Source organism: Passer domesticus, chromosome W, assembly GCF_036417665.1.
Source record: "Passer domesticus isolate bPasDom1 chromosome W, bPasDom1.hap1, whole genome shotgun sequence".
NCBI lineage: Eukaryota > Metazoa > Chordata > Aves > Passeriformes > Passeridae > Passer > Passer domesticus.
Genome location: NC_087511.1, coordinates 11,258,297 through 11,402,475, shown reverse-complemented (window position 1 = coordinate 11,402,475; position 144,179 = coordinate 11,258,297). Strand labels below are relative to the sequence as shown.

The 144,179-nt window shown below is 42.5% G+C and overlaps 2 protein-coding genes across 10 annotated transcripts; one reads left to right on the top strand and one right to left on the bottom strand.

Moving 5' to 3' along the window:
- The first annotated feature begins 24,696 nt into the window (after positions 1–24,696).
- Positions 24,697–119,676, top strand: LOC135289175 (chromodomain-helicase-DNA-binding protein 1-like). Of its 9 annotated transcripts, XM_064402605.1 has the most exons (38): positions 24,699–25,340; positions 26,868–27,049; positions 28,932–29,004; positions 72,832–73,015; positions 75,634–75,735; positions 77,054–77,121; positions 79,374–79,523; positions 79,824–80,077; positions 84,426–84,651; positions 85,539–85,639; positions 85,867–86,045; positions 86,581–86,708; positions 86,786–87,002; positions 87,602–87,691; positions 88,981–89,171; positions 90,321–90,509; positions 90,683–90,845; positions 92,400–92,552; positions 92,837–92,908; positions 96,387–96,536; positions 97,174–97,322; positions 97,593–97,689; positions 97,771–97,866; positions 101,056–101,232; positions 101,440–101,600; positions 103,213–103,254; positions 103,854–103,984; positions 104,417–104,555; positions 105,266–105,416; positions 108,319–108,441; positions 108,800–108,928; positions 111,278–111,526; positions 111,942–112,082; positions 114,156–114,334; positions 116,431–116,527; positions 116,735–116,792; positions 117,792–117,999; positions 118,174–119,149. In XM_064402605.1, the coding sequence occupies exons 3-38, from the start codon at positions 28,988–28,990 to the stop codon at positions 118,535–118,537; spliced, it is 5,325 nt and encodes a 1,774-aa protein (XP_064258675.1). In that variant the 5' UTR covers positions 24,699–25,340; positions 26,868–27,049; positions 28,932–28,987; the 3' UTR covers positions 118,538–119,149. The 9 variants fall into 9 exon arrangements, with proteins under 9 accessions (XP_064258677.1, XP_064258674.1, XP_064258675.1 ...); XM_064402604.1 differs by lacking the exon at positions 28,932–29,004 and having other exon boundaries at positions 24,698–25,340; positions 116,738–116,792; positions 118,174–119,676; XM_064402598.1 differs by lacking the exon at positions 28,932–29,004.
- Positions 119,677–119,966: 290 nt separating this feature from the next.
- On the bottom strand, positions 119,967–134,182 carry LOC135289176 (uncharacterized). The gene is made up of 2 exons (XM_064402608.1): positions 130,987–134,182; positions 119,967–125,431 (listed from the first exon to the last, which is right to left on the bottom strand). The coding sequence occupies exon 1, from the start codon at positions 133,067–133,069 to the stop codon at positions 132,578–132,580; it is 492 nt and encodes a 163-aa protein (XP_064258678.1). The 5' UTR covers positions 133,070–134,182; the 3' UTR covers positions 119,967–125,431; positions 130,987–132,577.
- Between the last annotated feature and the right edge of the window lie 9,997 nt (positions 134,183–144,179).

The following is a 144,179-nucleotide window of genomic DNA, read 5'->3' as shown; positions in this document are numbered from 1 at the left end:
CTTTGAGGAGCCAACAGAATTAAGGGGGAGAAGTTGACAATAACCAGAAAACAGCCTTTGTTTGAAAAGAATTTATGCATTATGTATGAGATATACGAATATGCAACAGGCTATTGCTTTTAAGGGTTAATCCTTTGTTAATGTGTGTGCTTTCGGGGCTTAATGGCCCTAGGAAAGCATCCGGACGTCCGTATTTCTTTGCTTTTTATTGTCCTCTATTGTCCTAACTCTGATTGTCCACATTCTTATTATTCTAATTTTTATTACTATTTTTATAACCATTTTATTACTATTAAACTTTCAAAATTTTAAAACAAGTGATTGGTGTTTTTCATATTCCCAAAGTGATGACAGCAGCTGCCGTGGGCAGAGCGAGGAGACAGAGGGTGGCAACAGCGGCGTGAAGAGCTGCCTAAGTCCGGACCCTCTTGTAAATGAAATAAATGGGCAGGAGATCTTTCTCCTTTTTAATGCCTTTATTAAGAAGAATCAGCTCAGGTGGGGAGAAATCGACGGGTTGCGCCTACACCGCCGTTGCTCCCAGGCGTGGCACAAACAAGGAGGATGATGCAGCTTTGTCCGCTGGTCTGCAGACAGAGCTGGGGACTCTGTCCTCACGGGAGAGTCGTAGAGTCCTCGCTTGTTTGTTTAACACTCTGGGGTGTCTCTTTAATCAGTATCTTTTCAGGTTAGGGTGAGAAACAAAAAGGTCCAAGCAGGTACGGGACAATGCTCCCATCCTTAGACGTCACTTAAGTCACTTGTTGGCTCGTGATTTTAGGGGTTTTTCTTGTAAAAACTGTAAAACTGTAAAAACCCAGGGTGCAATGCATTTCTCATTTGCATGTTGGCTCTGGTGTCACTGCCCATTCTCTTTACCCTGGAGGGTTTCTCTCGGTGTCTTCTTGGCAAGCGGCCAGCATCAGGGAAACAATAGTTAATCATCGGCCAGTAAGGGGTAATTAAAAACTTTTTCTTTGGCAGGGAAACCAAAGGAGTCTGACCGGTTTGACTTGTTTTTTTTTAACTCTGAAACTTAAAAAAATACAACTTTCTATTCATAACAGTAAATACACCTGGAAATAGAAGAAACATGGGAGGATGAGTTTCGCTGGAAGAAAACCCTGTCGTTAAGGTATAGACCCTCTTTTTACCTGAACGGGAGGTAAAGTATGAGCAACAGGCTCTGGAAGCCTCTATGGATGTTATAAAGCCCTGGAGACTTGTTTCAGACTTGCTGGGGCAGTTGGAAGCCGAGTGGGATGCAGAGACGGCAGTGGAGATGCCATGGGCACCGCCCGCTGGAACATCCAGAAAAGACAGAGAGCGAGGCAGAGCGGGGAGGGAGTGGATGCCATCTCAGGCATGTGGGCGGAGAGGACAGGCGAGAAACTGAGGGGGGAGCGGCTGTTATTCGAACTCCCTATTCCTGCTGCATCATCCTGCTGTGCCGCCGGAGCTACGCCGCTGCTGCTGGCATCTGCATCGCACGCGGGTTCGCCTGTGCCGCCACCGCTCGAACCGCCGCTGTTGTCGCCAGTTGCATCTGCACTGTTATAAATGAAAAATAGCCAATCTTAATTAAAAAATTAAAATATAATTTATTTTGCAACTGTAATACAGTCCCGACAGCCACCAATCAATCAGACAGTGTACTACCCCCGGGAGGTGAGCTGGGTGGACGTGAGATTGGTCTCGTTAGCACCAATTCTTCCCCGTCCACACTGGCTTCTCCGAGGCAGCGGTTCTTATACAGTTTATTTTGCCCGCGGCAGAGTCTCTTTGTTTCTTTCTGAGTTCTTTATATTCAAGTTAGTTTCTTTCTTTGGCTCGGGCTGCACAAAGCCTTCGTCCAGGAATAGAATAATACACTTCCCCGATTCCCGGAATCTGGCATTCAGGTGGAAGGTGTTGATGGCTCTGGTCATCTCAGATAGGTATCTTGTCTGGGCCATCATCGCTTGGGCGTCACTGGGTGCATGTTTCTGTGAATGCCCATCTCCTGTGCAGCCAAGGTTTCCTTCACAAGTAAATGTTGTGGTGCCTCTCTGCCCATCTGCCGCAGTTTCACCATCCTGGGGAAGAATCTCTCCCCCCCCTTCTGTGTACCAGCCGTTTATTTTATACATATATATTTGATACAACTTTTATTTCCACAAATTACTAACCATATTTTTAACATGCACAATGCCCGGGACTGCCTGCGCCGCAGCTGCTGGAGCCATCGCTTTGCTCCAGGCCCCGTATCACTGCTAACGTGCTCGGCGCGCCCCTGCCTGCAGCTGATTAGACAGCCCAGCCACTGCTTGGCATGCCCACCAATGGCGTCGGCGCAAGTAGAGCCCAGAAGTCAAGCAGGGCCCAGTGCCAGAAGCAAGGGTGCGGAACTACGCGTGCCCGAACCCGGAAGCGCTGGCAGAAAGTTGCTGAAATTTGGAACCGCGGAACGCGGCATACTGCCATGTCCGCAGTCGGGACTTGAGAAGCCTGGAAAACACCACAGCAGCCAGCACCGTTGTCAGCGCCGGAGAGGCTGGGGGACCCGGCCAGCAGCGAGCGGCCCCGGAGACCAGCAGAGCAGAGTAGGGCCACCCAACGACGACAGCTACCCCGGGACAGGCGCCGAGGCATGTCGCATAGTAACCACCGTCTGCAGCCGGAGCCCAGCACAGTGCTCTGAACCAACCATGGCTGCGCTGAGACCCACCATCCTGGGGGGGCCTCAAGCAGCCACTCCACGCTGGGACCGGGGAGTGTGGCATGAGCAGGGTAGCCACAGGGAGCAGCGAGTGGTGCCCTCCCGGTCACCGCAGCCTGCCACGACCCACTCGCCCGTGGCAATGTAAGTGCACAGCATACAAAGCTAACCCAGAAAGACTACCCACAGAATTGAGACGCATTAAAAGCTCCTTTGGTGTGAAAAATGTGTATTTAATGATTGGCTTTTCGCAAGTATTAAAATGAATATTGTATTATGCTAGAAAGTTATGCTATATTGATTTTCTTAAGTAGTGTATTAAATATAGTTTTAGGTTATAAGATAATGTTAAAATAGAAACTATGCTATGCAAGATATTTGTTTAAGAAAGGACTCGCACCAGATAAAAGCCACAGGATACCTAAATCTTTCAGAGAAAGGGAATTTATTACTCCCTTATCAGCAGAAAACTAACTTCTTCCCACTTTGCTCAGACTGGAAGACGGCATGAGGATTCAGAGGAAGAAGTTGACAGTGACCAGACAGAATCCTGTGTTTGAATGGAATTTATGCATCATGTATGAGATGTATGAATATGCAACAGGCAATTGTTTTTACGGGTTAATCCTCTGTTAACGGGTGTCCTCTTTCGGGCTTGTGTTGCCCAGAAAAAGGTACCCGGACGTCCGTATCTCTTTGTTTTTATTGCCTCATATTGTCCTAATCTCAATTGTTCAAATTTTATTACTCTAATTATATTACTATTTTTATAACCATTTTATTACTATTAAACTTCTAAAAATTTCAAAAACAAGTGATTGGCGTTTTTCACAATTTTGGTAGCAGAGGATGGTTCACACCTCGCTGCCGGTGCCTTAGGAGAGTCAGTGTGAGGAGGCACGCCCTGCCAGATTTGGCAGCCTCGCTCTGGTTCCCCTGGTACAACTGACAGATGCAGGTTACGATCAGTGGACAAAGAGAGGCAATAAAACAAAGAGAAGGGAAAAAGGCTCCCTTTCTGAAACCGTAGTAATTGCCCCCCTAAGATTAGTAGTGCGCACGAAGAACCCGGAAAGGAAAAAGGATTGGTAAGTACTTTTTGGGGGGGGCAGGTATGGGGGGATGAATGTGTGTGAATGAGAGGTGGGCTGGTTGTCCCAGACCTGCTACCCGAGTGTGGAGTCTCCTATGCTGTGGTTCTGTCTTTCCGCGAGGAAAACGGCCAGTAAAGAAACTAAGTGAATGTTAAAAGGAGTGAGAGAATCCCCCGGGGTAACTGGGACTGGGTCTCAGGGAGGGGTTGGACCCCTCGGAGGAAGGGAGCAGAGTTTTCTAGCCCAATCCACTAGGAAACGGGACAAGAGGGGCCCCTGAAAACCTGCTGGGTTGAGGGATTTACATTCCAAGAACATCCAGGGTTGAGCAGAATTCTGCCAGTTGAGGATATGCCCAAGAGCATCCAGGGTTGGACAACTCAGCTAGACTGAGGGATAAAAATTTTAACCAAGACCATCCGGGGTTGGACAGCACAGCCAGAAAAAAATAGAAATGCCTAAGAGCATCTGAGTTGTACCATATAGCTGGATTGAGGGGAAAAAATGCCCAAGAGCATCTGGGGTTGGATAGCACAGCTGGATTGAGGGATATCCAATAACACTGGGACTGGCCAGTAACACCTACAGTTGTAATAGGTGGTTTGAAAGTAAAAGGTACCTTATTGCTGTCTTGTTGTGTGTGTGACCTGCACACAGGCCACTGTTCTCCCGGGCAGGTGGGAGCTCTGGCTAAGGTATAAGTGACCTGCACGCAGGCCGTTGTCTCCCGGGTAGGTGGGAACTCTGGCTAAGGTATAAGTGACCTGCAAACGGGCCACTGTTCTCCCTGGTGTGTGGAGGGGGCTATGGCTAAAGAGCATGAGAGACACACAGACAGCCTCACAAGGGAACTGGCACCCAAGGCACCAGAACCAGAGCCCTTCCAGGAGGCCCGGCAATACTGCCATCCCGAAGCCAACCCCAAGGTGAAAAGGGGGGGGGGGCACAGGGACCCGTGATTCTCTCGCAATAGAGATTCACTTTGGGTGTGAGTAGTTGAAAGAAAAGCAGTGTTTAAGCTGTTAGTGAGAGTGAGAAACAGAGGCAGAGGATGAATAGAGAAGATCTTGAAAATGGAATAGAAAACCAGTAAATTAAGTACAGGAAAAAGAGGGAATAAAAGCATACTAGCAGAGATACCCCAAGATAGCCCTTTGGGAGTTATGTTAGCTAACAAAAATACAACTCCTTGCAAAAGGAGAAAATACAGGATATGCAGTAATTGATGGGAAAAAAAAAAACAACAAAACCGCAAACATGCAAACTGTTGAAAAAGGAAAATTACCATCAACTGGTCAGCTCAAACCTGTGAATTATATGCTCTAAAAGAGCACTGGAATATTTAGCACACAAGAAAGGAAATATATATATATATATATATATATATATATATACTGATCCAAGGTATGCCTTTGGAATAGTACATACCTTTGGAAAAATTTGGGAAGAAGAACTACTTAATTCAAGAGGAAAAGGATTAGTACGTAAGGGACTCATTTTAGAAGTTTTAGAGGCATCAAAATTACCTGAAGAGGTAGCTATAGTACCCATTAAAGAACACTAAAAAGTTAAGATCACTGAAATAAGAGGAAATAATTTGGCAGATCAGGAATCTAAAGATGCAGCAGAAAATGGAGCTGAAAGAGTAATGTTAATTTTAATTCCAAATGAGAAAAATTTAAAATTCCAAAGTTTAGGGAGGCAGAACAAAATAAAAAAAATTAAACAAGATAGGTGGTGAATAAAATGAATCAGAGAAATAGAAACTTTCTGATGGAAGACAATTAGTTAATAAAATGCTTACTAGGGAATATTGGAAGACATGCATCAGAAAACCCACTAGGGTACTCAAGCTTTGTGTGATCATTTTTTTTAGAAACTAGGGGTACATTGGGATCTTTAGAGTAGCAAAGCAAGTAACTGAAAAATGCATAATTTGCGAAAGGATAAATAAAAAGTGATGAGAAAAACGACATTACAAGGTGGTAAGTTAGCTTGTCGAACATTTCAAAGTATCCAAGCAGAAGTTTGGATTTGTTAAGCTCTAGATTTATTTGTAAAAAAAAAAAAAAGTTTGGGCTGGGGAAGGAAATAGGGAAGGATTAAATATTGACCCATAAGGGTTACAATTGAGAGAGGATTGTCCCATACGTGTATGTCAGTATCCCATATCTTTAGAAGGATGGGAAAATTTGAAGCTAATAATAATAAAAAAAAACTTTATATGTCTTCTCATAATACCCCTATTCTCCCTGTAAAGAAGCCCAATAAAAACTTTTTTTTGAGAAACCAAAAGTTGAAGTTAGAGAAGCTACTCTATAAATTTTGCATTTTCTAGAGGAAAAAGGATTAAAGGTATCAACAGGGAAACTATAATTTGTAGAACCAGAGGTAAAATATCTTAGACAATAAATAAAGGTAGCTAGAAACTCAACCATGAGAGAATTGCAGGAATTTTATCCCTTCCCCCTCCCTCTTCAAAGAGGGAGATCAGAAAACTACTTAGACTATGGAGATATTGTAGATTATGGATTGAGGGGTACACACAAGCAGTAAAAATTTTTTTATGAAAAACGGACCAAGGAAGGTAATGTTAAGTTAGAAGACTTAAAGTTAAAAACTAGACTAAGTAACAGCTTTAAGCTTATCATTGTTAAGAAAACCCTTTTCATCTGTACGTAAATGTAGAAAATGGAGTAGCTCATAAAATTTTAATTCAGGAGTGGATTCAGTAAAGAAACTAGTAGCTTATTTATCAAAGATGTTAGATCCAGTAAGCCACAGCTAGCCATTATGTATTTAAGCTATAACAGCTACTGCAATCCTAGCAAAAGAAAGTTGTAAGCTTACTTTTGGAAGTAAACTAGTTGTGTGTAGACCTTGTACAGTCTGGAGTGTGTTGAATCAAAGAAGAGAAAAAAGATAAAGAAAGAAAAAGAAAGCAAGAAGAGAAGAGAGAAATTGAAGAAGGGGAGAGGTGGTTAGAAGACTGGGATGTTGGAATGTGGAGTGGTGATGTTTTGATGCTAGAAGAGAGCAGAAGTGTGAATGAGGTTTCTGCATAAAGAGCAGGGAAGTGTCTTAACACATGGTTGTTAAGAGATTGCTCAATGCCAAACTAGGGTCTGGAAAAGTTTAGCAGAATGGGCCCTCCTTGAAAGGGAAAGAGGATATGTTGGCTAAGGAAAGAAAAAGAATGTCAGAAGCACCTGGAGATACCAAGTTTGGAGCTGTCAAGGTTGAGAGGTGTTTAACCGCTCCTGTACGAGCGGCAGGGTCTCAGGCGCTGCGGCAGGGACCGATTCACAGAGGGGACCCGGCGGCGGTGCTGGGAGCAGATCACACAGGTTTGCCGGCCAGGAGCGGGCTGGCTCAGTAGCGGAACTGCGAGAGTGGCTCCCAGACTATCGGGGTCCCGAGTCCAGGATGGCAGCATTGGCCCCGGCAAACGGGTCGAGAGAGAGAGAGAGAGAGAGAGAGAAAAAAAGAGAGAGAAGGGGAGGGGGTGAAAGAGACCCAAGGTGCCCAGGCTCATGGCTATCTGTAAGTTCTTCCCTGCTCCCACAAGCTAAGCCCCTGCAGTGAAGTGGCAGCAGCAGGGGAAGGGCGAAGAACAGCTTGGACAGCAATGCTGTGAAAAAGAGGGGGAGGAGGCCAGCACTAAAAGAGATAAAATCAGAGCAGAGATTGCTGACTCTCCAAACCTCACAAAGTAGTTTAATTTTTTTTAAGTAAGAGTGTGGTCTTTTTGGTGGGTTTTTTTGCTTTTTGTTTGGTTTTTTGTTTTGTTCGCTGTTAAAAAGAGGAGGTTTTTGGTCTGAGGAATAGAATGTGTCTGTAAGGATAAAACAGTTAAATAGTAAAAAAAAAGTAAAGCAGGAATCACCTGAACCAATGGAAGAGAAGTCTTACAAGAAGCAGTTGCAGTGCAGCAGTGACCTGACCTGAACTGACCTTGGTGTCCAGTAGCTGCACCCAACACAGCATTTCTGTCCTGAGTAACCACTATAGCAGATGGAGCCCAAAGGCATGGACTAAATTAACTCGGTGGACATTTGTGGACATTTTGCAGGGGCGGTCCATAGACTAAGGGATTGATAGGTGTATTGTATCAAATGATGGAAAGGGGGGTGGTGGTTAATGAGGATATATTGGCTAGTGTGGGACCTGACCATGATATAAATGGTATGGAATAAGGGGTGGAGAATGTGCTGGTTTTGGCTGGGATAGAGTTAATTTTCTTCATAGCAGCTAGTATGGAGCTATGATTTCGATTTGTGCTGTAAACAGTGTTGATAACAGAGGGATGTTGTTATTGCTGAGCAGTGCTTACACACAGCCAAGGCTTTTTCTGCTTCTCACACCATTCCACCAGGGAGAATGCTAGGAGTGCACAAGAAGTTGGAGAGGGACACAGTCGGGACAGCTGACCCCAACTACTTGGAGATGTGTGGAAACCCAGGGCACCGGGAATATTTCTCTGCCTGCTCTGGGGTGCCCTGACCCCCAGGGGAGCACTGACTTTGACCCTCATTCATGGAGAAAGTTTCCTAGACTTCAAGATAAACTAGAATCCACTAAAGTGTGAAATAGATTATAGAGAGTAGTGTAGGTGTATTACTTGGTGAGAAATTTAGGTTTTGGGGTTTTTAGTATGTTGTGGATGGAAACAAGATGGAGGGCACAGGGTGTTGTCCTGGGTTTCTTCTTCATGCTTCTTCTCCCTTCTTCTTCATGGGTTTGGGTGGCATTTTGTAATTGGGCAGAAAAGTCCACATTGCGGGCTCTTTGGGATCAGTTATCGGGTTAAAGGAAAAACAATCTAGGTGTCAGTTCTTAATTGGATAGTTTAGTCTTAAAAGACCTTGTAACAAGAGATTGTTAGCCATTTTGTGCCTTCTAATGAAAAGCTGCCAAACTCACAGTAATGAGACTGTTTTACTGATGAGAAATAATAAACACCTGAGTCCAAACATGAACTACTGTCTCAAGCGCCTTCAATCCAGATCCAGAGACACTGATAACTGGTGCCTCCGTGTAAAAGTGGCAGCTCAGTAAGAAGAAACTGTGCCAGGAACCCTTGACGAAAACCAGGACTCAGGAAAACTCCTCCACAGATGAACATTTCGGTGTTTGGACATTTGGAGAGCCCTGTGGAAGGAGCCGATTCCATGGTCGCAGGAGGGACCAGACCCAAGAACAACAGGCCCATTAGGGTCCATTAAACTGACAAGGCCTCAGGATGGGTGGTAACCTCTCAAAAACTGACTTGGATGTTGTAAATAATCTAGAAATATTGATGAAATAGCACCAATTTGAGTCTCAAGACAGGAACTGGAACTTTTGCTATCCTGGGTGAGGGAGATGTGCCCAAATATCTCTGTTAATGACTTGTTTGACCCAAATCTGTGGGAAGATGTGGATGCTGAGCTTTGCTGTGCGGCTGCGTGTGGGGGCAGGGGTGCTGTGAGACTGCTTTAGGTTGGTAGACTTGTGCATGAAGTTTTACATGCGGCAAAATTCAAAAAACCCTTTGCAGTGGCTGCTTTGCAAACATCTCAGCAGCTGTAGGGTGTTTCCTCGCATGCAGGAGAGCAGGGACCTGCGGCCCCCACAGGGGGACAGACTGGCCCCTCCATTCCCCCTGAATTGAGAGGGAGGTCTTATCCCTGCAAATACTGGCGTGGAGTCATCCCCTGGTCCGGGGGAGGTGCGCGGTGCGGGTGATGCAGCCCAGGTAAAGCCCGAAAGGGACCCAGGAGGATTTCCGAAGATGAAACTGTTGGTGTCGGAGGCAGCCGAAGCAGACATGGAGTTTTTCGGATTCTTTCTATCTGCGCGTGTGTCGGACACAGGAGTGGGGGACCTCAGGAAGTCGCCGTTTTCCCCATACCTCTCCACACCTTGGGGGCCGTTCCAAATGGCTGAGCAAGCCTCCGGAGCTTGGGGGGCAACGCCCCTGTTACCTGGTGGTCAACCCACAGCTCCTGCCCCCGTCCATGCCCCCAAACCGACGTCAGAAGGGTCTCTCCACCCCCCTCGGTCAGCAGGGGCGGCCCCGCACCCAAGAGACGTCAGCCTTGTCCCGCGCCCTCCCGCCTCCGAGCTTGCACAGGACAACCCCTCCCCTCCAGCTAGCGCACCCAAAAGCGGCGGGAGGGGGATCCCTCCCGCCCCAGCAGCGTCGGCAGCCTGAGAAATCGCTCACTACAGCTCCCCCAGGGGACATTTTAACCCTGCGGAAGCGCTCCCCATAGACAGGGGACGCCTTGATTTACTGGGGACCAGCCCGAGAGCGGGCAGATCGCTCCCCGGCGCGCAAGTTTAAAACCGCGAAAAGCTCGCAAGATACGCAACCTGCGCAGCCAGGAACTGCACAGACGGATCATGCTACGCAAAGTGCGCAGCCACCGCAAACGGCGGAAAATAAGGAAGCAACGCAGCCCGGTGCGGGTGGAATCGCATTTAGTGCCAGCGGGGCGGCCCCAGCGACTCCGCGGCAATTTTTAAACGTAACAAGCACGGCTTTGCTTTCAGCAAGTTCGCAGAGCCCGGCGGAGACAAGCCGGGGGCAGACGGAGGTTGCGGGAGAACAGAAATCGCTCGGAACAAGCGAACGGGAACACGGTCCGGGTTCCGGACCGGGAGTTGCAAATACAGACTGTGAAAAACGCCAATCACTTGTTTTTGAAATTTTAAAAGTTTAATAGTAATAAAATGGTTATAAAAATAGTAATATAATTAGAGTAATAAAATTTGAACAATTGAGATTAGGACAATATGAGACAATAAAAACAAAGAGATACGGATGTCCGGGTACCTTTTTCTGGGCAACACAAGCCCGAAAGAGGACACCCGTTAACAGAGGATTAACCCTTAAAAACAATTGCCTGTTGCATATTCATACATCTCATACATGATGCATAAATTCCATTCAAACACAGGATTCTGTCTGGTCACTGTCAACTTCTTCCTCTGAATCCTCATGCCGTCTTCCAGTCTGAGCAAAGTGGGAAGAAGTTAGTTTTCTGCTGATAAGGGAGCAATACATTCCCTTTCTCTGAAAGATTTAGGTATCCTGTGGCTTTTATCTGGTGCGAGTCCTTTCTTAAACAAATATCTTACATAGCATAGTTTCTATTTTAACATTATCTTATAACCTAAAACTATATTTAATACACTACTTAAGAAAATTAATACAGCATAACTTTCTAACATACACATACAATAGTCATTTTAATACTTGCGAAAAGCCAATCATAAAATACACATTTTTCACACAGACCTAGAAATTACAATCCGTGCTTCACTAATGCCCATAGCAGAGGCGCGAAGTCTCCCTTCCCTGCCCGCTTTCTCTCAAACGCCAACAGACCGTACGGCAACAGCTGCGGTCTTCCCGGGTCCTTGGATGCCCTCAGGAATCTCTGCAGCACCCATGGCTTCTCCCTTCGCACAGTCCGTCACATACCATGCCGCGGTACCGCAGGAATTCCTCACACTTTCTTTCAGCTCAGAGACTGTACGCAGGATCTATTCCTTTCAGCAATGGCGGCGCCCTCCATCCATCTTCCGTACAAAAAAAATGGCGGCACCTTTCACACGTTTTCTATACAGCAAAATGGCGGCATGCTCGGCGCTTCCTTGAAGAATGCTACGTATTTCTGCCGACGCCATTTTGCGACTAACAAGATGATCAACCTCGTCCTGCAGCGCCACCTCTGGCCGCTTCGTGTATTGCACCCTTCAATTCTAATAATATGCAACAACGAATGTAACCACCAATTCCTTATACAGAAGAAGAAATGAATACAGCCTCAAAGGCTGAAGGAGCATCTTTGCAGGACACAAACCCACAAAATACAAAGTATCAGTCCCCTTTCCTCATGTTCCAGAAGCCATCTCAATAACACAAGATTCTTCAAGAGACACATCCAATTATACCAATTGGACAGATATAGAAAAGCATTAAAGGAAGGCGATTTCCACATGGCATCAACACAATTAATGGCCATGCCAATGAAATATGGCAGGCAAAATGCAAATCTCAAGTGGATCAGCAACATCCAGTTAAAGTTCCCAGAAAGGAATTTGAATCCCTGCTGCAAAGAAAACCCACCCATTTCTTACCAAAAAAATCTATTTGAACCCTGTTTATGGACAGATGCTAACATGAAGTTATTTCACTGTGCTACCTTGCAGGACCCTAAAGCAGGAACGCTGTTGTTTGCTTGCAGAGTTCTTTATGAAGCAACACCTGACATAAAATACCCATATTCTGCTGCACTTCCACCTTTGTAAACCCCCTGAACTATAGAGGGCTTTTCCTCAGGGGCAGAAGGGCAGCGGCCTGCTGCTCCCCCACTCGGGTTTCCAGAATCTTTCTCCCGCGGCTCATGATCCCCTTGTGCGACCCCCACCCCGGTCCCAGAACAGGCCACTCCCCTTGAGACTCCTGAAGAATCCCCCGAGGAGAATGAGGAAGGAGGGGGACTCAGAGGGGGAGGAGGACAATCGAGAGACTGTGGCTCAAGCAGACCCCATGTCATGGTTTGATGCTGGCGCAATGCCAGTGCCCCCATGAAAATATATTCTCCCCAGTGTCTGCTGTGAGATGTGACCAGAAACAGAGCAAAGCAGGCTCCAGCTTAGGAATAAAGGGAAAAAACTTTATTAACTACAATATGTAAAAAAGAACAGACACAGAACTCAGAATGAAAACCTTCCAAACCATTCCTCCTCCCCCCAATTTCTACCACAGCATGAAATAAAACCTTAGATTTTCAATCCAGTCACCACCCCTCAGATGATCAACTCTCAGTCCATCACCACCTCTCAGGTAACCAAGCCTCAGTTGATCAAGGAGAGAGGAGTCCCTCTTTTACCACAGGCTTCCCTCAGAAACACAGTTGAAACCTCTTGTGTTTCCATGTCTCTCGTGACACTGCCCGGAGAACATTCACCCTCGTGACCTCTTCCTTCCATGTCCAGTGCTCTTACCACTGTGCATGGACCAGAACTGCTTGTAGGGTTCCCCTTTTAAGGATGCTCCACCCAGTTCCAAAAAAGCAACAGTCTCTCACTTTTGGGACACCAGTCCCCCCCCAAATTCACTCCCTGGGGCTGAGGGGTCTCGAGAACAGAGATCTTCCTCTCTGTCTCTGTTCACGCCACTCCTTCACATAACATCACTGCACTCTCTTAGCTCCATCCAGCCATTGCCTCCCCATAAATGCAGTCTCTGTCACAGGAAAATAAAAATGGGTCTGTCCATGGCTATACAAGAAGAGTCCAGCCCAAGGCCACTCCATCATCTCCTCCCACCTAGGATTCTTCTCAACTTCTTCTGACATCTACTTGCACAAACTTTCATCACACTTGCCCATTTCCTTCTGTTCCATCTCTAGCTCTCTCCTCATTCAGAACCAGGAGGATCAGTATTTGTAAGGTTTCCATCATCCAAGAAAAGGGTTAAAATCTTGGGCTCTGCCTGCCCAGAACTCCCACGGCGGCCAGGCACCTTCTCGCTGCACCCCCACCCTCTTCTCCTTCTCGGCCGCCGTGCTGCCAGCACATGATATCAAATTTCAAGGTAGCACAGGCACAGGCTCTCTCCCTCTCCCTCTCTCTCCCGGGGCGAGGAGGGGGGGGAGCTGCCCGATGCCTCTCAGTATTCCTCCACACTTCCATCCTGCAGGAGCCTTCACCCCCCTTCTCCATCCAAGGCTCCGGCCTACCTCACCCAGGCCGCATGGCTTCCCCTCCCCCCACCCAGCCTGCAGCTAAGCAGGGGAGGTCTGACCTCTTTCACAGACTGGAACCAAGAGAGAGTTCCCCTGGCCCTTCTCTGCTTTTTAACCCCCTGTGTTCTCAGAGACGGTCCACGTCTTCAGTGGTCACACCAGGTGCCAATATTCAAATTTGAGCACTGATTGGTTTTGACCACAACTTCCTAAAAACCTCACTTCCTTATCAAACCAGGACACCCCGAGAGGGGACCAGTTCCCACTTTAAGTTACTCCTCAGTGAAGAGGAGGAGGATAATATACCCTTTTTTGAATTGCTTACACCTGTGCATGTCCCTGAGGTGGAAGAGGGAAGGTTTGAGAAGCCACTCTGTTCTCCACCGGTTTCCCCACTCCATTCCCCATTCTGGGAGGTGTCACAGCCACCCGAGGCTTCGGTGGCAACACCTCTTGTTCTCAGCGAGCCACCTACAGCTTCTGCCACCGCCCAACCTCCGAAAAACACGTCAAAAGGGCCCGCCCCGCCCCGTCACTCGGTTAGAATGATCCCGGGGCCGGCCGACGTCATCGAGGTCCTACCCCCTCTCGCCCCTGAGGCCCGGACTGTGGCATGAAGGGCAGGACCCACGGCAAGTGGGTCTGACGTCACCATCCGCCCCTCCCGCCGGTCCGCGCAGGCTCAGTCCCAGCCAGGGGCAGTGCATTCTTTCTGTGCACCCCTGAGCCAACCTGCTGCCCCTCCCACCGGAGCCACAGCCGCCCTCCTTCCTCCACTGCAGCGATGGCCCTGCCTCGCTGACGGCTGATGCGGTCAAGCATCGCTGAGTTTGGGCAGCCATCGCCTCCTGAAGAAGCACATCTCGCCCCACCCCATCCACGCCAAACGGAGGCTTTCAAACCATCCTAAACCGCAGCAGCCTCAGCCGCTGCGAAAAGCGGCTCACGGCCGATCCGTGCAGCAACAGCACCACTGCAGCCATTTCAACCACATCAAACAGCACCTTTTCCAGTTCCCTTTTCAGATGAACAGAATACAATGAATATATTCCCAGGTGAATGGGAAGTGTCAGGACAAGACACATCAGCCACAGCACATTTTCCAGAGACTGATCAGGAGAGCAGAGCTCAATACACGGGTGATTCAGGAGCACAACTTCCACCACCCCAAGATATCAATGGCAACAACACTATAACCATCACAGCTGGACAAGACATTCCTGTGCCATCACAGATCCCACCCTGCTTTTGGCCCACAACAGGCAAAACTTCAGCACCTCACCTACCTGCCCCAAGAGCCTGGTTTCCAGGGCAACAGTCCAGCTCCACGATTCACCCACTTGTTTTCCCATTTTCAAAAGACTTTTTATGACAGCTCTTCCTCCAACTCAGAGAATGTGCTCGGGAATTTCTACCAGGGCATGGTGCACAATTTCCTCAAACCTCCTTTCCAGAGCAAGATGGCAACACCCTTTCTGCATCCTCTGTAAATACTCCTATATGTCTACATTGATGCCATTTGCAGTGCCACTGATGGTGGGTTCAGCCATTGCACCCTCATTTTCCCTGTGTGCACAACCACAGGTGTCCCTCCCCATGCCTCAGACAATAGGGGTAAGGATGCCTGGGATGCATGCACTCTTCGGGCCAGAAGAAGGTGCATCCAGGCAAACTACAAATCCAATGGATACAGGTATGGATTTGGTTTCAGTTCCCCAAAAATATTCTGCAAGATGCCACATCAACAAATTGGGCAAATGTCAGAAGGACAGCATTGAAAGAAAGAGACTTTGATATAGCAGACACAGATAGCATTGCATTGCCAGTGAGATACAGAAGGAAAAATGAAAACCCTAGATGCAAACCCCTGGATCATCAGGTCACCAAAGATTTATCAGAAGCTGTGAAAACCAATGGCCTTGGCTCACCATATTTCAAGCAGCTTTTGAGAGGCATTTTCAACAATTATGACTTGGTGCCTTTCAATTGTAGGTACATTGCCTTGACAATTTTTACAGATTCACAACTCCTGCTGTGGGATGCGAGATGGTGAAGGGCTCTCATTCAACTGAGAAACAGATATGCAGGAGGGCCACACACAGGTCTCACATTGGCTCAATTAGCAGGAGATGAATTCCATGATAGACCTGAAGATCAGTCAGCAGAGTTGCCTTGAGACATGACTGCAGACATCAAAGAGGCAGCACAAAAGGCAATTTTGCAAATTCAACTAATTGGAACTCCAGAAGGTATTTACACAGAAGTAAAGCAAGGTCTCTCTGAGCCTTTCACTTCATTCATCAATTGTCTCACGCAAGCAGTGGACCAACAAGTGAGTGATGAAGCGGCAAAGCCACACTTGCTTCGAAGTCTCGCTTTTGCAAATGCCAATGCAGAGTGCAAATGAATAATTACTGCCATGCCTGGTCAACCAACAATAGAGGCATGCAACAAGGTAGGCACACCTCTGCACATTGCAGCCATTCAAGCAGGTGTTTGGACGGAACAGGTCGGAAAAATTCTTCAAGAGCAGTGCAAAGAAGTCTCAAAAACACTTGAGGTGCTTTGTCCAGCTCTTCAACAGAAGAGGTGGTTCCACAGAAGTGATGGCAACAGCATTTGCTGGAGGACCATGTTTCAGATGCAGAAGATATGGACATGTGAAAAAGAACTGTCCAGAACCAGCGAAAAGTGCAAAAGTGCCAGGCCTTTGCCCAAGATGCAGAAAAAAGGGAACACTATGCAAATCAGTGCTATTCCAAATATGATCTAGATGGAAATCTTCTATTGTGAAAAATGCTTCCCAGGGAGGGAAAACACCATGTAAAGGTAAAAGTATTAGTAATTATTCAATTACCCAAAATGTCTCTGAAGACAGAGCATTTGGGAAATGTCAATCAGATCCTATCTGTGGGGTCATCAGCTGATTCCCCAATGGTTTAGAGTTCTAGGGATTGTTAGTATTGAGTTTGTAACTTTTGTTATTTTTGGTTTTTATAAGTAATACTGATAAATAGTGATTGTTGTTAATGTTATATGAATGCTTTAAAAAGGTTGTCTTAACCCCTTCAAACACTTCCTGTTGATAAATTGATTATATAATGTGAATTCTCAGATTTTTGTGATAATAATTATTATTAAGGTATTGTTGTAGTATTTGCAGCCGGCTTTCATGTGTTTTACTATCTCTTTGTGTGATGTGTTGTGATCTCTTCAGGATCCTGCCTTTTTATTTATTAACTATTCATATGTTTTTGGTTTGTTTTTTTTTTTTTTTTTTTTTTTTATCCAGACTGCCAGTCTTGTGGTTTTCTTCAGTTATTATTACAGAGGTACTCCAGCAGAAAGTTCAGTTCTAACATTAACTTCTTTTTTTTGGGTTTCAATTTTGTACTAGGTAATCAGTCTTTCATTCAGCTGCACTTCCTCCACTCTCAGTGTCCAGATCCAGGCTCACAATCCTGACTGTGACCAAATTCAGATCTCTGAAGAAGAGGTTTGCTGTATTTGAAGAATCTCTATCCTGAAAGAAACTTCAGAGGGATTCAATTACTTGATGGTTTGATTGGTTTTTAACCCTAAGGTTTCTTATTCATAACTGTTATTTTTAAGAGTCTTGTTTTAAACTGTGTTAAGTGATACCCACCAATTAGAGTTCGGGCTCTGGCCAAGCTCTAGCTCTACTTGGATGGAGTGATTGACAATCAACCCAGATGTTTTCTGCATCAAAAAGTATTCAAGTCCTTTTGATGTGGCAATTTGACCATATATGACAGCTGAGTCTATTTTCAAAGGGAGTTTGAAGAAACATGAATCTGGACATGATTTTTCCAATTTTCTGTTGTTTTGAGGTTTATCAGCTGTCGCAGATTCTGGGATGACAGTTCAGTGTTGCAGTGCTTGGTAATTGTATGATTTTGCATGTGTTATTGATTATGTGTATTATCTGATTGATTCCTAATTGCTGTTAGTTTCTTCTTTACTACATGCATTGTTTTGCTCTTGATGTTTTCTCCTGTTCATAACCAAAGAATGCTAGTAATAGCAACTTATGTTAATATCTTATATTTCTCTATGCAATATCGCAAAACAGAACAGATCAATGTTTTATTTTCACATCAGGACCCATTCTTCACCTCTGGGATTTTGAGAAAAACCTCCAGTCCCTGCAGGGACGTGGATTTGCTTGTGTTTTAACAGGTACAAAGTCCAGGTGGATTTCAGTGAAGAATGTGGAACTGTATCAAGTGCAAGAAAATGCTGACCACTCCACAAGCAGAGAAGAAGACACATAGATGTGGACTGCACAGAGATTCCAACCCTTGTGCTTCGCCCACAGAAGATTGTGGACTTTGGGTTTCTTCATGGGTGTGGGAATCAGTGATGTTATAGAATTTTTGTTAGATGATAGCTTAAGTGAAATATGGGGTGTGGTCGAATGTGTGTCTGACACATGGTTGACAAAGTTGTTAATGCAGTGTTCATGGTTCAAACAAGAAGGGGAGTTTGGACCAAATTTCTCCCTGAGGCTCTTTATGAACCTCAAGAATTGGAAATTCTTGGCTCAGTGAGGATGGATTTCTGTGTAGTATTTTGTCTTCCTGGGTCAAAACAAAATAAGGACAAATTAACAGAGGTAACCCCAAATTACATTATATATAGAAATGCGACATCTTGGTGGAATTTCACAGCAAGGATGATCACACCGTCCAACAAGGTTCCATTGTAATTACCACAAGGAATCTTTTTCATTTGTGGGGACAGAATTTGGCCCACCATCCTGTCCAATGTCAAAGGTGGTCCATGCAGCATTGGTAGACTTTCTTTACTGACACCCAACATGACAATGATAAGGGAACAAAGATGTAGAGGGAAAAGATCTGTCAGTTGATACGACCCCAATTGTGATGACAATGTTAATACATGGAAAAAAGGCCAGAGATTTATAACAGCTTTGCTTCAGCCACAGGAAGGTGCAGGAGGGGCCTTGAAGCAATTGGATCAAATGGGGTGTTGGTTGAGTAAGCACTCTCAGGCTACCTCTCATGCACTGAGCAATTTATTAACTGATGTTCAAGGTGTAAGACAGGTGACTCTGCAAAACAGTGGCAATTGATTATCTTTTGTTAGTACATGGACATGGATGTCAGGAAATTGAAAGAATGTGTTGCATGAATTTGTCTGATCATTCAAAATCTATTTAAAAAAGCATACAACAGTTAGAAGATGGAGTGGCGAAACTCAGGGAAGAGAATGGGTCATGGCTGGATGGTGTGTTCAGTTGGTTTAATCTTGCATCAGCATAGAGAGAATTTTTGAAGATAGGTGTGTACGTACTGATTGGTGTCGCAGTCCTTTTAATATTTGTGCCACGTCTACTTTAGTGAATCTGATGGATGGATGAGGCTGTCAAAGGAGTGTTTTTAGTTCAAAGAGAAGGGGGAGATGTGTGGAAACCCAGGGCACCGGGAATATTTCTCTGCCTGCTCTGGGGTGCCCTGACCCCCAGGGGAGCACTGACTTTGACCCTCATTCATGGAGAAAGTTTCCTAGACTTCAAGATAAACTAGAATCCACTAAAGTGTGAAATAGATTATAGAGAGTAGTGTAGGTGTATTACTTGGTGAGAAATTTAGGTTTTGGGGTTTTTAGTATGTTGTGGATGGAAACAAGATGGAGGGCACAGGGTGTTGTCCTGGGTTTCTTCTTCATGCTTCTTCTCCCTTCTTCTTCATGGGTTTGGGTGGCATTTTGTAATTGGGCAGAAAAGTCCACATTGCGGGCTCTTTGGGATCAGTTATCGGGTTAAAGGAAAAACAATCTAGGTGTCAGTTCTTAATTGGATAGTTTAGTCTTAAAAGACCTTGTAACAAGAGATTGTTAGCCATTTTGTGCCTTCTAATGAAAAGCTGCCAAACTCACAGTAATGAGACTGTTTTACTGATGAGAAATAATAAACACCTGAGTCCAAACATGAACTACTGTCTCAAGCGCCTTCAATCCAGATCCAGAGAAACCAACAACTGAAACCCCCACACCTAGCCTTTGAGTCAAATAGTTGCATTTGTACAGCGGTATATGGGAAATCTGACTTGGTATGAAAGTTTGATACTGTCTCTGGATATTCTCATTGTATTTAAGAGCAATTTAAGAGAGATCCACAAAAGCAATATTTATTTTCCATCTATTTTACAGGAAAAGCAAAATAGCTTACTGAGAGTACCAAGAAATAATTGCTTGCACCTGCTAATTTTTCAAATCCCAATTGTGGTGGTGCTTCCCCCCCAGGCCGCACTATGATCTGAGAAATGCACGTTAGGCCTTGGCCTTGATGAACAGCACCTGGACTATGCTCCTCTTGAGCTTATTAGAACCACTGTCTGCTCCCAGGAACTTGTGCTGTCTAATGAGCTCCTGTTTTTTTACCAGCCTTGGAAACTTATTTTTCTTGCCTGAAGTACAACCCAAATGGAATAACACTTTTGTTATCAAACTTTCAAAGAATGTTACTGACCCAAATTGCAGCCAGGATGGAAAATTACTATGACTACAGCCCACTCTCTTGCAGCCCTATAAACACCAGTCCAAAATGAGACCCTTTGAACTCTCTTGGACCGCAGCAGACTGTGACCAGCAACCTCCCTCTGAGTGGGGCCTCTGAGAGCCAGTGAACTCTCAAGTTTGCCATACTTGGAGGACTGCCAAATGATGATGGATCCTGGGCTGATACCCCCCCACTCCTCAAGGCTCAACCCTTTGCCCATTGAGAAGATGCAAGTGCATCCAAAGTGAGTACTTCACTGAGTTCAAGGGAAATTTTTCACAGGTAGCTTGTACAGACTCTTTATGTCTGTGTGCATGCGAGTGTGAATATGCTACAGCAAGTGTACCAGGAATGCTGCTCTCCTAGATTCTTAAGCACGTTAGATTTGTAAGTTAGGCTTATAAGTGAGTTACTGTTGTGCTTTTACTAAGTTCTATAGAATCTCTTGTTAATTTGTTTAAATTAGGGTATCAATTAGGTGCTGTTAAGTTTAGGTGCTGCTAAACCTTTAGGCCTAAACTGTCGGTCAAGTCCAGGGCTAAGTTTAGCAAGGGAGTCCACTCTGAACCTTGTGACTCAATGGGAGGCTCTCCCTCATTCCTTTCTATCCTTACCCAACCTCCACATACATAATTTTTTGTTGATTTTAGTTTTCGATTTATTTTAGATTTTAGTCCAATTTTTCTCAGTGTGCTTTAACCATCTAGTAAGTAGTAGAGTCAACCTTGACAATGAACTTTGTTGTGCTTTTGCTTTTATATTAAACCTAAACCTGATATCGTTGCCAGTGATTCTTTGAGTGACCTAACACACTCATTTGTGACAAATGTCTATGGAATAAAATCGGAGTATGCTTTGGGGAGATGACAGGAGAGACAGACTTCAAGAAAAACATCACTGGAAAACATTAAAAACAAATGTTCTGTCACAGGGTCACTAGTTCTTTTCAGTAGTCTTAGGTTTAGCTTCACTAGCTTACCTCTTAAAAAAAGGTCCCCCTGATCAGAACACACAACTAGGAAAAGTCAGCCAATTTATACAAGGCACTAGGAAGAGAAACTTCATGACAGACAGTTATACAAGCCATGCTGCAAAAGCACTGTTAGAGCATTTAGACCCCTGTATAAGGTCTATGTTGATAAAGGACCAAAGAGAGGATAATTTATCACTGCTGATTTAGAGGGCATTCGTTACATTAAACTGCCTTAACAATCCCCCAATTAAAACCCAACTGGAAACAGTATTATTTTGAGCAAAATAAAAGTTTAACCCATTAAAACCAGAAAAGATTAATTCCTGCAAGGTCTTTGAAAAGCATCTGAGATGACAGTCCACCCTATCTTAATAAACAAGTCCAAGGAAGGTCATGTATTTGAAGAGCCCCTTCCAGAATGAATAGAAGTAACAGACACTAAATGCCAAGCTCTTAAAACTGAAAGTTTGTAAGTAAGTTTATTTAGGCAAATACAATTCAAGTGGGCTTTTGTTTTATTTAAAAAACCCAGAACTACTCAATCTGATTTATATGTGTGAAAGACATTCATCTTATTCATCACCACTAATATAAAGCAAAGGGAACAAAGAGTATTAAGTTTAGGCTACCAAGAAGTGTTATTTCCTGTCCTCATCTATTCTGAAACACGAACTCTTTTCCTTTTCCCTGACTTAGACTGACAACTCAAATTCATTTCTTGACGATTAAAAATAAAGTAGGATGCTGAGACACAAAGACAAAACTAAAACACCTTCCTCCCCCAACCCCCTTCTTCCCAGGCTCACTTTCACTCCTTCATTTCCAACTTTCTACCTCTTCCCCCCCCACTTCAGGGATGGGGAGAGAATCATAGAATGATTTTGGTTGGGAGGGATCATAGAGATCTAGTTCCAACCCCCTTGTGGAATGGGAGGTTGCAGTCAGTTCTTAAGAGCTTATCTGCCACTCCTTCCTCTTCACACTTTTTCCCCTGCTCCAACATGTCCCACAGGATAGTCCTTCACTAACTGCTCCAGCATGTGTCCTCTCCATGGGGTACAGTCCTTCGGGAATGGACTGCTCCAGTGTGGGTCCCCCAGGGGCTGCAGTTCATGACAGAAAACTTCCTCCTCTCCAAAGGTGCACTCTCTAGAGGCTGCAGCTTCCTCCAGGGCACATCCACCTGCTCTGTCATGAGGCCCTCCATGAGCTGCAGGATGGTTATCTGCTCTGGAGTGGTCTTCTCCACAGCCTGTAAGGAAATCTCTGCTCTGACACCTGGAATACCTCACACCCCTCCTTCCCTCACCTAAGTATCTGCAGAGCTGTTTCTCTTGCATTTTTCTTCCTCATACCTCCCTCCCTTATCACATATACACACTCTTAAATATTTAAAAATTTCTTAAGAAAACTTATTTGATGTTTGATTATTGTAAACTTTCAAGCCTAATCAACAAGATGGGAGATTTAATCTGTGAAACAGGGCACCTTATAAGCTCTAAGTGATGTCCAGGTGTTAGAAAAAGAAATTAAAATTTAGGGCTAGGCATGCTTCAGTGATCTCTGACCTAGGGGGGAGGCTAACAAAGATTGGGAAGAAATGCAGAATTTATGGGCAACAAGGACATTTGGCAGAACTCCCAAGATAAAGAAACTAATAAAGCAAACTCAGCCACTGTGCCCAAATCAGCTCAAACAGGGTAAAAGGTAATTCTGTCAGGGGGAGATCACAACCAGCAACCCACAGACCGTCAACCCAAAAGAAGAGAGAAACTGAGTATGTGGATTAATTAGCATGAGATGCTAGAGAATCATTAACCAGTACAAGATAGAATGCTAAATAATAAGAGAACTATGCAACATATAGGAAATTAACACTAATTCCTTTGTTTGCTAAAATGTATAAATAATTAATTAAATGTTTTGATAGTTGGTGTGTGTTAGGAGGAGTGATTACCCCACACACCCGGCACCAAAATAAAGTAATGCCTGCTCTCTGATACTGAAATTACAGTTTTAGAGTTTTATTTTCCTGATATTTTCAGTGATAGGGTGGGGGAAAGAATTAGAAGTGAGAAAACTCATAGGTTGAGCTAAAGACAGTTTAATACGTAAAACAAAAGCTGTACACACAAGCAAAGCAAAACAAGGATTTTCATTCAGTGGCAGGCAGGTGTTCATCCATCTCCAGGAAAACAGGGCCCCATTACATGTAATGGTTACTTGGGGAAGATAGATGCCATAACTTTGAACATCCTCCCCTTCCTTCTTACCTCAGCTTTATATGCTGAACATGATGTCATATGGTCTGGAATATCCCTTTGGTGAGTTGGAGTCAGCTGTCCCAGCTATGTCTCCTCCCAACTTCTTGTGTACCCCCAGCCTACTCCCTGGTGGGGTGGTGTGAGAATCAGAAAAGGCCTTGGCTGTGTGTAAGCACTGCTCAGCAATTTAAAAAAAATCCCTGAATTCTGAACAGTTTTCAGAACAAATGCAAAACATAGCTTCATACTAGCTACTATGAAGAAAATTACCCCAGCCAAAACCAGCACAATATGCAGGATTCCAAAGAGGACAAAGGAGGTAAATGACTTCCTTTTTCCAGCACTGTGTAATTGTATTGCTCGTCTTTTACTCAGCAGCCACTACTTTTCTTTTGCTACTCTGGGAACAGGTAAACTGTGAAAAATGTATATTTTATGACTGGCTTTTCGCAAATATTAAAATGAATATGTGTTATGCTAGAAAGTTATTCTGTATTAATTTTCTTAAGTAGTGTGTTAAATATAGTTTTAGGTTATAACATAATGTTAAAATAGAAACTATGTATGTGGGATATTTTTTTAAAGAAAGGAATGAGGTACTCGCACCAGATAGCAGCCACAGGACACCTAAATCTTTTAAAGAAAGAAAATTTATTGCTCCATTATCAGAAGAAACTAACTTCTTCCCACCTTGCTCAGCCCTGAAGATGCAGTTAGGATTAAGAGGAAGAAGTTAACACTCACCAGACAAAATCCTTTGTTTGAATGGAATTTATGCATCATGTATGAGGTGTATGAATATGCAACAGGCTATTGTTTTTAAGGGTTAATCCTCTGTTAATGTGTGTCCTTTTTCAGACTTATTTTGCCCAGAAAGAGGTACCCCGACTGTCCATAACTCTTTGTTTTTTATTGTTTCATATTGTTCTAATCTCAATTGTTCAAATTTTTATTACTCTAATTATATTACTATTTTTATAACTATTTTATTACGATTAAACTTGTAAAATTTAAAAAAACAAGTGACTGGCATTTTTCATAGACTCTAGCAGTAGGACTCTTTAAATATTTTTTATTCTGAACATGAGCCACCTTAAACAGTTTTCTCATTAATCACTTCAAAACAACTCGAGCTAGATATCAAGAGAAAGAAGTGTTCTGCCTCCAGCTAGAGGATGCTTTCCTCATTTAGGCAAGTGTTCTTTGTGCAGCTGCATGCCAAGCCTTCCTAAATATGCCCTAAATGCCAACTGTAACTGCATAGGAAGACTAAGAAATGCATATGTGCTTGTTAGGGGGCTCTCATTTTAAACAGGAAAAACTGAAACAAACAAACAAAAATACCCAAAACACCCGCACAGCTCTAAACAGTAACGTGGGGCTTAGGCCAGGTTCCCTGCTATACTGGGTGGGTCATGGGCGCCCCTCAGGCCGGGCCGCACCCTACCCCCTCACATAAGAGCTGCAAGCGGGCACCAGGAGCGGCACCGGCCCCAGCGCCCGTTCGCTGCTGCGGCGGGCAGGCGAGCTCCTACTGCCTCCGGCCCCTGCAGTATTCAGCGCAGCCAGGAAACCGCTTGGGTTCCGCCATGTCCTCCAAGTGGCCCATCCTGCCTCTATGTCCCGGCGGCGCTGTCCCCTCCCGGCTGTTGCTCCTCCTCCCCGCTCTGTCCCAGGGCGCAGGACTGACATCACGCCCAGGGTTTCCATCCAATTAAGGGAGGAGGAGGTTGAGCGGAGTGGTAGCGTGATGGCGGTGGTCGAGAGGACGTAGGAAATAGCGGCGGAGCAACAGAGCACTTACCAGGGTTCTCCCTGCCCGGTTTAGGGCCCTATTGTTCAAGCCGGTGGGGGCTGCAGGCGAGCCCACTGCGTGGGGTTGTAAAGAGCCGGCGGCCCAGGCCTTGTACTGGCCTCAGGAGCAGTCTTCGACCCTAGGTTGCAGCACAGACCTCTTTGTGGAGTGTAGCGCCGTCTCGGACCAGGGCAGACCTAGGAAAGTCGGGCCGAGTGCACACACGCAGGTAGGCAGAGGCCCGCCATGGCTCCTTTCTCTTTCCCTGGTCCGGAGTTGTGTGGTGGTTGCCACTTTCAAAGATGGATGGAGAGGCGACTGGCGCTGAGAAGGAGTTGGATGCCTAGCGTGTCGCTGGGCTCCTGGAGCCGGTCTCTGTTTTCCGAAGAGGGAGGGAGGGAGGGAGGGAGCGAACTGTGAGAACTGAGGTGGGCAGTCTGGGTTGAGCCTCTTTCCCTGGGTTCAGCGGGGCCTGTGACGAACTGGCTGGGAGGCCTTCGCTCTTCTCTGGCCATGGGGGGGGGGGCGGGGGGGGCGCTGGGAGAAGCGAGCTCAGAGGACAGCGGCCGCCTTACCAATACTTCCCGGGAGCCTTGACCAGGAGCAGCGCCTGTGCAGGTCGCGCTACCAGCAGAGGGCCATTTTCCGGGGCGGGAGGTGAATTCGCGAGAGGTAGGGAAGAAGCCCTGGCCTGGGCTCTCCTCGGGAGCTGTCAGTCACGGGAGGCCGAGACAGCGGGGTGCGGGTGGTTGGGGAGGATCGTCGCAGAGCAGGGAGTGGCTGACAAGGAGAGTTTCGTGGCCACTAAAGATCTTTCCTGGGGCCCAGGGAGTACCGGTCCCAGAGGAGGCAGAGTGTTCGTACTCTGGGCGTGGGAGGGCAGCCAGTGTGGATCTTGGCCTCGTTGGGCAGCTAACGGCCTATCTGCGAGGAACCACCAAGCTTCCTAGCTCGCCGCCGCAAAGGCCCCAGCCTAGCTTCGCGGCCTCTCTGGGGTTACAGGACTCATTCCTATAACTTTTTTCCGTCACTGCTTTTGTTTGCTGTCTGGAGTGGCCCTGGTGTCTGAGATAGTCCTTGAGCGCAGGGCTTTTACCATCCCGGTACGAGGCGGCCTCCACCTCCATCATGAGTTGGAGCTTGGGCTGTATTAGAGAATACTTCAAGGCAGGCAACCTGCAGGCGGGCCCCTAATCGCTTTCACACCACTACATCTGTGAGAGGTGCTGCTCTTTAGCTTATTACCAGTGAGTTTATACTTGCACTCCATTTAATGTGAACCTAAACTTTTTCTAGGTGCATCTGACACAGTAAAGATCTCATGTGAAGATGTTTGAAATAGTGATCACTCCATCTGTGGCATCTTGTTAGCTTGATATAGTTGAGCCATTTTTAAAAAATGGGACAGTCTATTTTCTTGACTCTACCCCCAACAGAATGTAAACTTTATGTCTAGAACTGCTTATGATATGTGTTTTGTGCACAAAATGATTTTGCTAATCATATCTTAGAGCATTAATAGTTATATTTTTTATTTATGTGTTTGGGGAGGCTGTTTTCCTTTAAAAGTAAGATTGGGTTGTTCTTAAGATGACTATGGCATACCAAAAGCTATTTTTCAGTTAAAAAGAAGATGCCAGGTGTGATAGATACTCCCTTTTGGCAGTGTTATTACAGGATAAGTTATTTTCAGTTTCTTTCAGTTGCAATTATCAAATATTTCAAATTATGTCAACATTTTTCTTTACTACTTTAGGCAATTTTGGAAAAATCTTGCAGAGAACATTTGAGTCATCTGGAAAACAGAGTACCAAGAAGTAATTTCTTGGCATCTGGCTTCTAATCTGAGTGGACTTCTATTTATCTTTTAAACTTCTTAATATTTACAATGAATGGGCACAGTGACGAAGATGTAAGAAACAGTAGTGGAGAGTCAAGGTAAGCACTTTCAGTCCTTGGTTACATATTCTCCTTTATTTTGTTTTTTAGAACTGGTTTACATTTTAACTTTGTGCTAAAGCTTCCTGGTGAGCAAGTGGACTGACCGTGCATTTTTACAGATGCTTAATCTGCTTGTTAAAATCAGATAGTTTAATGACTGTAATAATCGTGTATATACCTTACATAATACAGTTTTAATTCTATTTAAGCTCTATGAGCATTACACACTTTTCCCTCAAAAGTTGTCTGTAGTGTCAAAAGCTGAAACAGATTAGACTGAAATGATAATGTAAAACTCATGTCTATCTATAAAGTGCATGGCAAGCATGCATAATACGTGCTGTATAAACCCTAAACTATGCTATCTCTAAAGTTGGAACAGTGGACTGTTAATGCCAGTGAAGCTTCCTTTTTTTTTTTTTAATTGAGTTGTCAAAGCATTATAATGGAAAGTGTTAACTTCATGTTTGTTTTCCAAAGTGAAAATACAGTTTTCCCAGCTGTTATCTTAATTAAAAAAAAATCCACTCCTCTAATGTCTATGCTGGTGTTCTAGGATGTGTAAAGGGTTCACTTGGTTGGAAAAGCCTGGTTAGAACTTTCCTGCTGCAAGATAAGGAGAACAGTGAACTTGTAGGGGTGGAATTGAATTCATGTTCAACTTACAAGTGTTCTAGAATAAGTATCTACTGCACTAGGAAGTTAACATTTCTAAAACTGGGAATATAATGAATGCTTCAGATTTAATAAGGCAAGGTAAACTTACAAATAGAAGCTGTTGTGATCATGCTGTCAATCTACCCATCTGTCTTGTCTGTCTCCTCTTTCTGATCACAGCCTGTTGAACCTGTTAGGTGATTTCATGGATCAGAGGTCATAAAGAAAACTGAGTTCTGTGGGCTTTATGAAAACAGACAGTTGGATAAAGGGGGTAGATCTAAATTATTGCCCCAAGGGAAAAAAATCCAAGAACATAATGGCCAGCTGATCATTCAGCACATGCTGGCCATTAAGCTTGCATGTAGCATAGTGTGAGTAATGGGATGGGAAGAGAGAAGTGTTTAGGTGATATTAGGTGTAAATTTGTAGGAAACCTATGAACAGTAAAACTATAGAAACTGTAAAAAATACACAAAAGTTATTAATGTCAAGCTTTCATGTTATACCTAGAAATATTCTAGAATGTCAGTAAACGTGGAATCTTGTGAATAATTTGTAAACTTTCTTTGTTGTGATTTCTTCTTCTAGTAAAGATGGTACTTGTTTAGTTAGTAAACAAATTTTGGGTTTCTTCTAGTAAGTGGCAAAATATTCCCAATTACTTACACTTAAAAAGAAACCAAAAAACCAAAACCAAACAACCAACTCCCAACCAAACCCAACAATAACCTTTGTCAGTTGAGTAGAGGAACATGAACAAAATAAGTGTGACCAAAGCTAGACTTTTGAAATTTTAGGGAGTTATAACTAAAGACATCCAATAAACATTAACTTACTGAGGACAATCCTGATGACTTTGTATTTAAGAAGTTTTTTACTACTTTAAATGAGCCACCTAGGTAATGTTTGAATAATACTGCATACCAAACTATGACCACTTGTAAATACCAGTATAACAAAGTTACTCAAAAGCTGGAGCAATTATCATAAGACTAAACCAACTAAATAGCAAAAAAGTATTCAGACAACTTTATTATAAGCAAATATCAGGAAGATGCAAATTACTTAAAACATGATAGTTGCCTCTGAAGTAAGACTTTGTTATGCATCTTAAATTTGCTGCTAAACACAATTTAAACCTTTAAAAAAGTTTTAAAATGTTAAATGTTTTTTCCCTTTATGCTTGTACCAGTCAGTAACCCTGTAGCCTAATTCACAGACAGATCTTGGAAAACCTATTTGTGTGCTTGCCATTTGCTATCAAGAAACTCTTGAATGGACATTACTTCTCGGTAGGTAAAAAAAGTGTGCTCAGTAGAGCTTATATGGAAAGTAGCTGGCTGGGGTGCAATTGTTCTTCCTTTTTCCAGTAAGCATAAAGTGGCTTCTTGCACCAAGGTCCCTTACCATTGTTTATGTTCTTGAAACCTGATGTTAGTGCAAGACACTAATTTCTGTGGATTGAATTTGCTCTGTTGATTCAATAGTCTGTGGACCATAAAAGATGGTTAAGTAAAGCCAGCTCTTTGTCAGCAAACTTGAATTTGCTGTATAAACTCGTACCTTCCACAGAAGATTAAAAAGGTAAGTTGAAAGCCACTATTCTAAGTTCCTGCTTTCAAGAAACCTAAGTGGGAGTTAAAAACAAAGATTCTACAAGCATAATTAGGGAAGTATTTTCATCTATTGGTTTATTTTTGGCAGAAGTAAGTAATACAAATTAGAAAAAAAAAGGAAAAAAGTGCATATATAGAGAGAGTTCTATTGGGTTTATGTGGTGAGGTTTTAGTAGTGAGGAGATTGCAGAGGCAGCTTTCATCAGAAGACACATGGGGCTTCTGCTGTGCTGGACAAAGCCAGTTCCAACTGGCTCCAAAACAGATTTGCCACTGGCCAAACATGAGCCAATCAGTGAAGCTGGGGAACCTCTGTGATAACATCTAAGAAAGGCTGTGCAGCAGTGTGTATATGTGATAAGGGAGGGAGGTATGAGGAAGAAAAATGCAAGAGAAACAGCTCTGCAGATACTTAGGTGAGGGAAGGAGGGGTGTGAGGTATTCCAGGTGTCAGAGCAGAGATTTCCTTACAGGCTGTGGAGAAGACCACTCCAGAGCAGATAACCATCCTGCAGCTCATGGAGGGCCTCATGACAGAGCAGGTGGATGTGCCCTGGAGGAAGCTGCAGCCTCTAGAGAGTGCACCTTTGGAGAGGAGGAAGTTTTCTGTCATGAACTGCAGCCCCTGGGGGACCCACACTGGAGCAGTCCATTCCCGAAGGACTGTACCCCATGGAGAGGACACATGCTGGAGCAGTTAGTGAAGGACTATCCTGTGGGACATGTTGGAGCAGGGGAAAAAGTGTGAAGAGGAAGGAGTGGCAGATAAGCTCTTAAGAACTGACTGCAACCTCCCATTCCACAAGGGGGTTGGAACTAGATCTCTATGATCCCTCCCAACCAAAATCATTCTATGATTCTCTCCCCATCCCTGAAGTGGGGGGGGAAGAGGTAGAAAGTTGGAAATGAAGGAGTGAAAGTGAGCCTGGGAAGAAGGGGGTTGGGGGAGGAAGGTGTTTTAGTTTTGTCTTTGTGTCTCAGCATCCTACTTTATTTTTAATCGTCAAGAAATGAATTTGAGTTGTCAGTCTAAGTCAGGGAAAAGGAAAAGAGTTCGTGTTTCAGAATAGATGAGGACAGGAAATAACACTTCTTGGTAGCCTAAACTTAATACTCTTTGTTCCCTTTGCTTTATATTAGTGGTGATGAATAAGATGAATGTCTTTCACACATATAAATCAGATTGAGTAGTTCTGGGTTTTTTAAATAAAACAAAAGCCCACTTGAATTGTATTTGCCTAAATAAACTTACTTACAAACTTTCAGTTTTAAGAGCTTGGCATTTAGTGTCTGTTACTTCTATTCATTCTGGAAGGGGCTCTTCAAATACATGACCTTCCTTGGACTTGTTTATTAAGATAGGGTGGACTGTCATCTCAGATGCTTTTCAAAGACCTTGCAGGAATTAATCTTTTCTGGTTTTAATGGGTTAAACTTTTATTTTGCTCAAAATAATACTGTTTCCAGTTGGGTTTTAATTGGGGGATTGTTAAGGCAGTTTAATGTAACGAATGCCCTCTAAATCAGCAGTGATAAATTATCCTCTCTTTGGTCCTTTATCAACATAGACCTTATACAGGGGTCTAAATGCTCTAACAGTGCTTTTGCAGCATGGCTTGTATAACTGTCTGTCATGAAGTTTCTCTTCCTAGTGCCTTGTATAAATTGGCTGACTTTTCCTAGTTGTGTGTTCTGATCAGGGGGACCTTTTTTTAAGAGGTAAGCTAGTGAAGCTAAACCTAAGACTACTGAAAAGAACTAGTGACCCTGTGACAGAACATTTGTTTTTAATGTTTTCCAGTGATGTTTTTCTTGAAGTCTGTCTCTCCTGTCATCTCCCCAAAGCATACTCCGATTTTATTCCATAGACATTTGTCACAAATGAGTGTGTTAGGTCACTCAAAGAATCACTGGCAACGATATCAGGTTTAGGTTTAATATAAAAGCAAAAGCACAACAAAGTTCATTGTCAAGGTTGACTCTACTACTTACTAGATGGTTAAAGCACACTGAGAAAAATTGGACTAAAATCTAAAATAAATCGAAAACTAAAATCAACAAAAAATTATGTATGTGGAGGTTGGGTAAGGATAGAAAGGAATGAGGGAGAGCCTCCCATTGAGTCACAAGGTTCAGAGTGGACTCCCTTGCTAAACTTAGCCCTGGACTTGACCGACAGTTTAGGCCTAAAGGTTTAGCAGCACCTAAACTTAACAGCACCTAATTGATACCCTAATTTAAACAAATTAACAAGAGATTCTATAGAACTTAGTAAAAGCACAACAGTAACTCACTTATAAGCCTAACTTACAAATCTAACGTGCTTAAGAATCTAGGAGAGCAGCATTCCTGGTACACTTGCTGTAGCATATTCACACTCGCATGCACACAGACATAAAGAGTCTGTACAAGCTACCTGTGAAAAATTTCCCTTGAACTCAGTGAAGTACTCACTTTGGATGCACTTGCATCTTCTCAATGGGCAAAGGGTTGAGCCTTGAGGAGTGGGGGGGTATCAGCCCAGGATCCATCATCATTTGGCAGTCCTCCAAGTATGGCAAACTTGAGAGTTCACTGGCTCTCAGAGGCCCCACTCAGAGGGAGGTTGCTGGTCACAGTCTGCTGCGGTCCAAGAGAGTTCAAAGGGTCTCATTTTGGACTGGTGTTTATAGGGCTGCAAGAGAGTGGGCTGTAGTCATAGTAATTTTCCATCCTGGCTGCAATTTGGGTCAGTAACATTCTTTGAAAGTTTGATAACAAAAGTGTTATTCCATTTGGGTTGTACTTCAGGCAAGAAAAATAAGTTTCCAAGGCTGGTAAAAAAACAGGAGCTCATTAGACAGCACAAGTTCCTGGGAGCAGACAGTGGTTCTAATAAGCTCAAGAGGAGCATAGTCCAGGTGCTGTTCATCAAGGCCAAGGCCTAACGTGCATTTCTCAGATCATAGTGCGGCCTGGGGGGGAAGCACCACCACAATTGGGATTTGAAAAATTAGCAGGTGCAAGCAATTATTTCTTGGTACTCTCAGTAAGCTATTTTGCTTTTCCTGTAAAATAGATGGAAAATAAATATTGCTTTTGTGGATCTCTCTTAAATTGCTCTTAAATACAATGAGAATATCCAGAGACAGTATCAAACTTTCATACCAAGTCAGATTTCCCATATACCGCTGTACAAATGCAACTATTTGACTCAAAGGCTAGGTGTGGGGGTTTCAGTTGTTGGTTTCTCTGGATCTGGATTGAAGGCGCTTGAGACAGTAGTTCATGTTTGGACTCAGGTGTTTATTATTTCTCATCAGTAAAACAGTCTCATTACTGTGAGTTTGGCAGCTTTTCATTAGAAGGCACAAAATGGCTAACAATCTCTTGTTACAAGGTCTTTTAAGACTAAACTATCCAATTAAGAACTGACACCTAGATTGTTTTTCCTTTAACCCGATAACTGATCCCAAAGAGCCCGCAATGTGGACTTTTCTGCCCAATTACAAAATGCCACCCAAACCCATGAAGAAGAAGGGAGAAGAAGCATGAAGAAGAAACCCAGGACAACACCCTGTGCCCTCCATCTTGTTTCCATCCACAACATACTAAAAACCCCAAAACCTAAATTTCTCACCAAGTAATACACCTACACTACTCTCTATAATCTATTTCACACTTTAGTGGATTCTAGTTTATCTTGAAGTCTAGGAAACTTTCTCCATGAATGAGGGTCAAAGTCAGTGCTCCCCTGGGGGTCAGGGCACCCCAGAGCAGGCAGAGAAATATTCCCGGTGCCCTGGGTTTCCACACATCTCCAAGTAGTTGGGGTCAGCTGTCCCGACTGTGTCCCTCTCCAACTTCTTGTGCACTCCTAGCATTCTCCCTGGTGGAATGGTGTGAGAAGCAGAAAAAGCCTTGGCTGTGTGTAAGCACTGCTCAGCAATAACAACATCCCTCTGTTATCAACACTGTTTACAGCACAAATCGAAATCATAGCTCCATACTAGCTGCTATGAAGAAAATTAACTCTATCCCAGCCAAAACCAGCACATTCTCCACCCCTTATTCCATACCATTTATATCATGGTCAGGTCCCACACTAGCCAATATATCCTCATTAACCACCACCCCCCTTTCCATCATTTGATACAATACACCTATCAATCCCTTAGTCTATGGACCGCCCCTGCAAAATGTCCACCGAGTTAATTTAGTCCATGCCTTTGGGCTCCATCTGCTATAGTGGTTACTCAGGACAGAAATGCTGTGTTGGGTGCAGCTACTGGACACCAAGGTCAGTTCAGGTCAGGTCACTGCTGCACTGCAACTGCTTTTTGTAAGACTTCTCTTCCATTGGTTCAGGTGATTCCTGCTATAGTAATTCCTATAACAGGCAACTCAAATAATTGGTTGCAACATTTTAAAGGTATTTCCGCTACAATCTCCACCACTGGTCCCTTTGGACCAGGTTCTAGGATTTAATATTGCAATGAACTCCTCCCCTTGCCCCGGTTCTGGCTTGGACTTATCCACAGACTGCAGTCCCTTAAGGGTGTACTTGTTCCAACAAAGCCTTACCCACGGCTTCAGGTCCTCCAGGGGTGTACGTGCTCTTGTGTGAGCTCATCCATGGCTGCATGCTTTGAGGTGCTCCAGAGAGCAATTGTACTACCTGGCAGAAAGCTATGGCCTCTCTAAACTCTGCACCCACTGTGACTGACACAGCTGCCCACAGGTCCGGTGGGAACATGTATCAGGCTGCAGGGTGTGCCCTGCTCTTATGCCAGTACTGGGCATCAGTAGTGAGCACACCTGTGGGATGTGAGCCCAGGTAAAGGAACTCCTCTATTTAGTGGCAGAGCTCTGGCAGGAAGTGAATAGGTTGAGGAGTATCAGGGAGCGTGAGAGAGAGAGATTACTGGAATCGCACCCTACCTTCCCTGGGACAGGCCTGACAGGTAGACAGGGTGCATGATATGGAGGATTCCCTATCCTCTCTCCTCCCAGCTGAACATGGTGACATAAGGAATAGGGGCCAATGGAGGCAAGTGCCTGCCCAGTGCAGCAAGTGCGCCTCCTCTGTGACTGCCCCACCTTCCCAAGTGCCATTGCATAATAGATACGAGGCTCTGCAAGTGGAGCTGAACGATAATGAGGACAATAGTTCATCTAGTATAGATGTGTTGCTGAGGTTAAGTCAGCCTATGCCCTGCATCAAAACTGCTTCCATAAAGAAAAGTAAACAGGTTGTTGTCATAGGAGACTCCCTTATGAAGGGAACAGAAGGCCCCATATGCAGACCAGACCCACTTCTTAGGGAAGTCTGGTGCCTCCCTGGGACCCAGGTTAAAGATGTGAAGAGAAAGCTTCCTACCCTGGTACAGCCCTCAAATTATCACCCATTATTAAGTTTTCAGGTAGGCAGCGATGAAGTTGCAACAGGAAGTCTGAGGGCAATCAAGAGAGACTTCAGGGCCTTGGGACAACTGGTTAAGGGATCAGGAGCAGAAGTAATATTTTTCTCTATCCTTCCAGTCGCAGGGAATGATGAGGGAAGAAACAGAAAGAGCCAGCAGATCAGTATCTGGCTCCAAGCCTGGTGTCACTGGCAGAATTTTGGGTTCTTTGATCACGTGTCAGTCTATGTGACACCAGGTCTGTGGGCAACAGATGGGGTACACCTGTGTCAAAGGGGAAAAAAGATCTTTGCCTAGGAGTTAGCAAGGCTCATTGAAAGAGCTTTAAACTAGACTGCAAGGGAGAAAGAGATAAACCCAGGCTCACTAGAGATAAGCCTGGAGGCAACATGCCAATGTTTAAGAAACTAGTGAGGTCCTTTGGTCTGCAGTCTTAGTGGAGGTAGGGGATGGAGATCCATGTGGCAGCAAAGACAAAGGGGTTATTGATGTGTTATAAACTACAGATGCACCTGAGAATAGTCCAACCGAGGTGCATCTACACCAATGCACACAGCATGAGCAACAAACGGGAGGAACTGGAAGCCATTGTGCAGCAGAAAAACTTATGACATAGTTGCCATCATGGACACACGATGGGATGACTCGCACAGCTGGAGTGCTGCAATGAATGGCTATAAACATTTCAGAAGGAACAGGCAAGGAAGGTGGGGTAGTGTCAGAACCCAGGACATCTCTCTGGATGCCCTGGATGTCTCAAAGCCCTGGCAGGGGCTTGGAGACCCTGGCAGGAAGCCAAAGACACCTGGGAATTCTATCTCAACCCATGGAGCAAATTACCAACTTTATATGAAGAATTACAGGTCACAAAAGTTTAAGTAGCATAGTAGTAGCAATCACAGGGTGAAGGGAAAAATTTTGGAGCATGGTACAGGGGGGTTTGGAATTCTGTACATGGGGGTCAGGGGTTCCAAGATGGAGGGATTTGGGCGTGCCCTGTCCTTCTTCTTTCTTCTCCCTGGCATCCATGTTCAGGATGATGTTGGCATTCACAGATTGGTTTAGAGTAGAAAGTCACTGTCTAACATAGGTGATAGGTATTGGAAAATAACTTTAAACATAGTATACGTAGTTTTTAGTATGAAAGACAGCACCAGCCCGAGAGGCGGGGAGTGTGCCTCGGACCGACCTGCAGAACAGACCTTGGCATGCCAGACAGAAAATGTTTTAGATAAAGAAATATTAAACAACCTTGAAAACATGAACCGAAGACTTCTCGACACCTTCTTTGGCTGCTGGGTTGGGGAAAAGAGACTTTTAACAGAGACACACCTTGTGATCTTCCCAACCAGACCAGACCAGACCAGAGGAGATCCCGAGAGGGTAGCACTGTATATTAGGGAGTGTTTTGATTGTCTAGAGCTAATGATGGCACTGATAGGGTTGAGCATTTAAGTGTCAGTATTAAGGGGAAAGGCCAACAAGGCAGATCTGATGGGAGTCTGTTATGGAATGAAGAGGCAGATGAAATATGCTATAAACAGCTGGGAGAAGTCTGAGAATCACTAGCCCTTGTTCTCATGTGAGATTTCAACTTACCAGATGTCTGCTGGAAATAAAATACAGCAAAGAGGAAACAGTCTAGGAGGTTCCTGGAGTGTGTGGAAGAGAACCTCCTGACACAGTTGGTGAGTGAGCCAATTAGGGGAGGCTGGACCTCTTGTATGTGAACAGAGAAGGACTGGTGGGCGATGTGATGGTTGGAGGCCGTCTTGGGCACAGTGGTCACAAAAAGATAAGAGTTTTTGATTCTTGGAGAAGTAAGGACAGGGTTCAGCAGAACTACCACCTTGGACTTGTGGAGGGTAGGCTTTGGCCTGTTTAGGGGCCTGATTGACAGAGTCTGTTGGGAGGCAGTCCTGAAGGACAAAGGAATCCAGGAAGGACACATCCATGTGCTTTAAGAAGGAAATCTTAAAGGCTCAGGAGCAGGCCATTCCTATGTTCTGAAATATGAGCCAGTGGGGAAGAAGGCCAGCCTGGCTGAACAGAGAGCTTTGACTGGAACTCAGAACAGAAAGAGAGTTTAGGAACTTTGGAAGAAGGGGCAGGCAACTCAAGAGGACTACAAGGATGTTGTGAGGTAATGCACAGAGAAAATTAGAATGGCCAAATCCTGACTAGAACTTAATCTGTATACTGCCGTAAAAGACAATAAAAATGTTTTTACAAATACATCAGCAACAAAAGGAGGGCTAAGGAGAATCTCCATCTTTTATTGGATGCAGGGGGAAACATAGTGACAAAGGATGAGGAAAAGGCTGAGGTACTTAATGCCTTCTTTGCCCCAGTCTTTAATAGTAAGACCAGTTGTTCTCCAGGTACTCAGCTTCCTGACAGGGATGAGTAGCAGAATGAAGCCACCATAGTCCAAGGAGAAATGGTCAGTAACCTGCTACACTACTTGTCTATGGGGCCAGATGGGATCCACCCAAGGGTACTGAGGGAGCTGGCAGAAGAGCTTGCCAAGCCACTTTCAACCATTTACCAGCAGTCCTGGCTATCTGGAGAGGTCCCAATTGACTGGAGGTTAGCAAATGTGATGCCCATCTGCAAGAAGAGCCAGAAGGAGGATCCAGGGAACTACAGGCTTGTCAGTCTTACCTTGCTGCTGGGGAAGGTTATAGAGCAGATCATCTTGAGTGCCATCATGTCAGAGGCACCCAGGTGATCAGGTCCAGTCAGCATTGGTTTATGAAAGGCTTGAGTAACCTGGTCTCCTTCTTTGACAGGGTGACTTGCTTAGTTGATGAGGGAAAGGCTGTGGATGTTGTCTATCTAAACTTTAGTAAAGCCTCTAACACTGTTTCCCACAGCATTCTCCTGGAGAAACTGGCTGCTCAGTGGCTCAGATGGGTGCACTCTTTGCTGGGTAAAAAACTGGCTGGATGGTTAAGCCCAGAGAGTGGTGGCGAATGGAGTTACATCCAGCTGGTGGCCAGTCATTAGTTGTGTTCTCCAGGGCTCAGTATTGGGTCCAGTCCTGTTTAATATCTTTATGGATGATCTGGATGAGGGGATTGAGTGCACCCTCAGTAAGTTTGCAGATGACACCAAGTTGTGTGGGAAGGCTCTGCAGAGGGATTTGAACAGGCTGGATTGATGGGCCAAGACCAATGGTATTCAGTTCAACAAGGCCAAGTGCTGGGTCCTGCACTTGGGTCACAACAACCCCCTGCAGCGCTACAGGCTTGGGGAAGAGCGTCTGGAAAGCTGCCCAGCAGAAAAGTCCCTGGGGCTGCTGGTTGGCAGCCAGCTGAACGTGAGCCAGTGTGTGCCCGGGTGGCCAAGAAGGCCAATGGCATCCTGGCTTGTATCAGAAATAGTGCGGGAAGCAGGACCAGGGAAGCAATTGTCCCCCTGTACTCTACACTGGTGAGGCCATACCTTGAGTCCTGTGTCCAGGTTTGGGCCCCTCACTACAAGAAAGACATTGAGGTGCTGGAGTGTGTCCACAGAAAGGTAATGTAGCTGGTGAAGGGGCTGGAGCACGAGTCTTATGAGTAGCGGCTGAGGGGGCTGGGGGTGTTTGGCCTGGAGAAAAGGAGGCTCAGGGGAGACCTTATTGCTCTCTACAACTACCTGGAAGGAGGCTGTAGCGAGGTGGGAGTTGATCTCTTCTCTCAAGTAACAAGGGATAGGACAAGAGGAAATGGCCTCAAGTTGTGCCAGGGGAGGTTTAGATTGGATATTAGAAAAAATTTCTTCACTGAAAGGGTGGTCAAGCATTGGAAGAGGCTGCCCAGGAAAGTGGTTGAGTCCCCATCCCTGGAGGTATTTAAAAGCTGTGTGGATGTGGCACTTAAGGACACGATTTAGTGGTGGACTGATCCGTGTTAGGTTAATGGTTGGACTCGATCTTTGAAGTATTTTCCAACTTAAATGTTTCATATAATTCTATGAAAAAGCATCCACTAATGAACAGTAGACTAATATACAGTGAGCCAAACAAGTACCATGGCAAGCACAGGAGCCTGTCTATTAATATCTAAACAGCAATAACAGCTATAAATTCGATCTAGCATATCCTAGTCAATCTGTCATCACAAACCCTTCAAGCCCCACGTGTGGTATCAGAAAGGACTGTTGTGGTTTAATCCCAGTTGACAACCAAGCACCACACAGCTGTCGGCTCACTTTTCCCTGGAATGGGGGCTTCAATCAGAAGGGTAAAAGTGAGAAAACACATCAGTTGAGATAAAGACAGATTAATAGGGGAAGAAAAGCCATGTACACAAGCAAAGCAAAACAAGGAATTCATTCACCATTTCCCATGGGCAGGCAGGTGTTCAGCTATCCCCAGGAAAGCAGGACTCCATCATGTGCAATGGTGACTTAGGAATACAGAACACCATCCTTCTGAATATTCCCCTCCCTCCTTCTTCCCCCAGCTTTATCTGCTGAGCATGATGTCATACGGTATGGAATGTCCCTTTGGTCAGCTGGGATCAGCTGTTCTGGCTGTGTCCCCTCCCAACTTCTTGTGCACTCCCACCAGCAGGGTGGTACTAGAAGCAGAAAAGGCCTTGACTCTATATAAGCACTACTCATCAATAATAAATATATCCCTGAATTATCAACACTGTTTTGATCACAAATCCAAAACATAGCTTCATACTAGCTACTATGAAAAAAATTAACTCTTCCCCAGCCAAAACCAACACAGGTCCCTAGCTGGATAGCATCAGATAATATTTAAAGCTCTTCAGTTAGAGGAGGAATTGCTTGTATGCTACACCACAGATAATGTCGGGAAAATCAAAGAAGCCCATAGGCAAAGGAGGAAAAGAAAATGTGACAAGGATGTTAAAATATGACTACCTCACAGCTATTGCTTCCATGAATTTACCTTTTAAATGGCAGTGCTGTTTTAACTGTTGCACTTGCGGATTTTATATGTTTTTTCCTACAAGCTTTAAAAACTCAAACAGATTTTTAAAGCTATGGCAAATAAGTTCTCTGAACTTAGAGTGATGCTGATAGATATTGCAGTGTAATGGGTTCTAGAGTAGTTTTGGTTTTTTTTGGTTTGGTGGTTGTTTGGGTTTGTTTGGTTTTTATTTTTTTTTTTTTTGTTGTTGCTGTTATGTCAGTAATCTTCCTTGAAGAAAGGGGAAAAGGTATTAGACTGTGTAGCATTTTAAGCACTTGGAAAAGTAACTGAAGTCTGTCATGATGCAATGTGGAATGCTTATGCATGTACTAAAATTGAAAAAAACCAAAATCTACCAACAAAACCACTTTGTGCTTGAAATGTATTTATTTATTTTTCCTAAATTCTGTATTGTTTTGAACTGGTTTATACTTTGTTTCAGGACAGCAGTCTTAAGAAATATTGTCCTGTTCAATTGTGCTCACTTGTTGCACTGTTGTGTGGTGTCTGTAAGTTGGTAGGATGTTTTTTAAAAGCTGAATCTGTTTCTTCTACAGACTGCACTGACAGCACTAAGGGGGTGCTGTGTTGGGGGAAGGTTGGAGAGGGTGTCGTGGTTTGGCCCGGAAATGTGTTTCTGGAAAAGTCTAAGTCGGGCCAATCAGTGGCCAAATTTAAAATTGGCATGTGATGTGGCCACTAAGGATCTGGATACGCCTCTGAGAACACACGGGGGTTAAAAGCAGGAGATTCCCAGAGAACTTCCTCTTTGGGAATCCGGCGTTGGTGAGTAAGGTCCAACCTCTCCCCTGCCCAGCTGCGTCTGGGTGGGGGAGGGGGAGGCCATGACAGGGAGGAGGCCAGGAGCCTCAAAAGGTGCAGAGGTGGAGGAGAACATGCAGGGGTGGAAGAGACTTGACATGTCTGGGCAGCCCCCCCGGAGAGAGGGACAGAAATTGTGCTGGCAGTTTAGCCGGCCAGAAGCGGGAGATGCGGCGAGAGAAGTGCCCGGCAGCTGTGGGAGTCCTTGGGCAGGCAGAAGTAAAAATTTTAACCCCTTTTTAGACTAATAGAAACCTTGCAAATACTGAATCCTCCTGAATCAGGATGAGGTGAGAGAGAGATGAGAGATGGGCAAGCGTGAGGAAAGCTGGAAGAGGAGAGAAGAGTCCTGAGTGGAAGAGATAATGGAGTGGCCTTGGGCTGGACTCTTTCTTGTACAGCCATGGACAGACCCGTGTTTTTTTTTCCCTGTGACCCAGAGACTGTATTTAAGGGGAGGCAACACCAGGGAGTCAAGAGTGAAGCAGCGGCGTGAACAGAAACAGCTGAGGAGGGTGTGAGATGCCCTCTGTCTCCACGGAGAGGAAGATCTCTGTTCATGAGGCCCCTCGGCCCCAGGGGGTGAAATATGGGGGGGACTGGTGTCCCAAAGTTGAAACTCTTCATGAAGCCCCTCGGCCCCAGGGGGTGAAATTTGGGGGGGACTGGTGTCCCAAAGTTGAGAGACTGCTGTTTCTGGAAGTGAGTGGAGCATCTTTAAACGGGGAGCCCTAAAAGCAGTCCTGGCCCGTGTCCAGTGGTGAGAGCACTGGACATGGGGGGGGAGAAGTCACGAGGGCCGATGTTCTCTGGGTGGGGCCATGGATGATGCGGAAGCACAGGAGGTTTTAATTGTGCTTCCGGGGGAGGCCCATGAGGCAAGGGAGGACTCCTCTCTCCCTGATGGATTTGAGGGTTGATAATTTGAGGGGTGTTGAATCTGTGGAGCAAAGGGAGGGGGAGGAGGAAGGTATCTGGAAGGTTTTTATTTTTAGCTTGGTATGTGTTCCTTTTTAGATTTGTAATAAATAAAGTGTTGTGTTTTTCCCTCCATCCCCGAATGGGAGCCTGCTTTGTTCTGTTCCCGGGTCACATCTCACAGCAACCATTTTGGAAATATACCCTTCATGGGGGCCCTGGCATTGTGCCAGGGTCAAACCATGACAGAGGGCATTAGTAGCAATGTCAAAATAAGCTGTTCTTGTGGAGCATCACTCACCAGAAGGCAAATATATTGTTTGAGGATCAAGACACTGTTTTTAAAGTGCTTGGCTTCAGCTGTGATAGCTCATACTGCTGCTTTGTACCATTTTTTGAATTGTGCGAAAAAGAATTTCAAAATGAATGTAGTAGCATTTAAAGTGAAGTTTTGAAATTGCTGCTTCTTTAGTTCCTCCTTTATTTGTAAGGAGATGATAGATGTATGGGCTTTTTATAAACACATGCATGTGTGTAACTGTGTATCTTTTCTTAAATAATTCCCTCCTTCCTCCTAGGGTTAGCAGCACCGGAATTACTGCTCATGTGGTAGAGGTTCTTAAGTAATCCCCTGACAGGGATTAGATATATATATATATTCATTTTTAATAACTAAGAGTTGCTTAATGTATCTGTGTTAGGGAGAAAAGAAGGCTGCTCTTCATTACTGTTTTTTACCCCTTAGTGTGCCAGTAATTTTGTGTTTGTGGTAAAATGTGGCGAGGCTGGGGGAGGAGAATTCTGTTTTTCCTTCATGAATTCGTTAGCTAAAATACTGTAGCAAAAAAAAAAAAAAGAAAAAAAAAAGAAAAAAAAAGACTACAATCATGTCCTGAGACAGGGGAATCTGGGCCCTGCTTAGGTGATACTAAGAGGTAATGACTGTTAAATTTTTACTAGGTCAGCACTAGACAAGTGAAACAAAAATAAAAAGCCAAGTACATATATATCACAGTGAAGTTATAGCTGCATAAGCAAACTGCTAGAAAGAGATGCTCTGGTGGTGAATTGACATGGTGTAGCTGATTGTTCTCATTGTGAAAAATTTTCCTCTTGTATCCAATCAGAATGTCCCCAGGAGTAACTTGTACCCATTACCCCCTCCCTCTTTTCCATGTAAAAAGGGAGTCTCTGTTTTCTTTGTCACCACCCTTTAAATACTAGAACATGATGATAAGGTCTCCCCCTAAGCCTTTCCTCAGAACCCAGTTCTCTCAGCCTTTCCTCATATGGCAGGTTTCACAGTTCTTTGATGATCTTTGTGGCCCTTCTGTAGACACTCTTGAGCCTGTCCACATCTTTTTCATATAGCAAGGACCAAAACTGAACACAGTATTCCAGGTGAGGCCTGACAAGGCACTGAGTAGAGTGGGATAATGACTTCTTTATCTCTGCTGGTGATGCCCTTGTTTATGCGACCCAGCATCCTGTTGAGTCTCTGCCACAGCAGCTCACTGTTTGCTCATATTGAGCTCATTGTCCACCAGGACCCCCAGGTCCCTTTCCCAGCCTGTGTTTCACTCCTGGATTATGTTTTCACAGGTGCAAGACCTTACATTTGTCTTTGTTGAACTTCATAAGGTTCTTGTTAGTCCACTCTTCTGGCCTATCCAGGTCTTCCTGCAGGGTGGTTCTCCCTTCCCAAGTGTCCACTTCCCCACTCAGTTTGGTATCATTGGCACACTTCATCAGGGTACACTTCATCCCATCCGCCAGATCACTTATGAAGATATTAAACAGCAATGGGCCCAATATCGATCCCTGGGGGACCCCACTTGTGACAGATTGCCAGTTTGAAAAGGAACTATTTACCACCACCCTCTGGGTGTGGCCTGTCAGCCAGTTCCCCACCCACCACACAGACCACTTGTCTAGACCATAACACATCAGTTTCTCTAGGAGGAGACTAGGAAAACGTACTGAAAATCTTGGGGAAATCCAGGTAGACAGTGTTCACTGCTTGCCTCACATCAACTGAGCAGGTTACTTTGTCATAGAAGGCTATCGGGTTTGTCAAGGACAACTTGTCCTTGTGCTGGCTTTTCCCAATCACATGTTTCATCTGAATCGTGATAGGCCCCAGGAGGATTTGTTCTATAACTTTCCCAGGAACTGAAGTAAGACTGATGGGCCTATAACTTCCTGGATCCTCCTTTAAGCACTTCTTGTAGATGGGGATGATGACATTAGCCTTCTTCAGATTCCCCAGTCTTCACAACTTCTCAAAGATCATGGAGAGTGGCCTCACAACAATATCAGCCAGCTCTTAACACCCTCAGTTGAATATTTTCAGGGCCAATAAATTGTCAGGGTCAAGCTCCTGTAATAGTTCACATACCAACTCTTCCTTCACTGCCGATGAGTCTGTGTTTACATCCACCTGGATTCTTGTTCCCAGGTCTTGGGGCCCATCAGTGCTGGTAAAGACAGAGGTGAAGAAAGTGTTGAGAACCTTTGCCTTTTCAGTGTTGTTGGTGACTAATTAATCTCTCCTGTATGACAATGGGCCAATATTTTCCTTCTGTTTCTGCTTGTTGTTTACAGACCTGAAGAGCTTGTAGCTCCTTGTAGCTTTTGATGTGTCTGGTCAATTTCAATTCAAGCTGAGCTTTTGCTTTTCTAACTGAATCTCTGCACACCCTGGCAATGCCCTTGTAGCTCTCAAGGTGTATTCATCGGCTTTTCCATCTCTGGTATGTTTCTCTTTTGGTTTTGAGCAGACTCACAAGCTTTCAATTAAGCCAAGGAGGTCTTTTGCTTCACCTACTTCCCTTACCTTTAAAGGGGACAAACTGTGTGCTTCCATTAAAGTTTTCTTGAAAAGCTTCCAGCACTCACTAGGTCCTTTATCTTCCACGGAAGCTTCCCATGGAATCCCTCACAACTGAGCTCTAAGCAAGCTGAAATTTGTTCTTCTAAAATCTAAAACCTTTTTCTTACTACTAATCTTCAGTGTGCACAGCCAGGTCCCAAACACCACAATATTGTAATCACTGCAGCCAAGGCTATCACTAAGCAAGTGTAAGGCCTCAAAAACTTGCTCAATGAGCCTCTTAAAAGGGCTTATGTTTTTTTAATGTACCCTGAGTTAGATGCACAGGAGAAATACTGACAATATATTCTCAAGAGGTCAAAACAACAAAAAAACTTTACTGGCAACTTCAGAAAATCTGAGAACTTTGGCAAAAGTTTAGAGCAGCATTCAATCAATGTAAAACATTTCATAAAGCATTAACTTTGCCCATTAAACTTAGCAAACTCCAAGCCCATCCAATTTTAAGTTACTCAAAACTCCAAGAAGAGGAAATTAGAAGGAGAAGAAAGAAAGAAAATATATAGAAAAGAACAAATACAGCTACCACTGCTGGTTCCAGCAGTGATATAAAATCCAAGGAAAGGTAGGGTCAAGACATGTGCTTGCCTCATGCTTTGGTTTAAGTACCCTTTGGCTTTCCTGGACCCTTCCCCCAGGTGGAAATTCCGGTTATCTGGCCACTTAGGAGCTGGGTTAGGGGCTCCAGAGGTGGGGTGTAGAGCATTGCCTCCAGTGTGCCAGTGATTGGCAGCCACTCCAGGGCTGGGATACAGGTCCGGGGGGGCGTGTGTGTGTGTGTGCACAGAGCACGGCATCACCTCACCAGAGCAAGTCCAGACCTGCCCCTTCCCCCCACACATGCACCCAAAATGTTTCAAGCCAGCAATCCTTCCAGTCTCTCATACCACCCCATGGCTCAAGACATTGACCGGGACCACAGTAATGGTACCATTCCTCTCGTGGCAGCAGTGGGATCCTAATCTAGCAGACAGAGGAGAAAGGAGAGGAAAGTATACAGGAAATCATATAACGGACAATTGCTATTTCAATAATCAAAAGCATAAGTCTAGTCAATATAAAAATTTCCTTCTATGCAAGTTATCGCTCCCCATCCCGTGAATCTCTAAAATTGCAGGCAATTTTGTGTGGTGCCAACCAGGATCCAGGGGGAGAGTTAATTAAACCAATCTTTTGGCTGCAATGACCAAAGAGTCCAGCAGACTGGTTGGTAATTTCCCTCATGTTTCTTGATATTGTATTCTTCTTTGGTGAGGTCTAGTATTTTGCATATTCCTTTCTCATTAATAACATATCAAGCATTAGACAATTTAATAAAGCCATTTTTGGTACTTGTTGGACTTGGAAGGTGAGCTCCAAAACAGCATGATGTAAGGCCCCAAACAACTCACTGAAAGGGGCTTACAGAGGTTCCTGTACTCTGGGTTAGATGCATGGGAGAAATGCCAACTAGATATTCTCAAGAGGTCAAAATTACTTTACTGGCAAAATATAGAAAATTAAGGAACTTTGTCAAAAGTTTTAGTACAACATCCAATCAACATAAAACACTCCTCACAGCTATATTTTGGCCCATTCAACTAAGCAAACTCTAAACTTAAACCCATTCAATGTTAAGTTACCCAAAATGTTCCAAGAAGAGGGAATTAGAAGAAAGAGAGACAAAAAAGAGATAGAAAAACACACATATAGCAATCAACTCCTGGGTTAAAGTGGTGTCCAGATAGAAACTCCAAGAGCAGGGTAGGGTTAAGACATGTGCTTGCCTCATGCACAGCCTTAAATACCTCTGGGCCTTCCTGGCCACCCCCCCCCCCCCCCCCCCCCCCCCCTTCCCGGGTGGGACTTCTGGTCATCCGGCCTCTCAGGAGCTGGGTTAGGCAGAGTGGAGCACTGCCTCCGGTGTGGCCAATGACTGACAGACACTGTGGGTCTGGGATGCCTAGAGCTGGGGGGTGTGGGGCAGGACACTCTCGCCAGAGCAAGGCCTGACCTGCCCTCTCCCACAACACACAGGCATAATTTTTGCTATAATCTCTTAGTACTGGGTAGTTCGTTAAAAATCATCTTTTTTTTTTTGGTCAGGACTTCAACACCAGTAGTTTCCATATCCAAATATGGTTAAACTTACCTCTTTTCCTGTCACAGTACAGCCGGTCTGTAGCTGGACAAGATAAATCTGGCCATAACATAAATCCAATTTGGCTCACCTAGTTCAGAAGTACACAAGTCCCTGAGTGAGCAATCATAGGATAAATCTGAACTCAAACAGGGACCTAAGCCAATCATGTTCAATAGTTAGGCTGCCTTGCCTTTTGTAGTCTGTAATTTTACAGGTCCAGGTATTGTTCTAAACCAAACAAATGTGCCTGTTACCGATAACCACCCTTATCCTTTTCACCAACCAGGTTTCAGGGCCATCCCCGGGACCCATACTCAGGGAAAGAGGAAAAAGTCAGTGTGCACTATGGGAAAATTACATTTAGTAAAAATTCTACTACATAGTAGTCTGGATTGCTACAGGGGTGGGAGTCAAAATATAACAAAATTTGAGTCATTCCAACCTCCTCATCATATCATTTCAGTCAGGGTCCTGAGTTTGGACCAAATACCTTTCCAGCTTTGCCAAACCCTTAATTGGTTTTCAAAGCCAGAATCTTGCTGCTTCTCTTTTGTCAGCTTAACCAGTTATGCCTTCTTCATCTACAGCTGTAGAGAACTTTCCAGCTATCACTTCAGCTTCTCTGTTAGCCCCTTTTCTCCCTCATTCCAGGGGTCACCAACAGTTCAACATCCTCTTCTTTTGCATAATCATGCTTTACACATTGTTTACTGTTTCTACATGTGCTTCCCTCAGTATAGTAATGTTATGCTTTGCTCTGAGGAGATAGGAAGAGGTATACAAATTTGATTCCATAATAATCTGAAAACCTAAGGTAAATTTAGGGAGGAATCTTCTCTGTCCACTGTGGCAACCAGAGAGAAAACACATCATGAAACATTGCTTGCAACCAACTTTTATAAAATATGTACAAACATAAATATCTTTAAACTATCAGGATAAAAACATGTAAACAATTGATGCAGCAAAAAACAGCAACTCTTCAGTCCTGTTGTCACTTCATCCTCTCATGGAACACCTCTTCTCTTGGAATACTGTAAGAGGAGAGAAAAAGAAAACTCGATCCCACTCGGACCGGTCTTAAAAAGAAAGGATCATCCATCTGTTGGTATTTTGTGTTTTCTAACACAGGTACCTCTGGCCTTTAATCCAGAATGATTTTGTCAATTCTGTTCCTTGCTTCTAGTGGCAGACAAGGCTCTATACTCACTTATACTAGAAGGTGGCTGTGTAGGAGCATTTTGGAAAGATTTGTTGACAATACAGGGCAACTGAATTTCCATTTATTTTCAGGGAGCCTTTTAGGATATTTGGATTTGCCATCCTCCTCCAGTTCACTTATTGAGGGCAACACCAAGAGTTTGTTTTCTTGGTCTCGATCCTTAAAGTTTGTAATAAATAACAATAACATTGGAGAAGGCTGATGGGGCACCAGCTGTTTCTTGTGCATTGGTTGAAAACCAGCCACCTCCCACACTTTCCTGGTAATTTTAGCCCATTTTGGAGTGGGGAGAGGGATGGGTTCTCCCCCCTCCAACAAGTCCAAATTTTCACACAACAGATTGCTCCCTGGGCAAGAGACCAGGGCTCTTCACCATGTCCTCCTCCTCAGCAAGCTTTATTTCATTCACCCCCATTAGTGAAATTCTCAAAGCATTCTCTGTTTAGTTTTCTTTCTCTTCCCACATAACCAAATCTGGTGCAGAGTGAGATACATTACCACGGGCTCCACCTTAGGGGAAACAAATTCCATATTTTCAAGAAGGCAGAACTTGGGGGAGGAGGGGGTTGGCTTTGCTGAGTTAAACCCCTCCTCCAGGGAGTGGAGGATGGTGACATCATGTTTGGGGAGGCCCACCTCCTCCTCCAAGCAGAAAAACCCTGGTTCATTCTCCACATTTTCCCCAGCAGTGTTAATGTGCAAATCTAAAGCTCTTTGTCTCTGGATGAGCTCCTTCAGACAAGGTTTTTCAGGGTTGGGGCTAACTTCTGTGCATTCACTTCTCAGTCCACCCTGAGGCAGGCTATTGTTTCAGCCTCCTAGGCAATTTGTAACTCAATTAGCTCTTTCTGTTGCTACTGGGCAACATATTTCTCTCTTTTTGCAGCTCTGAGTCCAGCCTCCACCCATATGGATACCAGACCTTTTTCCTTACTGTGTTTTTTTTGTCTTTTCTTTTGCCAAAATTCGAATTTTCTCAGCAACTTACTGCAGATAGTGCCCAATTTCCTCACCCCACATCTCCTGTTTGGGGCTGGACAAGCTTTATAAGCTTTTAGTAACTCTAACAGTGCAGAGCAGTTAAGGACAATTTTTGCCCGTGTTTCCATTCCTTTTCTGATGGAGAATATTGGTTTAGACTGAAAATTAATTTTTCCTTTATTCCATGACTGGCGGTTATCTCCATATAAAATACCCCTTCATCACCTCAAGAGTACCCTGCTTCACTGCGCCAATTAAAATGCAAGGCCCCAAAAACTCACTCCATGAGACTCTTAAAAGGGCGTTTGTGGCATTCACATTCTCTGAATAGAGACAGACATAATTCTCTCTCTCAGGATTTTTCCTGGAGAAGCACAGAGGGAAAACAATTTTTATCGCTGCTTGCTGCTCCTGGTGTTTTGAACATGTGGAATGTGTTGGGAAGGTTGTTTACCTGAAGGAATTTGGTAATTGGATTCTGGTGGAGATTGTTTATGTTAATTAGCCTATCAGGTCCAAGCTGTGTGCACTGTCAGTCTGCAGACAGTCACGAGTTTTTCAGTTAGTAGTAACTGTGATATAGTATAGTATAGTATAGTATAGTATAGTATAGTATAGTATAGTATCTCTCTTTAATATAGTTGTAATGTAATATAGTACAGTTTTAATAAAGCGAGTGTTCAGCATTCCGAAGCTTTGGAGACAGATGCCAATCATTCCCTGCCTCAGGGGTCGCCTTGTATTCTATAGGCTTTCAGGTTTTTTTTGTGTACTCTGAGTTAGATGCAAGGGAGGAATACCAACAAGATAATTTTTAGTAAATAGTTTAAACTCCGGTCATATTCTACAATGGGTGCCTTGCTTTTATTTTTCAAATCCGGTTAATTATGTTAGTGTAATAGATGAGTAATATAATAGTTGGCTCTCATAATTAAAAGATACATATTATGTAGATGTATAGTAATGTTATTGTAATATGTCCCCCCCATAGACCCCTTTCCCCCTTGTAATAGCCTTAGTAGTCAGGACATTTAGAGAAGGCTGGCTTGTTACCAGGAGGTGCAGCGTAACAACACCTGACCTCCAATCAAGATGTAAGAAAGTAATCTCCACCGATAGATGGCAGAGAAAGAGTTGACTGACAAAACTTTGGGAGGGGCTAAGGATATAAAAGGCAGAGCATCCATTTTGTAGACAAGCACATGGCTGGTAGTCATGGGGGCTCCCAGCACTGAAAACTTTTTCCTTATTCAGTCCTTTGTTGTAATTTTTTGTTGAGGTTTAATAAACCTTTCAAATTTTGAAAGTGAGCAGTCGTTTCTCACAAACGGGGGTTCGTGCTGGGAGATAAAACCTCTTCTCCGTGGCCTAGGAGATTTTGGACGAATAGCATGCCCCTGCTGATTTTGGCAGATCGAACGACCTCTCCTGTGACCATTGGTGATTGCAGGTCGGCACCCCAGAGACAACAAAAACTGGATAACGAAAAAGAAGAGGGGGAAGAAGAGGAAAAACCCCTGAAAACTGCAGATCTAGAGGATTGTGAGTACTAGTGTGAGTAAGAGCTGAGAGTATGCTTGGGGTGGGTATGAGACTTAGAAAATCCTCATAACTATTTTTGGCCACATTGTAATTTCTGTCATCCTAATGTATACAAAGTCAGCTTCAGACAATACATGGGACCAGTCCTGGTCTCTTGAAGCTTTAAGATATGGACGTCGGAAGAAAAATGGCGGTATGACCTGTGGGGGGAGGAGAGTGGGGACCCTGTAACTGGAGGGATGCATGGGGAAGAGGGAGTGAGAAGCTACAGGCGGGATGTGTAGAAGAGGAAAGCAGGGACCACGTGGCTGGCGGGATGCGTGAGATTGATGGATTTGTAGGTACTCAAGAGCACCTGGGGGTTGCCAGGTTGAGAGTCACAGTGTTGGAGTGATGGCAGGGCTTGCCATTCAGTGGAGGCCGCATGGCTGCTCCATGTGGAACAGCGGTGCGCTCAGGGTGGTGGGCTTCCGGTGCGCACTCAATGTGATGGCTTCCGGAGCTTACCGGCTGAGTCTTGGGGGGAAGTGCTACCACTAGTGGCAGTGACTGGGGAGTGACGGGTGTGGGGCATCCGAACTAGCCCAGTGGTGCGGTGCTTTCTGGGCGGAGAGACCACAGGGGCTGTGCTTGTGCCTGCTTGCAGTGACTGGGAGACGCTGAGTGGTGGAGGCCAGCTGGGCTGACCCAGTAGCGGAGTGCCTGGGGGCGGAGGAGGATGGGGGCAGTGCTGGCGGGACCGCCGCTCGGGGAAAAACTGAGTGAGCAGGATTTTCCCAGTGGAGACTGTGGGGAAGGAGGCGGGCGGGGTTCCCCCGACCCGCCACAGTGGTTTCCCCAACCCGCCGGCGCAGGGGAGGCCAGGGAGGCAAGTCTGCACAAAGTAGCGCTCACAGCCGCACTGGGCGCTGTAAGCTTCCAGTGCATGCTGACCCTGCAAAAGGGCGGGGAGGTGGCAGAAGCCCAGAGCGGTGAACGCAACCAATCCCGCAGCCAGTGGGGGGAGCTGCCAGTGGTAAGTGGGGATGACTGGCAGGGCAAACCGTGTGCGCAGGGTTTTCCAGACAGGAGCCATGGGCAGGGGCCAGTCTGTGTAAGTGGCGGCCAGCAGCAGCCCAACATAGTAGCTTCCAGTGCTCGCTGCCCCAGTGGGGGCGGCAGCAGCACCAGGTGCGTTTCATACAAGGCTCTGCCGAGAGTCAGGGACTGGCTTGGCTGTGTTGGGGGTCTCGGAGACTGTAGAGGTCACCAGCCCAGCGGCGGCGCGAGGAGCAGTCTGCATAAAAAGCCGCTCGAGAGAAGCTGTGTGTGCAGGGTTTCCTGAACAAGAGCCACAGGCTGGTCTGTGCAAGGAGTGGCCAGCGGAGACCCAGCGTAATGACTCCCGCTGCTCGTTGCCCCAGCAGAGGCAGTGGGGGCACCAGGTGCAATTCACGCAGCACTGCCGAAAGTCAGGGGTGGGCTTAGTTGTGCGAAGGTCTTGTAAACCGCAGAAGTCGCTGGCCCAGAGGCGGCAGAGGGCCACCAGCAGCGACTGGGACGGCTTTCACCGAGTGCGGGGGCACCCGACAAAACCAAATAACACAGAATATCCAAGCCGAGTGCTGCGCGGGCCTGCATAGGCGGTAGCAGGCTGGGGGTCGGGAGCTGTCTGTGTTATGTGGGGGTCTCAGGGACCCATGTGGGTGGCCTTCAGCGGTTGCTCCAAACCGAGAAGCACCAGAGAGGAACTAATACAGAACTGGTGAATAGCTCCTTTCCCAATCACAGGATTGTGCTGCATCCAGTTCTTACTCCCCAAGGCACAAGGAACTGCGCCCAACCATATCTGTCTGTGATAGTGCTGGGAAGTCTCTCCCCTCTGTGCTGATGCCTTCATACAGAACCACAGAATAGTTTGTGTTAGAAGGGGCCTTGAAGCTTATCTTGTTTCACCCCCTGCCATGGGCACTCTGCCATGGGCAGGGATACCTTCCTCTATCCCGGGGTGCTCCAAGCCCTGTCCAACCTGACCTTTAACAATTCCAAGCATGAGGCAGTCACAACCTCCCTGGGCAACATCTGCTCAGTGTTTTTCTAGAGGTCTCTTCGTTTGCCAGGGGAGACCCTCCCTTGACAGCTGCCTCAATGGTCTGCCTCAGTGCAACACACAAGTTCCTGAGCTCTGACCAGACCCCATCTGTACTGAGAGCACTAGTCCTGTTGTGGGCTGACAGCCAAGGCCCACACAGGAGCACACAGGCTTAGCTACCAGAATATTTGCAGCTCATAGAAATATTGACTCTAGTTCTAAATACTGACTAAAGTTGATAAATCCTAGCCCTGTTTTTAGTCCCAATATTAACACTATAATATTTAGCTGTTACTTTCTCTTTAATACCCGAGATTAACAAGTAACAGCTAGTCCCTCCTGGGCAGTCAGGGAGCTGGCTGGAACGCCCAAGCTTTGCCCTGCTGCTCCACCTTAGCTTCCTCACTTTTCAGCATAACTAGAGAGTATGGACATGCCTGAGTGTCTCTGAGCAATGCCCTCACCTTGCTGTGGGGTGAGTAGAGGAGCAGAGCTGAGTACAGCCAACCCCTGAGTTCTTCCTTTCTTCACTTGTTCTTTCTCCTTCTAGCTAATTGGGAAGGTGAGCCTTACTGAAAGGACTTGTAGTTTGCTAAGAGTCCCCAAGGAAAAAAGGAAGATCCTCTCCCGTCTTCTCTTGCCCTCCTCTGGGCTACTAAACCTCTAAGTGTCAAAAGCTTAGACACAGATACCTTTCTCTCCTTCAGTCCGAGACGACAAGCCTGTCTGCTCCCACACCAAAGGCACAAGAGGTGCTCTTTAAACTGAACCACAGTGTCCCACCCACACTCCCCTCTCCTATCCCCATCCTTGCCATGACACAGGAGACCCACAGAGGTGTTGGAGCCAGGAGAGCTCTGACAGAGTGTGTGTACAGCTCTGTGTGCACATGTTTTTCTGGGGTGCCCAGATGTGAGTGTACATGTCCTGCTTTGCACAGTGTACATGTGTACTGGTGTGAACAGCACTATTCACATAGATGCACTGAAGTACACATGTGATGTGTACACTGCTGTTTACATGTGTGTTAAATCACACACTCTCAAGCGTGAGTGGGTCTGTGCACAGCTCTGTGCTTGTGAGTATACAGAGGTTCTGCTAGTGTGAGCGTAGCTCTGTGTGAGACATGTATATATAATTAATATATATAACACTGCACACATTGGTGTGCTCAAAACTCTACATGCAAACAAGTCATGCTTGTAGGCATGTGTGCATCAGTAGACTGTACATGAGTGTCTGTGTAGCACGTGTGCTGATGTAGCAAGTTTAGTGTACACAAGTGTGTGCTGCTAGCAAGTACCGTAGTGCACAAGAACTCTGTGCAAGTGAGCAAGTACCTGTGTGTATGTACACTATCTCTACACATGTCTCTGTGTGCACACACAGGCTAGGCATGCCCAGAGACATAGCTCTAGATACATGGCTCCATGCATCTGACTGCTGTTCCACCTAGAAAAACAGACGTGTGTGTGTATATGTGTATTTGTGTGTATATCACTACCTAGCTCTGCTAGCTAGAGTAGGCCCTGGCTCTCTGTGGAAAACAGGACTCCTGTATGACTAACCAATATGATTAAGTAGAAGCTGTTTATTGTTTACATTATGCACTTATTTATACATTCTAAAACTACTGCACATGCTAGTCACGCATTTCTTCATTGGTACCTCTATCTTGTCCACGCATTCTGCACACGCTTCAGAGTATGTGATTGGTTACAGTCCAGGTGGTTCACTGCCCTCTGTTATCTAGTTCTTGTGATCTTGGTATTCTGTTTCTCAGCTTCTTCTTTCTTAATTTAACACAGTTTATGTCTTAGTAACCTTGATGAATTCCAGAGGGCTCTGATAAGAATAACTAGAGATAGTTTGGCTGGGGCACAATGTTGCCTAAGTTGTTCAGATACATTGCTACATTTCCCCCTCCTTCTTGCACCAGCCAAACTCTTTTTACTGTATTTTCTACCAAGTGGGTCACCAATTTTATTATGCATGAAATAACACAAAGCCGTATAATAATGACTACTAGTAATAACAAAGCTCCCTTTACAATATCTTTCAACTAATGCACTGGACTCCAAGGTAAGAAGAAGAAAAAGAAGGGACATTTATTTCCTGAATCCAGCATTTATAGACTTTAAAAAGTGACAGTTCATTGGAGGATGAAAGTGCCACCTCTCCAATGACACTGGACAAGACAACAGTCCATCAAATTTCTCCTCCTCCAGAGAAGATTGTAAAACAATAATTATTTACATAAAAGTGAGTGAAAAACTTCATTACAAGAATGTAAACATCAGAAGGCTTAGAAGAACTTAGAAGAACAGGGTGACATCTCACCCTTTTTCCATTTAAAAAAGAAAAAATGAACAATGTGAAAAGGAAAAATGGACAATGTTCACTGTCCACTCATGGAAGAATCATTGGAGTGATCACTCGCATCGTCTGCATCTGAGTCATCACTCAATGATTCACCCACTTGATGACTTTCAGTTTGGTCATTGTTTCCATTTTGCCTGTCGGCTGGATTCTGTCTCTGCGGTCACGGGTTAGGGTGAACACACTTCAAAGGTACCCAGCGTACCCCAGTATCTGTGGATACGCATGCATACCCATGCCCCGAAGCGATAAGGTCACAGGGACCTTCCCACTGTTTGGTGACCAAATTTCACACCCAAACCTTTGCTCGAGGCTGATGTGTCTCGTCCACAGCCTGCAACGAAAGATGATGATTCAAAATGACAGGATTATTTGAGTTCTGCGGCATAGTAAGATGATTGATGGTGGACAAATCTTTTGTCAACCGACTGTGCGGGCTTTCACCCTGCATTCCCCATTTTTGTTTTTGAAGAACCCGCTTCAGCGTACCATGAGCGCCTTCTACAATAGCTTGACCAGTCGGAGAATGAGGGATACCAAACCTGTGTGACACACCTCACAACTGCAGGAACTGCCACATCTTCTGCGATGCATAAGCAGGACCATTGTCGGTTTTCACAGTTATGCCCAGAACGGCAAAGGCCTGCCTCCAGTGGGCAAGGACATCATGGGCCTTTTCTTCAGTGTGAGCAGAAGCCCGCATTGCATAGGAGAACATGTCCACAGTGACATGCACATACTTGAGCCAGCCAAACTCGTCAATCTGGGTGACATCGGTCTGCTAAAGCTCCAAGGCCTTAAGGCCTCTGGGATTTACCCCTGCCGGCAATGGTGCAGCAAGCACGTGACAGTCATCACACGACTCAGCAATGTCATGAGCCTCTGTTGGCATCAACTGAAACTGCTTCTACAAGCTATGTGCATACTGGTGGAAAAACCCATGCGATGCCTTGGCCTGCACAAGTGTATCAGCCTGAGGTGCTACCCACGCTGGGTTAGCCAACTTGTCAGCCCTCATGTTACCTTCCACTACAAACCCTGGCAAATTGGTGTGAGTCCTCACATTCAGAACATAGAAAGGATGAACCCGGGCCTGAATGGCACACCACAAGGTCTTCAGTAAATAAAACAAGGCAGGGTTACTGACCTCTTTCAAAACTGAATGACCTAACTGCTGTGCGATGTCAGCCACATAGGCAGAATCTGTGACCAAATTGAAAGGTTCCTGGGAAAATTTCTCAAATGCCATGACAGCAGCCCTCAATTCAACCAATTGGGCTGACCCATCCTCATGACCTTCCAGGACCTGCCACTCAGATCCATCCCTCCAAGTAACAATGGTCTTCTCTGTTTTCCCCAAACCATCAGTGAAGACGGTGGGTCCTTGCACTGGTTCCTGGCTATTTTTGGGCTGCAAAGAGATTTGTGTGAATTTCGCCAGCTGCAGTAGCTTGTGGCTGGGCAGATGATAAGTGATCTGCCCTGAAAAGTTTTCCAGAGCACTTTGCAGGGACACACTGTTTGCAAAGCTCCAGTCAAAATCCTCCCGCTGTACCAGGAGTATGATCTTTGCGGGATCCGCCCCCATCAATTGCAAACACCATTGCCGGCATTTGATTATCAAGCGAGCAATTAGGTCAACCAATGTGGTTGCCGTCTTCTGCGGCTGATGGGGCAGGAAAACCCATTCCAAGATGTGCAAGGAATTGGATCATTTGTCACTCCATTGGCCAATGATGCCTGTGGGATGCAAATCTGGAGTGGTAATGAACACAGTGACATCAACTGAGGGATCAATGCAATAAACCTGGCAAGCAGAAACAGCTCGCTGAACCACCTCCAGCACCTGACGTGCCTCAGGGGTCAATGTGCAAGGCGACTTTAGATCAGAGTCTTCCTTCAACAAATCATACAGAGGAGACAGCTGTGCGTCAGTCAGACCCAAGTACGGACATAACCAAGTGATGACACCTACCAATTTCTGGGCATCATTCAGTGTCTTCACTGAATGCACAAATTGCACCTCCTGGTGTCGGATTGTCTGTTCCAGAATTTTGACCCCCAAATACTTCCAAGGAGGTTGTTGTTGAACCTTTTCTGGAGCAACCTGCAGCCTATGAGAATGCAAATTATCAAGCAACTGAGGCTGTATCCTCAGCAGCTCATCCTGGGTGGATGCAGCCACCAAAATGTCATCCATATAATGATAAAGATGGGCATCAGGAAACTGCTTTCAAACTCCAGACAAGGCACAGGCCACATACCATTGGCATATGGCTGGAGAATTCCGCATGCCTTGGGGCAAAGTTCTCCATTGATATCGCTGTGCAGGCTCAGCATTGTTAATTGCTGGCACCGAGAAGGCAAATTTTGGTCTGTCATCAGAATGCAAAGGAATTGTAAAAAAACAATCCTTCAGATCCACGATGAGGACCGGCCAGTCCACAGGAAGCATGGTAGGCAACGGCATGCCTGCCTGCAATGTTCCCATGCTTCCATCACAGCATTGATCTTTCAGAGGTCTTGTAACAACCTCCATTTCCCAGATGTTTTCTTGATGCAGAAGACAGGAGTGTTCCAGGGACTGGTAGAAGGCTCCAGATGACCCTGGTCCAACTGCTCCTGCACCAGACTTCGAAGGGCGACTAATTTGTGTTGAGGGAGGGGCCACTGGTTCTCCCAGACGGGTTTGTCCACCAGCCACTGTAAACGAGGCATAGGACACTGCGCCCTTCGTCGCAGTGGCCCCCATCAAAAATCTGTCCCAATGCGCATACCTCATGCGGACAGAACATCCCTTCCCCAGAGGTTAGCAGGAGTTGAAGTAACATAAGGCCAAATCAAGAATGTCTGTCCCTCCGGGTTCGCGACCAGCACGGGCTGTTGGCTCACGTAGCATCGCTCTGTTCCTCCCAATCCCGCAACAGGCGCCTCCAAGATTCAAGGGCCACTCCGGGGGCCAGGCGGCAAGGGAGAGAACTGTGACGTCTGCGCCGCTGTCAAGAAGCCCTCGGAGGCGGATCTCTGGCGGCGTCGCATCAGGGATGGAGAGGGTACACAGCATTTTGGGACGTTCTTTGGTCAGGACAGTGGTCCACTGAACTTGAGGCGGGCCAGTGGATCCAAAGCCACCGTCTCCACGCGACCGGTCAACTGTCTGGCAAACAGCAGACTTAAAAGACAAAAGTTGAGCAATCTGCGTCCGTTTCGGGATAGTGATGGGGGGGTGGGTGTGGAGACCATGGGACAAATCTTTCCCGTGAAATCTGCATCAATGAGTCCCAAGTGCACAATGATGCCCTGAAGAGTGGCACTAGATCTCCCTATAAGGAGAGCACTCATGCCCTCACCCAAGGGACCAAAGGCATCCAGGGGAACCTTGTGTATTTTACAAGATTCTAAGACAACTGTTGCTGCTGTGCAGACATCCACACCTGCTGAGCTGCGGGTGCTGGCTGCAAGCTAGCTAAGCAGACCTCCATCAGCACCGGGGCTTGGAGAGAAGCTTGTGTCTGGGTCCGTCTCCCCTTCGCGCTCCACTTCTTGTTTCCCGAGCCCGGCAAAGCCTGGCCATTAACATGAACAGTCGCCTTGCAGACATTTGTGGTATAGTTCAGCCTTCCACACCGCTCACACAAAAACAAGGGAGTTGTGACCTTCTGTGCTTTCTTTCCCAATTTCTCGCTGGCCTGAGCATTCCCCTGCTGTCTCTGCCTGCCCTGCGGCACCGCCCAGACTGGCTGCACAGCAGCAGCCACGGCAGGCTGCACAGCAGTAGCCAAAGCAGCTGTCTTATGACATGAAATGCCTATCTTTGCACAGGCCTCCACCATCTGGGAGATAGAAGGATCACCAGGAAGAGCCTCTATGATTCTCCTACAATCGTCATTGCAGTTGCATCTCACAAGGTGTGTAAGCACAAGCCTCCTTGCCTCAGGGTCTGCTATGGCCAGGTCATTACCCTCAGGGCAGAAGCCCAGCAGGGAATGCCGGCCGGCCAGGATAGCTCAGCGGGGGGGCTCAGGCAACCTATAGCGATTTGCAGCTCTTAGTGATAGTCAGCTCTTTAGTGATTTCAGCTCTTTTAGCTTGCCCGGTGCCGCCGCCGCAGACGCAGGGGAGAGAGAGAGAGAAGCGCTGTATGGGTTCCGCAGGATTCTTTTAGTCGGGTATCTGCGAAGGGTCCAGTGACAGCTCTTCTCCCGAACTGGGCAGAATTAGGGGTTTTTATACCCTACAGGGGTTTTGAAAACTGTCCAATAGTAAGGGTCAGGGGAAAGTGACCTATGGATTTACAGGGAGATAAGCAGGGTCCGAAAGACGGAAGAGAGTGGCTTCTAAAGCCTTAGTCATGCTGACTTGGCATTTCCTAGCTCTCAGGCCTCTGATCGCCAAGGAGGCCGTGCAGGCCTTGTGCCTGCTACAGTCTGCCACCTGCTTCTCCACAGAGGCAGTCAGCCTCCCTGCAAATCATAGGAAAGACTCATCAGCCCCCTGGACAACAGTCGCAAACGACTGCTTTGGAGCAGCCAGTTCTATGGTCTGTACCAACGCTGCCATGCCCATTGTCTGGCACTGATCAAGCACAAGGGTATCAAAGCCAACTTACCCATTAGGACCAGCATAATTGCCTGAGCCCAACAGCACATCAGTGCCAATCACATGCCTGGGATCCTGCAGACCAAGCGTAACATTCCACTCTACTGCCCTGGCTACCAACTGAGTCCATTTAGACTCAAAAATGTTGAATTCTATAGGCAAAAAAAGAATACAAGCCATAGTGCGGATGTTGTAAAGTGTCAGCAAATCAGCAGCAAACACTCAAAGCAGCTGCATGACTTCAACAGACCCCAGACTATATTGTCCAACCTTATCACGGAGTTCCATCATAGCTTTCCACAATAAAGGTTGATAGGTGTTATGAGTAACACCCCTAAGCACAGGGAAAGCCTGGCAACCCCCTGGTAAGGTGGCAGCACCTGCTGAGTCCTGTTCCGTGGGCCCCACAGGGACAGAGGCAGATGCCTGACTGGGAGGCAGCTCAACACCACCAGACACCGCGTCCCCTGCAGCATCAACAGGGCCAGTGGAGCCATCTCCACAATCTAGCAGACGCTGCTCAAAGGCACAAGCAACCATTTCCTTGACCTTAGCTTTGACTTCTCGCCAGAACCGCCCATGTTCCCTCGGACGTACGGTCACATGATACAGGGGGAGTGTCCACAAGGCCACTGAGGAGGATCCACGGCCCCAGAGAACCACTGGTCTCCTGCTGGCCGCGTCACCATTTGCACTAAAAGTGAACACCTCAGCGTCCTCCCGCACCGCAGCCTCGGTATCCGCGGGAGGCAGGGGCGGTGGGGCCAAACCAGCCCCAGCAGAGCTTGTGCCTGCTGGCAGCCCAGCAGTGCTGTCCACTGCAGCATGGGCAGAAGACACCGCAGCAGACGCAGGCCCCGGCAGAACTCATAAATCCAGTGTGGATCGGAGCGAGACCTCTGCGGGACCCTCCTACCCTGGCCTGGGGCACAGAGAGAGACGTGGCTCGCGGAACCATGTCACTGCCCCGCACCCTGGCCACGTGAGGCGGCACAGGGGCGCCCGGGACCGCCCCATGAGAGTCCCGCCCGTGACACGAAACTACAGCGGACATCACCCCCCCCCCCCCCCCCCCAGAGGAGCGGTACGGACTGCCCGCCCACCGTGGTGGGGCCTGATGTAACACTGACCAACACCCCGCCTTCAGCGGTTTCCACTGCCTGCGCTGCGCAGACTCAGAGGCAGTCGATGTCACACCCCCCCCCCCCCCCCCGAGGACGAGACCGGTGTTGAAGCAGACGAACCCGCTCCCGCCACGCCCAGGGGGTATTTAGTGGAAACGCTGCAATTCGGACAAAGTGTGTCACCGAATCAGACTCAAGCAGAGGCAGAGCCAGGGGCTCCCTGCAGCCCGCGAGCTCTGGGAAGGCAGAAAGGGAGGGCGATCCCCCCCCTCCCCACTGCCTCCGTGGTGGGGGGAGGGGCAGGATCGGCTTACCTGACTTCACAGGGCCCCCCAGAAGCCCGCGGGGCTCTGTCTACTCGCTGGTCGTTCGGAACCAGCTGGCTGGGAGCCCAATCCACCCCGGGGGAACAAACATCGCCATCCGAGATGGAACCATCACACAGCTCATCATCCTGGGGGGGAGGGGAGGGTTCTGCCTCGTGCAGAAATTCTAATTTCCCATCGTCTGTGTCCAAGATGGAAAGGTCCCCCGGGAACTCCATGAGCTACAAAATCCAAAATCCAAACCCCTGCCAAACAGCGTCAAACTTTTTCCATTGCACTAGCAATGGTCCCATGTCTATACTACAGTCAGTAAAGAGAGCTTCCATGAGGCATTCTCCCATGAGAGATCATGGCTCCCTGGAGGACACCTCCACAGGGTCTGAAAAAAACCTTGCTCTCTGGCCCACAGAAACAATCTTTCAAAATCGCTTCAGGAAACGGAAGCTTGTTTCCGCTCCATGAGAGTCTTCCAGAGATCCAAAACCAGGGAGTCCTCTATGGAAACCGCGGGGGTTGCTACTATCACAAGAGCTGCAGGCAAAGTGCCAAACGGTTCACAGTTACCAGGCCACAGCAGGGAGTGGGGGGTAAAACTAGATGACCTTACCCACGGCTGTCCCACACACAGTGGCCACCAGATGTCGCAATAGGACATGAAATAAAACTACGTGGACACTAGACTCCAAGGTAAGAAGAAGAAAAAGAAGGGACGTTTATTTCCTGACTCCAGTATTTATAGACTTTAAAAAGTGACAGTGGATTGGAGGATTAAAGTGCCACCTCTCCAATGACACTGGACAAGACAACAGTCCATCAAATTTCTCCTCCTCCAGAGAAGAATGTAAAGCAATAATTATTTACATAAAAGTGAGTGAGAAAGTTTGTTACAAGAATGTAAACATCAGAAGGCTTAGAAGAACTTAGAAGAACAGGGTGACAATGCACTGATGAGTGTGGTGGGCTTCAGTGCAGGTTAATCACCAATGTACTCACTTCCTGCTGTGAGATAGGATTAGGAAAAAGGTAAAGCAGGCTCAAAACTTTAAAAGGGTATAAAGAAAAATTTATTAACATTAATTAAAAGAAAAAAGTAAGAATTAAAATAAACCCTTCAGAACACTTCTCCTCCCCCTACAACCTTTTTTCTTCCACTGACAATGTAAAGAAACAAAATCTAAAGTTTCAAGTCAGTTTACCACCTTTAAAATAGTTTTTCTTCAGTTTACTTAGGGAGAGGAGTCCCTCTTGTTAATGTTATGGAGACTTCTCCACAAGAGGAAGAAAACAGTTCTCTTGTGGTTCCCTTTCTCTGGGAATAGTAGCTGCCTGGGGAAATCTGCTATCGTGGAGCCCCTCCCATTTTCCACAAGCTTTCCCACAGCTTGTTTATGGGTCATGTTGACTTATGGGGTATTGTTTTAAAGATGAGTTGGTCAAAGGTAAAAGTTCTCATTATCTATTTATAAAATCATCTTTATCCCTGGGAATGACATCTCCTCCTGGGGGCACAGGACTACTCTTTTTCACTGTTCAAACTTCTCATGGGATCACAGCTACTTTAACATCAGTTTACTTTAGCATGGAGGCCTTTGCACAATATCAATTTGAACCTTTCATCTCCCCATAGTTTCATGCGTTTTAGGGAAAAGAGTCTTTTCTCCATAGTTTACAAGAGAATTTCAGCTCTAAAATCAAGGCATCTCCCATCTCCTCATCCTTCCCATCTGGGACTTAATTTCTTCCTCACTGACCATGATGTCTTCATGTTGTTTCTTTACATGCTTGCATCTTGTTCCTTTCTCTCACTCAAGAGAGGATTGAAGCATTGAAATGGTTAACATCCTGCCTGGAGCCTGTAGATGGTCAACCTGACCCCAGTTGGGCTGGGTGCTACAGATGGCCAGTTGGCTGGGGGGGCGGCTTGGATCTAATCAGCCAGGCCATAACTCAGCAGCAGCAGCATGCAGGAGGTGGGGGGTGGGTGGGGTGGTGGCTTCCTCCTTCCCCCTGCCCGATGGTTGCGGATAATTTCCACAGGGGTAAAATCCCTGCTCAGACCCGGGGCTGCTCCCAGGCTTGTTGGGGGGGGGGGGGGGGGAAGGTGTAGCAAGCAGCCAGGTGTTAGTAAGGCAAACTCCATCCGGCCCCGTGGCGCCCCCCTCTCCCTGCCCAGCAGCCGATGTTTGGGGCCGGCAGGCAGCCCGGGGAAGGGGGACCAACCCCATGGTAGGGCCGGCTGGCCCAGCCCCATGGCAGGTGCCGGAAGGGAAAGAGGAAATTCCCGGGTTTCTTTTGTTTTTTACATGTGTGTTTCACAGAGGCATGTGCAATTTCCACTGCCTGGAAGTTTTGTATCACTTCCCTAGATTTCCTCCCATTCCAAACCATGACACAGCAAAAGTTATGTTTAGTTCTTTGACAGTCCAGCATCCCAGATTGTTCAGCGTTGCCAAAGCCTGAGCAGCAGCAACACCTGGTGTAAGGCATGATGCTATTATTCATGCTGGAGTGCCCCAAAACTCTACCTGATTGTCACAATCAGGTCTTAAGCTTGTGATTGCTTTTTTAGTTCTTTTGATATGTCCCGCTCTCCAAATAGTCCGATTCAGTATTTCGTGCATGCTAGGAGCAAACATGGTTAGCTTTCCTAAGTAACAGGGACCACCAAACAAATTACTCGGAATTGCGGGCCATGGCCTATCCCCACAGATTAAAAGGACACCTGGTGGAAGCTTTCTTACAGTCGCATTTTCACCAGCACTTCCAGGAGAAGTCCAATGTAGCAATATTTAGTCACGTTCTTATACCATGGAGAATTGGGATTAAGGATGACACTTACTTTTGGGTCGTGGGACTAGAACATTGCTCATATCAGTTGATTTTGGGTTTAAAAAGTAGTTGAAAAACAAGCAATAATTTCCAGGTACTGATCCTAACAAATCTAATTTTTGAGGCTCTAGTCCGCTTTCATTCAGTGATTGTGTTATCATACCTGCTTGGAAGCCCTCGTCGTTCGGCCTAATCTCCAACCTTTTGCATATGTCCCATGTGTACCACCTCTGGTTGTTACACAAGCAATTCTCTGTGCTTGGTTTACTTCCACTTATAGTTTTCCTCCAGCTCCTATCCATTTTGCAAAACCAGTAAAGTTACTTATTGGAATACCAGTTAAACATGTGCAGAAAGGATCTCCTGGCATGGCCAAGGATAAACAAAAAGAATCCACCCCAGTAGCATTGGCCCAAGTAAGCCACATATTCTGCCGATGCCATCTTGGAGGGTTAATTTCCTCTGTACTACAGATGTTGCCAAATATCACAAGTAACAGAGGGCGAGCCCCGAAAACCTGCACATCTAATTTAAGAGTGTTCTTCATCCTTATCATCGGTAAAAAACCCTTCCCCTATGAGATCAGGGATAAAATCCAAACTGACTGTGCCTCTTGCTCTTTGAGCCCTTTTCCTATTCTGTCTTCTGTGGTTCTTCTCTTCCCACCTCCGCTTCATTTGTTCCCACTGATCAGGTCTAACTCCCCAAGTCCCAGGGATAAATATTCCTTTCCCGCATTCTATAGCCTTGATCTTATTTTCTCTCTCATTTTGCTCAAACTTTCGGCGTTATGAAACCACCAAATAGCCCGCCCCAATTGCTCCCAAGACTCAAACAAGTTCAGTGCTTCTTAACAGGTTTCAGGGGAATTAACCATTATTCCTGTTGACTGGGATAACACCACCCAGCTATTGAATTCTTGGGTGTGCCAATGTCTGCACTCTAAACACCTCTGGAAGCTTCCTCCTTTGTACTGATACTACCTATCTAATCCACACCCCACACATTCTAATCTCACCCAAGGACAGCAAAAGCATTCACAGTTCTGAGGGCAATTGATGTTTTCAGGTAGTGCTGGTTGCTGGTGGTTCACTATGATTACCTACTAACCATAGATGATTCATAACATAAACTGCTTTCAGCACTCTGTCCTGCGGGCTCAGCCCATCCTCTGCTGTTTTTTTTTTTTTTTTAATCAAGCAGTCCTTTCAGTACCTGATGTGTCCTTTCAATAATAGCTTGTTCTGTGGAGTTACCTGGAATACCTGTGCTATGCTTCACTCCCCAACGAGCCAAGAAACCTTGAGTCCATTAGGCTATATATCCTGGCCCATTGTCTGTGTTGATTTCCTGAAGCAAGCCCATTATGGCAAAGCAGCCTCACAAGTGTCAAATGACAAAACGAGACACTTCGCTTGTCCTAGGAGTGGCCCAAACCATGGCAGAAAAGGTATCTATGCTTACATGAATGCATCTAAAGCAACCAAAAGAGGTGTAGATAGTCACAACAGTTTGCCATAACTGCAAGGGCCCCAGGCTGTGAGGGTTAACCCCAGGACCCAATCTACCAATCATACCCCGGCATTGCGGACAGGTTGTGGCAATTCCTTGAGCATCCTGCAGCGATATTCCAAATTGTTTGTGTAAAACTTTTGCACTTTTGTGAAAAAACTCTTGAGCCCTTCTGGCTTGGCTAAACTTATCGATATTAGGAGAGGCAGAGACCCAAAGTGGTGCCACCAATTGGTTAGCCTTCTAGTTTTCTAAGGCCGGGCCTCCTGTTAATCCAGAGTGACTTCAGATATGGGTAATAAAATAATCCTGTTTGCAAGAATTAAGTAACTGCCATAGTTGCAACAAGAGTTGCCACAACTACTGGTTTTGAATTTCCTTCAGTAATGCTTGCTCCATACGCTCAACAACACCTGCCACGTAGAGAGAATCAGAAACAATGTTAATGGGATCATTTGGCCATTTATCAAACACTCTGATAACAGCATGTAACTCAAGAACCTGTAAAGAACCTCCTGGCCCCTCAAAGATTTCACTGAGCCATTTGTCTTTGTCCTGCCAAGTAAGGCCTGTTTTATAAGTTTTTTGACTGGCATCAGTAAAAACCATGAGACCTTCTACAGATTGCTTTGATAGCCACAGTAGTTCTTCCACCTGTTAATACAAACGAAAAAGCTTATGAGGGGGAAAATGAGTGTTAATGAGACCTGGAAGTGAAAAATGGGCCCTGATATAAGAAACAAAATATTGATTCGTTTTGTTTTGCAAAATTTTATAGAGATATGTATGATAATGACATAAGTTGTCATTACTAAAATTTTTTGGTTACAAGTATGAGGAAACATCAAAGCAAAACAATACATGTAGTGAAGAAGAAACTGACAGCAATTAAGAATTAATCAGATAATACAATCAATAACACATGTGCAATTATATAATTAAAAAGCACTAAAACACTGAACTGTCATCCCAGATTCTGCAACAGCTGATATGTCTCAAATCAGTGGTGAATTGGAAAATCATGTTTTGATAACGATTCTCCAAGCTCACTTTAAAAGTAGGTTCAGCTGTCATATAAGTAAAGTCAAATTGCCAAGCCAAAACGATTTGAATCTAGTTTTGATGCAGAAAACATCTGGGTTTGTTGGCAAATTTCTGAACCAGGTAGAGCTAGGGCCTGGCCACAGCCCAAACTTTAATTGGTGGATGTCTCTCAATACATTTTAAAACAAAGCTCTGAAGAATAGCAGTTATGAGTAAAAACCTTAGGGTTAAAGAGTAATCAAACCATCCAATTGCATCCCTCTGAAGTTTCCTTCAGGATAGAGATGCTTCAAACACAGCAAACCTCTTCTTCAAAGATCTGAAAGTGGTCACAGACAGGATTACGAATTTGTATCTGGACACTGAAAGTGTGAAGGTGGAGGAAGTGCAGCTGAATGAGAAACTGGTTACCCAGTACAAAACCCAGAAAAAGAAATTAATATTGCAGCTGGACTCCCTGCTGGAGTGCTTCTGTAATAATAACTGAGGAAAGCTACAAGACTGGCAGTCTGGAGAAGGCTTTCAATGAAGCTCAAATATCTTTTCTTAGAACTCTAAAACATACTTAAAATTATGAGACAGCATTGGGTCAAACCATAGAGTTAGTACAGACACTAGCCAGAGAGCTAAGCTGGTCTAAGAGATGCATTAACAGCTAGAGAACAAGAAAAAAAGTAGGATCCTGAAATGACATGTGTCTTGTAGGTGATCACACAAAGAGATGGTAAAGCATATGAAAGCCAGCTGTAAACACTATAACAATACCTTATAAATAATGCTTATTGCAAAAATCAATGAATTGACATTTCACAATCAATACATCAGCAGCGTCTGAGGAAGTTAAGACAACATTTTTTAAAGACTCATGTAATATTAATAACAGTCACTATTCATCAGTGTTACCTATAGAAAACAGAAATAACAGTGGTTATATGCTCACTGTTAGTAACCCCTAGAAGTTTGAATCATTGGGGAAACAGCTGATAATTTTGCTAGTGGGATCTGGTTAAAGTTCCCCAAGTGTTCTGTCTTCTGAGAAATTTTGGATGGTTAAATCACTGCTACCATTACCATATCTTCACACGGTGGTTTTACTCACTGGGAAATACTTTTCCTGGTAAAAGATTTCCATCTATGTCATATTTAGAATGGCACTGATTTGTAGAGTCTCTTCCCTTTTTACATCGAGGACATTGATTAGGTTACTTTATTTTTTTTCTGGGCTGTGAGCAATATTTGTTTATATGTCCAGATTTCCCACATTTGAAGCATGTTTTGATGGCTTCTGTTCACATTGTGGCAATGGCTTGTGTGAGGTGGTCTATGGATGAAATGAATGGCTCAGATATCCCTTGTCATCTTTCTGTATCTGTGCCCTCTGGGCTTCCTGCTATTTAGGTTTGCAGGATTGCTTTTTCTGAACGAGCACTTGATTGAAAATTCAAAAAGTCTCTGGTAAGTCTCTGGTATCTGGAGGAAATAAATTAGGTTCTTTCTTTGGATATAGTTGAGCTGCATCCTGTAGATTTGTTTCTTCTGCCTGTATTTCTGTGTATAACTATAATTCTTTTTATCTTCCCTTTTCCTTGCAATAAGAGAAGCGGCCAAAGGTGGCACTGTAGTGGAATGTCAACAGTCTCAGTGGTTGCAAAATGGCATCTGCGGCACTGCACATGCTTGGCACTGGGGGCCACCATCTTGTTGTACGTCAGCTTCCTGTTGGGCGCCGCCATTTTTTTGTAAGGAAACTACCTGTAAGGCGCTGCCATTTTGTTCCAAGGGAGCATGCTCAATAGTGATGTAACAGATCTTGGCGCAGCCATCCGGTTTTGAAATCGGGACATCTGGGTTTTTTCTCTGATTTTTGGTTAACAGTTCAGGGAGGCTGCTGCCTGATTCAGGACTGTTATTGCTGACGCCATCATATTCGCACATAAGGTCGAGGGAGTTACCCGTGGGCTCCATATCACTGGCTACAAGTACACTGGAGCTAGCCTTCCCCCGCCTCCTCCGGTGTAATATTACAAGGTGGTGTGAGCTTGGCAGTGGGGATCAAAGATGGCATCCTCTATTGCGCAGGAGAAATTCCAGATATAAAACTGCTAGCTATGCAGTTCGACATAGTCTCCTTAATTACATGACAGGTCCGATGGAAAATAGCTGCAACCCTATCTCTACTAGCAGCAATATCAAAAAGCCAAACACCAACAAAGTCCCAGAGTTCAGAAAAGTTCTTAATTACCCAGAGTAGTAAATCTTCGAATTGAGAATTTAATCTTGTCAGTCTTTAGCTGAGTATGAACATCCCTTTGTTCTGACTCATCTCAGCCTGTGTTTAGTCATCCAGTGCGGGCTGCCTCTTGCTCCAGCCACACTCTCCTCCACAAAGTGGCACAAGCTTTTTTTGTATCTGAATAGCCACGCTCTGAATTTGAATACCTGTGCTGATTAGGCATTGGCAAGTCAGGTGGCAACGGTGGTAACGGGGAAATACGCTCCCCCGATGCTATTGTTAACTCTTCATGGGATACCACGGGGCACCCCGTGGGTAGTCCCAGTGCTGGAGGGGGGAGCAGCACATCCACCTCCATTCTCTCCGGTTCCGGTGCAGGCTGCGGAGCCAGTGCCGGCTGTAGGACCGCGTTGTTACTGTCTGAGACTGCCTGTTGAGCCTACAGCTCCAGCTCCACGGATGCAGAAGGTAGGGGTATATCTGGGTCCACTCCCACGAAAAACTCGTGCAAACGCCGTGGAGGCCGCTGCGGGGTTGTCTGGCTCTAGGGCTGCTGCTGCCCCTGCCGTGGCTGTTCTTTCTGGTTTTAACTGCTTCAACACTGTTATCATAAGTTTCCAAGTTGTGCTAAGCCCCTTGGCTTCTTTTAACCTGTCACTGATGGCATCCCAGAGCACATTTCCTAGTTTTTCCCACTCAGGGGTATCGAATACGCTTTTGGGGCTGGCAAAACATTCTCTCTCCTAACCCCACCTTAATGACTGTTTCAGGACCTCTGAGTCATATTTAATTTCTCTATTAAAGAGAATATGCTGGAGGACTCATAGGGTGGCCTGCTCTTCTTTTGACAGTCCCTTCCCCATGCTCCAGCCCCCGAACGCTCACATCTTCCGGTGTTCTGCTGCAGCGTAAGTGTATTTTTCCCGGATGCGTCTTCTGACTTCTGACTTGGTGGTGCTGTCATCTGACCTCTCCCCCACCGCGGTTACACCATGGGGGTCTCCGACCTGGCTTCCCGCTTTTTCACTCCATAGACGCTACTTCAGAGTCCAAAAGGTCCCAAAGGGTTCTGTCTACTTCAATAGCACGTATGTGTATCATGTTGTGGTTCACCAATAATGCAGGAAACAGAATTCCTGTACAACTAACCAATATGATTAAGCAGAAGCCATTTATTGTTTACATTATGCACTTATACATTCTAAAACTACTGCACACACTAGTCACACATTTCTTCATTGTCCACACGTTCTGCACACACTCTTCAGAGTATATGATTGGTTACAGTCCAGGTGGTTCATTGCCCCCTGTTATCTAGTTCTTGTGATCTTGGTATTCTGTTTCCCAGCCTCTTCTTTGTTAATTTAACACAGTTTATGTCTTAGTAACCTTGGTGAATTCCAGAGGGCTCTGATAAGAATAACTAGAGATAGTTTGGCTGGGGCACAATGTTGCCTAAGTTGTTCAGATACATTGCTACAGCTCTCTGTGTACACTCTGTTTTTGTAAGGAGAAGAATTTGTCTCTACATATAATTTTGCCAAAAAGGTTTATGTAAAGTTGCGTACAGTGATTTCCATTAGATTTAATAGTGTTTAAGTTTCCATTAAATCTCTATAAACAGGAGTATCTACAATGGCTGTGACCCACTGCTGTTCTAGCCCACGTTCCCTAGAAACTATATCCGTCAAAACAGGATGCTAGGCTAAATGCTAAATTTCTCTGTGATTGTAATACTTCATAGGCCATGCAGTTCCCTTGTGTCAAACATATAAGGCAGTGCTATGTACTTTATCTTCAGTTTAACCCCTCAGTAGAGAGGTCCCTTTCAGGTACTGCTAACTACTGAATCAGCTGTGTGAACTGCAGAGTGGGAGTGGACTCATGTCGACAGAATTCAAAGCCCAGTGAAAGAACCCAAAGAATAGACTATAATAACATCCAGACCGAGTGAGAGAGAACCGAAGAAGCTTGAAGATGTTCAAAAAGTAGAGTCCAGCCTTCACCAGCCACGTTGAAGATTGTTTTAACTAACACTTTGGGTGGGGAGTTTGAACTGTATAGTTTATTGATGTAATTATCCTATTTTAATAAGTAAGAATTACAAGCATCTGTTAAGGGGAGGTACACAGAGATTTGTAAGAAGTATTGGGACAGTTTCCTTAAGAACCAACAAGTAAGGTAAAACAAGAAACAGAGGGCAAGACTGGGTTGGCCCCTGTGTTCACCACCGAGAAGATTATAGCCCTGCTATGGGCATCAATCCTGTAGGCATGGTAAGGTGGGAACAAGAAAGCCATACCAGACCTCTAGCATTTCTCAGTTGTCTCTTAATCCAACAGAGACTAAAAAAACAAGACTAAATTGGCCTCTGTATCCCAATTTGTCCATTTCCAAATAAGATTTTTTTCTTGTTCCCACTGTCCTTGCCCACATCAACAGATGCTATTAAAAATTATTTTTATTTCTTTTTTGAGAAGTAAGGGTAGATTATCAGAATCAAAAATAAGAGTTAATTGTTCAAGCCAAATGACTTATAGAAAAGGAAAAGGGGGGGGGGGGGGTTGTTATAGATGAGTAATGTAATACTTGGCTGTCATAATTAAAAGATACCTATTATGTAGATGTATAGTAATGTTATTGTAATATCTTCTCCCCCCACAGACCCCTTTCCCCTCCCTCTTTTAATAGCTTTAGTAGTCAGGACATTTAGAGAAGGCTGGCTTGTTACCAGAGGGCGCAGCGTAACAACACCTGACCTCCAGTCAAGATGCAAGAAAGTAATCTCCACCAATAGACAGCAGAGAAAGAGTTGACTGACAGAACTGTAGGAGGGGGCTAAGGAAGGATATAAAAAGCAGAGCATCCATTTTGTAGACAAGCACATGGCTGGTAGTCATGGGGGCTCCCAGCACTGAAAACTTTTTCCTTATTCAGTCCTTTGTTGTAATTTTTTGTTCAGGTTTAATAAACCTTTCAAATTTTAAAAGTGAGCAGTTGTTTCTCACAATAGCATTATAGCATCATGCCTGAAGTAGGCCCTTGATGACAGGCATGGGAAGCAACTTTGTTGTTCTCCAGCAAGTATAAGTAAAGCTAGCAGTCATATTTTTTCATATCCCTCTGCTTCAAAATAAGGAAGTTTTATAATGGTTTGTTTCTTTCTTTAAAAGTCAACAGATGCAAATGGTTGGTTGAGGTGCTGTCTACAGGAATCAGTTTGAATAGCTTAATTTCCCCCCCCCCCCCACTAGTACAATTTAATTGGTGTTAGCCGCAGGGAGAGTAGTGGTTCTGTTTTGTGGCTTTTAAATGTTGTCAATTAAGTGTGTTCTAGCGCAGAAGATGATCAAGCTACCACCCAGACACATATTCTTACCGGTTGACAGCCAGGTGAATTGTGCTGGCAGTGATAGGCTTGGACTTTGATATTAGCTTTTGGCTTTTTATTGTCTCGGATTTTGCTATCATCTTTAAGGTTGTTTCTTTTTAAATGCTTGCAACCCAAGTGTACATAATTTAAAAGCATTTTGTTTGTGTGGTGTTGTAATTCCAATGTTTTCTCCCATGATATCTCTAAAGTATGCTAGTGTTTAACCTAATGAGGAATTTGATTCAAGTGTCAGCTTGGTTTCTTTGTAGAATTCTTTTAGAAAACCAAATGTTTCTATGCTTTTGAATAGTCATGAAATAAATGTTTAACTTTAAATATTATTTTATTTGAATATGTTAAGTATAGTGTGAAATTGATGTACAGATGGAATAATACAGTGGCTCAAGAGTATGCTTAGGTCACTGATTAGGTATGACTTTGTACAAGTCATATAACTAGTGACAAATTCAGAGTTTTTCTGTGGGAATTTTACTGCTGTTATTTTAACAGTATAAGATGGTCTGCATAGATTTATATCATATGTAACAACACACCTTTGGTTTTCCAGTTACTTTTAAAAACATTTTATTTAATCAATTGTTTGGTTGTATTTTGTATATAGATGGTCCAAATCACAGCATTAAATGTAGCTTGTAAGCACTTCCTTACAGATACTTTTCCCACCTATTCTTTTAATGAAAAAAAAATAAAAGCAGGGGAACAAAACAGAGTTTACATTTGCTTTGAAAAAATGCGTACTCAAAATAAAAAATTGGGGGGCGACACTGCTGATCTAAAAAGACTTAATTGGGTGTATATGTATATGCAAAAATATGTTGTGTTTCTTAAATAAGGATTTGGGTGGGTGAGAAATAGTCTTGTTTTACTCCTCCAAATTAATGATAGATGTTCTTTTTTCTCCTCTCTTCCTCCTTTGCCACTCCCTCTTTCTGCCCCAGCACCCAATGCTTCTTTTAAGGTTTAGTGAAAGGTTTCTGATTAAACTGAATTTTCATTCCTGATTTATTTAATCCAGTGCATTCATTTGTATGCTATCCATGTGTCTGGGCTAAGCTAACAATGAATTTATAGGTCCAGCTAAAGGTTTTTTATGTGACTTTTTAAAAAATCATATTTAATTAGCCATTGTGTAATGTCTTGTTAACTTCTAATTGCAGCCAGTCAGATGATGATTCTGGGTCAGCATCAGCTTCTGAATCTGGTTCAAGCTCTGGAAGCAGTAGTGATGGAAGTAGCAGTCAATCCAGTAGCAGTGACTCTGAGTCTGCTTCAGAGTCTGACACATCTAGAGAGAAGAAACAAGTTCAAGCTAAACTACCACCAAAACTTGATGGATCTGAGGTAAAGCAAAAGAAATTAACCCTTTGTGGGGGAAAAAATACTCTGTGCAGAATAGTTGCAAAAGTAGTTTCGATTTAAACAAACAAAACCTCCATAATTTTTACTTAGAATATTAAGTTCATTGGGTTAATGAATTTACATACTTAGCTCTCATAACAAACAAGGCTGCTAAATTCTCATTTCTGTAAATGCCTACAGTTAGATAATTACTTAAATTTTATAATGCAAAAGACCTATTAACATATTGTGTATTTTTGAGGACAAAGCCACAGATAATGTTCCTATTTCTAAATTTTTTAAAAACTTGTCTCTCTAATGTTGAGTTTCTTCATATCAATAACTGCAACAATTTCAGGGTTAGGTACATCTTGTTTTCTGTATGGGGAAAAAGTCTGCCAAATTTAGAAAAAAAGCGGTGTCTAGGAATCTCTTCAATGCAATGGATGAGCTCTCATCTGTTTCTCTATGTAATATGGCCTTAATTTGGATGATATGATATACATGAAGCATAGTAAAATATTTCCTACTGTAAGATTCAGAGGCTGTTAAGGATACTTTTTTGTGTTTGTGTTTTTGGGTTTTTTTTGTTGTTGTTCATATTCATGGTTTTGATACTCTTTCTCACGGTATCCTTCTGGATACAATGTTCAGCATACAGATAGACAAGTCCATAAAATGATGGGTGAATAACTGGCTGATGGGTCAGACTCACAGTTGTAGTAAATGGAGTTACATCAGGCTGGTGACTAGTCATTAGTAGGGTTCTTCAGGGCTCAATATTAGGGCCCTTTCTCTTCAGTGTTTTTATAAATGATCTGGGCAGAGGAATTGAATGTACATTAGGTAAGTTTGCCAACAATACTAAACCAGGAGGAGCTGTTGACTCTCTCAAGGGTAGAGAGGCTTTATAGGGAGATCTGGATTGACTAGAAAACTGGGCAATCACCAACTGTGTGAAATTTAATAAGACCAAATGCCAGATTCTGCACCCGGGACAGAGTAATCCTGGGTATACATGCAAATTGGCAAACAAGTAGCTGGAGAGCAATGCTGTAGAAAGAGATCTGGGGATTTAGGTTGATGGTCAGTTGAATATGAGTCAACAGTATGCCCTAGGAGCCAACTGTGCCCTGGGGTGCATTGCTAGCCAGTCGAGAGAGGTGATTGTCCTGCTATGCACTGCACTGGTGCGGCCCCACCACCTGTACTGTGTACAGTTTTGGGCACCTCAATGTATGAAGGACATCACACTATTAGAATCACAAAATATTCTGAGTTGGAAGGGACCCACAAGGATCATTGAGTCCAACTCTTAAGAGAATGGCCTGTATAGGGATTGAACCTTGGGGTTATTAGCACCATGCTCTAACCAACTGAGTGTCCAAAGGATGATGAACAAGATGGTGAAAGGTCTCAAGGGCAAGACTTACAAGGAGTGGCTGAGGTCACTTGGCTTGTTCAGCTTGGAGAAGTGAAGGTTGAGGGGTGACCTCATGGCAGTCTACAACATCCTCACAAGGGGTAGTGGAAGGGGAGGTGCTGATGTCCTCTCTCTGGTGACCAGGTCAAGAAAATAGAATGAAGCTGCATCAGGGGAAGTTCAGATTGGACATTAGGAAAAAGTTCTTCACTGAGAGGGTGATTGGTCATGGGAACAGGCTCTCCAGGGAAGTGGTCTTGGCACCAAACCTGTCAGAGTTCAAGGAGTATCTGGATGACACTCTTATTCATATGATTTAGTTTTAGGTAGTCCTTCGAGGAGCAGGTAGTTGGACTCAATCCTTATAGGTATTGATGCAGGACGACCCCCAGCCAGGGAATAACGTGCAGTGACTCCATGATTCAGAAGGCTGAACAAATGCTTTATTAAGCTATACTATATTATACTATACTATACTAAACTATACTACTATACTATATATACTAAGCTATACTAAAGAAAAAGCCATGACCCTTTCAGACAGTCACAACACAGCTTTGACCTAATTGGTCACTCAATCAAAACAACCATCACCAGTGGCCAATTAAGAAATCACTTTTGGTAAACAATCTCCATAACACATTCACCATGTGCCAAACAACAGGTGCAGCAAATAGAGATAAGAATTCATTTCTCTTCTTTCTCTGAGCTTTCTCATTGCCTTCCCCAGGAGAAATCCTGGGAAGGTTGTGCCTGCTGCTCTCTGTGAAGAGAGCTGTGGCCACTTATAGGTCCCTTCCAACTCGAGATATTCTGATTGTGTCTACTTCACTATTGCCATATGAAGCAAAAATAGATGAGCAAAGTGGCCTGGAAGGAGTTATCTAGATCAGTTCAAAAATTTACTTAGAAAAAAGAGTTATCTTAATAATAGAGGCCTGTACAACTATTGTTATACTTGGTGTACAAATTGTGCCAGCAATTCTTGTATAACATTCCTTTCTACAGAAGTCTCACTTCTTTAAAATGCTATCCAGTATTATTAATGCATGGAGTATGTTGTAGTGAGTTTTTTATTAATAATGAAATTGAGATTCATCTTAGTAGTGATGATGCTCAGCTTAAGAAAAGTAAGTATGTGGTAAAGTTTAAAGTTTCAATAGGTTTAAATTACTCTTGTATCTGAATTCCAATTCAGTTTTGGAAGTCCAGTCCAAGTATACTTGCTGTGCAGAGATCAGCAGTGCTCAAGAAGCAACAACAACAGAAGGCAGCCTCATCAGACAGTGGTTCAGAAGAGGTGAATAACATATAAGTTAGCAAATAAAATGTAGAAATGCATTTCTCATTACTCCATATGTTAGAATAAAATTATTTAGAGCCAAATTCTGTTCTCTCTGTGTTTAACAAGTCTGGTTTTAGTCTATAAAAGTAATGTTCAAATAACTGACATGTTTATGAGGAAACATGGGGGGAATACTTAGTTGCATGTTTTCAGGTGAGTTGTGTTAAAATGATAGCAGTTTAGACTGATATCTTTAGCTAGATATTCTGTGATGTATGGACAAATTTTTCAAGTCACGTTATATTAAATTGCATTGTATTTCTTCCTTCTGACTTCCATAAAGACAGTTAAAAATACTAAAAAATTTTCCACTATTGTTTCCATATAAAGGTAGCTGCTGAAGTTTTCAAAAACACTATGGAGTAGAAAGCTAGATTTTCGCAACTTTTGTAACAGTTATAAAAGTATTCTTGTCTTTTAAGAACTATACTTCAATTTTAGAGATTTTTAAAACCTAAACCATAGGCTCAACAAAAGTTGACTTTGTGCAATATGAATATCTTTTAAAGGCACTAATGACTGTGAATTAGAATTTATTTGAAAGCAGACTTTCATATTTCCTTCATTATTAAAAAAAAGCATTGTACTTGCAAGTCATCATTACTCTGTGTGTCTCTTTTTTAGTCAGATCTAGCTGCTCATCATTAAAACTGAACACAGGAGTTAATTATATATACTTAAAATATTAGTTTATAGCTCTTGCTAAATACTCTTTTCCTGAAAACTCTTTTTCAGGATAAAAATGATTTAAATTTAATCTCCTTGAGATTGGTTTTAGGAAAATAATTTTAAGAGGGTTCATAGATTTTTTTTTTTTTTTTGTTGTTGTTTAGGAGTGGAGAGAGAAGAAACATACATGCTATTCTAACAATTTTCTTAGTGGTATTTAAATGTGAGAGTATATGAAAGGTGAGACAGCTCACAAAGGGCAAGAGGTTTTATTAGGCTTTTGATAGAACCATCATCTTGATTTATTAACTTGCAGCAGTCTAAACTGACTGTATGTAGGCACAATGATTATATTTTAAAACAGTTTTTTATAGTGGTTTCTAGAGTTCTGCTGACATGGTATGTTTTAGATGGAGAAATATGAAATCAATAGCAATCCTGATCTTATTCAATATCAGTGGGTACACTGAGGGGGGTGAAGAGGATAAGACATGAAGAATAGGATTTCAGTTTGAAAGTGGGAGCTGAATTATCTTTTTAATACTAAAAATACCTCATTCTTTTTGTGGTAATAAATTGTGTATATTCTTTTCTTCATCTGCAGGATTCATCAAACAGTGAAGATTCTGTAGATGACTCTTCCAGTGAAGCCAAGAAGAAAAAACATAGAGAGTAAGATGTTTTTCATAAATAATATAATTTTTTGTTTTGGCGACATAATGTTTCTAATTAGCCAGTCTTAATTTCTCTGCACTTGAAATACAGTCTTGTGCTTCTCAATTTTGATTAACATTTTGAAACATTTTAAAATAAATATTCTGAAAGATATATATATATTAAAGGTCTTTTCCAACATAAATTATTCTATAATTCTATAATATCACTATTAATTTCTGAGCAAGAGACTGTATTACCTACAGTGTTATTGGAAAACATCACCACTTTTTATTTTTAAAATAGTCTTATTTTTGTCATGTTTTTGAGCTGAAGGTCCTCTCTGAAAATTATTGAAGAAATAGGTAATTACTTAATTAGCTTGTCTCAGATAAAATTTGAATTGGAATCCCATAGTTAATGCCAAATTTTTCAACGCTTTAGAGGCAACCTTCCCCCCCCAATTATTACAGGTTTGACAGTAATAAACCATCTTGGCTAGTCAATAAATCTAAGTTGAAATTGAGCTGGTTTTAAGCTGTAAATTAAATAGTTTGTGAAAAAGATTATACCTTCTCATTGGTAGTGACCTCTTGTGTGTGGGAGGGGTGTTTTTTTTTTTTTTTTTTTTTGTTTGTAATTTTGTGAGTTTTGTTTGGTTGTTGTTTATTTTTTTTAATGAACAGTGTATAGAAATTGAATTGTTTTCTCATTCCTCTTCTCCAGTTAAATGAATCATCTCAGTATTCAGGGTTGTCAATATAATAGCTTCAGGAAGGGGGGGAGGGGACGACAAAAAGAGCCTGTTATGCAAAATAGTACTTCTCGAGTGAATTGTCATTCTGTCTTTTGTTACTTAAGAATGTGATTAAACCAAATAACATAATCTGTTACAGGAAAGATAGTTTAGAAACTAGTAACCAAATAACCCCATATATCCAGTGCTTCAATTTTGTTTTAAACCTATTTGAACAAGTATGTTTGCAGCTGTTATCTGACATGCAGAGCTAATTTCTATATATAAACTTAGTACAGGCTCCAAGCCGTACAGAGTGTGGTGTTCTATATGTTGTCTATATTTCCAAATAAATACAAGTTGTGTATTTGCATAGGGGTGGAGGAGTTGGTTGGTTTGGGGTGGGGTTTTTTTCTGTTTTTATTGGAGGGAGAGGTTGTTGTTTGGGTGTTTTTTTAATTTACAGCTTACAGGAAAAAAATCTTTTAAGGAGACAGATGATTCTGTAGCATTTCCAAGACACACAGATGTATTGACCACAATGAAAATGTAATTTGAGGACCACTGCATATTTAATTGAAAGAAGTGTCAAAGCCCTGATTCTTAGGTTTCCTCATCTGAAATGGAATAAAAAGGTCTTTGAGTAATATTTCACTTTTGAAGGACATTAATACTATTTGTTCATCTTGGTCAAAGACCCCCTAAGACTGGTAATAGATAGTAGTATAAAGATTTAGCAACCTTTCAAAAATGCATGCCAGACTTTTCTTCTACCCACACCCAAGCAATTAAGATTAAATTTCTCTGTACAAACAGAGTCTGAGTTAAGATACTGTTGATCAGTGGGTACATCTTTCCTCTTGCAATGTAGAATATCTCAGCTAAGCAGGAGAACAGAGATATGGCCACTGGGAGTCACAAGTAGCTTACTCATATCTTGCATGAGTGTTAAGCACTGAATTGGAAGCTCAGTTGGGGCTTTTGGGAGCCAGTGCCTCTGATTGCTATGATTGAAGTCTTTCTGTGTGTTTCTCAGTCTGATTCTCTATTATTTTTTGTTCCTGTGCTGAAGTTGCTAATTATTCACGAGGCACAGGGGATATAGCTATTAGAGAATTTTGAATTCTGCAAAATATAATGTTATGGTTTTTATGACAATCATAGGTAAGTTCCAGTAAATATGTATCTTTCCAACTAAAGTTATTAAGGATGTCAGGTTTATTCATGTCAAAATAACTCAATTATTAAAGCTGTATTTTTTACGGAAATCCATATTTTTGGTTTATTTTGTTCTTTACATCTGTCTCTTGATAACAGACTTCAATTCCTTTTGAAGTCACTTGGTATTTTTACCTGTTATCCATCCATTATAATTTTCTGTCATTCCAGCTGAAATGACTATTATAACATTTTTATTTCTGTAAAGAATGTTGAAATTAAAGCAGCAAGCCTGTGGTGAATGCTTGATTTAAAAGCAAAACAAACTCCCCCGAAAACTAATGCAAGTTACTATTTTGTTTCTCAACATGCACAGTGAAGACTGGCAAATGTCTGGATCAGAGTCAGTATCAGGAACTGGTTCTGATTCTGAATCAGAGGAAGATAAAGAGAAAAGCAGTTGTGAAGACAGTGAATCTGACTATGAGCCAGAAAACAAAGTCAAAAGCCGGAAACCTCCAAGCAGGTAAGAAGGTCTTGTATTTTAGCTACTCTGGTACTATTTCTAATTTGTAATCAAGTACTGTACTACTATACAGGCAAATGAAAACATTAATATTTATTACAGAACTTGAATACTTTTTTTAATCTACAAAAGATGTTATCATACCAGTGGTTTGTGTTGAATACCTCTTTCCTGTCTGCTTCAACTGAAATTGGTGTAACTGAATAGTCATGAAAAACATGTTTTCAGAAACAAACATAGAAGGCTTATAGTTGTCCATGTTGAAACTCCACTGTTGTGTTGTATCTTATTGCCTTCAAGAATTGAGCCAAAAAGTGGCAAAAAGATTGCAGGACAGAAAAAGAGGCAGCTTGATTCATCAGACGATGATGACTATGACAAGAGAGGATCTCGTCGCCAGGCAACAGTCAATGTTAGCTACAAAGAAGCTGAAGAAACCAAGACAGATTCTGATGACTTGTTGGAAGTTTGTGGAGAAGATGTCCCACAGCCTGAAGAAGATGAATTTGAAACTATAGAGAAATTTATGGATAGTCGAATTGGCCGAAAAGGAGGTAATTTTGTTATCAGTGTTCTTAAGATGCTGCTCTGCATTGTGGTGCGATGTCAACAACAATTATTCTCAGCTGTAGGTAACCTGTGATGTTTTTAAAGAAGTTTTAAAGTACCAGAAAGTAATCTTTTGTTTTTCATACTCATAAGGATGTTTCTTTTTTAAGCCTTATAAAATAAAACATAGCACAACTTAAGTGACTAGAGAAGTGGTCACAGAACTAAGCCCTGACAGAGCTCAAGAAGTGTTTGGGCAATATTCTCAGGCACATGGTGTGACTCTTGGGGATGGGCCAGGAGTTGGACTTGATGATCCTTGTGGGTCCCTTCCAACTCAGCATATTCTGTGATTCTGTGAAAGAGAAAAAATGAAGTGGAATATTGTTTAAATGCATAGCATACTGTTACATCACTATTTGTACAGTTTATTGATATTTGATAGGTATAAACTCTATGCAGGAGTGTGAAGAGAAAATAGAATGAATACGAGAGCTAGCCAGTAGCCTGAATGATGAAGGATGATGTTAGGAAGGCTGAACCATTGAGATTGTGATTTCAGTTATTTATTTCAAATAGTCCCAATACAGTGCAATGGATGGTGGAATATAAAATTTCAGTGGTATGCTTGCATGTGCATTTCTAGAACTAATTTTATGAATGATGGTAGGGGTTTCATATTTCCAGCATCTGATGAGATGCAATGTCCTGCTTGTGTGTTGCTTCTTTTTTTTTCCAGTGTGTTCTTACTCTAGCCCCTTACTCTAATGCACAGTATCATCACTGTGTTAAAAGCCTTTTGGACTAAGCTTCTTATATTTTACATGCCTTTTACTATTGCGATGCTCTGTTTCTATATCTGTCCCCTGCATCTGGTAGGATCCACTTCCTTATTTGGCTCTCCTCACAGAAATGAGCCTGTTTCTTTCTGCTAGTGTGCTTCAGCTGTAATACCGACTGTATTTAATTAAAAATTACCCCACATAAGATTCTGAAGGGTGTGGGGGGGAAGTAATAAAATGAGTTTGGGGAGAAATAGTTCAAGAGCAGCCCATCCCAAACAGCATGAAGTCAGGCAAAATTGCCAGTAGGCTTGCAGAGATAAACAAGGAGCTCTTGGCAAAACTCAAAACCAAAGAGGAGGTATAGGGAAGGTAGAATACAGAGACACAATCAAAGCATGCAGAGACACAGTTAGGAAAGCCAAAGTCCACTTGGAATTGAATCTAGCAAGGGTTGTCAAGGACAGCAACAAAGACCTCTCTATAGGTGACAAAAGGAAGACTAAGGAAAATATAGGCATACTACTGAATGACAAGATAACACAGGACATGGAAAAGGCTGAGGTACTGAATGCTTTATTCATCTCAGTCTTTACTATCAAGACCAGTCTTCAGGAATCCCTGGTTCCCGATGTCGGGGAGGGAAATCTGGAGCAAAGAATATGTACCCTTGGAGGAAGATGATCAGGCCAGGGAATACTTAGGCAAACTGGACATACATAAGTCAATGGGCCCTGATGGAATGTATCCATGAGTACTGAGGGAGCTGGCAGATGTCACTGCAAGGCCACTCTCAATAATTTTTGATCATGGCAATTGGGAGAAGTGCCTGAGGACTGGAGGAAAGCAAATGCCATAGAATCATAGAACCGTTTAGGTTGGAAAACACCTTCAAAGTTCATCTACTCCCATCCCCCTGCAATGACCAGGAACATCTTGAACTAGATCAGATTGCTCAGAGCCCTGTTCAACCCGACCTTAAATGTTTCCAGGGATGGGGCATCTGCCACCTCTTTGGGCAACCCGTGCCAGTGTTTCACTACCCTTGTCATTAAACATTTCTTCCTTATATCTAGTCTAAATCTCCCTTCTTTTAGTTTAAAATCATTTCCCCATTGTCCTATGACAACAGGCCCTCTGCAACTAAGCCCTACACAGCTGCTCACTCATTTTCCCCTGTGGGATGGGGGAGAGTATCAGAAAAATAAAAAGGTGAGAAATTTCATGGGTTGAAATAAAGTCAGTTTAATAGGGAAAGCAAAAACTGCACACATAAGCAAAGCAAAACAAGCAATTCATTTACTACTTGCCATTGGCAGGCAGGTGTTCAGCCATAGCCAGGAAAGCAGAGGCCCATCATGCATAATGATTACTTGGGAAAACAAACCACCTCTCCCAACTTCTTGTACACCCACAGCCTACTCCCTGGTGAGGTGGTATGAGAAGCAGCAAAGGCCTTGACTCTGTGTAAGCCCTGCTCAGCAATAATTAAAACATCCCTGATATATCAACACTGTTTCTATCACAAATTTAAAACATAGCCCCATACTGGCTACTATAAAGAAAATTAATTCTATCCCAGCCAAAAGCAGAAAGCCCTACTAAAAAGGTTGTCCCTATCTTCTTTTTTATAAGTTGCCTTTAAGTATTGAAACACCACAATAAGGTGGAGTCTTATCCATGCTGAACAACCGCAACTCTCTCAGCCTGTCATCATAGGAGAGGTGCTTCAGCCCTCTGATCATTTTCATGACTTTCTTCTGCTCTTCTGGGCATGCTCCAACAGGTCTGTGTATTTCTTGTTCTGAGGACTCCAGAACTGGATGCAGTACTCCAGGTGGGGTATCACCAGCGGGGAGTAGAGGGGCAGAATTACCTCCCTCAGCCTGTTGGTCATGCTTCTTTTGATGCAGCCCAGGATATGGTTGGCTTTTTGGGTTCTGATAGCACATTGCTGGCTCATGTCCAGCCTTTTATCTACCAGTACTTTCAAGTCCTTCTCCACAGGGCTGCTCTCAATCCCTTCATCCCCCAGCCTGTATTGATACCAGGGATTGCCTCAAGTCAGGTGCCAGACCTTGCACTTGGCCTGTTGAACCTCATGAGGTTCCCATGGGCTCGCTTCTTGAGCTTGTCCAGGTCCCTCTGGATGGCACCCCTCTGGATGGCATCCCATCCTTCAGGTGTGTCAATGGCACCACTCAGCTTGGTGTTGTCTGCAAACTTGCTGAGGGTGCACTCAATCACTTCATTTATGTCATTGATGAAGGTATTAAATAACACTGGTCCCAATATGGACCCCTGAGGGACACCATTCATCGCTGATCTTCATCCGGACATGGAGCCAATTCCTTATCTATGAAATAGTCCACCAATTTAGAGAGAAGGATGTTGCGGGGGACCGTGTCAAAGGCTGTACAGAAGTCCAGATAAATGACATCTGTAGCCCTTCCCTTGTCCCCTGATGGAGTCACTCCAACATAGAAGGCCACTAGGTTGGTCAGGCAGGACTTGCCCTTTGTGAAGCCATGCTGGTTGTCCCAAATCACGTCTCTGTCCTTCATGTGCCTTAGCACAGCTTCTAGGAGGATCTGTTCCGTGATCTTCCCGGGCACAGAGGTGAGGCTGACAGGTCGGTAGTTTCCAGGGTCCTCCTTTCTACCCTTTTTAAAGATGGGTGCAATGTTTCCCCTTTTCCAGTTACCTGGGACTTCACCCGACAGCCATGATTTTTTGAATATCATGGAGAGTGGCTTGGCAACTACATCAGCCAATTCCCTCAGGACTCTGGGGTACATCTCATCAGGTCCCAAAAACTTATTTCTGTTCAGATTCCTCAGATGGTCTCGAACCTGATCTTCACTTCTAGGAGGACAGACTTTGCCTCCTCAGTTCCTGCCTTGACTGAGGAAAAAAATTGTTGAGTACCTTATCCTTCTACTCATCTGTTGTTACCAGTTTGTATGTTGGAGTTGTCCAGAGAGGTGGTGGAGTTTCCCTCCTTGGAGATATTCAGAAGCTATCTGGACATGGTCTTGGGCAACTGGTTCTAGGTGACCTTGTTTGAGCATAGAGGTTGGACCAATGGCCTCCAGAAGTCCCATCCAACCTGAACCACTCTTTGATTCTGTAAATTTTATTTATGGCATCCATAGTAATAATTGAATAGTAGGCTATTGAAGTCTCAAGGCTGATTAAGCACAATTCTCAATATCTGTTATATTCTCAGAGATGAGAAGGACATGGCAAAGATGACAGCAAGCATTGTTAGTGGAGCATTCTCTCAGGATCATTAGAAAGACTAGGAATGCTAAGAAAATTCTCACGAGACTATAGGTTAGATGCAGTGTGTTTTGGTTGCTTTTTTTGAATCTTGTTGGTATACTTGTGCATGTGTTAATATAGCTACATCATAATTCTTTAAATAAGAAGACTGACATAAGCATTGTAGATATAATTAATCAAGTTGCATCTTCATATAAGAGCATCACAAATTGCTTTCTGCAGTGTATTTTTTTACTGGTTAATTTATGGCAGTGCATCAAGCCTTATGGTGTGGTTTCTTTATTAGCCACTGGTGCTGCAACCACCATCTATGCAGTTGAGGCAGATGGTGACCCAAATACTGGGTTTGAAAAATCAAAGGAGCCAGGAGAAATACAGTATCTTATTAAATGGAAAGGTTGGTCACACATCCATAATACATGGGAAACTGAGGAAACACTGAAGCAACAAAATGTTAAAGGAATGAAGAAACTGGACAACTACAAAAAAAAGGAACAGGAAACAAAACGCTGGTGAGTATTTTTATAACGATTTCCATGTCGTATATTTTTGTAACAATATAGATGTTTTTAAGTGCCTGTACAACAGGAAGACAAAAGCTCTAAAGTTGAAGCTTTCCTAACACCTTATGATCCTGTAAGATTCTGAGCACACCAACTTTACTTGAGCACGTGACAATACTCACACATCTTGTAAAATCAGGCCTTTAAGGAAGCAGCTCTGCACCAAGATTTTAATATGTGTGTTATAAATGAAGTTTTAACAAGATGAGTGGTGGGTTTTCTGGTTTTGTTTTAAATCTTAACTTTTACTAATTTTGTCATTGATTGTATTTTGATCAGAGTTCTTTGGGAATTGCTGCAGAGATTAAAAAGAAACCAGAAATGTCTAAAGCACTCAAAACATTACAGCATTTAGTTGTCTTGGCTCAAACTTCTGTCAAAGCCTCAGAGCCACAAAATTTAAAAATTCCTTACATTTTAGTGCTATGTTATGGTATTCCAGTTTATTAGTATGTTTAATATAATCTATGAACAGTGGTGGAATTTTTAGTGACTCATAAGATAGATTCTTATAGTGAGCCATCTGTGCTCTTCTGTGAAAATACCATGTGAAGTACATTAACTGTATTGAGAACAGATACTGTAAATTATCTGCATGACTAGTATAAGATGTAGCTGATAGTAATTTCTCTATACGCTTCCTCAGTCATCAGTGATAACGTACCTAGGCTGGATGCAACACTTTTATAGCAGGAATTCCAGAGTTGTAGCTTTTCCAAAGAAGTTCTCTAAGTAGCATACCTATGGTGCTTACATTCAGAGCTTTAAAATTGCCAGATTTTCTTAATTTTAGAACTGCACAATATAGTAAGTGCTGCAAATTAATTCCGTTTCAGGCTGAAAAATGCTTCTCCAGAAGATGTGGAATATTATAACTGCCAGCAGGAACTTACAGATGATCTACATAAACAATATCAAATAGTGGAGAGGATAATTGGTATGTGACAAACTTCCAGATAGAAAACAGTCTTGCGAATATTACAAGTTTATTGCTTGCATGTTGAATTTATAGTTAAGAAATTTAGGTTATTAATATCCCTAGCAGCTTAAGGCAAAACCAAATCTTTGATGAAGAGAAAAGTTTTGTCTTATCACCTAAAATGAGTGCTTTCTTAAAATACAGAAAGAAAATACTGATCTGGTATCTCTGATGCGTTTCTGCAGCTCATTCAAATCAGAAATCAGCAGCTGGTTATCCAGATTACTATTGCAAATGGCAAGGTCTACCCTACTCAGAATGTAGCTGGGAAGACGGTGCTCTCATTGCCAAAAAATTTCAGACATGTATTGATGAGTATTTTAGCAGAAACCAATCCAAAACTACTCCATTTAAGGACTGCAAGGTGAGTGTGTAATTTCAATGGATCTATACAGTTGCAATATTTTTTTAAAAGCTGATCTATTTTATGCATTAAAAAATGCATATTATAAAATATTTTTGAATGCTGTCCATAACAGTGATAGCTATATTTATATACGTAGGAAGTATTACTATTAAGAATAGACTTTGGTGTCCATGCCCATGGCAGGGAGGTTGGAACTAGATGTTCTTTAAGGTCCCTTCCAACCCAACCCATTCTATGTTTCTATATTTGCTCCTACTTATTGCCATTCAAAGATGAAATTGTTTATTACTTTAATTTGTTTTAAAAGTAACCTTTGTGAATGAGTTCTTGTCATTTCTGTTGTGGAATTCAGATCAGCAAACTAATTTTAGCTTGCAAATGGGTGGATATTGTTATATGGCTTAGATGTTTGTCATGAATAAAGACTAGACTTGGTGACCAAACAGAATCGTACAGCCTCTTTGTTTCTATAAGAAGATATATTGATAACTTCACTTAGTAGTAGGACTGATGCTCAATTTGCTTTTGACAGATTCTAAAACAGAGGCCGAGGTTTGTTGCACTAAAGAAGCAACCATCTTATATTGGAGGACATGACAGTTTAGAGTTAAGAGATTATCAGTTAAATGGACTGAACTGGCTTGCCCACTCATGGTGCAAGTAAGTAGTCTTAAATTAGTCTTGCTGGTTTTAACTTGAAAGCATTTATCAATTTTGTTTGTTTGTTTGTTTTTTAGAGGGAATAGTTGTATTCTTGCAGATGAAATGGGTCTGGGTAAAACAATACAAACAATTTCTTTTCTGAACTACCTGTTTCACGAACATCAACTGTATGGGCCTTTCTTGCTAGTCGTGCCACTTTCTACCTTGACATCTTGGCAAAGAGAGATTCAAACTTGGGCTCCTCAGATGAATGCTGTGGTTTACTTAGGAGATATAACTAGCAGAAATATGGTGAGTATTTCTTTGTATCATTGGAAATATTAGTGGTAAATAAGACTCACTTCATGTTCCTGTCTTATGCTAATCTCCAATATTTTGATTCAGAATGAGCAAATAATTATTTGAAACATTGCATGTGGTTAAAATGCAGATTAAAAGTATAAATTTTGATCTGATATGAATGAATATGAAAAATTTCAATCTTGCTTAATAATAAAAAGGATTAAAAATGCAACCTTGCATTTGAAAATAAATTGTCTTTTGTCATGTGATTATTTAGGTGCATAAAATAAATATTTAAGCCAAACAGACATAATATTTTTCCTGAAAGGAAGACTATAAGGAACCTTATCCATTAAAATTTGCAAACAAACAAAAAACCCAAAACACACAAAGAAATCCACAAAAAACCCCAACCAAACAAAAGCTAACGAACACCCCACCACTACTGTTTAATAACTTTAAGAAAAAAAGCTTCATGTGTTATGTTCCTTGTTCATGATCAGATTCTTGTATGTCACTTAACATCTATATCGCTATAGTACCTGAAGTCATCCTGATCAATAAGACCATTTTTCTCTAGCTTATAGTTTGCTTGATTCTTCTTCTAGATAAGAACTCATGAATGGATGCATCCACAGACCAAGCGATTAAAATTTAATATACTTCTAACAACTTATGAAATTTTGCTGAAGGATAAGGTAATGACCCTTACTTCTTCAGGGAGATACAATTAATTTGTAGAATGTAAAATTCCTTTAGAGTTGGCACATATTTAGGTTCTGGGCTGTTAAATGGATGGGGGAGTATGACAGCTTTACTCTTGGAAGTATGAAAGTTGTTTTCTTTAAGCACTTTTAGATTTTATGTATGTGTGGTTAGACTTTCTGCCCCCTCCGTTAACCCACATATCAAGAGGGTAAAACTTATTTTTCTTCAGTTTGCTTGTACTTCACATTGTTACCAAAATCTGTAAAAATAAAACTCCATAACACCAATGTAGCATGAAAAAGCAGACATTCTTTATTTGGCTGAATGCACGAGGGGATATCTCCTCTGAAATACATGCTTAGTACAGGATACTTCCTGTTTATATGCTATATTTTACATACGTATTCATAGGTTTTCCCAGAAGAAACATACATATTATAATAATTTCCCTGAAATCATTAACATATGTTCCCTCCCCTTTATGCATGTGTTCTGTTCTGGGTCTCTCTGTCATACCTGACTGCCTGGTGAACTAGTAAAAGTTGGCACAACTGGGCTGGTTGCTTTCCACCTATTCTTCCTACAGAATAAGCAGTGTGTGGTTCCATAGGCCAAGTTTTTTGAAGAATAAGCATTGTATTAACCCACCAGCTGCAAGCAATTCTTCATCTGGCAGCAACATTGCTGTAGTAATTTCTTTGCATCTCAAAATCTTTACTTTCCTGTTAGTCATCCAGGAACTGAAAAAACAAACCAGTCCATAGCTCCAAACACCTGTGATTTACAACTCTGAAATTTCATGTTTTTTTCTTTGTATTTGTGTGTGCAGTATTGCATATATTTATATTACTACTCTCTTCCTGATGGTAGCATATAAAGTTATTGTTAATCCTAACAGCATATGATAATTATAATAAAAAAGTTCTGCTTGCTGACTTTCTATTTAATTTGTTTGTACATGCTGAAAAGAAGAGAGTCAATAGTGGATTTATGTTGGGATTTTTTTGTCAATTGAAAATGTAAAGATCAGCTTTTTGTCTTCTTCCTCACCCTAAGTATAAACTTGGTTTATACTTTCTTTTTAATCTTGGGATGCCTGCATAGCCTTTTGTTGAATCTAGCAAACATAAAACCCCTAATTAATATCAAAACCTTATAGGTGTCCTTTTCTATTAAAATAAAAGGAGTGATGGTATATATATAACCTCATGTAAAATGTCAGACATTGCATAATATATTAACTTGTATAATGTCTTTCCCTCTTCCCAATTTCTTGAAGTCATTCCTTGGTGGTCTGAATTGGGTATTTATAGGAGTTGATGAAGCTCATCGTTTAAAAAATGATGATTCCCTTCTGTACAAGACTTTAATAGACTTTAAGTCTAATCATCGTCTTCTTATTACTGGAACCCCTCTGCAAAACTCCCTTAAAGAGCTTTGGTCTTTGCTGCACTTCATCATGCCAGAAAAGTAAGGAATGTGATGGAGGGGGTTTTGTTTGTGTTGGGGGGTATTGTAGTAATTGGAGAATCAATAAAGAATTGCATTATGAAATAGTTTTAGTATTTTTTATAAAATAGATGCACATATTTTTCATGATGCTCTGGATAAATTGTTTGGTAGCAGCCGTCACTTTTTCTGTTTTGGCAGTTCAGGAAAAGGATAGATTGATGTATGGCTCAAAACCTTGAAAACATGCTTCATCTTAATTTAAAAGGAAAATCATATGGATTTGCTGTAGGGAAATAGAATGGAGCTGAGGATGTAATCTTTTCTGTGTTAGTACCATGAATGAAAAACTCAATGCCCAATATCCAGTAATTTATTCAGGCACATGGTGTGATTCTTGGGGTAGTCCTGTGCAAGGCCAGGAACTGGACTTTGATTATCTTTGTGGGTCTCTTCCAACTCAGGACATTCCATGATTCTATGATTCAGGCATCCAATTTCCCCTTACAATTTGCATAGAATAGGTTGACATTATTCCATACTGACCTCTGTTTATATTTGGAATGATTAAGAGCACATCTTCCTTTCAAATATCTTGTAAATACAAAGCATGTAGCTCAAATTAATTTCTGTGCTATGCATTGCATTGACTTCTTCAGAACCTTACAAACAAAACCACTAAGTTTGTTGTCAGGCACCTATTCTTCATTTGATCACAAAGTGCATTCTCTTAGTCTGTTAGCACATACCAGAGGATAATCACATTTCAGCTAGTCCATACAAGCTGCAAAAGGTATGTGGTCTATTCTCTTGCACTTCCTTCAGCTATACAACTAATTTTCATGTTGCTCTTGAGAAATATAATTGAATTTCTATATCCTTCTACCTGTGTTTCCATGCAGAAAAGTAAAATGTGTTTTCACTGAAGAAATTAAAATTTAGGACTTTGTTTTGAATTTTCATTCTGCAAAAGTTTGTTAATTTCTATTCTATTTGCAGACAAAATATTTGAAATTTCTTGTGAGATGCAAATTCAGGAATTTATTTAATAAAACAGAGGGGAGTAGTGAAGAAGTCTATTTGTGTTTGTGCACATGGTATATTTATGGTCTTTGTGTGTCTGTGTTCATAGTATGTCATTATTTTACCTTTATTCTTTCTATGTTGAAGGTTTTCTTCCTGGGAAGATTTTGAAGAGGAGCATGGCAAAGGGAGAGAGTTTGGTTATGCAAGTCTTCACAAAGAACTTGAACCATTTTTACTCAGAAGAGTTAAAAAAGATGTAGAAAAGTCTTTACCTGCTAAGGTTGAACAAATTTTGAGGATGGAAATGAGTGCATTGCAGAAGCAATATTACAAGTAAGTAATGACACTTTTTAATTCCTGCTATTTTAATGAAATCTCTATATAAAAATCACTGAAGTGTAATAGTTTTCATAATGCAGTTTTAACTGATATTTTGAGAGCTTACATCCTTCATATTTCCACAAATTTTTAGAAATTACTTCCATTGTGCACATTCTGTATCATAGGTGGATTTTAACCAGGAATTATAAAGCCCTGAGTAAAGGTTCAAAAGGCAGTACCTCGGGCTTTTTGAACATTATGATGGAACTCAAGAAGTGCTGTAACCATTGCTACCTCATTAAACCACCAGATGATAATGAATTCTATAATAAACAGGAAGCCTTACAGGTAATACCTTTAAAAAAAAAAGTGATTTTATATCTAATATGCATGCAATGATTGTATAGTGTTCTGTCAATTTATTTGTTCTTATTAAATTATGTTAAGAAAGACCGAGTTCTCTATCAAATGTGCATCCTGGGTTTTACAGGTAAGTAAATTGATTACCTTTCTGTTTGTTTCTTAACCGGAACTGAATAATTGAGAGATCAATACTAAATAGAATATCCTTGGCTTGAATTATGATCAAAATAAAAAGGAAATAGTTTGAAATAGTCTGCATTTTCAGACTAAATAAACTGAAGACCTATTTTAAACCCAGAATAAAATAAAACAGTTAAATAGATAAATTGAATATAAATGCAAATGTATGTGACTGGCAGTGGTACATCAACAATCCATGTGATAGCAGAAAGTAATCTGCTCAATCTCTTTAAGCTTAGTCTACTTGTTTTGTTGTTATAAATGAAAGCAATTATAGCATCACTACCAAAGATGGTCTGTGATTGTGTTGTGGGTTTATAATTTGGGTTTTTTGTAAAGGTTAACTAATCTTTGTACTAAAACTGTTGAGAACCACAGCAACAAATAAAAGGACTGTTATAATTGATGTAGTTTATAACACCATAAATGTTTTGAAAGATCAAGTTTTTTCTGTAAACTTTAAAGTTTATAATGTAGAAAGTTGTCACTGCACAAGCTATTTTATATTATAAAATGCTTTTCAAAGCTAAAGGATGTTTTCAACTTGGCATACTCTAACTACTCACATTTATAATTAATCTCATCAGAACCGTTTAGCCATTATTGTCTACTTGTAACAATGATTTCCTTGGCTCATCTGATTAAACTTTGTTAGCTCTAATTATGAATGATACATCCTTCTCATTTCTGGCATAAAGAATAAAAACACTTAACTCCCAATTTTTTATTCCCCAAAATCTATCCTGAACCTCTTCAGCTAGAGGCCTAATGATTTCAACATTAAATTCAGCATGCCACCTGAGTTTCTGTTCTAATTGTTTCAACTGCAGCTGAGAAGGTTGAACATTGTAACCCAGCTAAAGCATGTTGACTTCTATTAACGGGATTCCTCTCACTTTTATCTTGTCAGAAAAGCTTGACTGATTAGGCATTGTTTAAAAATACTTAGAGGATCAAGTAGCAATGCTTAGGTCTGTTCAAAAGACAGAAGGTGAGGAGCAAGTAGTGCTAAGGTAGTGAGGTAATCTCATTGTTTATTTGGTGGAAGAGAATTTGAGTCTGCACTGTTACTGCTCTAACTCATAGCACAGTATATTTGCTTAACATTTTAATGAAATGTTAAGCTGCTGTTTTATGAGCCAGATCTGAGAAATGCATTTATTTGAAAAACGTGCTAGTTGGTACCCCTGTTGATTTCAGTTAGAGCACTTAAAGCTTTCATAATGAGTTTTTACAAGATCAGGACTGACTAAATGCTTATACAACTTTCATGTTCAGTTAATGAATGTCTAGCCATCTGCAGTGTATGTTAGTGTTGAGGTGAACTTACTTTGCGATGCATGCTTTCTTGTCTTGTAGCATTTAATACGTAGCAGTGGCAAACTAATCCTTCTTGACAAGCTACTGATTCGCCTACGAGAACGTGGCAACAGAGTACTGATTTTCTCTCAGATGGTGAGGATGCTAGACATCCTAGCAGAGTATTTGAAGTATCGTCAGTTTCCCTTTCAGGTAAGAATTTTGCTGGTAGTAGTCAAGAAGCCTTGATTTTTACCATTTTATCTTTTTTAAAGTGTCCTTTTTGTAGAAAGATTTATGAAAGTTTAATTTTTCTGTACAGTGAAAGACTAGCAATTACTATATGCCTAATAGTATTTTGAAATTTAACTGATTAATTGGAAGTGTTACATTATTCTTATTTCCTCCTCCAATTGGTTTGGCAATTGAGAATTCAAGTTGCTCCGGATAGACTATAGTAGGAGTTCCTTTTTAACTGTATCATTCAATCTTTTTAGAGACTTGATGGATCAATAAAAGGGGAATTGAGGAAACAAGCCTTGGATCATTTTAATGCAGAAGGCTCAGAGGTATGGTTTAAGTGGGTGGTTGTTGTTTTTTTAATCTACTCAGCTTTATTTTTTTTTCCTTCTAGGAAATAGAACAAATGTTGCACAAAAACTGAAGATAGTATAAAGTAAGGGATGTATTAGGTTGAAATTCCATTGCTGTTGCAGAGACTATAAGATTTACAAGCCATGCAACAACAACAACAACAAAAAAAACCCCAAATTCAACCAACCAAACAAAACTTTAAAAAGCTAAGAGGAGGTTCAATAGGAAACAGAATTTATGAAAATGGTGTTTATAACTAATATAACTACATAGTTATATTTTTCGATTTTTGTCAGTGCTCTTTAGCAAAGTAATTTTAAGTGCTGTTTAGAAACTGAAGAATTTAATTTGTTTTGTAGGACTTAATCCTTCAATTTTTATTGGAGCACTGAACTTTAACACAAGTTCTTGACATCAAATACCTACTTAAGCAATGGGCAGAATTAAGTTGTGTATATCCTTGCATAAAGAAAAAATATCTTGAATAGCTTTAAATCTGGTTTCTGTTATCTTCATTTATTGCCTCATATTCTTGCCATGGAAGAAACTGAAGAACTGATTTCTAACTATTGTTTGTGTACCACTTAAGATTCCTGGTTTATTTAGGTTTCCTATTATGGAAGCCATTCCACGCCTTTGATAATCTTAGGTCTTTTGTCCTATACTGACAGGGTTTTTCAGTAATAGAAGCATAGCATTTGTCAGTTGCTGCTGAACTTATGTTTCTGTTATGGTTGAGGAGGAAGGACTTCATAACATAAACTTCAGATATTTTTTAAATACAGAAGTTAGTTCTGTTTTAAATTTCTAGTACAGACATATTTGCCTTTTTCTGGAATCCTTGTAGTTGTACTGTACAGTTTTTAAGATGAAGGGGGATCCAAATTTCACATGGTATTCAAGAATGAAGACAAACTATGGAGTTGTGCAGCAATAAAATTGTTACCTGTTTTATTCTTTATTTCTTTCCTAATAATAAATTTCATGCCTTTTTTTTCTTTTCTTTTTTTTTTCCTAATACTGAGTTAAAGTATTCATGAAAATATTTACAACTCCAAGGACTCATTCCTTAGCAGTAATGGCTTCTATTAGCTTTGACTGTACTTAAAACTCAAATTTCTTTCCTATTTATCTTTAGTTTCATATGGTTTTTATTGCCTTTCTTATAAGATCCTTCTGTAGTCCCTTATAGTTGACCCTGAATAACTCCATATCATCTGCAAACTTTGTCACTTCATTACTCATCTTATTTTCCTATTCTTTATGAATATGTTGAAGAGCATTGACCCCAGCAGAACACTTTAGTTTTCTTTACAAAAAAACATGAACTTGGGCACACATGAGGCTTTAACAATAAGGGGTGGTGGTGTATTTTTTGGCAGTGTTTTGCTTGATTTTTTTCTCCCCAAGTGGCTTTTGTTCATCTTCTAGAGTGCTGCTTCCTTTAAACCATGGAGAAGCCGATACCTGTTCGCAAGAGAAGTTGATATCAGTTTGCTTTATACTTATACAAGTTCTGGCTGGAATGGAGTTAATTGTCTTCATAGCAGCTCATATGGTGCTGTGTTTTAGATTTGTGATGTAAACAATGCTAATAACACACCAGTGTGTTAGCTGTTGCTGAACATTGCTTACATAGTATAAAGGCCTTCTCTGTTTCTCACTCTGCTCTTCCAGTGAATAGAGTGGGTGGTACACAAGAGGTTGGGAGGGGACATAACCAAGCATGTGGCCTGAACTAACTAGAGAGATTCCATGCCTTATAACATCATGCTCAGCAATAAGGTAGAGGAAGGGGTTTAGGGAGATTAGCCATATTTTCCTTGGGAATTGGCTGGGCATCAGTCCTGCCTATGGGAAGGTGGCGAGCGATTACATTTGCATCACTTGTTCTGTTTTGTTTTCTTTCTCTCTTTTTCCACTTCTCCTTTGCTTATTAAACAATTTTTATCTTGACCTCCAAGTTTCCCTGCTTTCAGTCTTCCTTTCTTCTTCCCCATCCCACTGGGGGTGTGGGCAAGAAGTGATTGTGTGGCTGTGTGGTGCTTAACTGCCTATAAAAAATACTAGCTGGTCTAAAGAAAACAGTGGACTGATACTTGTTGAAGATGAAGGCCATTGATACTGTCCCTCACAGCGTCCTTCTGAACAAGTTGTCCAACTGTGGGATGAGCAGGTTCATGGTGTGCTGGGTGAAGAACTGATGGAAGGGCAGTGCTTAAAGGTTTGTAGTGAATGGAGCTACATCTGCCTGGTGACTATTCACTAGTGGTATCCCTCAGGGTTCAATTTTAAAGCCAGTCAGTCCTGTTCAATATTTTTATCAATGATCTGGACGCAGGAGTTAAATGCACCATTAGCAAGTTTGCTGATGATACCAAACTGAGAGGGGCTGTTGGCTTTCTTGAGGGACAATAGGCCTTGCAGAGGGATCTAGATAGGTTGGAGCATCGGGCAACCATTAGTGGCATGAAATTTAACAAGTCCAAGTGCCAGATCCTGTACCTGGGATAGAGTCATGCTGCGCACAAGTATAGATTGGGAGAGGAATGTGTGAAAAGCAGCCCTGCAGAAAGGGATCTGGGGATGCTGGTCAGCAGCAAGCTCAGTATAAGTCAGCAGTGAGCCCTGGCAGCCAAAAAAGCAAACCCCATCCTGATGGGCATCAACCACAGTAGAACCAGTTGGTCAAAAGAGGCGATGGTCCTGCTGTATTCAGTGCTGATGTGGCCTCACCTTGAGTACTGTGTGCAGATGTGGGCCCCACAACTTAAGAAGGATGTGAAAGTCCTTGAATGTATCCAAAGAAGGGCAATCAAGCTGGTGAAAGGGCTGGAAGGCATGTCCTGTGAGGAGCAGCTGAGGACACTGGCTTTGTCTAGTTTGGAGAAAAGGAAGCTGAGGGGTGACCTCATGGCTCGCTACAGCTTCCTGGGGAGGGGAAGTGGAGAGGGAGGTGCTGAGCTCTTCTCCCTAAGATCCAGTGACAGAACACATGGGAGTGAGTCAAAGCTGGGGCAGGGGAGGTTCAGAGTTGACCGTAGGAAGCATTTTTTTACTGAGAGGGTGGTCAGACACTGGAACAGGCTTCCTAGAGAGGTGGTCGATGCCCCAAGCTTGTCAGTGTTCAAGAGGCATTTGGACAATGCCCTTAATAACATGCTTTAACTTTTGGTCAGCCCTGAAGTGGTCAGGCAGTTGGACTGGATTGTGGTTGTCAGTCTCTTCCAACCAAAATAGTCTAGTCTATTCCATTCAAATAGCAATCCACTGGCTCTAGACATGACAATCAACTTCTTGTATTACAAGTCTAACAAATGTTTATGATATACTTAAAGAAATATATGAGTTCATAGTCTGCTCCACAGAGCCTATAAAGAAGTATCATATTGGTTCTTTAAAGGAATATTATAGCTAATATATATAAAGCTATTTCTTCTTTTATAATTTCAGGACTTCTGCTTTTTGCTGTCTACCAGAGCTGGAGGATTAGGTATAAACTTAGCATCTGCTGACACTGTAGTTATATTTGATTCTGATTGGAATCCACAGAATGATCTGCAGGCACAGGCTAGAGCTCATAGGATTGGACAGAAGAAACAGGTACATGCGCTTCTCTTTTAAGTACCAAACCTGAAGGAAGAATGCATTATGTTAGCCATAAGCTGTCTGTCTGGCCCATCACAGTCCTCATGTATTTTGAGAATAACTAATACTTGCTTAAAATATCTAAAAATGTTAATGATTTGCCTTTTAGATATTTTTTAAATCTCCCTATACAGACAGATAGCACAGCAGCTGTAGTATATGGATGGGTAGGAGAAGTTGCAGACTTGCCCCACGTTTATTGGCATTGTATCATTCTAGAAAGTAACTGCTGTACTTAAGGCACATCCATTTTGCTTTGTTTAATGCTTTGTAGTTCTCTTTGGATTTCTTGCAGAATACTTCAAGTAGTAATCAGACATAAGACATTTCCTTGTGACCATGCTTGCACTTAATCATAGAAACTTAGCGGAGAGGTCTAAGAACTTTTTTTAATATAATTTCTATAGAGACTGTGATAACATGATTGACTGGTTTTATATATGCAATACTAGTTCAGTAAGATTTAGATTTGTAATCATGGCCAATATTTCTCCCTGTTGTTGCTCAAGAGATTTTTGTTAACTTCATCTGTGTATTTTTTCCTGGGTAATTTGTGAGCAGGCAAATAAAACCTTTTTTGTAATATACATAGGTTAATATTTATCGGCTAGTCACAAAAGCATCAGTAGAAGAAGACATTCTTGAAAGAGCCAAGAAAAAGATGGTGTTAGATCACTTAGTAATTCAGAGAATGGATACTACAGGAAAAACTGTACTACATACAGGCTCTACTCCCTCCAGGTATATTTGCTTATTCTTTCATATTACCTTATGCTTAAGTATACCTGACTATTTGAGTAAAAATTCAAGTCATTTCACTTGGTTAATAAAAGGCAAAAATTATGTGGTAAGGAGTTGTATAAGTAAAGACTGCAAAGTATGTTGTCCATGTAATTTATTTTTTTACATATTAAAACTAGTTTTTATTTAAGACAAGGAAATTTGACTCGTGGTTATAGTAAATTGAAATCATTCACTTAAAGTGTTTATGTGAAACTTTCTGTATTTCAGCTCAACACCTTTTAATAAGGAAGAGTTATCAGCAATTTTGAAGTTTGGTGCTGAGGAACTGTTTAAAGAACCTGAAGGGGAAGAAGAGGAGCCTCAGGTAAATGGAACAGTGCATCTACACTTGGTGGACAGAGAAACATATTAATTGTTTTGTTGTAAAGAGAAACTTCTGTTTCAGGAAATGGATATAGATGAAATCCTGAAGAGGGCTGAAACTCGAGAAAATGAACCAGGTCCACTGACTGTAGGAGATGAGTTACTTTCACAGTTCAAGGTATTGCTCTGTTCCCTCCCTCTTTCCTTAATTATACTTTCCTTTATCAATGCTATTTTTTGTTCTTCTTTACCTATTTATCTTTCCTTCATTCTTACATTATTCACACATCATGTGATGGGTGAGCAGCTGGCTCATGGATTGGGCAAAAGGGGTTATAGTGAATGGGGTGACATCAGACTGGCAACCTGTCAGTAGTGGGGCTCCACAGGGCTCCATCTTAGGCCCTGTGCTCTTCAACATCTTCATAAATGACTTGAATACAGGACTTGAAGGGATACAAAGTAAATTTGCAGATGATACAAAATTGGGAGGAAATGTTGACCCCCTCAAAGTCAGAGAGGCCCTGCAGAGAGACCTCAAGAAATTAGAGAAATGGGCAATCACCAACCATATGAAGTTTAACAAGGGCAAGTGCCATATTCTGCACTTGGGATGGAGCAACCCTGGATGGATGTATGGACAGACTGAGGAATGAGAGGCTGGAAAGCAGTGCCATGGAAAGGGACCTGGGTGTCCTGGTTGACAGCAAGTTGAATATGAGTCAGCAGTGCCCTGGCAGCCAGGAGGCCCAACCATGTCCTGGGGGGAATCAGGCCCAGCATCGCCAGCCTGGCAAGGGAGGTGATTTTCCCGCTCTGCTCTGCACTGCTGTGGCTTCACCTTGAGTATTGTGTTCAATTTTGGGTGCCAAAATATAAAAAAGACATTAAGCTATTAGAGAGCATCCAAAGGAGGGCCACAAGGATGGTGAAGGGCCTTGAGGGGAAGCCTTATGAGGAGCAGCTGAGATCACTTGGCTTGTTCAGCCTGGAAAAGAGGAGACTGAGAGGAGACTCCATTCAAGTCTTCAACATCCTCATGAAGGGACGTGGAGGGGCAGGCACTGATCTCTTCTCCCTGGTGACCAGTGACAGGACTTGAGGAAGCAGCATGGAGCTAAGTCAGAGGAGGTTTAGGTTGGGTATAAGAAAAAGGTTCTTCGCCCAGAGGGTGGTTGGGTACTGGAACAGGCTCCCCAGGGGAGTGGTCACAGCACCAAGCCTGTCTGAGTTCAAGTGTTTGGAAAATGCTCTCAGGCACATGGTGTGACTCTTGGGGGTGTCCTGTGCAGAGCCAGGAGTTGGACTTTGGTCCCTGTGAGTCCCTTCTAACTCAGCATATTCTGTGATTCTGTGAAATGTGTGAAACACTAAGCTCTTTGGCATGCAATGTCTATTCACCTATGCAGGTGTCGTGGTTTGACACTGGCCCAATGCCAGGCACCCACAAGAGTTGCTCGCTCACCCTTCCCTGCCACAGCTGGGTAGAGGAGAGAAAAAAAATTAATGAAGGGTTCATGAGTTAAGGACCAGGAGAAAACACTTCAAGGGCAAAACAGGCTCAACTTAAGGTTTCAAAGTGAATTTATTACTAACAGAATCAGAGGAGGATAATGAGAAGTAAAATAAGCCCTTAAAACACCTTTTTCCCCTCAGCCCCTTCCTCCTTCCCATTGACAGCGCAGAAAGACAGGGCATGCAGGTTTTGATCAGTTCATCACCCAAATGTTTCTTCCACTACTCTGGGAGAGGAGTCCTTCCCCATGAGACCATGGGGTCCCTCCCACAGGAGACAGTTCTCCGTGAACTTCTCTGGCATGGGTCCACTCTCATGAGCAGCAGTCCTACCACACTTACTGCAACGTGAATTCCCCCCACGGGCAGGCAGTCCACCCAAAACAGCTGTGACGTGGGTCACTCTTCCACAGGGTGCAGTCCTCCAAGGACAGGCTGCTCCAGCCTCGAAGCAAGGGCCCTCTCTCTCCACCGGGTCTTCCACTGGACCACAGCCTCCTCCAGGCATCCACCCGCTCTGCTGCAAGCACCTCCCCCACAGGCTGTGGGTGGATCTCTGCATCCCCTATGGATCTCCATGGGCTGCAGAGGGACAACCTGCTTCATCATGGTCATCATCACAGCCTGCAGAGGGATCTTGGCTCCAGCACTTGGAGCACCTCTTCCCCTTCCTTCTCCACTGAAATTTGGTGTCACCATGTTGTTTTCCCTCACATGTTCTCACCTCCTCCTCTTCTCTGACTAGATGGAAAAACTGTGTGACTTTGTTTTGATTTTCTTCTTAAATATGTCACCACAGAGGCATTACCAACCTCTCTAATTGGCCCAGCTTTGGCCAGCAGCATGTCCATCTTCACAGCCATCAGGGATTGGCACTGCTGGACATGGTGGAAGCTTCCAGCAGCTTCTCACAGAAGCCACCTCTGTGGCCCCCTCCCCCCCCCAAAAAAAACCCCAGGCTGTGCAAAACCAATACAACAGGGTAATTACTTCCAGTGCAAGCATGTAAAATACATAATATATTTTGCTAACAAAATAAGAAAGATATTTACAAATACATTAGTCCTTGATTTAATTGTTAACATACTGGGGAGAGCTGTTTTTAATTTAATGCTTTATGCTGTTAAGCACCTGTAGTACTTCTGAAAACAAAGAATGAAATTTGGATTTCTTAGCTAATGACTTTCAGAAAATTCTTTCAGACCCTGTGTAAACATAAATGCCAGATATGCTTAACTGGATAATACTTAAAATATTGAGTGAGTCCAGTTGTGGATGGTGAGGTATTTTTGTTGGTTGGGGCATTTTTTCTTTGTTTTTGTGGGTCTTTTTGTTGTTTAAGTTTGGTGTGGTTTTGTTTGGTTTTGTTTAAATCAGGGCTGGACTTCTTTAGATCAGTAGAGTAGTAAATAAATGTTATGCTCATCATTCATTTGCAATATACTGTGATTTCTGCAGTTTGTTAATGTTTAGTTAGTTCTACATTATTATACTTTCATATTAATTCTGACCTATAGTTAGACTTGCTCTCTATTTTGAGGAAATTTAAACAACAATCACAGCTATTGGGTATGCATTTTATAGTGGTTTTGTAGTTCTCAACTTGTAAAAGAAGAAAAATATTCTTATCTTTATATTCAGCCATGTTGTGTGCAGTGTGTGTGTTTCATTTCTGAAAATATTTTCATTAGAGACAGTCCTTCATGAAGCATTTAATATGTGTACATTTTGTGTATATACAAATAAATAGTGTCATTCTGAACTAAGTTTTCCTAATATATTAATTACTGGCTCTTTGTATAAGTAAAGGATGTATTGATTTGGTGAAAATACTTATCTTCCAATATCTAAGGTGGCTAACTTTTCAAATATGGATGAAGATGACATTGAGTTGGAACCAGAACAAAATTTAAGAAACTGGGAAGAAATCATTCCAGAAGTCCAGCGGCGACGAATAGAAGAGGAAGAAAGACAAAAAGAACTTGAAGAAATATATATGCTGCCAAGGATGAGAAACTGTGCAAAACAGGTATCTCTGGGTTTTGACTGACTAACTGATTTTGTTGTTGTTATTATTTGGGTTTTCTATTGCAGTTGTTTTACCTTGTACTTTTGGGTTGGGTGGTTTTCATTTGTGGCACCCACACACATACCCCCCTCATTTTTGACAGGCTAGATAACATATTAATAAAATGTTTAATCATGTAGCTTTGAACTACTTAATCTGAAATTCCAGATCAGCTTTAATGGAAGTGAAGGGAAACACAGTAGGAGGAGAAGATATTCTGGATCTGATAGTGACTCAGTCTCAGAAAGAAAACGACCAAAAAAACGTGGAAGACCGAGAACTATTCCTCGAGAAAATATTAAAGGATTTAGTGATGCAGAGATTAGGCGGTAAGATGTGGGGGGACATGCATGTTGAAAGGGACAAAACTTTTTTCTGGTCATTTTAGAGTTTGAAAATATGGAAACGAGTCTATTTTGCATTTATTTAGTTTAAATTTTTTATTCTAGGCATTTAAGGCTTTACTCTTGAGTAGTTTGGGATGCTGATGTAAGGAACTATTATGTGCAGAATTTGAACTTATTTTGGTGAGGAATAACTTGAGTTAAAAAAATGTTCTACAAAAAGGTTCAGTGAGTTTTGGTTTTTTAAATTTCTTGCCATTGTATTTGTGTTAATGTTATATGAGGCATTTTAAAACTAAAAAAAGATAAATAAATTTATATGTTGTTGTGGTTTAACCTCGGTAGGCAGCTAAGCACCACACAGCTGCTTGCTCAGTCTCCTCCAGAGGGGCTGGGGAGAGAATCAGAAGGGTAGAAATGAGAAAACTTGTAGGTTGAGATAAAGACAGTTTAATTGGGAAAGCAAAAGCCACATGCACAAGAAAAGCAAAACAAGGAATTCATCCACCACTTCCCACTAGCAAGCATTTACCCATTTCCTGGAAAACAGGGCTTCACCATATGTAACAGTTACTTGGGAAGACAGATACCATAACACCAAACATTCCCTCTCCCTCCTTCTACACAGTTTTTATTGCCGAGCATGACACCATATGGTCTGGAATAACCCTTTGGTCAGTTGGGGTCAGCTGTCCCAGCTGTGTTCCCTCTCAACTTCTTGTGCACCCCCAGCCTACTCACTGGTGGGGTGGTATGATAAACAGCAAAGGCCTTGATGCTGTGAAAACACTGTTAAGCAAGAGCTGAAACATTAGCATGTTATTACAATGTTTTGGTCACAAATCCAAAACATACTAGCAGATATGGTGCTCTGAACAAAATTAACTTTATCTCAGCAAAACCCAGTACATAAGTGAATCTGTGCAGCTGGTCCCACAATATTTGATGCTAAAAATACTTGGGAGAAGGAATAGAAATTGTTTTGCTTTACTTTGGTTTTTGAAATGCTACTTTGCTTCTGTAATTTAAGTATTCGTTTTTCTCTAAAATACTGTACAGCTTATAAAATATTTTTGATTATATAAATAACCTTTAAGAGCCTTGTTTCCTTTTCATTTTATCTAATATATAATGGTTTGCTGCTTTTGTCAAGGGTATTCTTGTGCTTACATTCCTTTATCTTTCATGTTATGTTTTCCTAAGTCTTAAAATCACCTTAAAATTGCCGCTAGCTTCTCTTTATTATGAGAGACCTAACATAATATCTGAATTCTCAATTTACTATAAATCCACATTTGATTTTTATGATTAGACACATCACATTGCTGAATTTTTTGTCATGTGAAACTAATTAGTAAAGTAACTTTTGAAAGAAATTGTATCTTCTGTTGTTTTATTTATATAATTTATTAAAACAAATAGATCTCTGGTTTTAAATGTGGGTTGTCTTCATATAATAAGCCATCCTAGTCTCTCTAGTTCTTATTTTCTTTGCATTGTCCACATAGCCTTGTACTAAGACTTTACATGTACATTTTTAAAACCAGTGTAGTTAAGCATACATTTTTTAAATTGCAAAATTATTTTCTGTTATTAGGTTTATAAAGAGTTACAAGAAATTTGGTGGCCCACTTGAAAGGTAAACTAATTTGCTTATATTTGTATAGCAACTTGGTACCTTGTTTCTATTAAAATTAAACACTACACCAAGAAACCTTAGGTTAAAAGGAAATAGTGTGCCTAATCTTTTGCCTGTACTATGACATGAATTTAAATTATTTTTTTCCTTTCATCGTATATGGTATATATGTACACAGCCAGTTTGACAAATCTTTACATTTTGCAAGACTGCTTGCTTTTTCTTTATACTTAACCTACTATTCTGTTAATTCTGCTTTAGTGACAGTCATTCAGGTTTTTTTGTTTGATAAGTGAATAAAACCATAGACTTAATAATGGTTCCTTTTCTATTTAAAAGAATGTGTTGAAATGTAACTCAAAACTGCATTGATAGGATCCTTTATATTTCCTGTTGTATAGTCCTTTATGTGAAATACCCTTTTTTATAGTTTCTGTATTCTTTTCTTTAGCTGCTTTTAACTGCATGCATTAAAATTTTACACAGCAAGTGTGGATGAATGATAACTTACAGGATCACTTTTCTAGTTTCAAAATCTGAAGGAGTCATTCATAATACTAAAGTTTTAGAGCTGTAAAAACATATTTGTTTTCTTCCAGGTTAGATGCTATAGCTAGAGATGCTGAGCTAGTTGATAAATCTGAGCTAGACCTTAGACGTCTGGGAGAACTTGTACATAATGGATGCATTAAGGCTTTAAAGGACAATTCCTTTGGCCAAGAAAGAGCAGGTAAAGTGTATTTGGGGCTGGGGGAGAGGAATAAAAAGTGTCAAAGAGATATGAATGATTCTTGTACTCTGATTATAACAAAACAATTGTGTTAGGGGAAAACATTAGCAAAATGTTAGCATGCTAGGTGATTTAGAAAAAAGGATTTTAGTAAGAAGACTTTTGTTTTGTTTTTCTTCCCCCTTTCCCTGAGTTGTCATAGTAGAATGCAATATGGTTTTTCTTTACCATGAAATTTAAAATTAATCTGCTAGTATTAACTGGAAGACCTTGAGGTTCTGGTGTTTAATTAAAGCATTTGGTTAAGAAAAATTCATTTCCTATAATTGAATGTCTGCTGCTATAGCATCAAACTTTCTTTTTTTCTCTATGTTTGTCTATAAGACACACATAAAAACTAAATATTTTAATAATTTGTTCCTTTATTTTAAGGAGGTAGATTTGGGAAAGTTAAAGGCCCAACATTCCGAATATCAGGAGTGCAGGTGAATGCAAAGTTAGTTATTTCTCATGAAGAAGAGTTGGCACCATTGCACAAATCCATTCCTGCAGATCCAGAAGAAAGGAAAAGGTATTTTTTTTTCTTCCTAAAGGAACCCATAATGAAGAAAGTTATTCAAGGCTTTTATGAATATATTTAAGCAATCCAGACTGAGTACACTGGGACACCCATGCCACTCCATTACCTCTAAAAACTGGCAGCAGAAATCTGCTCCACATTCTTTCTTTATTCTTTCCTCTCTCTCCTTAGAAGCCGGTATTTGCTTTGGCTTCTGAACTGTATTCATTGGGGACTGGGTTCAGTTATTCTTAATTATTCCGGGCTAGAAATCAGACTTGTTGAGGAACTGCTTTGTGTCACCTCTGCCTGAGAGAATGCAATATTTGTCAAAATGGAGCAGATGGTAATTGTTAGTAGTTGTTTAGACCTATGAACTTTTTAGCTTACTACCTTGTGTATCATAGTCCCTAGACTATCTGCTTATTCACTTAGCAGTTACACTTGAGTAATATTCTAAGCTTATCTTCATGGTTAGCCAGTTCTGACTCAGTCCATGGCCACAGATAGATGACTGTTTTTATATCTTAATCTTGATCTCCTTTAAAACATGTTTTGGTACTGATTTGAATAAATATTTTATAGAAATTGTAAGAAAGCCTGATAGTTATGTGGATTACTTACTAAATATACCAGGATCTCAGTAATATATGGCATGTTCTTCTATCCCTTACTAAGTTTGGGAAGTTTGCTTATTTATATTTCTAATTTATTTCTACTAGATATGTCATCCCATGCCACACCAAGGCAGCTCATTTTGATATAGATTGGGGTAAGGAAGATGATTCCAATCTGTTAATAGGTATCTATGAATATGGCTATGGCAGCTGGGAAATGATAAAAATGGATCCTGATCTCAGTTTGACACAGAAGGTATGTCATCTGCAAAATTTCATCAAGGAGTTTTTTATTTAGGTAATAATGTTAATAAGAAGAGTTACTGAAAAAGTTTATTTTATGATAACTGTAATTGCCCAGAAGTTAGGTCAGTTGTACTTCTTTGTATCCTTTTGCTAAACTATTAGATTTTTAAGATTTTGTGTATTCAGTTGAAGAATACCTTCTTAGAGTCTGCTATGATTCTGTATTTCTTTGTGTCTCTATCACTTGAATTCTCTCTTTCATCTTTTGCTTCCCTAGTTTAAATGCTCTAGTTGTGTTAATTTGAATTAATTCCAGACTTTTGGAAGAAGGAGCAGGCAAATCAGGAAGAGTACAAGGATGTTGTTAGGTCATCTAGAGAGAAAATTTAGAAAGGCAAAAGCTCAAATAGAATTCAACCTGGCCACTGCTGTGAAAGATAATAAAAAATGTTTTTACAAATACATTAACATCAAAAGGAGGGCCAGGGAGAATCTCCATTCCTTATTGGATGCAGGGGAAAACGTAACCAAGGATGAGGAAAAGGCAAAGGTACTTAATGCCTTCTTTGCCTCAGTCTTACAGTAAGACCAGTTATCCTCAGAACAACTGACCCCCTAAGCTGATAGACAAGGATAAGGAGCAGAATAGTCCCCCTGTAATCCAGGAGGAGGTAGGTAGTGAGCTGCTGAGCCACTTAGACACTCACAAGTCTATGGGGCCAGATGGGATTCATCCAAGGGTACTGAGGGAGCTGGCAGAAGAGCTCAGTAAGATGCTCTTCATCATTTGTCATCAGTTCTGGCTAACTAGGGAGGTTCCAGATGACTGGAGGTTGACCAATGTGATGCCCAGCTACAAGAAAGGCTGGAAGGAGCATCCAGGGAAGTACAGACCTGTCAGTCTGACCTCGGTATCCAGCAAGGTTAGGGAGCAGATCATCTTGAGTGTGATCACATGGCACATACTGGACAACCAAGGAATCTGACCCAGCCACCATGGGTTTAGGAAATGTAGGTCCTGCCTAACCTGCCTGATCTACTTTTATGACAAGGCAAACTGCCTAGTGGATGAGGAAAAGGCTGTGGATGTGTCTGCTTGGACTTCAGCAAAGCCTTTGATACTGTCTCCCACAGCATTCTCCTGGAAAAGCTGTCAACCCACAGCTTGGACAGGTGCAGTCCTTGATGTGTTAAGAATTGGCTGGATGGCCATGCCCAAGGATCAGTATTGGGCCCAGTCCTGTTTAATACATTTATTGATCTGAATGAGGGGATTGAGGCCACCCTCAGTAAGTTTGCAGATGACACTAAGTTGGGTGGAAGTGTTAATCTGCTGGAGGGTAGGAAGGCTCTGCAGAGGGGTTTAAACAGGCTGGATCAATGGGCCAAGACCAATGGTATTCAGTTCAACAAGGCCAAGTGCTGGGTCCTGCACTTGGGTCACAACAACCCCCTGCAGCGCTACAGGCTTGGGGAAGAGTGTCTGGAAAGCTGCTCAGCAGAAAAGGCCCTGGGGCTGCTGGTTGGCAGCCAGCTGAACATGAGCCAGTGTGTGCCCAGGTGGCCAAGAAGACCAATGGCATCCTGGCTTGTATCAGAAATAGTGTGGGAAGCAGAACCAGGGCAGTAATTGTCCCCCTGTACTCTACACTGGTGAGGCCATACCTTGAGTCCTGTGTTCAGGTTTGGGCCACTCACTTCAAGACAGACATTGAAGTGCTGGAGCGAGTCCAGAGAAGGGCAATGGAGCTGCTGAAGGGTCTAGAGAGTAAGTCATATGAGGAGCGGCTGAGGGAACTGGGGTTGTTTAACCTAGAGGAAAGGAGGCTCAGGGCAGACCTTATCACTCTCTACAACTACCTGAAAGGAGGTTGTAACATGGTGAGAGTCGGCCTCTTTTCCCAGGCAACTTGTGACAGGACAAGAGGATGTGGCCTTAAGCTGTGCCAGGGAGATTATAGTTGGACATCAGGAGAAATTTCTTCATGGAAAGAGTTGTTAAACATTTGAGTGGACTGCCCAGGGAAGTGTTGGAGTCACCATCCCCAGAGGTGTTCAGGAAACGACTGGATGTGACACTTATTGCCATGGTCTAGTTGACAAGGTGATGATTGGTCAAAAGTTAGACTCAATGATCTCAGAGGTCTTTTCCAACCTAAATAATTCTATGAATTCTGTAATTTTATTCTTGATCTTTTGGAGGGAAGTTGGTTTGGGGATTTTGGTCTGGTTTCCCAACCCTGTTTTCTTTGCTTGAAAGTGACTTTCATTTGCAACATGAGAATTGCTGTATTTGTCAGATTAGAAGTAGTGCAATGGCTGCTTAGAAGTAGTAAGAAACACTTAGGGAAATACTGGAGTGAAGCAAACACAATGGTTCTGCCAACCTGTAGCTTTGGGATTTGAGAAGCCAGGGTTGTATATAAATCTGTTTAATGATCTCCTGCCCCTGCCTTCCATTAATTGCTTGTTTTATGAAACCACAATTTCTTTTTCTTTTTTTTTTTTTTTTTGCTTCTGCATATCCTGTGGTAATGAGTTAATGCATTTAGAAGCACACAGCAGAACTAGGAGATCTGTGGATGACAGTGGTACAGGAGCTCTGAATTTTTTAGATGAACTATGAGAGTGGAAACAGAAATCTGAGGCTAGTTTCTTGAACTGACTGTAAATTTTGTGAGAATATTTTCAAGACTACATTAGTTGTATGTTTGAGGAACAATAAAATGGTTAAGTTCTCCATTCCTTGAGGCTGCCTGCATATTGGTCAGGTATAGTTGGAGTGGATTGTTTTTTTATTTATTTTTATTTATTTTTTTTATTCAGCTTTTTCTGTTCTCAATGCTTCACACTAGCAACTTCCTAATCTGATAACGTGTACTTGTATTTGATGCTACCATTGCTCTCCTCAGATTTTACCTGATGACCCAGATAAGAAACCGCAGGCAAAGCAGTTGCAGACCCGTGCAGATTACCTCATTAAATTACTGAATAAAGACCTTGCAAGAAAAGAAGTGCAAAGACTTACTGGTGCAGTAAGTTAAGCTTAATATTCAGTAGCAAATTAATATACCTATGGGAATGTCAGCAGATACTTGTTTTATTCTTAGTTCCACTCTTCTTTGTGTCATTTTTCTCTGTATTGGTAATTGAATTATATGAGACTAACTCAAGGAATGTATTGCAAGTTTAATATTGTTTTTTTCTTCCTTATTTGTAAATATTCTTTACTGTTGCATTAGGCTTGGTGTCCAATCCTGAGAAAAGTGGTGGTCATTAGTGGCAATAACTAAATTGAATGCTTTCTTTAACATAAAAACCAAAATCTTTTTCTGCAACTGTGATGCAAGACACTTGTCAGTTGACATAACAAAGATGCTAATTTACATTCAGGGCAATTCAAAGAGGAAGAAAGCAAGAAGTAAGAAGAATAGAGCAACAAAGGCTGCAAAGATTAAAGAAGAAATAAAAAGTGACTCATCACCACCCTCAGAAAAATCTGATGATGATGAGTATAATGAGGTAAACATCATTCATGTAAAGACTTGAGCATTTTATCTTCTTGAAATGCAATTTTATTTAAAAATCTAAATATAAAACTAATGTTTCTGGCTAATCCATTTTTACTACTGATTATGATTCTTCAGGTAGCAACTTTTGTTCAGGCTCAGGAAAAAAAATCAAGATTGTTTAGAAAGTACAGCATAAATAAACAGTGTTTTGAGACATGCAAGTGAATACTTCTGTGCATGTCAGGGATTTCATTATCACAGAATGGGTCAGGTCATCTAGTCCAACCTCCCTGCTCAAGCTAGGTCCCCTAGAGTATGTTACTCGGGATTGTGACCAGACAGTTCTTGAATATCTCCAGAGAAGGATATTCCACACCCTCTGTGGATAATCTGTTCCATTGCTCAGTCACCCGCACAGTAAAGTTCTTCCTCATGTTCAGGTGGACCTTCCTGTGTTCCAGTTTCTGCCCATTGCCTCTTGTCCTATTGCTTGGCACCACCGAGAAGAGCCTGGCTCCATCCTCTGACACCCTCCCTTCAGATAAGGGGATACTGATAAGGTCCCCTCTCAGATCTTTCCCCTCCAGACTGAAGAGACCCAGCTCCCTCAGTTTTTTTTTCCTAAGTGCGATGCTCCAGTCCCCTAATAATCTTTGTAGCCTTCTGCTGGATTCCCTTCAGGAGTTCCATGTTTCTCTCATACCGAGGAGCCCAAAACTGGACACAGCACTCCAGATGTGCCTCACTAGGACTGAATAGAGTGGCAGGTTCACCTCCCTTGACCTGCTGGCAATGCTCGTCCGAATGCACCCCAGGATACCATTTGCCTTCTTGGCCACAAGGGCACTGCTGGCGCATGGGCAGCTTGTTGTCCACCAGGTCCCCAAGGTCCTTCTCCGCAGAGCTGCTTTCCAGCAGGTCACCCCCAGCCTGTACCGGTGCCTGAGGTTATTCTTACCCATATGCAGGACCCTGCATTTGCCTTGCTGAATTTCAGAAGGTGCCCCCCTGCCCATCTCTCCAACTTGTCGAGGTCCTTCTGAAGGGCTGCACAGCCCTCTGAGGTATCAGCCACTCCTCCCAACTTTGTATCATCAGTGAACTTGCTGAGGAGGCATCTACCCCTTCATCCAAGTTATTGATGAACAAGGTAAACAATACTGAGCCCAGCAATGAATCTTAGGGGACACCAATAGTGACAGGCCTCCAACTAGACTACAACTGATCACAACACTCTGAGACCTGCCTTTCAGCCATGTTCTCGATCTGCCTCACTGTCCACTATGATATGAGGATGTCACAGGAGACTGTTGAAAGCCTTGCTGAAGTCCAGGTGGGCAATATGTACTCCTCTCATCTATCCAGCCAGCTGTCCCATTGTAGAAAGCAATCAGGTTGGGCAAGCATGATTTCCCTTTGGTGAATCCATGCTGACTACTCCTGATCACCTTCTTGTCATCCATGGGGATAGACATGGCCTCCAGAGTGAGGTGCTCCATCACTTTTCCAGGGATTGAGGTGAAGCTGAGTGGCCTGTAGTTCCCTGGGTCCTCCTTCAAAGATGATTGCAAGTGACCTAGCAGTGATGTTTGCCAATTCCTTTAGCACATGTGGATGCATCCCATCAGGGCCCATGGACTTGTTAAGTTTGACTATTATTCAATAGATATTGTTCTAATAGGCTACTCAACTTTGTTATGTTTTTATTACTTTTGATGTTTTCCTTTAGGACTCTGTTTTTGTTGGTTCATTTATTTATCACACAGCAGAAACCACTATAGAGAAGAAAAAAAAAACCCCGACAGATTAGGTTTAGGGGCCACGTTGCACCTAATTTTGTGACTTTGAAAGTAGCTGAAAAGACACTAGATTCTTCAAAGCATCTTTGAAAAAGCAAAAGTTGGAACTCTGTTCCCTTCTCCTGTGACTGTGACTGTTTAATTTGGGGTCAGACAAAAGTTACTGGAACAAAATTACCAGAACAGAAGTCTTTTATCATCACCATGCCCTGAAAAATCAGCTCAGTCTTGTGAGGTCTAGTTCCTTATTGCTTTTATCTCTTTGCAGCTTCACTACTTTTTACAGGAGCAGATTTCTTTGGTAATACAAAAGTTAAATGGATTTAATCTCTCACATGCCCATTACCCCTGCCCAATCAATACTTGTTTTGTGTCACATTAAGGAAATGAGTGAGTAGTCCTCATCTTGTTTTGAAACTGCATCCAGCTCCATTTGATAGGTGTTAAACCTAAGTCTAAAGAAATCACACACAGAAAAAAGTACATTTTAATCTGATGGTTACAAAACTTGTATAGTTAGAAACTCTATTTGATGTGACATATATGCTTGTGTATTTCAGGATGAGATTGTTTCAGTGAAATGTTCACATAAAAAAATAAAAGCAGAAGAAAATGAAGAAAAGCCTGAGCCAGAGATTGGTATAAAGATGGAAGCTGTGGAAAAAAGAGAGATAAGAGAAAAAGAAAATAAGAGGCATTTAAAAAGAGAGAAAAAAGAGGATAAGAAAGAGTTAAAAAGTATTAAAGAAAAGAGAGAAAGCAAACTAAAAGAATCCACACAGAAAGAAAAAGAAGTAAAGGAAGAAAAGGTAACTAGGTTTATTTTTTCTTATATGGCACTAGAAAAGGCCACCAGATTTTTGTGAATGATTTTGAGTTGAAAAGATATTTTGGATCAGTCATTTCATTGAAATTTTTTGAATCATGTGAAGTTTTATTTTTGCCACTTGTAAGTACAAGGACAGGCAAATGAAATAGGAAATTACCTTATTAAAGATCTATAGCTTAGTGGGACTGAGAGTGCAAGTGGTGCAAGAAACTTGTCCATCCTCCTTCTCCATCCCTCTGAGAGAGAAAATAAAAGGTACTATCACTACATGACAGATTTTTCTTTCTTTCTTTTTGTTATTATTGAAGATAATGCAGTGATTGCCTAATTACAGTATAATTTCAGCCCAAAAATAAGGTTTGCTTATCAGATAAATTTTCATGTTTTTTTCTTAGGCAAATGAACTCAAATCTGAAAATAAAGAAAAAAATAAAAAAGTTTCATTGTTGGATATTCCAGTTCATATTACTGCAACTAATGAAACAGTTCCAATTTCAGAAGAATCTGAAGAACTGGATCAGAGGACATTCAGTGTGGTAAGTCCCTTGTTGATAACTTAATGTTTACACTTGATATACTAAATGAGTACAATGTCTGATGTTTTTGATTCTGCTATTAGGTATTATAATACACGTATCTGTTGCCAGTAAAATCTTAGATCAGTGAAGGCTTATCGACACTATACTAAATTCAGTTTTGTTTTCAGGTTAACAGTTTTATTTTATTGCATTTATGCAGTATAGTGAAGAGTATTTGTCTAGTTGTGTGTGCTTTATAGTTTTAAAATACAGACTGTGAAGATACATCCTCAGGAATAATTCATGTCCTTCTTAAAGGCCAGAAATTAATGAATTTTAATGCAGCTGCTGTAGTCTCTGACTTTGCCTTATCAAATACCCCTTTGTTCTTTGTAAGCTAACAAGAGAAAGTTGCTCTTAAAGTATTACAGATTTCCTGCATTAGACAGAGGAAGGAACAAATCCTAAAGTCCTTAGAAATATCTTGCTGGAGTAATATCTCTGATACCAAAAGAATTTCAGTTATATCACTACTTTTGTCCACAATAGAAACAATATTGGAAGAACAAAAGGGAGGTATGTAAGATTTTATAGGCTGATTGGGGACTTTGGAAGGATGCTAAAATTTACTTTGAGCAGCTACTTTTCTGCTGTAAAAGTTCTATCATTCTGCTTTCAACAGTTGTCTGTTACTGCTAGACAGGTTTACTGGGTCTACTGTGGTGCTGGCTGTAAGAAGCAAATGCTCTTGTTTTCTCATCAGTATGGTACTGACTAGTTTACCTATGCAGGGATTGTTGTTTTGCGTTGTTTGTTGTTTTTTTTTTTAATCTAAATGATGTTATAAGTGATTCATCTATAATTTCCAGCATATCTGGTGAGTAGTTAGGTGACTGAAAAATCACACAATTCCCATGTACAATTACGCTTCTCTGTTCACCTCTACACTTAAGCAGTGTACTTTGTAAACTGTCTTTTTAAAAGTTGCTTAAGCTGTGGTTAGTGCAATAGGTAATGTAGCTGCTTAATTATTTAATGGCATGATCTGGTAATGAAACAGCTTAACTGACTTTTGAGTTGTCCCTAGATGTTGACACAGTGATTGTGATCTCCAAAATCCCTCATATTTTTGATTCTGGATATATAGACTTGTCTTCCTTCCTTAGTGGGAGTAATTATAGGTTGGGTTTGAATATAGAACATTTTTTTGTCCAGGCCCTCTGTTCAGGAAAGTATATTTATCATTATGCCATGATCAGATGCAATCTAATTAGCATGTTTATCTTTTCAAATGGAAATTACTGCTGTGGGTTGTTGAGGCTAACTCATTTGACTTCTTGTCTGTCTTGTGACAGGTAAAAATATGCATTTCATCTACCTTGCCATTGTGATTGAATGGTATTTCCAAGCAAAGGTCTATAATTTAAAACATGCTAACTGGTTTATCTGTATTTACTATTAACATGTTTAAATTAGTGTGAAGATTCAAGCATAGACATATTAAATATATCTATGAGTACATGTGTTATCATCACTGTTACTAATTTGGGGACACCTAAACTAGCTTTATCCTAGTACCTGCATAGAACTCAGGCTTAAAAGCTGCACAGAGAAGGAGTGCTGATCCTCTGTTGAATGCCAAGTTTAATTCTTGCAGAAAGTATCTACTTAAAATATATTAAACATTCTCATACCTAATCTTGGCACTGAGTTTGTATAGCTTTCAAGGCTCTAAAAAGTAAAATAACTTATGTCCTATATACTTGTGCTGAAAGTTAAACCCATGATTGTAAAACCTAGTAATTCCTTTCCCTCAGAAAATCTTTTATATTAACTTAGTGCTTTCTTAAATCTTTAATATGTGTTACATACAATTTAATACTTTCATACATAAGTAAGTTTTCAACTGGATTTAAAAAGCTACTTTTCCAAATGAAATTTTATAGTAAAACTAAAAGAGCTGCAAGCAAAGACTCATTTTTCATTTGGCTTACAAAAGTACTGTCTTTGCCTGTGTAAGGGTGAGTCATGTTTTATGATTTTTATATTTTTATTTTTGAATTAATGTATACCTTTTTAAAAAAATTACAGTGCAAAGAAAGAATGAGGCCTGTTAAAGCAGCATTGAAACAATTGGATAGACCAGAGAAAGGCCTTTCTGAAAGGGAACAGCTGGAACATACTAGACAGTGCCTAATCAAAATTGGGGACCACATTACTGAATGTCTAAAGGAGTACACAAATCCTGAACAAATTAAACAGTGGAGAAAGTAAGTTATTCTGCATGATTTTTCTTGAAAAGGGGAAATCCATAATAGCTTATATTAAGTAGAATAATTTTTAATTATTTCTCATTTATTATTCTCCATTTATTTTATTTTTCTGCTGTGTTAAATAAGGACTTATGAAAAGATTATTAAAAGTGGTTACAGCTTTTATTGGTTCCACTTTTTTGTACTTGCATAGCAATGCATTTTGTCCAGTAGGTGGAGTCCTCTTACTTTTTAAAACCAAATGCAAAGAGAAAATAACTGTATTTAGAGTATATTTCATGTTTAGTGGAAAAGAGTTCTTATCATTAAAGAATCTGCCTTTTTCAATATTGACTTTTGGTTTTGGTTTTTATTCATGCTAAAAACAGGCCATTATAAATGTGTGTGTTGAACTTTGAATGATTTTGAGTTGCAGAATCCTTTATTCTTTTTAAAAATATACTCTAAATCATATTAACTGACTTGATAAAAAACCATTTATCATAACATAGAAATGTATTTCAAAATGAAATGTTTTAAGTGTTCTTATGTATCTGTGAGGTGATAACGTTGGAAAAATTGAGGAAAATGTTGGTTTATAAACTTGCTATATTTTGTTGTTAAGTTATTAATGCAGTTAGATTTAGTCTTATCATAATGTGCACTTAATCCTTTATGGTTGCAAATAAGGTTGCACTTCCATATACGAAGCTCAGTCAAGTGTTTCATTTTCTTGCAGACTGTTAACAGAATATTTCTGCTGTTTGTACTTGCTTTATTTTAAAATATTGGGGTGAACTGAAATACAAAAACAATATCCATGTCTTAAAGACACTTTGGTAAATGTTATGTTTCTTTAAATGGAAATTCATAGTAGGATCACAGACTCATAGAATTGTTAAGGTTGGAAAACACCTCGAAAATCATTGAGTCCAACTGTTAACCCAGCACTATCACCGTGTTCACCACTAAACCATGTCTCCAAGTGACACATCCATACATTTTTTGAACAGTTCCAGGGATGGTGATTCCACCACTTTCCTGAGCAGCCTGTTTCAATGCCTGACTACCTTTTCAGTGAAGAATGAGTGTGGTAGAGCTACTGTAATATTAATTAATAGTAATGCTATAGTACCATGTATAGATTATTAAAATATGTGTTTTATTTATCTTTTATAAGACAAAATTTTGTAAAGGTATTCATTATATATTTCTTATACAGGTGTCATTGGGCACACCATTTGCTGGTTTTGTCTAGTTTTGCAAACCACTAGGCCAAAACTATAGTATTTAAATCATCACAGTAAAAGAACAGATAGATGCTTCTTGAGCCTACACACTTGAGATGTTTCTGAACTAAAACCTAGTTAGAACAGTACTATTCTGTAGTCTTTTAAGCATTCCACCTGTAAACTTTGCTAAAAGAATTCTAGACTTTAGATCTGGTGTCTGCAATCACAGAAGCAAATATTGTCTTTAAGGTTTTGGCTTCTTGACACCAAAAGTGTTGTTTTGTTTTGCTTTCTTCATTCATAGCATAGATTAGGATCAAAGATTTTGGCATGCTGCTTCCATCCTCTTTCAGATTTCTCATTTGGTTTCAAAAGCTTTGACCAGGCTCTGGAATTTCTTGGGAAAATCCCGTCCCTGATATCTGTAGGAAATTTGGCACGCAGATAAAATTTTTTATACTGCAAGAGATTTAAAGTTCAGAAGAATCTTTACTGAGTAGTAAATACTCCAGTTTTGTGACATATTTCAAATAATCTTTCAGAAGAATTGCACAACAAATTGAAAACTACATTTTTATGCAATTGCCAAATCGTTCTATTAACAAAACTGCCATTAATACTATTTTTCATGCAGTTTGCATTCTTCAATCATTGTGATAAATATTACAAAATGGCAAATAAATTAATTAATTTCTGAAAAGTTTGAAATACAGCTAAGTAATGTTTGCTGTGCAGCTAGACAGTATTGTGTAACAGACTTTACAATTAATTCAGTTTACTGAAATACTGTTAAAATTATTTCATTTAAGTCCATGTTCTGTTGTACGACACAATAAAAACTAATATATGGAAGAATTATAACCTCTCTTTCTTTTTCCTCAGAAACTTGTGGATTTTTGTCTCTAAGTTTACAGAATTTGATGCCAGAAAGCTGCACAAGCTGTATAAACATGCAATCAAAAAACGCCAAGAATCTCAGGTAATACTTTCAGACTCTCTAAATATACAAAAATATATTCTAAGTTTTATAATTGTTATTATAACTATCAAATGTTTTCACTCAATACATTTTAAATGTATTTTACTGTTCATAGTAAACTAGTTTGTTTTCTTAGAATATTTTCTGAAGAATTCAGATGCAACTTTGGGATTTATCAATGACAGTTTTTGTACTTGTCTCTTTTAGCAGCACAGTGACCAGAATATTAGCAACAACATGAATACACATGTAATTAGAAATCCAGGTAAGAAATCTGGAACATATTATTGTGCTGGATATCTTAAATGGTGGTATGTAAAATGAAATTAACTTAAAACTGTCTCCTAGAACTCCCATACTGATGGATATCATAGGGATAGGCTGACAGCATAACTTCACTAGTTTGCTGATGAAATTCAACTGAACATGGACTGAATTTGGCACTTAGAGATTTTAGTAGCAAGTTATTTGGCCATTCTCTTAAAGTATGCGAATTAATTTTTAAAAACACACACTTTTTTTTATTTAATTTTGAGAAGGGACAGAGACCAACTCAACACTTGTAAACTTCTTGGAGGCTCTATACCTGTTTGTAGCAGTTGTAATGTCACCATATCATAATAAAGATATTCCCTGAAGTTATGGTTAGCAATCAGTTATATGGGATGTCTTTTACTATTGACAATAATACTGTTTTTGTATGCTCCCACATTTGCCTTCTTGTAATACTTTTTTATAACATGTTATATAAAACCTAGAATATGTTATCATGGGTTCAAAATTTATATATAATAATAATAGTATGGTAATAATGAGTATAATGTATTTTAGGAATACCACTAAAAACCTTTCATTAAGAAGGTGTACCTCTAAAACTAGTGTTCTCAATAGGGTTGTCTCCTTAAAGAGGAACTTCCTACCATTCTGTTTCAAATTGCTCTACTAAAGGTACCTGGTTTCTACTCCCTGCTCAATTAGACCACACTGATCTTCTCCATGCAGTCTGTAAGGCTGAAAAATTTAGTTTCTCAGTCCTACATATCTATGTTTCTAGCTTGCTTGCCTTCTATTTCCTTCTGAGGTCTCTCTCAGTTTGCTCACATTACTGCATTTATCTTTCAATCATTTAGATATTGTTTCTGTCAAACTATAACGCCACTTTCACATTGCTTTAAATCTGACAGATAGAAGTGCTGTTTGAATGGGTAAAGAAAATAATTTTTACTGTATGAGGTTTCCTTATACCCTCTGCTTTATTAAACAGGTGTTGAAAGACTGAAGGAGAATACAAACCATGATGACAGTAGCAGGGATAATTCTTCTGATAGACATTTGTCACAGCACTATGATCATCATAAGGACAAGCATCAGGAAGATGCTTATAATAAAAGTGACTCGAGGAAAAGGTCCTATTCAGCCTTCAGCAATGGAAAAGACCACAGAGACTGGGATCACTATAAACAAGACAGCAGGTAAATTGTTCTGTTAAAAATTCCTTTCCTGCTTTTTCAGTATGCTTGTAGTAAACACCAGTGAATCTTTTATAAGTAATGCAAAATTGCAAAGACATTTCTCTTATGCAGTTCTGTTGAATTGACATAATTGTAGTCCTTACTATGTGTTCAGTAATAAGTAAATTTTTCCAGATACTATAGTGATGGTAAACGTAGAAAGCTGGATGACCACAGGAGCAGAGATCACAGGTCAAACCTGGAAGGAAGTTTAAAAGACAGTCGGCCTCATTCAAATCACCGTTCCCATTCAGACCACAGGATACATTCAGATCACCGTTCCACTTCAGAGTATATCCATCATAAATCTTCCAGAGATTATAGGTACCACTCAGACTGGCAAATAGACCACAGAGCTTCTGGTAGTGGCCCAAGGTCACCATTAGATCAGAGGTCTCCTTATGCGTCAAGATCTCCTATAGGACACAGATCTCCATTTGAACACTCATCAGATCACAAAAGTACACCTGAACATACATGGAGTAGCCGGAAAACATAACAAAGACTGACATTTTCTGGACCATCTTTTAGCCATATACAGTAAACTAACACAGTAATTGCCTTATGTGACTTGAAAGATATGGACTGGATATTGTTAGTCACAGTATTGTTACTTCTTTCCAGGATGCAAGGTCTATTATCCCAACAATAGAAAAATATTTTTGTATTTAAAATTTCTGCTGCACTGTGCTGCAAATGTTGGTGGCAGGTGTTTTCTGGGGGGTTTTTCCCCCTCTTTAAGAAATGGAAAATGTTTACTTTTATAGGGACCTCAACACTGCCCCATTCTGACTGAATCTTATAAAACTGGTTTTAGGGTGAATGTAGTTTAAATTATGTTTGCAAATGAGGTTTTAAACACAGACTTGTGATCATGTTTCAGGGAGAAATGAGGAGGAGTTTTTTTGTTTTCTTAGTAAAGAATTCTCAAGAACATTTGTTCATGTTTCAAAGCTATTTATTTACATTGTATACTACACTCACCTTGCCGCTTTGCATCACAAGCTTGAATATTTCTGTACCCATAACTGTAAAATAGCCAGGATTTCTCTTGTTTGTGGTCAGTTGTAATAATGTCTTTTTTCAAAATAAAAGAAATCACTGAATAATATTGCAAACTAATTAAATGAGATTTTTTTTTGCTTGTTCCTTTCCCTACCAACTCAGTCTTTCTTGTCACAGAGTCAATATACTAACACTTTTTAATAAAAATATTTTTATGAAATCACTGTTCAGAATGCAAAAATGGGGATGGGAACCTTTTTATTCCATTTAGTGCCCCTTTTTTATTGGATGCTTCAGATACGTGTTTTGGTTTTGTTTTTCTACTAAACTGACAATATTGTCATTTGTTGTAATGAAATGGGAAATATTCAGATAAACTGTGGTCTGAAAAGTTTTTCAGCCCATGGGTTTTAAAGAAGGCATGTTCAATATCTGAACACTTTTGAATCCAAATCAGACAAAATTTATTGGAAATTTATTGTTTTCCCTCTTGAAATGGGCAATAATGTCAAATGTGCTATGCAGCCAGTCAATATTTTAGATTTGAATGACTTTCTATTACAAGAATTATTACAATACACACTGTATATAGATAACTTCTGTTTGACAAATTAAATTTAAAATGAAATGTGAGCTCTTGTTTTCTGCTGGTGTTTTTCTACAGCATCCATCTTTCTCATGTAACCATAAAAATATTCAACTCTTAAGTACTAAATACACAATATAATTAGGGAAGATAAATGTCTACTCTGGCATCATGTGGTTGGCGCTAATACGTTGTTCCAATTTTTCTTCATTTTGCAATGTGTTGATGTCTTGGTTTAAGACAATTTAAGGGGTGGACACTCCAAAATTAGTTACCTCTCCTTTTAGTTTTAACCACTCCCCTTTCACCAATAAGCTGAGACGAATGCGAGAAGATGTAAGTGAAAAAATGGCAGTTTACTGAAAAACAAAACAGCAGCAGGCAAAAATAACAATAATAATCACTAGATACAAAGGTGCTGAATCTCATGGACTCCCCAGGAACAAAGAAAACAAAATGGTGGAGAAACCCCTCCCCCAATATGATGCCCTCTGTAGACAATGTCATGGTCTGAGAGTTAAAGGCAGAAATGGTGGACAACAACCACTCCCAACCACGTGTGAAGAGAGAGAACAAATAAAGAAAAACAGCACAGCAACTGAACCTCTGCGATAGCAAAAACTCTCTCTTCCCCCAAAAAACAACTAACAGGGAACAAGGGCAAAATTTTAAAAAACCTTAGACTCCAAAAAACAGCCAAATGCCCCTCTTATCTCTCTGATGGTGGCAGCTCTGTTGACTAAGGCAGCCAAAAACTGGCGGCTGGAACTGGATTTGCAGCTGGAACTCGTGGAGGGACTATGCCTTCTCCTCAGCAAAAGCAGCAGGCAGCCAGCTAGGATAATTCAGGCTCCGTATCCTGATTCAACCAGGCACTGCTGGTGGGCTGGGGCAACCATATGGAGTAGGGGCTGTTCTGTTTTTCTTGGCATGGTACCATGACTGGTTATCCTAGGTGGTGGCAGCAAAAAAGAAAGGAAAAAAAAGGTCCAAAGATCTGCCTCAGCTTTCCTGGTGAGAACAAAAGAGAAAGGGCAAGAGAGCCTCTGCCTGAGTGTCCCTGACCTGACCTTAAAAGGACCCCAGCATCTGCCAACCTCAATGGTTCTGTTTCTAGCCACCAGGTCTTGAAGAGAGAGTAACAATATTAGCATATGACATCACACAGATAGATATGGAATACAATAACATTTTGGATTACCCAGGACAGTTGAGCAATTTTTTCCAATTAACCAGGGTTACACAAAAGCATTAAAATTGAACCAAAACCTGTTCAGAGTACCTGTTTGTTATAATCTCACTATAGGTACAGCTGCTGCACATTCTAAGTTAATATCATTTAGCCAAGTACATTTAAGCTAATTTAATGTAGGCTGCAACTCAGATAATGCTTCTTCATTTATTAGCTGTTATTTTCCTAGGGTTTGGAGGGTTTTGAACTCTGCTTTTGAGCTTAATTACTGAAGCAGTGTTAAGCTAGTGGTGGCTAGTAAAGTTGTGCATGTGTGCTATGCATCTTCTAGTGGTAAAAATCTAGAAGTTGGAGCATCCACATCCACTGTCTAGTTCTTCCAGTTTGGGTAGTGAGCTGGAATCTTGGATCCACTCTACCACATCAATAGAACAGTCCCACTAAATCTACTTCACTGTCAGTATAGCTAGACAGAACATAGTTGGTGTCTTTGGTTAGAATCTTTGCTAATTAGGATATTTAGGTTGTGTTAACTTTGATTATGTTATAGCTGTTTAAGACTTAACTGAATGCAGTGGGGAATGAAGTTTGATGGCAGAGGTGTTCTCCATGGCTTATGAAAGTGACTGTTATGGGATTCTCCTAAGTAGTAATATATGCACCATATCCTCTGCAAATAAACCATTTATCATTCATTTATCATGCATGCAAATGTGGTGGCTGGACCTTAGCTGGATACCAGATGCCCACCAAAGCTTCTCTATCACTCCCCTCTTCAAGTGGACAGGGGAGAGAAAATATAACAAAAGGCTCATGGGCTGAGATTAAGACAGGAAGAGATCACTCACCAATTACTGTTATGGGCAAAACAGACTTGACTTGGGGAAATTATTGGATTTATTACCAAACCTTAAAAACACTGTCCCCCCACCCCTCCATTCTTCCTGGGCTTAGCTTTAGTCCTGATTCTCTACCTCCTTCCCCTAAGGGCTGGGAAATGGGTGTTGTGGTCAGTTCATCACATGTTGCCTCTGTTGCTCCTTCCTTCACAGAGGACAGACTCCTCACATTCTTCCTTTGCTCTGGCATGGCATCCCTCCCATGGGAGACAGTCCTCCATGGACTTCTCCAATGTGAGTCCTTCCCACAGGCTACAGTTCTTCATTAACTGCTCCAGCATGGATCCCTTCCATGGGGTGCAGTCCTTCAGGCACAAACTGCTCCAGCATGGGTCTGCCATGGGGTCACAACTCCTGCCAGCAAACTTGCTCCAGCATGGGCATGGTGGCCTAGGTTGGTAAGCAAAAGGTTCAGGGTGATGTGGACAAAACGCACCTTGACACCAATAAAACAGGGCAGAAGGGGGCTGACTTTAAGTGTACATGGACAAATAAGGACATGCTGAGAGGACAGCACGATGGGGGAAGCTCACACCCTTTCTGCAAAAATCAACATGATGGTGGGCCTCTCTGAAGTGTCTGTATGCTAATGTACACAGCATAGGAAACAAGCAGGAAGAATATGAGGCCTGTATGCACTTGGGGGTGTATAATCTCATTGGGATTGCAACGAGCTGGTGTGATGGCTCACAGGACTGTAGTGCTGCAATGGCTGGATACTAGCTCTTCAGGAAGGGCAGGCTGGAAAGGCAAAGAGAGAGCTGTGAGGAAGGAGCAAGGTTGCCTGGAGCTCTGTCTAGGGGTAGATGATAAGAGCTTTTGGATCAGGATTAGTGGACAGACCAACACATGTAACATTGGGATGAGTATTGGCTACAGACTGCCCAATTAAGAAGTAATAGTAGATGAGGTCTTCTTCAGACAAAAGGGAAGAAGCCTCATGGTTGCAAGCCTTTGATATCTTGTAGAAGGGCAGCTGTCCTGTTTAAAAGACAGGTGTCTGCCAAGGAAGGCAGGAGTAATTTCTTATCACCTCTTGAAAGAATTTGTCAGCCTTCATTGAGAACAAAAGATTAGTTAGTAATAAGGGCAAAAGCTAAATGGTTATTTTCCAACACCTGAAAACACCTTTCTTCCTGGACCTCCTGACAGCTGCCAAACAGTCCAGTTCAATAGCTTTGCTGACTACAATGTACTGTTGAAAGACAAGGCAGAGAGCACAATGAGGCTAAACAGAGCAACTGTTTCTTTAGAAGTTATTTTTCCTTTTTTTTTGAAAGTGCCTGATAATTACATTATTGGTCCACAATCCTGAAAACAGTTAATCAGGTGAAGAAACATGCTTTGATAATGATTTAGGAGTGGTTTGTTTACAATTATAGTGAAATAATTTTCATGGGAAAAATTATTTTGCTTCTCTCAATTTTCATGTACAGCATTTTGCTTCATGTTTGAAAAAACAGCTTAAGAAAGCTATAGCTATATCGATTTTGATTTAAAAGTGTCAAGCACACACTGTACAGATCTAATAGACTATCAAAAGCAAAGACCATGATCTAAAAAAGAGCCATATCCCAGGCAAATTGTACCATTTATACAGAGAAGTATACAAGCTTAGGTGCCAGAGCCCCATGATTAAACTGGGCAGCATGGTGACCAGTGAGTTCTGTACCAAATATAAAATGTTCCGGACAAAATTGTTGTTTTTTCTCTTTCTTTCTGTCAGGAAAATTAATCCATGAACACCAGAGGTTTATGTCCAAAAAGGAGACAGAGGAGTCCTGTAACTTTATTTGAATAAAGGGAGAGGCCATGGGGCATTTCCCCTAGGGTCTCTCAAATTTTTAGGGGACACAGCCTCCTTTCTATCCTAATTTCCCGGCCACATTTCCCTTCTCTCTTTCCCCATTGGCCGAGGTACTTGAGAGGTACAGACTTGCCAAAACGCCTAAGAGTCCTTCTAATGTATCCCCCCCGCATTTTTCTTTTTCCTTGTGTCTCTGTTCTTTTTCTCTAAATCCAGAGATTTAGCACAGCCTTGGGTGAGCAACAGTCTGTGTCAATTAGTGGAATTCCTATGGAATTTATGGTTCCCCCCATTGTTTCTTTCACCTCTTCGTATCTGGCCTTATCTACCATCAGGCCTACAATTTGTAAAGACTCATCCTCCTCATTCCTTTCAATCCCTCCTCATCTTATTTTCTCAATAACTGTCTTTACAAACCTTAGTTATCATTGACTTAACTTTCTGTTCTTGGGTTCTTTTTGGTTTTGCAATTATTTGCAGACATAATGTTCTGTCTTTTTGTAGCCATTTCTGGATTAGTAGGCCTGGCTGCTACCTGTGTCTCCTTGATCACATGTTGAATAAGTTGCACTAAGCAAGGGATCACATATGGTAAAAAGATGAGAGTTGCTACAGTACATAAGAGGGGAAAAAAAGCATTCGTTTAACCCATAGTTCACCAGGTAACCACAAAAACATGTCCCGTTCCCATCCCTTCCATGTTTGGACTAGTACATGAGCTAAATTTCTTATTCCCTTTGTTATTTGTTTAACCACTTTTCCATTGTCATCTATTTGCAAACAGCAGTTAGAGTAATTTAATTTTTCACACACTCCCCCTTTCTTCTGGTAATAGATAATCTAATACCATCTGATGTTGAAACATTGCATTCCTCATCTGAATGGATTGGTCAGCAAGAAGGTCGAGAGCTGTAGCTGTCTGGTTAATTATTATTTCAAAGACAGCTTGTAACCTAATTATCCAGTTTAAATTATAAATGGGTTCTCTGGCACCTGATATTAATTAATCAGGATTCCAAGTGGCTGGTCCGTAGTGTTGTATGATTCACTCAGGTGGCCATTCATGTTTTTCCTGTTTTGAGTGCTCCCTCCAGCCAGGGCTGCTGGATCTCTAATTAGATAATCATATACCTTGATTCCTAACTGATATCCCCGAAGTTGTGGTAGCAGAAAGAACAACGGTCTAATATACCCTACATAACACATCCCTCACCAGTTTGGAGGTAACTTGAGATAGGCATGTTGGCCACCCATGGCCAGTTGTCAGATCTTCCTGGCCCTCTGCAGACCCAACAATTGTTAAGGTTAGAAGTGTTTGCTACTTCTTCTCCTAGGACTAAAAAAATTTTTCACCCACCTCTGGCCAAAACCTAACTGACAATATAAAGGTAAGATTATTAATGAAAACATTCTAATGGTGTAATCTAATTTCCTAAACTAATTTTCACACTGTCTTCTGCACCACCTGTGATGAGTGAAGGCACAGAAACCACTTAACATAAAGAAAACGACAGTGAGGATTAGCCCCAGTGACTGGAGATTCTAAAGGAGGGATCCCCATACAGATTATTTCAGCAGGGAGTCTGTGGGTAGGCACACAAGGCTTCCCCCAATGCTGGCGCCCTGGCTGGTGCTCCAGTCAACTCCTGCAGAGTGTCAGTCACAGCCTCCTCCAGCTGAGATGTCCAAACCTTTGGGGCTTCAGAGACCTTGCCCCAAGTGTGATGGGTACACCTGCATTCAGTTGTCTTGACGGATGTTTCTGTGGTCAGTAACACTTGGAAAGGTTCACGCCACTTCATCACCAGCGGTGCTTCTTTCCACTCCTTAACTAGGACCCAGTCTCCTGGTTGGATGTTATGAACAGCAAAGTCCAAAGGCAGGGTCTGTGCCAGCTGAGCTTCCTGTTGAAGAGATTTCACAAGAGAGTATCCTGACCACATATTGTTTTAAATATACATCACTTATTTCCACTCCCCTACTAGGTTGAGAATTACAAGGGTAAGGAATTACAAGCATCAATTCAAAGGGAGATAATTGAATATCTTCTCTGGGTCTGGCCCTTATTCTTGCCAAAGCCACTGGCAAAAGCCATATTCACGGCATCTTAGTTTTTATCACCAGCTTCAAAAGGTGTTTCTTTATTTCTCCATTCTTTCAACCTGACCCAAGCTCTGGGGCTGCCAGGGGGTATGGAGGTTCCATTGTATTCCTAAAGCAGTCATAACCCCTTGAAGGATTTTTTCTGTTAAATGAGTTCCCCTATCTGAGTCTATTGCTTCTACAATCCCATACCTTGGAATTATTTGTTCCAAAAATATTTTAATAACTGATCCTGTAGTTGTTGAAGCAGTTGGAAATGCTTCTGGCCACCCTGTTAGCTGACATACTATTACCAGAAGATATTTAAACTTTGCTGGTCGGGGCATTTCGGTAAAATCCACCTGGCATCTTTGGAAGGAGCGTACAGCCCAAGGCCTCCCTCCCCTGGCAGTTTTCTTTGTAACCCTGTTATTGGTTGTAGCATAAATCAAACAACCTTCAATAGCTTGCTTTGCCAGAGTAAAAAGACCCACAGTAAGATACATTTTGAGGAAGGCTTCTGCCAGTCCTCGAGAGCCCCAATTACTCCTTTAATTAAGTTGTTTTAATATATTTAAGGCCAGAGCTTTTGGTATCCACTGTTTACTATTTCTTGTAAACCAATTATCCCCTCTTTCCTCTGCCCCACTCTTTTTAATTATCTCAAGCTCCTCTGGTGGAAAAGACAGTTTCTCTGGCAGTGGTGGGGTTACTGGGAGCGAAGGGAGGATCTTAGAGATTTTTGGCAACAATGCAGCTTTCTGAAATTCTTCATCAGCCACTTGGTTACCTGTTGCCTCCTCTGAGCACCCTGCCTGGTGTCCCCTTAACGTGTATTATTGTCACCCCTTTTGGTAAATTCACCACCAACAGGTGAGAAATTAAGCTCTCATGAGCCAACGTTTTTCCCCTGCAGGTTAATAAACCTCTTTCTTCCCATAATTTCCCAAATGCATGTATCACCCCATATGCATATTTAGAATCAGTAAAAGCATTCACTCTCTTGTCCTAATATAATTCACAGTCTCTAACATATAGTTCTGCCGTTTGAGCTGACCATGTGGGCGGCAACCTCCCCACTTCCTTTAACTCCCTTCCATTAATGATAGTGTATCCTGTAAATTGCTTCCCTTCTACCACCCTTGATGACCCATCAATAAACACATTTTCTCCCTCAGGCCTGGAAGTGTCTCATAAATCTTCCCTAGCCCAGGTCTGGAGATCTATCACCTGAATGCAGTCATGGGTTTCTTCTTGGCCCCCCTCTTCAGGGCCATTCACAGAGGCTGGGTTAAGTCCTTCCCCACTTTTCAATTCTAAATCTTCCTGTTCCATTAAATAAGATTCATACTATAATAACTGAGTGCTGGTCATCTACTTAGAGGCTCTTACAGTTAACAAAAGCTTTAACTTGTTGTGAAACTTTAACAATCAGATATCCTCCTGCTGTCAGTTTTCAGGCCTCAGTTACCATTAAAGACATGGTTGCACAATTCTGCATACAATGAGGCCAGCCTGTGGCCACTGGGTCTAACAGCTTAGAAAAATAAGCAACAGGCTGCTGTGTTCCCCCATGTTCTTGTACCAAAACTCCTTTATCGTGGCCATGTTTAGCATCTACATATATCTCAAATTCCTTTTCTGAGTCTGGAAGAGTTAAGACTGGGGCATCAATCAATTTGTCTTTAATTTTCTAAAGCTTTTGCTGTCTTTGTGGTGTCCATATCACAACATTAGAACTGTCTTGGGTTAAAAAGTCATATAAAGATCTGGCCAAAACATAAAAATCCTCAATCCATGCTCTGCAGTACTCCACCAACCCTAAAAACTGTTGCAACTCCTTTTTTGTCTGGGGTAATGATACTTGTAAAATTCCTTGTATTCTTTCTGGATCAATACACCATAACCCTCTAGTCAAAATGTGTCCCAAATATTTAACCTTTTTCTCTACTGTTATAGATGGGTGGTGTGGTGATTGGCTCTCGCAGATGAGGAATGGATATTATGTGTGTGTCATAGGTTAAGAAGGAAGTGAGTTTTTTGGGAGGTTGTGGTCAAACCAATCAGTGCTTGGATTTGAATATTGGCACCTGGTTTGGCCACTGAAGGTATGGACCACCTCTGAGAACACAGGGGGTTAAAAGCAAGAACTCCCAGGAGAACTCTCTCTTGGTTCTGGTCAGTGAAGGAGGTCAGAACTCCCCTGCCCAGCTAGGGCTGGGTGGGAGAGGGGAAGCCATGCGGCCGGGTGGGGTAGGCCGGAGCCTTGGGCAGAGGAGGGGGGTGAAGGCCTTGCAAGATGGAAGGGTGGAAGAGCCCTGAGAGGCATCACCCCCCTGCCCCCCAGGAGAGAGATAGAGAGAGAGAGAGCCAGTGCCTGTACTGCCTTGGAATTTGATATCGTGCTGGCAGCACGGCCGGCCAGAAGGAGAAGCGGGGGATGTGGCGCGAGAAGGTGCCCGGCTGCTGTGGGAGTTCTGGGCAGACAGAGGCGAAGATTTTAACCCCTTTCTAGAATAATGGAAACCTTACAAATGGGAACCCTAAAAGCAGTTCTGGTCCATGTGCAGTGGTGAGAGCACTGGACATGGAGGGAAGAAGTCACGAGGGCAGATGTTCTCTGGGCAGTGCCACAAATGACATGGAAACACAAGAGGTTTCAATTGTGTTTCTGGGGGAAGCCTATAGTGCAAGGGGGGACTCCTCTCTCCCTGATGGACTTGAGGGTCAATTATCTAAGGGGTGGTGATGGACTGAAAGTTGATTATCTGAGAGATGGTGACGGGGTGGAAATCTATGGTGTTATTTCATGCTGTGGAGGAAATGGGGGGGGAGGAGGAGGAATGTATTTGGAGGGTTTTCATTCTTAATTCTGTGTCTGTTCCTTTTTAGATGCTGTAGTTAATAAAGTTTGTTTCCTTTATTCTTAAGTTGGAGCCTGCTTTGCTCTGTTCCTGATCACATCTCACAGAAGCCACTAGGGAAAGTGTATTTTCATGGGGGCACTGGCATTGTGCCAGCCTCAAACCATGACAGTGTGTTAAAAGAAGCTTTGTTAAGGTTTAAAGTTCTTTTGATATGTGACTGTTGTTGTAAGTTGGTTTTGGACCCCTTTTTGTCCTCCCTTTAATCCTCTCTTCTCCCCTCTGTATTGCTGCCACCAGACAACCCTGGTCAGTGGGGTTGTCAGAGACATGTGGGGGAGGGCGTGCACATGTGCCCCTTGCATGGAGCAGCTGGAAATGAGGGAAGCTTGTTGCTGGGGGGACTTGGCATGACACCACCTCACCTCCAATCAAGTTGCAAGAAGGTCTCCACCAATGGATGGCAAAGAAGAGTCAACTGGCAGACTTTGGGAGGCACCAGGGATATATAAGGAAGATGTTTGAATATGTATGACCGCTTATGAATATGTATTTGGCTGATGCAACGCCAGGGGTATAAAAGGCGGAGCCACCATTTTGTGGACGAGCCTCTGGTGGTCGGACATGCTCCCAGTGCTGTCCCTTTTGCTTTGTGAATTTGTTATTAGTTCTCAATAAAATTTTGTAACTCATTCCCACTTGAGGTCTGAGTCATTTATAACATCTACCAACTGGGCCTTCTTTTCAGACACACTAAGTCCCTTTTTAGCAAGAAAATTGGGGAGCTTCACAGTAGCCTCTTCAACCACCTTTTCTTGTTCCCCTGATAAAACCAAGTTATTCACATACTGCAACAACCTGACTCCTGAGGGTGGAGTAAACTCTCTTAATATTTTCTGCAAGGCTTGCCCAAACAAAACCTGCAACTCTGTATATCCCTGCGGGAGTACTGTCCATGTCAATTGTTGTTCTACCATCTTCCCTGGAGCTGTCCACGCTTCTGGGTTTATTTCACTATAAGCCTTCTCAGATATTTTACAGTTACCACAGTGTTAGCCTCTATCATTTTTTACAACACTAATTTGCATTCCCACTTTAGCTATCAAATCCCTTCCCAGAAAATTACAATCACAATTAGGAACAAACAGGAATTCATGCATTTCAAACCTATCCCCCACATCTACTAACAGTGGTTGAATAAAATACACCCACTCATCCTTTCCACTCACCCCTTGAATAATCAATGATCTTTTTGACAATTTCCCCCCTTTAGACATAAAATTCAAAGTGGATCAAGAAGCCCCTGTGTCTATCAGGAAACACACCTCCTCTCGATCCAGACCCACCTTAAAAGTTAGCAAGGGCTTCAGTGTGGTGGGTCCCTGGTACAATGGGAGCCCCTGACACCCCTAACAATCCATCTCCATTATCCTCTGGACTTCCTCCTCCTGAGGGTCCAGTTGTCTCTGCAGACATTCCCGCTTCCAGTGTCCCTCTGCCCTGCAGATAGCACACTGATTCCTCCCCAACCATTGATTGGGTTGGCTCTCCCCTGGTGAGGCGGGAATGCTTTTGCCACTTCCTTGTGGCTGACCCCATCCCTTCTACCCTGGGGGACCCCTTGGGTCCTGAGGTTTATCCCTCTGGGGCTGTAAAAACTCTGCCTTTGCTGTCGCCTTTTCCTCATCCCTTTTTACATACACTTGCTGTATCTTTCTAACCAGTTAATACAGGGATTTATTCTGTTCTTTCTCTAGTCCCCCTTGCTACTGCCTGTGGATACCCATTTTCTCACAGCTCAGAACCATTCATTTTTCCAGTGAACCAAACAAAATCCTTAACAGAAAATCTTATTCCTTCCATGTAAAATGTGCATTTCCCAGATAGGTCTTCACCTCCTCCTTGTGCTTACTCTATTACACAACATATACCAGATCCAGTCTCTGTCCTGCTGCAGGGTCCAAACACAGCTCCTTCCCCGACTCTCCTGGAAGGCATAGCTGGCAGCATCTCAGGTAGCCGGGGCATCCTACAGCCTCATGGGGACCAGCGGCCACTGCCGCCCCTGCCCCAGGGGTGGCAGGGTCAGGCAGTGCCTGGTGCTAAGCCCCAGCTGCCCCACAGGCCCCCAGCCTGTGCTCCTGCTCCCACACTTCTGCGCCCAGTCCTGCCACTCCTTGCCTCAACCATATCTCTCTACATTCCCCTTCAGCTAATCTTTTCTCAATGTATCAAAACTATTTGTCCATTTCCTGCTGTCAAGACTCCTTCTCAACTTTCCCTTATTGCCCCCTTTGGGCATCTATGTCCTTAATTACCCCTGAGAGAATGCATAAACTAACTCCACATTCTTCCAAGGGATTCTTTGGACATATTTTGGGGTCATCATCCCTTTTGCCACGGCCCCTTCCTGGCTTTACATTTGCAACCCTCCATGGGTGCCTTGTTTTACCTGTGCTACCCTCCACAGGTGCCCTCTCAGGTAAACTCCCCGAAGATCCCATTGTACTCACCAGTGAGATTTTCAGTGGTCATTCCCTGTGGACTCTTGTCTTGGCGAATGCCCCAAGTGTGAGGACATGAGGCTTGACTCCATTTTGCTCAGAAGGCTGATTTATTATGTTATATATTATATTAAAATACTATATTAAAACTATACTAAAAGAACAGAGAGAGAAGAAGATCAGAAGGCTACAAAGACAAAAATAGAATAGAATAATGCATAACAAAATCCTGTGACTGCTCACAGCCTTGGCACAGGTGGCTGTGATTGGTCACTAATTGAAAACAATCCACATGGACCAATGAAAGATGCACCTGTTGAATTCCACAGCAGCAGATAGTTATTGTTTACATTTCTTTCCTGAGGCACTCAGCTCTCAGGAGGGGAAAAATCCTAGGAAAGGATTTTTCATAAAATATCATGGCTACATTTCACCCTTTAAAATTTATTAAATTAAATAGAAAAAAGAATGTTTGTAATTTCTTCTACTGGGCCCTTGCAGAAGAGAGAACAAACATTTCTTGAGGTTCATCTGTTGCCAATCAAAACCTCAATCAACTGCTGATGTGGAATGGTCAGGGAAATTCTTCACCTGTAGAACATTCAGGGAAATTCTTCACCGATAAAACATCAAATTCTATCATATCAATAAAACAATCTTAAAATATAAGAAAATGCAAAAAACTCATGCAATGAAAGTTCATTGTTTCAAGTCCAAACAGCTGAATTTCAGGACAAAGTCCATGGACTGAAGATGTTCCTCTTTGACATCTCTGGAAGTCCCCTTTGGTCCTGAAACAGGCTTGCAGAATTCTGAAACAAAGAACTGCTAAAGAGAATCAACAAGAATCATCAAAAATCCATTGACAGTCATCAAACAATTCAGAGAGAGTTTCTGGAATGCCCTGGCCACAGCCCTTCATTGAACCACTTGGGCTGAGGCTAATTTTTGGCTTTTCAATGCTTTTGAGCTGCTAGCTCTTTCCACTTTTCTTTATTAATTTTTTTTTTTCAAAAGAAGAGAACAGCAGCAGCAGGGGGTCTCTAGGACCCTTCGGTGGCCCTGGTCCTGGTGGACAGACCACAGAACCCAGACCTGGCCCACAGAACGGTGGCCCAGGTCCCTGTGGGGAAAGCAAAGTCCCCAAACCCAACACTGGAGGGGGTGGAGGCCCCGGCCCAGGGAAATGAGCCAAACGGCCCAGAACCAGCCTGTGAGGCGGGCTCTGTGTGCTCAGAACCTGGCAGGACCATGCTGCCAGTGTCTTCAGAGCAGGAATGACCCAATGCTTCCTCCCCCCAGAAGCACCAGTGCACACCGGCAGCTGGGGAAGAGAAGCATTCTCAGGAATTTTCATCCCACATCTGAGGGACCCTTGTCCCCAGAGCAAGTGAGCAATGCTTGCTTTGCACTGTTTCTCTTGCTCCTGCAAGGCAAATGCCATTGCTCCTGCTTTCTGCCCCTTGGCACCACCCCCATCCCCTCTGGGCTGGGAACCAGAGGCAGAATTTCCAGGAGCCAACTCCCCCACGCCGCTGGGGCGCTCGGGGGGAGGCAAGCACCCCAACCCCCAGGGAAAAGCCCCCGACCACATGCGAAATTATCCAGAAAACACACTGAGTTTGAACGCAGCCAGCCGAACTGCTCCTGCGGTCAGCTGGCGAGCCATGCCCTCTCCACGAAAGGACAGGCTCTTCGCAGGGTCTGATGCGAAGGACGGAGCTCCGGAAACCGGCGGGACAGCTGGGGTGGGCGGTGCGGGCAGCACGGGCGCTGGTGTCGTCTCTCGAGGCGGTCCCGTGGGCTCAGCACCATTCTTGGCAAGCTCTTGCACTGCAATTGGGTCGGCAGGGAGCGGCAGGCTCGGCATGGGGTCGGCCCGCGCCGGCGCCATCTGCACCGTTGCGAATTCAGTTGCCGGCTGGGATGCAGAGGGAGAAGGCACGGAGGCAGCTCCTGCAGCTCCCGGGGACAGCAGCACAGCCTCGAGTCGCGGTGCCGGGGAACCATTGTTGTTGATCGCGTTGACTGGCAACACGGGCGAATCGGCGGGAGGTGGTACTTCCGGGTGCCGTGGCGCAGGCGCAGTCATCAGAGCCGGCGGAGCTGGCCCGGGCTGCGGCGCCTCCCGCGGGGCCGGCTGGGGCAGGGTCGGATCCGGTGCCTCCCGCAGTGGGGGGAGCGGAGAATGCCACGGCGGAGCGGGCGGGGCCGGCCCGGCCCGGAAAGCAGCGGGGCCGGCTCCCCATCCCCCCCAAGAGAAAGAGCCGGGGGGGGGGAAGGCAGCTCTGTCTGCGCATGCTCCAAGGGAGCGGAGAAAAACTTTTGCTCAGATGTGGGCGATGCGGGGGGACTGCAAACTCGCGGTTCGTCTTCTGCAAGAGGCTCCTCTCGTGCCGAACCTGGTGGGAACGGAGCGCGACCGCGCCGGTGCATGATGCCCCCCGCAGCCTCCCTTTTTTTCAAAACACGGAAGAGGAATCGGGACACTGTATACATTATCGGGCACTTAACACCCTGGTCCTCTGTCCACTCAACAGCAGCCTTCATGAACTCCCAAAGATCTAAATCGAGGGAGTATACCACATTTGTAAAAAAATCTATGAAATTTTGCCCATCTAAAAAACTCATAACACAGTCTCTCCCACATACTAATAATTCCATCCTCGTGTCCCCATCTGTGCCAGAGTTTAATAACTTTCTCCTCTGATGCAGTAAACGGAACCTGAGCTTCCGAAGGTACATTTTTCCAACTTTCCTCCCACCTTCTGCGAATGGCAGGATCTTCAGGAAGGGAAAAAATAACAGTACCTTTAGACAGTGTCCTTGTGGATCCAGCTGCGCAGCTCTGCTGCTCTGCGGTCTCTGGACACAATGTCCAGGAAAGTCCAACAGGTTCTCCTGTTTGCCTTGGCTGTGAACTCTGCCCATCTTCAGGGTCTCATTTCTTCAGCTCCAGGCTGGACTCCATGGTCACTCCTGGGGTGACCATCAATTTCACACGTCCAGGGGTCACCAATTCTTGTCTTGGCGAATGCCCCAAGTGTGAGGACACGAGGCTTGACTCCATTTGCTCAGAAGGCTGATTTATTATGTTATATATTATATTAAAATACTATATTAAAACTATACTAAAAGAATAGAGAGAGAAAGATCAGAAGGCTACAAAGACAAAAATAGAATAGAATAATGCATAACAAAATCCTGTGACTGCTCACAGCCTTGGCACAGGTGGCTGTGATTGGTCACTAATTGAAAACAATCCACATGGACCAATGGAAGATGCACCTGTTGCATTCCACAGCAGCAGATAGTTATTGTTTACATTTCTTTCCTGAGGCACTCAGCTCTCAGGAGGGGAAAAATCCTAGGAAAGGATTTTTCATAAAATATCATGGCTACAGTGGGCTCTTCATGGACCCCCCTAGTCCACCACCACTCATCTGTCTCCTGGACAGTCTCGGGACCCCAATGTACTGCCCAGTGCCAACCGCCACCAAGGGGAGCTGATTACCCAAACTGGGTGAGGTGTGCCTTCAGCTCCACTTGCTGCCTGCTGCTCCCGGACAGTGGAAATATCCCGGACAATAGCCCCCAAATTGTCAGGAAAATTAATCCACAAACACGAGAGGCTTATGTCCAAAAAAGAGACAGAAGACTCCTTTTACTTTATTTGAATAAAGGGAGAGGCCATGGGGCATTTCCCCTGGGGTCTCTCAAATTTTTAGGGGACGCAGCCTCCTTTTTATCCTAATTTCCCGGCCATATTTCCCTTCTCTCTTTCCCCATTGGCTGAGGTACTTGAGAGGTACAGACTTGCCGAAACACCTAATACCTAAGACCCCTTGTAATGTGCATCTCCCCCTCCCTTCTTTTTCATGTTTCTGGTATTTTTCTCTAAATTCACAAACTTAGCACGGCCTTGGGTGAGCGTTATAAATAACAATTATAGTTATTGGCTTTCACATTTATGTATTAACTTTTGTTTTGCAAGTTATTATTGATCACAAAGATCCTGATATAGTACAATTTGTAATTACTTTTAACTGCTTTTGATATAGTATAATCTGTCTGTTTATGTATGCACCGTATAGCTTTTATAAATAGTAGTGTAATATATACTATCTTAGACCATAGCATAATAGAGACTGTGGGATGTTAAAATGCTTTTTCATGTAACTAACTCAGAAAATTGTGTAAAATGATTAGGTGATTTCGCACATTCAGGGACTATCTTGTCTGAAAGACAAGATAACAGAGACAGAAACCAGAGCACCGAGAAAAGAAAAATGTATTGACCCTCGTTATCAGGGAGTGAAAATAGAACAAGATGGAACCACAAAAAGAAATAAAATACATTGATCTAATCAACAAGATGGCATGCAGACAAGTCAAAGGTTAAAACCAAACAGGAAAATCCCTAAAACATCTGAAATCACAAGAATGTTTGAATAATGCATGAAACTCATGAGTATGCATGTACGCCCTGTGAAAAACGCCAATCACTTGTGTTAAAATTTTAGAAGTTTAATAGTAATAAAATAGTAATAAAGATTAGGACAATAAGAATTTGGTCAAAGTTAGGACAATAAAAGACAATAAAAGCAAAGAATTACAGACATCCGGATGCTTTTGCACTCTGCCACAAAATCACACTTCGCTAACAAAGGATTAACCCTTAAAAGCAATAGCCTATTGCATATTCGTATGTCTCATACATGATTCAAATATTCTTTTCAAACAAAAGGTGTCTTCTGCTTAATTTCTGCTCCCCCCCTCATCTTGTAAATCAATTTCTTGGCTCCTAGAAGTCTGGAAGAAGTCTGGATTGTCCCGATAAGGAGGCAATAATTCTTCTCTTGGGATCTTGGTTATCTTATCCATTCCTTGAGCTAGTTGCAAAAAGTATCTTACATCACATTGTTTCTATTTGAATATTATGTTATAGCCTAAAAACTATATTTACCACACTACTTAAAAAGATTAATACAGCACTACTAAAAAAATTAATACAGCATAGCTTTCCAACATAACAAATGTAGTATTCAATTTAATATTTGTGAAGATCCAATCATATAATACGCATTTTTCGCACCCCTGTAATGTAACAGTATATAGAGAATATGGTTTTACGTTAACGTGTGCTTTTGCCAAATAGCCAAGCATCCCAGCACTGGATTTTATCCCTTTTATCCCTTAAAAAACTTTTAAAGATTCTAAAGAGTGAACTTTGTTTTTCACATTGAGCAATGGTCTGTGTCAATTAGTGGAACTCCTGTGGAATTTATGGTTCCACTCATGCTTCTTTCACCTATCAGTATCTGGCTTTATCTGCCAGCAGGCCCACAGTTTGTAAATATACATCCCTCTCATTCCTGTGATAAATGAGTAATGCGATGATTGACTCTCACAATTAACAGACAAATATAATGTATATAGCTTAAGAAAAGTTTTATAGATTTATAGTTATGTTGCACCCCTCCACGTGGTTATCAAGGGACAGCTGGAGTTGGGATATCTGGGAGGGCCGGCCTGTCACTATGGCGACATCTGACCTCCAATCAGGATTTGAGGAAGAGATCTCCACCACTGGACAACGAAGAAGGGGTCGATGGACAGAACTTTGGGAGGGGTTACAGGGTTAAAAGGGGAAACCTCCATTGTGAGGGGGCTGAGCACATGGCGGGGAAAAATGTATTGCCCCCAGCGCCGTAACCTTTTTTCTTTATTCAGTCTTCTGTTGTATTTTTGAAAAGGTTTAATAAACCTTCCCAAACTATGAAAAGTGAGTAGCTATTTCTCACAATTTTTGGGGGCTCTCCTTGGGATAGACACATCTCCCGGTGGAGTTTTTGAAAAGAGGTGCCCCCACGCCACAAATTTGGCAGAGTCTACCGTATACTTCTGGGGCCACCGGTGGTTGCAGGCTGAAGCCCGGAGAAAGCAGGAGGCTGGTTAAAGAAAAGAAAAGAAGACGGGTGAGTACTATTTTTTAGTCAGATAATTACTCCGTAATTTCGGTATAGGAAAGCGAACTCCACGTGAGTACTATATTGGGCCTGCCCAGGTCCGGTGGAGTTTCAAGAAATTGGATGGTTGGAGGGAAGGCAGGACTCGAATTCAAGAGGAAAGCGGAGGATTTCTTCCTCTGTGGCAGGTGGGACGCGTGAGTTAGATGAATTCTGAAAGGTTTTGCGGCAGTACCCAGCAGTGATTCGGAGCAGGGGGGAGGCCCGACTTGGACTCCAGCAGGAACGGGCAAGCTGCAGTGGGTCTGGGCGGAGCCAGCCGAGAAGCCCCTAGACCGTAGGGTTTTTTGACGGAAGAGAGGGAGGCGGGCTCTGGTCGGGGGAAGACCTGTAATCTGCTGGTCAGGATGGGATCATGGGTGAGTAGCGAATCCCCAGAGGAAGAAACAGAGATTGAAGAAGAACCAATGGGCATCCCTCCAGACAGTCCACTAGGAAGGAAGCTAGCCCGGTAGAAATATGACCCCAAAACCAGAGATAAGGATGAGAGCAAAATTATTCAGTACTGTGCACTAGAGTGGAACAGAAGGGAAATTAGGAATGATCATGTCTACTGGCCGAGGTATGGGTGTCTCGGTTTGGAAAGCCAGGTGCCTGCTAAGGAAGGCAGGAGCCTCCCTTGAAATGGAGAATGTGAACCCTGCCCCCCCTCCGAATTGCTATCCATTTTAAATTAAGGGGGTCTCAGGCAACAAATATGGGAGCAGGAAACAACAGTTCTTTAATAGGGAAGAAAATAAAAGGATAAAATAGACAATGCAGTACACTAAAACAACACTGACAGAGTCAGAATACAACCTGACATCCTGTTGGTCAGGGTGTTGGTAGCAGTCCAACTGGAAATGTGGCTGCAGTCCTACTGGAGTGTCAGGTGTGGTTCTGCTGGAGCAGGGATTCTGTAGAAAGAGGTGTAGTCTTCCTCTGAAGATCCAGTGGAAGAAGAGGCAGCTGCTGTTCCTCTGGGAGATCCAGTGGAAAAGCTGTGCTGGTATTCCAGAAACTCCAGATTATATCTGGATAGAATGCTTGGCTCCTCCCTCTGGGCGGAGCATCCCACAATGGGATGCTATAGTTCTTATCAGTCATGCAGTGACATTCAGTAGCCTGTTATCAGCAGATGTCCATGTCCTGTCCCACCCCCCCAAGGAAGGAGTGAGTGTGGAAGAGATAAGGACAATTGCTCACTTAAGAGAAGACAACTGCCATACTGATGTCAAATAGAATACATCTTGCCATGCAATCTGGGACAATGGGTCAGATGAGGGATGGATATGCCAAGCATTAAACATGTATGTAGGAGCTAAGAAACCATTCAATCAGGAAGAGAGTGACTATGCTGCTTGCTGGGAAGGGGAAACCTCACCCTTGAAAGTGAGCATGTTTAAGGTAGCAGAACATACAGAATGGGACCCGTCAGATCACTTACCTCCCCCCCCCACTTCCAGTAGTCCCAACTGCACCTCCCCCACCCCCCGATGGGCCTAGTACAGGGAGGAATTGGGTTTGTAACTATACCTCTCAGCTCCTCTGATGTGAGAATGCTTAAAAGGGAATTAAAAGGGCTGTTAGAGGACCCCCTTGGGTTAGCGGAGTAGCTAGACCAGTTTCTGTGGCCCAGTATTTACATATGGGAGGAAATGCAATCAATAATGGCTATGTTGTTCACACCAGAGGAAAGACAGATGATCCGGGTGGCTGGGATACGGATATGGGAAAGGGAGCATGCGCAAGGACCTTCTGGGGACCTGAAAATGCCTGTAGTGTGCCCCGCCTGGGACCACAACAGCACTGTGGGAAGGTAAGACATGGAAGAATACAGAACATTGATTAGAAAAGGTATCAAAGAAGCAGCTTCACATAACTAAAATGCCCGTAAGCCTTTTGATGAGCAGCAAAAGAGGGAAGAAACCCCCGCAGAGTGGTTGGAAAGGTTGAGGAAAAATGTAAGGCAATATTCAGGAGTTGACCCTGACACGGTGGCCAGACAGATGTTACTAAAGATAAATTTTGTCACTCACGCCTGGCCAGATATACAGAGAAAGTTAGAAAAGTTAGATGGTTGGCAAGAAAAGAGTTTAGAAGATTTTTTAAGAGAAGCACAGAAGGTATATGTAAAAAGGGATGAAGAGAAGGCCAAGGTAAAAGCCAAGGTAATGGCAACTGCCATTAGGGAAAGGAACCAGCACGTAAAGAACTACCCAGGTAAGGGAGGAGGATTCCGAGTATGGGAAGATAAATGGAGGGGAGATACAGCTCCTTGGGACTGGGCACAAAAAGGAGAGTTTGGGAAACAGGGGAACTTAGGACCAGTCTGCTTTTACTGTAAAAAGAATGGACATATTAGAAGGAATTGCCCCCAGAAGGAAAAGGATCTGAGGGTCTATGAGACAGAGCAAATAGGAGAAGTGGAAGATTAGGGGTGTCAGGGGCTCTACCTCCTGGGGATAGAATACCATCAGGACCCCTTGATAACTTTAAAAATAGGCCCCCAGGAGGAAGAATTTGAATTCTTAGTAGACACAGGGGCTGAAAGAACTTGTGTTTGTAGAATCCCAAAGGGGTGCAAAAGAGGTCAAGATACCATGCAAGTAATAGGTGCAAAAGGGGAGGGGTTCAAGGTCTCAGTTATAAATGAAGTAAAGTTTGAAGGGGCAAATAAAGTAGGAATTGGGGATGTTCTATTAGTTCCAGAAGCAGGATGCAATCTATTAGGTCGAAATGTACAAGTGCAGTTAAGCATTGGAGTACTCCCAGAGGAAAGAAAAATAGTGGTTAGGCTTCTCCAATTAAGGGAAGAGGATGTGGGCAAAACCGAAAAATCAAAGCAAATTGAACATGAAACCTATAGTAATAAAATTAATTGATGACAGCTATCCAGTCTGGGTACAACAATATCCACTCTCCCTGGAAGGGAGACGAGGACTACAGCCAGTGATCCAGGACCTGCTTGAGGATGGGACCTTAGAACCATGTATGTCCCCCCAGAATACACCCATATTATCAGTAAAGAAGTCAGATAAGACTTAAAGGCTTGTCCAAGATTTAAGAGAAGTAAACAAAAGAACAGTGAATCGGTACCCAGTAGTGCCTAACCCCTATACACTACTAAGTAATATCCCCCCATCGCACCAGTGGTTCAGTGTGATAGACCTAAAAGATGCTTTTTGGGCATGTCCACTGGCAGAGAAAAGCAGGGATATACTTGCTTTTGAATGGGAGGACCCCAATTCTGGGAGGAAGCAACAGCTTTGGTGGAGTAGGTTACCCCAAGGGTTTTCCAAATCCCCAAACCTCTTCGGTCAAGCCTTGAGAGAAGTACTACAACTCTTCTCCATCAAACCTGAGATAAAGCTCATCCAGTATGTAGATGATTTGCTTCCCTCAGGACAGGAAGAAAACAAAGTTTGAGAATCCACCATAGCATTGTTAAAATTTCAGGGAAACCAAGGACACTGAGTATCAAAAGGGAAACTCCAATTTGTAGAGAGGCAAGTAAATTACCTAGGACAGTTGATTTGTCAAGGGAGCCGGTGGCTGAACCCTGAGAGAATAGCAGGGATAGCCTCACTCCCACAGCCAAAAACTAAGAGAGAAGTTAGAAGGTTTCTAGGCTTGGTAGGATATTGTAGGCTATGGATTGAAGGATACATGCAGGCCGTCAAGTTCTTGTATGAAAAGCTAGTAGAAGAAGAGATCAGGTGAGAAAAAGACAATGAACAAAAGTTTGAAGCTCTAAAGCAAAAATTAGTCAGTGCACGAGCACTGAGTCTTCCTGCCTTAGACAAACCTTTTTATCTGTTTGTAGATGTAAAAAGAGGGGTAGCACATGGAGTACTAGCCCAAGACTGGGGAGGATCCAGGAAACCGGTAGCCTATTTATCAAAACTGCTAGACCCTGTCAGCTGGGGATGGCTGACCTGCATTCAGGCGGTGGCAGCAACTGCCGTACTCGTAGAGGAAAGCAAGAAATTAACCTTTGGGTGAAAATTGAAAGTACACACCCCTCACTCAGTTAGAAGTATCCTAAGCCAGAAGGCTGAGAAATGGCTCATTGATTCATGATTGTTAAAGTATAAAGCCATCTTAATGAATAGTGATTTAGAGCTGATCGTGAGTAACCAACTCAACCCTGCCCAGTTTTTGTATGGAGAACCAGGTGAGGAATTAATACATGATTGTTTAGAAGCTATAAACTATCAAACTAGAGTAAGAGACGACCTAACAGATCAACCACTCCAAGAAGGGAAACAATTGCACATTGATGGATCTTCAAGGGTAATCCAGGGGCACCGGGTATCGGGGTACACTATAGTGGATGAAGGGTTGGTAGCCATAGAAAAGGGAAAGTTACCTTCCAACTGGTCAGCCCAAGCATGTGAGCTATATGCCCTAAAACGAGCTCTGGAAATATTAGCACAGAAAAGGGGAACAATATATACAGACTCAAAATACACTTTTGGCGTAGTGCATACCTTTGGAAAAAATTGGGAAGAGAGGGGGCTATTAAATTCAAAGGGAAAGGGACTGATTCATGAAAAACTTGTTTTAGAAGTATTAGAAACCTTACAATTACCAGAGGAAGTAGCAGTAGTGTATGTTAAAGGGCATCAAAAAGGGGCGATTCAAGAGGTGCGAGGGAACAATTTAGCAGATTTAGAAGCTAAGAATGCAGCAGAATCAGGGACAGAAAAACTAATGATGGTCTTAACCCCTGTGGGAGAAATACGAGAAGTCCCATTGTTTAGTAGGGTGGAAGAGGAAGAGCTCTTCAACATAGGGGCCAAAAAAGATAAAGAAGGGAAATTGAGATTAGCGGGTGGGAGGCAATTGTTGAATAAGCCTCTGGCCAGGAAAATGCTGGAAGGCATACATGGGACAACACATTGGGGTACACAAGCGCTAAGTGATCAATTTCTAAGGGATTGGGGATGCATAGGAACTTTTGGGATAGCTAAGCAGGTGACTGAACAGTGTGTGATATGTCAACAAGTAAATAAGAAGGTCATGAGGAAAACACCCAGGGGAGGGCGAGAACTAGCCTTAAAACCCTTTCAAAACATCCAAGTAGATTTTAGTGAGCTTCCCCAGGTACAATGGTGGAAGTTTTTGCTAGTGATAGTAGATCGCTTGACTCGTTGGGTAGAGGCGGTACCCACTGTGATAGCCAATACGAATGTTGTGAGCAAAACCCTTCTAGAATCAATCGTTCCTCAATATGGGAGGGTAAACAGGATTGTTTCAGACCGGGGAACTCATTTCACATCAAAGGTATTGCAAAAAGTGGTTCAAGCCCTGGGAATGAAATGGGAGTTACACGCTTGTTGTGGTTTGACCAGGAAGTGAGTTTCTGGAAAAGTTGTGGTCAAACCAATCAGTGGCCAGATTTGAAATTGGTACCTGTTGTGGCCACTGAGGATCTGGATACGCCTCTGAGAACACACAGGGGTTAAAAGCAGAGGATTCCCAGAGAACTTCCTCTTTTGAGTCCGGTGGTGAGTGGAGTCTGAGCTCTCCCCTGCCCAGCTGCGTCTGGGTGGGGGAGGGGAAGGCCATGCGACCTGTGGGAAGGGAGGCTGGAGCCCTGGAAGGGGCAGGGTTGGAGGAGACCTGGGATGTTTGGGCAGCCCCCCCCAGGAGAGAGTCATAGAGACTGTGCTGGCTTGAAATTTGATATCTTGTGCCGGCACCATGGCCAGGAGAAGACAGCCGTGGCCGAGGTTTTTAACCCCATTGGTGCTGAAACAATGGAAGCTGTAAGAAACACTGATCCTCCCCAGCTGAGAGTTTAGAGGGGATGGAGGATGGGCAGATGAGAAGAAGGCTTGAGTGAGTGAAGAAATACCAGCAGATGAGAAGTGCCCTAGATGGAGGAGATGATTGGAGTCGCCTTTTGGCTGGACTTTTCTCTTACATGGCCATGGGACGGAACCAAATCTTCCTGTAATGTAGAGACTGCACCTTGGGGAAGATGGTTGGCCAGAAGCCAGGAGTGACAAAGCCATTGTGAGAAGAAGTAGAGGGAACAGAGACTGATGGGGAGGGTGTGGTGGAGCCCTCTTCCTTCAGCGGAGAAGGATCTCTGTTCATGAGGCCCCTTGGCCCCAGGGGGTGAAATATGGGGGTGTCCTGGCTTGTAAAATAAGCATGTATTCTATTTTGCCATCTGTTGGGGGTTAGGCAGTTTTTCTTATCTCTTTCAGGAACAATGACACTGCCCGGAAGACAATGTCCTGCTAATGGGCTATATAATGTCCTGGCTTGTAAAATAGGCATGTATTCTTTTTTGCCATCTGTTGGGGGTTAGGCAGTTTTTCTTATCTCTTTCAAGAACAATGACACTGCCAGGAAGACAATGTCCTGCTAATGGGCTATTGAATCACTCACTGCGGCTGGTAAGATTAGTTACATCATCCCATTGAAAGATGCTCCACCCAGAGGGAGGAGCCAAGCATCCCTGCCACCATAAAACAAGCACTTCTGAGACCACAGACAGCCTTCTTCGCTGGATTTCCGAGAGGAATCAGGAACTGAGGCCCAGCTGCTCCTTCGCCGCATTTTCGGAAGGGATCTACACCCTCCTGCAGATCGCCGCTCCAGGAGGAGCAGCCACCATTTGGCTGGACTGCTATCAGCACCCTGACTTCTCAGGGTGCCAGGTTTTTCTCACTCTGCCAGTGGTTGTTTTGCTTGTGTTAAATTACATTGTTATTTAGTTTTGGTTTTTTTTTCCTCTTCCAGTAAAGAACTGTTATTCCCGTTTCCCATATCTTTGCCTGAGAGCCTTTTTTAATTCTGAAGTTGTGATAATTCGGAGGGAGGGGGTTTACCTTCTCCATTTCACAGGAGGCTTTTGCCTTCCTTCACAGGCTCCTGTCTTTTCAACCCAAGACAGGGGGGGACAGGTGTCCCAAATGGTGAGAGGCTGCCACTTCTTGGAGCTGGGCAAGGCATTCTTAAAAGGACCTAAGAAGCAGTTTGGATCCATGGACAGTGGTGAGAGCACTGGACATGGAAGGAAGACAGTCACCACAGCAGATTCTCTCCGGGCGGCTGCCACGTGTGACATGGAAGCACAGGAGGTTCCAACTGTGTTTCCTGGGGAGGCCCATGGTGCAAGAGGGACACTCCTCTCTCCTGATGAACTGGGGGGAAGTTGTGTGAAGGATGGTATTG

Bases quoted from the DNA above. Each gene is read 5' to 3' on its own strand.
- LOC135289176 (XM_064402608.1), bottom strand. From the start codon at position 133,069: ATGACTGCGCCTGCGCCACGGCACCCGGAAGTACCACCTCCCGCCGAT.
- LOC135289175 (XM_064402598.1), top strand. From the start codon at position 27,000: ATGAATGGGCACAGTGACGAAGATGTAAGAAACAGTAGTGGAGAGTCA. The intron at 73,016-75,633 runs GTAAAGCAAAAG...ATTCCAATTCAG, and splicing joins CAAAACTTGATGGATCTGAG to TTTTGGAAGTCCAGTCCAAG. The intron at 97,690-97,770 runs GTAAATGGAACA...CTTCTGTTTCAG, and splicing joins GGGAAGAAGAGGAGCCTCAG to GAAATGGATATAGATGAAAT.